The following is a 124870-nucleotide window of genomic DNA, read 5'->3' as shown; positions in this document are numbered from 1 at the left end:
TGCAGTATTCTTAACATCCATATTATGAATGGAAGATGTGAATCAGACCGCATCGTCAGTGGTATGATAGTTGTTGTGATTTTATTAAAAAAAAGAAAGATGTAGATGTTTACATATATTTCGAAGGAAAAAAGATTTGGTTTCATTAGAAAATTATCAGCGCATCCGGAATCAGTATAATGAAACATGTAGAGAAAAGAAAGTTAAATATTATAAAATGAAACAGGAACTTCTTGAGAAAAACATTCATAATTCAAAAGTCTTTTGGTCAACTCTTAAAAAGCTCCTAATAGTCACAATGATATTGGTATTGAAAATTGGTATGATCACTTTACAAAGTTATTATTAGCTCATGATGACAGTGATGATGACTTTCTTTCTGGATTTGAAGTTGACAGTATAACATATGATGATATCCACTTATCACGAGACATCGATTACGAGTGATGAAATAAGAGAATGCATTTCTCATCTTAAAAATGGTAAATCTGCTGGATATGACAAACTTATTTCAGATTTTTTTAAACATTCTACAGATATCCTTGTACCTATGTGAGGCATTGTGTTATCAAGCATTTTTAGCAAAGTGTTCATATATATTAATAACAAAAGGTTAATATTCTGGGCTGATGCTTAGGAAAAGATTAGTGAGTCTCAATCTGGTTTCAGGCAAGGATACTCGACAACTGATAATATATTTATGTTGCAAACAATAATACAAAAGTACCTAGCAAAGGAGGGTGGTAAATTATAAGCATTTTTGTAGATTTCTCAAAAGTTTTTGATTCTGTTAGCAAAAATAAATTATGGTCACGTTTTAAAGCACATGGTATTTGCAGTAAAAATGGAAAGTTAATGTGCTGTGTATCAGAATGTAAAGCTTTATGTGCGAAAAAACAGTACTGTGTCTGACACATTTGAAAACAAAATTGTCGTTAAATAAAAAAAAAGCAAAAGCAAATTAATCAGCTTGAATGTTATTGCACAGAATGGAATTTGTCTGTCAACAAGAATAAAAAAGTTATTGTTTTTAAAACTGGTGGTACACTAGCTAGAAGAGCGAAATGGCTTTATCAAGGACATTCATAAGATGTTGTATCGTTCTATAAGTACTTAGGTGTATATTTTACAAATAGATTGTCATAATAATGCATGCTTACCAAGCTGCTGTACAAGCTAAGATGTTTATCGGAATTCTTTAACATATGTAAGTTCTTGGAAATATCGTCTAAGCTAATGGTCTATGGAGAATGTGGAGGTTCTAACATGTTATTACCCTTTGATCAACAAGGACACAATGGCTGGGCATCTTCTGTTAAGCATCAACTTTATTCATGTGGTTATTGCAATATATGGTTGGTTGTTGTTTGTTTTGTTGTTTAACGCCGGCACAGACGGCGGTCTGTAAATAGTCGAGTCTGGACCAGACCATCCAGTGATTAATATCATGAGCATCGATCCACGCAATTGGGATCGATAACATGCATCAACCACGTCAGCGAGCCTGACCACCTAATCCCGTTAGTCGCCTCTTACGACAAGCATATGTCACCTTTTACGGCAAGCATGGGTTGCTGAAGACCTATTCTATCCCGGATCTTCAAGGGCCTGTAATATATTGAAATATATACCAGGTTACGAATATACCAGATCATTTCACTCAGACCCTGAAAGATATGTACATTCAAAATTGGCATTTTTACTTATCAGTATCAAAGAAACTATCAAGTTATTCCGTCTTTAAAAACAGCTTCTGTGGAGGGCAATACTTATGTGACACTAAAACCATTTCGAATTGCACTTGCATGATTCAGATGTGGTTCAAACGCACTCTTTATCGAGACGGGAAGATATATGGTGAGCATGAGAGAACACACAATTTGTCAGTTTTGTGAATTAAACACTGTAGAAAGTGAATACCATTTCTTCTACTTTGTCAGTTTTATGCCGAACTCAGAAAACAGTTCACAGAAATTTGCTACATTAATGTCAAGTAAGAATGAAGTGATAACGAAAAAACTGTCAATGTACATATTGCATGCTATGAAGCTAAGAAGCTCCAAATGTGTTACCTTATAAATGTATATGCACCCATTACTATATAACATTAACTATAGAGAAATGGATACACAAAGACTCACATATAGAGGTAATTTCATCTTATACTTACCTTTGGAATATTGTTTACAAGGACTTTGAGTTGGAATGAATATCTAGAATCTACATCTGTTAAAGCTAAGAAAGTGTTGATGTCAATCCTACAAAGTTTGTTAAAATATCATGATCTGCCCTGTAATTTATGCTTTCAAATTTTTGATACAAGGATAAATTAGAAAAAGTTCATCTTAATGCGTGTAAACGTGTAATTGGGGTTCGATCGTCCACCCCAAATGGTATTGTACTTGGGGAATGTCGCAGATATCCGTTGTATATATTTTCGCTTAAGCGCTGTATAAATTATTGTTTAAAACTAACGACTCTTTCATCCATCCGATACCCAGTAAAAACCTATAACATGCTGTTCTATCTGGATCAAAATGCCAGTCACTCACGCAATAAAAATTATTCGGCAACAAATATCGAAATCACCAAATCACCCAAATATTAATTTGTTTTGCATACTCATGTCAACCCTAAATATTACTTTATTACAAAGTATTGCATTGTACATACATCATGCATTGTTAGTTAGAAGAAACACCCATACCTTGTAAATACGTTGAACTATGGGCCAATGGCCTTTCAGTTTGCAATGAATAAAACAATTTAACTATAGGCCTATGGCCTCTCGGTATTATGAATAAACACATATACAACAATTTGCATTTCTCACGTTGGAGATTAATTAATTGACCTATTGATTTCTCGTTCGCTAAAGCATTACATTACTGTATTCATGCTAAAATCCAAACCTCGACTTTATAGAATTTAAGAACAAGGTCAAAGTGCAAATGTAAACATAAGTATAAAAACACGTTGAGCCCCACTAATACCTACCTTTTACCGATCTTGAAAAAAATAATAAATGAAAATTACCAATGGCCTTAAGCGAATGTTGAGCTGTCAGTATCGTTGAAGTCCACAGTTCACATGGAGGTCAACATTGCAAAGGTCACCAACAACGGAACACATATTAATCTCGATTACTCGATTTACCCGACCCGTAAAGATCCGGGTTAGAATTGGTCTTTAGCAACCCATGTTTGCCGTAAAAGGTGACTACCAGGGCCATATGGTCAGGCTCGCTGTCTTGGTTGTTGCATGTCATCGATCTCAATTGCGTGGATCAATGCTCATGATGTCAATTACTGGATTGTCTGGTCCGGACTCGATTATTTACAGATCACCGTAATGAGCCTGGAATATTTCTGAGTGCGGGGTTTAATAAAAACACAACAAAAAAACGATTCACTGGTACAACATTTCATCAAATGTTAAACAAAATTGAGAAATGGCCATAGACAGCCTTTTAAAAATTGAATTTCTGATTTGAACCTTTCTATTAAATGCAGCTGCCTTCAGTGGAGGGGTTGGAGCTTTAGATTTGAACCTCTGTATTAAATGCAGCCGCCTTCAGTGGAGGGATGGGAGCTTCAGATTTGAACCTCTGTAATAAATGCAGCTGCCTTCAGTGGAGGGATGGGAGCTTCAGATTTGAACCTCTGTAAAAAATGCAGCTGCCTTCAGTGGAGGGGTGGGAGCTTTAGATTTGAACCTCTGTAATAAATGCAGCTGCCTTCATTTGGGGGATAGGAGCTTTAGATTTGAACCTCTGTAATAAATGCAGCTGCCTTCAGTGGAGAGGTTGGAGCTTTAGATTTGAACCTCTGTAATAAATGCAGCTGCCTTCAGTGGAGGGGTGGGAGCGTCCGATTTGAACCTCTGTAATAAATGCAGCCGCCTTCAGTGGAGGGATGGGAGCTTCAGATTTGAACCTCTGTAATAAATGCAGCCGCCTTCAGTGGAGGGATGGGAGCTTCAGATTTGAACCTCTGTAATAAATGCAGCTGCCTTCAGTGGAGGGGTGGGAGCTTCAGATTTGAACCTCTGTAATAAATTTAGCTGCCGTCAGAGGAGGGATGGGAGCTTTAGATTTGAACCTCTGTAATAAATGCAGCCGCCTTCAGTGGAGGGATGGGAGCTTCAGATTCATTGGTTCCCTGGTTTCAGAGGAGAAGCTGTTTACAGATGACGACCCAGGATGAGCAGGCCATGTGCTAAACCTTAATCAATACATTGACCCTTTGTGAACATTCAATATACATTCTCTTCTTGATGACAATTTCAACGGATACTTGATCAATTGATGGTTCTTCAAATGAAACTATTGACAAATTCACAGCTTTACTTAATTGATTATCAAGTGTTTGTGGAGACATGACGAGGAATGATAATAAGGGATAAAGCGAAAATGTGTTGATCACAACATGGAGAAGTAGAAGCATACCAAGATGAACCTAACAACATCGATTACATAAGTATACTATGCAAACTAACGAGCAAAAATACTGCTGGAAGAAAACAAAAGGAATGACATTAAATTCCATAGCAAACTGTAAAACCTTGGAAAAGGTAAGCAAATACCTTTTAGCGATGGAATCCATATATTGTATAAATAAAGCACAAACCACGTTTGAGAAAAACAAGAATGTCCAAGTTGTTTTCTTATAAACAGGTTTGATTGGAAATGTAAGGTACTTTAAGCTATTGTAACATTTTGCATTGTTTTTGCTTGGTTTCCTATAATTATTCGCAATAGGATATAGTCTTCCTTCAACTTTGCGCATTTTCTTAGAAACTACATACATCAGAGCCATGGCACTTATGTAAGTGATGTCAGTCACTGGATTGTCTGGTCCAGACACGATTATTGTACAGACCGCCGTCACATAACTTGGATATTGCTGAGTGCGGCGTTAAACAACAAACAAACAGTACAGCCTTTGCCATGCTTGTGATTTGAACAGGGAGCTCCATAGGTAACATTTCATTGATTCATTTAATTAGCTGATCACTTATTCATGTTTGTTTGCTTGTTGTTAAATGTATTGACTTGGTCTTGTATTGAAGTTGCAAAACGTATTTACGCGCCCCTCGTATTGTATTATAAAGCAGGAACCACGTATGAGAAAAACATGACGAAAGAATGTCTAAAAAATATGTCAACTTTTGACTTGACTCTCAAACCTGGTTATTCTTTTGTACTGGATTACAAAGTTCCATAATAACCCGTTCAAAGAAAGAGATATTGCTGGGTCTAGCAAATGTACCACGAAAGCCGACTATGCATGTCTCAAGAGGCGACTAACGGGATCGGGTGGTCAGCCTCGCTGACTTGGTTGAAGCATGTCATCGTTACCCAAATGCGTGGATCGATGCTCATGATGTCAATCACTGGATTGTCTGTTCCAGACTCGATTATTTACAGCTCTGTTGATCTTAATACCATAATCCTACTTCGATCCAAGCTGTAGTGACGTTCGATTCAAGACGTGCTCGATGACAGATATTTGTTATTTGTATATTTTCTATTGTAATTATTGCCAATTATCTTCTAGCGCATTATCCATTCGTGATCGGAACATGGCTGTTGTATTGATTTATGTGGGGTTTTTTCATCTTTTTACAGAACATTATTTTTGTTTTGTCTCTCCCTCGTAGTATCCTATGCTTGTCGTTAGGGGTGACGTAATTGATAAAGTTCATTGGGTTAGAATATAATTATTTTGTTTGTGGAGATGTTTCTTCTGATACCAGTCATACTGTATTGTCATCAAAGGCAATTCGTGTGTTGTTTAATGCCGCACTCAGCAATACTCTAGCTGTATGGCCTGTGATCTGTATGTAATCACGTATGAGCCAGACAATCCAGCGATTTACAACATAAGCATCGATCTACGCAATTGGGATACATGCAACAAACCGACCCAGCATGGCCGTCCGATCCTGTTAGTCGCCTCTAACGATGACCATGGTCGTCTCCTACAACAAGATAGGTTGCTGAAGACCAATTCTAACCGGGAACGGACAGTATCTTACACAGATGTTCAGGGTTAATTGTGTTTCTGTACATCAGTCGCCATACTCATCTCCAAGTTGTTAAGCTTCTGTCCCAATTTATTGTCTTACATTCATTTTCCAAGGTCTATCACTCATGGTCAGGGATGGAAAGATTTTGTGATGTTCTTTAATAAATTTTCTCAATTATTGCTTTAAAGGTTGATCATCACAAAGGTCTACAGGCCGGATGTTGTAGTTGTCTTTCATGTCTTTTGCACATTATGTGTAATAAATGTGACACGTTAATAAAATGTATTTCTTCCTACAATGGTTGTTCATTTCATTCATGACATCGCGACGTTTTTCCTTCCTGTAGGTGTTGTTTCATAGTTTCAATTCAGTACGATATTTAGTTTTACAATTGGCTCATTATTTATTTTTACAATTCTTGTTTTATTTTTCCGGTGATGTTTCCGGAAAAAAAATGTTTTTTCAGCAACCCATGTTTGTTGATAGGTTGATGCCAATAACAGGTTTGCCTGGTCCATACTCGACTATTTACAGACCCCATTCATATGGCTAGAATATTGCTTAGTACGGTGTTACACACATAGTAATCGCACACAGACACAAATGAAATTGTTGTCTCCCTAAAGGAGGAGTTTTGATGTATTGGTGAGTCGCACTAAGTAACTATTAGGGACCTGAAAGTACGCTCTCATAACTGTGCCATATAAGTATAACTTAAATGGACACGTTGATCATTAAGGGACCACTTGGGTGAATTAAGTAACTTTGGTAGCGGAGAGTAAACCCGGGTACTCTCCCCATGTCAGTCGGGTAGACTATGGGGGAACCAATCCTTGGGTACCGAGAACAATGGGGAGTCTAACAACGTGGTACTTGGTTAAAGGATGAAATACGTTGTGACATCGTTATCTCATGACCATTCTCAGCGACAATGTTTTCAAAAAAACATCCCCCAAAACATTTCGCTACATGTCCAGGAAATGTTTTCGAAAATGTTTCACTCTTGTGAATGTGTATGATTCGAGAAACGTTTTGGCGATGTTTTGAAAACGAACCAGGGCGTCGAATCGCCCATTAACAGTTAGGTCGTGTTTTCCTAACAATGATGAAAATGATCAAACACCAAAACACCAACTTAATGTTGACAATATACATATGACTCTGAAAAATAATCAGACACCGTTACCCTTCGGTTTGTACTAAAAGAAACAAACAAAGAATGTCAGAAATGGTGAAGACTATATCTTCAAAGTTGGGTCACGTGATGTGACCCTTTCATTTCAAGAATCCCGTTACAAGCAGATAACACAATACAAATGTGATCTTTGCATTCATTTATAGCCACGAACCCACTAACATTATATAGAACATGGAATTAAACAAGTGTACTTTTTACGTTATCATATTTCAACAATAAGCATCTTTTTATAGTTAATCCAAACATAAAATATAATTGCCAAACATTATTGGGGAAAAACTTTATTTAAAAACTTTTAATTACTACATGCTTAACATCGATCGGAAACATCTCAGCTTACAGATTTTAGATGTTCATAAAACATATTAACTATATTGTAAAGAAAGTATCATAATAAGAACTATATACTGTAATTTTGTTTCCATGTCTTACTCCGGCCTGCAAAGAATGGAGTCTAGGCCATACAAACCTGTGATGCATATTATGAACCGTGTCCCACAACCTCGGGGTACAATGACACCCAATCAAACGTCATTTTGTCGCAACTTAAAGAGCTGTTTGGACATATATGGGTTATTGGGGACATATTCTAAACCGGAATTCAAACGGGAAAGGCATCGCTGAGAAATTTATAGCTACAGTACGATTTCGAAGCGAGCATTGCAACCAGATTCGTTCAGTTTTGGATCACCATTTGTTTTGTCTCATTGTGAAAGGTCTCAGTGAACCAAGTATCATATGAAATATATTACATTTATTGAACATTATGTAGTTCAATATAGTTAAATTCAGATATATATTCAGTATAGTACATGAAAAGATTATGGTTATCAAGACCCCGAACGAATATGGTCGCAATCAATCTCAATGGATGTTGTTACATTGGCGCACTTTTCCCGCACTTATCACCTTGTTATAAAAGCATTTACAATCACTTTTTATGTTAAAATAATCCACAAACGATGACCAGCTCACAGGCGATATATATTGTGTTAACTTTAGCTTATCACCACACCAGACCCGTGAAGATTCCGGGGTAGAATAGGTCTTCAGCAACCCATGCTTGGCGTAAAAGGTGACTATGCTTGTCGTACAAGGCGACTAACGGGATCGGGTGGTCAGGCTCGCTGACTTTGTTGATGCATGTCATCGATCCAAATTGCGTGGATGGATGCTCATGATATTAATCACTGGATTGTCTGGTCCAGACTCGATTATATACAAACTGCCGTCATATAGCTAGAATATTGTGCGGCGTTAAACAACAAACCAACCAACCAATTATCACCACACCACGGAGGACCAATTATCGCCACCAACCCGTTTGCATTAGAGGGAGGTCGGACATGTTTTTCTTACACACCTGTGGGTGAGAAACCCATTTGAGATAACTGGTATCAAACATATGTGTGAGATCGAATTCCAGGCCCGTGATTGGCTACTCCATGGTGATGACCTGGGGTCAGATGATGACGGACTACTTTCCTGAGTGTAAGTCATTCATAAGTTGCTCGTGCTTCAGTCGAATGTTCACCTACGTCTGTATTGAACAACAGGACCGTGTAATTAATAATAAAAATAAACAAACTCGTCCTCGTCCGCGAGTTTGTTTGTTATTATTATCAGTTACATTATATCTGTTGTTATGTCAACATTATCGTTTTTTTCAGAGCGTAAACACCCTGGCTGTCACAGCGACTATGTCCCTTCTCTTCAACCCTCACTTCGAAATCGAATAAAATTCAAAATACATCACGCAGACACTTCACAATTTTGAATTCCCCCTTCTGTTTATCATTTACTGTCATTTTAGGCAATTCAAAATTACTGAAAGTGACTGAAAGTTAGGTACATTGTAAATCTCGCCAAATCACAATTCACGGCGTTATATAAATATTTACTGTGTGTTTAGAAATCTAAATATCGGATATTTACTCGAATAATTAAAGTAGAAAAATAGCATATTAGCGATCACGGGTATCAAATCACTAATGATAACTCTGAAACGTCGCTGATAAGCCTAGAATAGTTTAGAATGTTTTGGAAAATATGCACACACGAACGCTGTGTACGTTCCGCCATATTGGATTGTGTTTACAAAATGTCGATTATGAGACGCCTATATTCGATCAGGTATATTTCAAACTCAGCTGCTATACATGCATCCCTGAATTCCTCATACATTTTCGAAACAATAGTTAAATGGTCTTTGTCACCAATGCAAATTATCTAGATGAAATCATGCGAAATAAATTAGGTATGGACACGAAAACTGTGCTCGGAAAATTGTACTTGCTGAAATGTAAACAAAGCAAAATTCAAAATTCGTCTAATTGTTGCATACATTGGCTCGATCACGCGTTTGAGAATATTCATGGGAAGAGTATCGTTGCACTAATTATGGAATTACACATATTTACATTACAATGATGTGGTAAATTCAACAGAAGCCGTAAAAGTTTCCGTCCTGTGTGACGCCATGACTGACGCTAAATCACGCACAACGATGACGATAGGCCTAGTTATCTGCATTTCTGACTAATTCTCTGTTACATTGGAAAACATGGTTAACAAATAACAGTACGCAGATTGTCAGAATGTTTCTGAATACTTACGTGACACATTTATGTGTATACGATCTCTTAATCAACGAAAACCTCCTCTGGAAATCCCGCGTACTGTTGTCAGTGAACACGCCATTTTGTAAAAGTCGGTCACCGGTAGTGATGTCATACGGAAGTAAACATTGTTGTACATATTTGGTTATTTCTTTGCGGTGTAAACTTTCAACTTGGCACCCAGCGTGTTCTTGGTTTTTGTCTAGTTTGCATTTTCATCATCGCCTTGATAATCCACAGATAGGACGGAAACCTTTTTGTGTAGGGTCACATTATTTTTTTAGTTGTAAGCAGCACATAGGATGACGTCATTTATGACAGTGGTGTTACATGTATTAATGCGCTACTGCAATCATGAGAATAGACAAAATTCATCGGTTCGATGTTAAAAAGGTGCGATTTTAGGGTGTGTAAGAAACAGATTACTGCACTCGTGTCTGTCAGATACCATTGATCTTACAACTGACAGACACTCGTGTAGTAATCTCTATATGTGTAGTGTAGTGTAGTAATCTCTATATCTGAAAGTGATGAATGGATTCTTTTGGGAAAACGACAACAAGCAGCCAAGTATTATGTCTCCCCCAGAATGGAGGGAGACATATTGTTTTTGGCACGGTTCCCGTCGGCGTCGGCGTTCCCACCGTTTCCGGACCATAACTCAGAAACCGTTTAATATTTTTTCGCGAAACTTTGTATACACATTAACCCAGCACTGAAGTGGTGCCTTTTGCTATTTAGAGATTTTTGACATTTTTACTTTTTCTCGTTTCCATGGAGATAAGTTGAACATAGACTCTGAATGGGGGTAAGCTTGGTTTCCGGACCATAACTCGGAAACCGTTTAATATTTTTTCGCGAAACTTTGTATACACATTAACCCAGCACTGAAGTGGTGCCTTTTGCTATTTAGAGATTTTTGACATTTTTATTTTTTCTCGTTTCCATGGAGATAAGTTGAACATAGGCTTTGAATGGGGGTAAGCTTTGTTTCCTGACCATAACTCAGAAACCGTTTAATATTTTTTCGCGAAACTTTGTATACACATTAACCTAGCACTGAAGTGGTGCCTTTTGCTATTTAGAGATTTTTGACATTTTTATTTTTTCTCGTTTCCATGGAGATAAGTTGAACATAGACTCTGAATGGGGGTAAGCTTGGTTTCCGGACCATAACTCGGAAACCGTTTAATATTTTTTCGCGAAACTTTGTATACACATTAACCCAGCACTGAAGTGGTGCCTTTTGCTATTCAGAGATTTTTGACATTTTTATTTTTTCTCGTTTCCATGGAGATAACTTGAACATAGACTCTGAATGGGGGCAAGCTTGGTTTCCGGACCATAACTCGGAAACCGTTTAATATTTTTTCGCGAAACTTTGTATACACATTAACCCAGCACTGAAGTGGTGCCTTTTGCTATTTAGAGATTTTTGACATTTTTATTTTTTCTCGTTTCCATGGAGATAAGTTGAACATAGGCTCTGAATGGGGGTAAGCTTTGTTTCCTGACCATAACTCGGAAACCGTTTAATATTTTTTCGCGAAACTTTGTATACACATTAACCAAGCACTGAAGTGGTGCCTTTTGCTATTTAGAGATTTTTGACATTTTTACTTTTTCTCGTTTCCATGGAGATAAGTTGAACATAGACTCTGAATGGGGGTAAGCTTGGTTTCCGGACCATAACTCGGAAACCGTTTAATATTTTTTCGCGAAACTTTGTATACACATTAACCCAGCACTGAAGTGGTGCCTTTTGCTATTTAGAGATTTTTGACATTTTAATTTTTTCTCGTTTCCATGGAGATAACTTGAACATAGACTCTGAATGGGGGTAAGCTTGGTTTCCGGATCATAACTCAGAAACCGTTTAATATTTTATCGCGAAACTCTGTATACACATTAACCCAGCACTGAAGTGGTGCCTTTTGCTATTTAGAGATTTTTGACATTTTTATTTTTTCTCGTTTCCATGGAGATAAGTTGAACATAGACTCTGAATGGGGGTAAGCTTGGTTTCCGGACCATAACTCGGAAACCGTTTAATATTTTTTCGCGAAACTTTGTATACACATTAACCCAGCACTGAAGTGGTGCCTTTTGCTATTCAGAGATTTTTGACATTTTTATTTTTTCTCGTTTCCATGGAGATAACTTGAACATAGACTCTGAATGGGGGCAAGCTTGGTTTCCGGACCATAACTCGGAAACCGTTTAATATTTTTTCGCGAAACTTTGTATACACATTAACCCAGCACTGAAGTGGTGCCTTTTGCTATTTAGAGATTTTTGACATTTTTATTTTTTCTCGTTTCCATGGAGATAAGTTGAACATAGGCTCTGAATGGGGGTAAGCTTTGTTTCCTGACCATAACTCAGAAACCATTTAATATTTTTTCGCGAAACTTTGTATACACATTAACCCAGCACTAAAGTGGTGCCCATTAGTTGTTTGAAATTTCTAGGAGTTCTATTTTTGTCTCTGTTATTTAGTAATGGAGGGTGGGAATGAAGAGATGGGGTTTAACGTGAAGTAAACGAATGAATGGGGGTTAGGGGAGTTGGGGGAGACATATGTTTTTACGAGTAAAAACACTTTCTAGTTTCCATTGTTTGGATTCCCTCTACGCGGTATAACAGAAATCTATGCAACCTTTCCCACGGACTGAAATGAGCGAAATTGCTAAAAGTTTGACGGAAATCAAAATTAGTAGGATAGTACAATAAAACTGAAATAGCTGTAATAATATTAGATATAATAATGGCGATAACTGTCAGTGGCCAGTGGGCTAAGCATACGTTTTCACACACACACGACAAAAAAACAAACGTAATATGACGACCACAAAACGTATCCGACTAAATTCTGGTGAAATATATTTCTATACTGCTTGCCCTTGATAATTACTCTTTGAATCCAACATAATAATGTTATGGAACAAACCCCCTCAGGCCTTCTTCACTACTCTGTACATCATGGTCTATGTCATAATACCAAACATAACAACATTGAAACTCGGCGATAGTCACTGGCAAGGTACATTCTAAACCTCGCCTCATCTGAGTAACACCATATAGAAAACATGTGACCACATATGGCAGTGTACTGTATCATTAGAAGTTCATTGCATTGTATTTGGAAAGTGATTAGTTGTCAGGAAGTACTATTTTTACCCTGTCTGGCGTACTATTTAATGTAAGCAGTGGTTAGGGAGTTATTGTATTAATATGCTCGAATTATCTGTAAAATTCAGGAATAGCGTGGATGGATGTCAAGCGTTATAATGTGGCATATTCTGTGGTGTTTAAGTAACACTGGACTGGTCTGGCACTCTGCAGGGAGCTGGTTGAACTGTCCTGCGCGTCCCTTTGTTATCTCACACTTCATCTGACATTACTTCACGACCAGCTTTGGTGTGAAGATCCCTTATCACCCGGGATTCCCACCCTAGGGCTATTTCGGAAGCTTGCCAACTATTGCGGATAGGTGAATTTTATTACCACTGAACTTTTTGATGTCACTGATGTCATCATATTTTGTATTTGATACTGTCACCGAATATGGTACTTCCAATCTATTGTGTACTGACATTTTTTGTTGCTCAGTAATTTGTATTGATTTATAAACCTGGGGATCGACGCGTAACACGAGACTTTTGGAACTAAACATGCTCAGCTCACGGAACCTATACGATAGTGATCAGAACATAAGTTTCCAAGAAAATGTAATGAGGAGATATTTTCAATGAGAAAAAAATATTGGCGACAAAAACTGAACTGTGACTCTTTGAATTAAAACAACACTATGAAAAATATTAATGTTTATTGATAAATGTAAAGGTTCTTTCAGGGATAGAAAATTATTAGTTTTCTAATGTGCCATACGACAATGAAACAGATATTGAGGTGTGCCCTTTGAAATTTACGTGTGCCCTTTTTATCAAAACAAGTCATTTCATTGTCAATACCCTTTTCATCTTCTTATTCCCCAGGCATCACGGATGTGTATACGCATTTATCCATCACCTCATCGTCATTACTATCCTTATTAGGATTCTGCTACAGTAACAGATGTTGTCATTGTCATTCCTAATTTTCATTAACTGACTTTTGTGGTTGTGCGGTGACGATATGATCTCATTTTACGTGTGCTTCTTTGAGCCAATATGGTTGCCTAACATGGCATGGATTTAATTTATGACTTTTTTTTCTTGATACGCCACCACCTCTCCTAAGGGCTACTATATCTAACAACCGGTTTTCGAAATTAGCTAACAGTTTTAGCAAAGCAGCCACTGTGTCTGAAACAAGACAACATCTTCAGTTAAGGTAAAGAAAAACATGTTCAATACACCAGGGAACAACTGCACTCCATACGTTTACCAGGCTGCGTGTACTTGTGGTAATTGACAATGGGCAGAAAACCATACAACTTTTGTCTACATCTACAAAATACAAGTACCCAATGCACTTTGTTGATTAACAGCTCTGTCTTGGCAAACTATGAATAATGAAAGTGATATATCTGTGAAAATCAATAGTTAACTTACAGTATCATGTATTCAATAACAGAAACTGTCAGTAACGTATTTATCACCATAGCTTGTGCATGTGCCCTCATCTGTTACGAGGGCACGAGTGGCCCAGTCGTCCAAGGTGTCGCAATTAGCTGTGCAGAGTTGCGTCTCTTGGTCACGGAATAAAGCTATTATCGTGGGTTCGCATCCCGGTTTGTCATGTGTTCATGTGCTCAGGGGTTTCACCAAAGTTGTGACCGTCTACGACCTAGCTGCATCACTTCCGGCTTTCCTCACAATCTGACAGACCATCATATAACTGGAACACTGTTCAAAGTGGAGTTAGTAACAACTCCCTCACTAACTCACACTCGTCACAGTTGTACACATTCTTATATATGGTCACAAACATTTCATTCTTCATACTAGCTGTAAGAAATTCTTCACATTTCGCGTATTATCGCTTTGAGGCTGTACTGAAATACATGCATAGAATCAGGGGAGGTGAGGTGAATTGGGGTTTAACGTAGCGTCCAAGATTATTACACTTTTGTAGTGACGTGCATGAACGTGTGTGTGTGTGTGTGTGTGTGTGTGTGTGTGTGTGTGTGTGTGGCTGCCTGTACTAGTCCGGACTGATGCCGATTTATAGTGCTACCACACTGAGATACCATGCCGCAAATAAACATGAATACCCCAGACTCCGAGCCGACCAGTCCTTGTTTTAGCCCCTTAATGCCGAGCGCCAGACAGGGTAACAACAAATACCATCTTTTAACGTCTTTGGTATGACGCAGCCGGGGATCGAACCCCGGACCTTCCGCTCTCCGGGCTGGCGTTGTACCTCAAGACCATGGAGACACTCGCATAGCATCAGAGGCGATATAACAAAAATAATGCCACAAGTACATATAGAATTATGATATATTTCATGTGAAAGGTGTGGAAGTCGAAAATCAAGGACATACTATACATCATATGTTTATTGCCTAACGTTAGAAACATATCTGGATGGAACACTAAATGGTCCAACAATACAATGTAGAGAACCCCAGGTGACCTGAAGATGAATCGCGGCACATGCATTTCAGTTCATGACAATGGCTGTATCTTTATTTAATAGATACTGTCCACACACCAGCAGTAACAATACTGGCAACCGTGAAGAATGCACTGGTCAATAATCCGTCTAAATATTACAACAACAGCTCCAATGGCGCACGCGACATGTATTACAATAGACGATTTTAACGTCTCTCCCAGCAAGGACAGGTGGCTGGGGGCCTGTATCGGCACCCGGAAACTACACGTGTGTTGTCACAGACCCCTTGAAATTACCCTTTTGACAGGACTATGCTGGCAATTTATCCATAACTCAATAACTGACTTCGTTTCGTGGCATTGGTATCGTGGTATCGTACGGAGGCGTAGTAGGGCCACGGTGAAAATGTTTTTTGTCTAAGTATCTCCTAGATACTAAGTCCTACGTAGGAGATACTTAGACTAAAGAAAATTCACCGTGGCCCTACTACGCTTCCGTAGTATCGAGTCAACTGAGCAGAAAATTATTAAAAAAAAATTAGGTATCAGGTAAATTGTTCAAATGTATAAATGCAGACAATCCAGAGGATCCATGTTGTCGCGGAAGACTGACACATCCTAAATATTAGTCGGCTGTGATCCGGAAACCAGACAGGGTTATTTAAGTGAATTTATATATCAACGTCAGCGAAAAATCAGTCTCGATTTCCGCCGAAACAGATTCAGTTACGGCAAAATAGCGGTGTAAACTATATGAATGCGGAAAATCGATGCTTTGGAAGGCTATATAAACCGTCTGTCAAACAGAATCTGTACAGATGCGACGCACGGAACTATAGCAGTACAAAGGAAGCCGTGTGACTAGTACATGTGACAATCAACTGAAATCCTTGAAGATGGTGCCGATAATATTATATTTTATAGTAACTTGTATTTGTCCAGTTCAACTAATTTGCTTCAATGAAACAGGTATCATAGCAGATAACCGTTATTTGGAAAACAACTTATTTGGCATCATTAAGAGGAGAGTGTCCTCTGCACGTGAGTGTGCCGTTGAATGCCATGCCCATCTTGGTTGTTTCTCATTCGGATTCGAACCTGTACTTCACATTTGCCACCTTAACAAGAACGACAGTCCAACAGCACCAACCGACCTTGTTGTGAAACCACAATGGAAACACAGTGATATTTCTCACTGGCCGAAGGTATGTATGCATATGTGTTATATTTGATGTTGTCTATATGTATGCGTACGCGGATCCAGAAATGGACAGCAGGAGTGTGTACCCCCATTTTAGACATGCTGATCACGATGACGTATGACAAACACAAGACCAAATCACATACTGCTGTGTTTAGGGAGATATAGCCGGAACCGTACAATTGACACTGTTGTTTTCGCAGAAGTTTCTTGTGCTTACGGAAAGGGTTTTGTGGCTTTTATTATTATTCAACAACTCTAACCATGACAGAACTGTTGTTTTTGGCTAACGATGCATATTTATTTGTGGGGGCATGGATGGACCGGTCGTCTAAGGCGCTGCGATTCGCTGTGCAGAGTTGCACCACTTGGTAACGCTGGAAACCTATGGTTGTGGGTTGGAATCCCGGCTCGCCCTGATTACATTTCTAGGGGGAGGTCGGGTTGCAAAATGGTTAAAGCTCGTCACCCCGAAGACCCGGGTTCGATTCCCGACATGGGTACAATGTGCGAAGCTCATTTCTGGTGTCCCCCGCCGTGATATTGCTGGAATATTGCTAAAAGCGGCGTAAAACCATACTCACTCACTCACCTTTCTAGGTTTGTCAGCACCATACCCGAGCTCGTGGGTTTCACCGAAAGTGGTAAACAAACCCTACATCGCTTTGGGCTTTCCTCCCACTTTGACACGCCGTGACATAACTAGAATAATGTGAAAAGTGGCGTTAAACCCAACTCACCCACTCTCGTCATTTGTTTTATGACCCGTGAAGATCCGGGGTCTTCAGCAATCCATGCTTGCCGTCAAAGGCGACTATGCTTGTCGTCAGAGGCGACTAACGGGATCGGGTTTGTCAGGCTCGCTGACTTGATTGATGAATGTCGTCGTATCCAAATTGTGTGGATCGATGCTCATGATATCAATCACTCAATATTTACAGACCGCCATCATATAGCAGTAATATTGCTGAGGGCGGCGTTAAGCAACAAAGAAACAAAAAACATTTGTTCTATATATTAAGTGCACCACACCTTTTCCAAAAAGCTGTATCCACTCTTGCTTGTATAGGCGGTGGGCATTTTAAAACATACCTTACCTGAATTACTTGCTAATTAACCATGGGAATGTAGATAACTGTTACGACTGACGGAATATTTTATTTATTCCAAGGAGCTGATGGGTCCGTGCGCAGATTACACGTGTCTGCAAGGAAAGCGATGCAGTGTGCATCGTGTGACTAAAGCGCCGCTGTGTTTGGAATGTAGGACTTGGTTCTTAATGACATCACTGGTGTTCATTTACCCAGAGATGGGATCTGACAATAACAAAAAGAATTATTATATTGCTTTATTGCTTTCTTGCTCTATCACTTTCTCGCTCTATCGCTTTTTCGCTTCATCTCTTTCTCGCTCTCTCACTTTATCGCTTTCTTGCTCTATCGCTTTGTCATCATTCTATTGCTTTCTCGCTCTATCACTTTCTCTAATGACTAACCATAGTCATATGAAAGAATCGGGTGTTCTTTAACTTCTTTTGAATAGTATGTACTGTAAATCTGGAAATTAAAGTTAGAGTTAATTATAAATGTAAAAAAATGAGAGTAGACATAATTAATTAAACTTTGCATTTATGTCTCAGAAATGACTGTTGATAAGACGGCATCACTGCACTCTTTGAATAGCGGAAATACCAAATTGAATATAAAACCAATCAACTATCTATTTCCACATTACGGTTACTGAGAACAATATGTCATCCAAAAACTAGAAATTACATAATGGACATCCGGTAGTATTACCATTGCTTGGGTGAGGACTTCCACTTTGATGACATCTACTCAGCAAACAGAATAAACATTGATATAACCTGAGTGTTGTTTTTAGGAAAACACGTCTGTACTGTTAAATTATGTTTCAGTAGATAGTGAGAAAATTTCAATATTCCATCCATATGTATAATTTGAAATGTGACTTGAAAAATCTCAGCTCTCTTTTATGATTTAAAACCACCTCAGCCACTCAGGTCAGGTTTAACAATTCATTGATGTTGTTTTACGTATATACTTTTTATCCTATAGAAACACATAACACATGCGACCCATATAGTGGGCAAGAGGAAATATTGCTACACCGCGAGAAAGCGATAGAGTGAAAAGCGATTAAACGAAAAAGCAAGAAAGCAAGAAAGCAATAGGGCCAGAAAGTAGTAGAGCCAGAAAGTAATAGAGCGAAGAAGCGAAGAAGCGCTCTCTGCCACCATAGATTGTTGTGTTTGCGCACCATAGCACCAATGCATGTTAAACATGTATACACGTTGGAAGTGTTTTGGTGATTGCGACAACTTAAAGTGAGTGAGTGAGTGAAATTTAACGTCACATCGGCAGTATTTCAGCCATATCGCGACGAAATATAATTATATTTTGATTTTATAAAAAGCTGTCAACGATGGACAGTAAGATAACTAGAATATCACAGTTTCAATTGTAAAACTAGTTGAGAACAGTCAAAACAATACATTTATAATCAACAATACAATATAAAAATGTGCTATAGATCACCAGCAACCAAAGATAGGCCACCTTTCTAGGGACCGAGGGGACTTGCATTACTTCTGCTACCTGCACGGCTCCCCAGTAGGATTTACACTAACCCTTCAGCTGCTGGTAATGGTATGCAATTTAGCCAACCGTTAAAATAAACAAAAATACTACGTTTAAAACCGGGGTAAGAATAAATGTACTTTGAATGATGTGGTCTTACATATCCTCTTGGGGGGGGACAATAATCTTACGCTACTTCAACCCCCTTTGAGAATATAGCCACGTAAATGAATTGCACATATTTTCGCATAAGTTGATTTACGACTTCTTCTTTTCTAAACCTCATAACACATTTATTTTTTGTCTTTTGTGAATTGTCGGTAGGTACTGATCACATATATACTACTCAAATACAGTTAAGAGTAATGATATGCCGTCAAAGTCGCCTATGCTTGTCATAAAAGGCGACTAACGGGATCGGGTGGTCAAGCTCACTGACTTGCTTGCTGCATATCATCGTATCCAAATTGCATGGGTCGATGCTCCTGATGTCAATCACTGGATTGTCTGGTCCAGACTCGATTATTTACAGACCGCTGTCATATACCTGGAATATTGCTGAGTGTGGCGTTAAACAACAATCCAACCAACATACCCGGGGTATGTATAATGTGATTTGTATATCATATATAAGTAATTATAACACGTTAACTATTTGTGTTGTTAGGGATGTTACAAAATTAAACATATATATTTCATTGAGTGATTATTGTATATCGTCGCATCAACAATCGTCCAACTATTTGCGTCGATTGTTCCTCAAGATCATGTCTCACTTTTAACCTAGTAAAGTAATCATGGGCGGCCTGTTATCTCGCAGATTGGTTTCTTTTTTGTTGAAAAGTCACACATTAAAATCCTACTTCCCTAAGCATGGTCAAATGTGTTTAAATGCTTGAATGTAAACAGATTAACATCTATTTATGATATTTGAAAAGAGCTTGATTTAATGGCATGTGTCAAGGCTATCCTTGTGCTGTACTATGACGCGTGTGAGAGCATGTGTGCATGTGCACGTGCATATTTGTATGCGCAATGTGTTCGTGTGAAATATTCTCCAATAGTCCATGGGGGTAGGGACAGGGCACCCGATAACCTGCATGTTTGCATAAAAACACGCAAAATACATTTGTAAATCACCATAACCCATTTGAGTTGCTTTCGTACCAAGGAAGATAAAAGTTAACCCCGAAGTGTAACACCACTGTGCTTAATCACCAAATATCGTTCTTTCTGCTTGAGTGCACAAATGTTTTACAGATATTTCTTCCCTGAATTCAGGAAATGTGTATACAAGAGGTCTACTGAAGTGGATAATGCACAACTGTACAACATCTCGCTTATAATAACTTGAAACCTTAACAAGCATTAAACCTTCATTGAGGTCCACTCAAAGATTTACAAACCCTAATAGACTCGAAGAGCGAAATAATACACTGAATACCCCAACAAAGGATCAATACCTAATGTGAATGAGAACGCTGTGAGTAAACGCTCAGTGACTCGAAAGGTATTTGGAAACTCTGGTCTACCACACTCCGACTGGATTGTCTGAAGAACTCGCAACCTGGTGAAGGGAGGTGATCGAGCTGGTGACCTAATGGGAATGTGTCAGATTGTATAATAGTGTCTTGCTTTTCATGACGTTATTGACAAATATGATCCTAAAGGTCTGCAAGAAACAAAGACGGATAGTTAAGATGAAATATTATTAGATAATCATAAACTTTTCCTAAAGACTAGATTTAAATCTCACAGGTGATGTAGGAATCGGAATAGTAGTTAGAAATGGATATGCAGATCATATAACTGTGATTGACACTGAAATAGACCGTGTTATGTGGGTAAAGAACTCAGGATCTCTATTTGGCTTGTCTCATGATCTCTACATAGGAGTTGTGTATGTGCCCCCTGAGTTATTCAAGTATTCATATGAAGATATATTTCAGGACTTTGACAACAGTGTCGTGAATATGCTTTGTGAAAGTGACTTAGTTATGCTGATTGGTTTCTTTACTATTTGATAGTGATTCATCAGCACCAACTCATAATATACTATTGGATAGTGATTCATAAACACGTCATGATATAGTCGGAATCGTACAATCGACTCTGCTTTATGCAGAAATTTCTATTGGATAGTGACAGGATTTTGTGGCTTTATTTAATGCCGGAACAAGACTTCTTTGAGATTATTGCACATTTGACAATCACATTGTTCATGGCCCTGATACAGATGTTGATATGATGAGACAAACTTGATCCCGGGTCAGTGTATGTATGCTAAGAGAAAGATCCAACATGGAAACCCAAATGCATACAACTGTGGATTTAAGCTGGCTGATATTTTTTAAATAATTGTAATTTATTTGTAATGGAAGAATTGGACAAGATAAGAAAGTGTATAAGGTAACATGTTGGGACACCAGTGTGAATGATTATGTTGTTTCTTCTGATAAGTGTTTACCTTTTACTACAAGTTTTGCTGGCGAAGGCATACATATTGTCGTAACTGCTTTCGGGTGTCAAGTGCGACCCTACTACAGTTACTAAATATATTGCTGTTTCTGGTCATCATGGTTAATTACGCCATGACTTTGCCCCTCGCCTTGTCCGCAGCGGCTCGGCTCCGTCAAGGAATAATTGGTCTAACGACGCTTACTCCAAGTTGTCTCTATCAGCATTCATACTCACATAATAAAGAAACGCAACACCAGCTTTATACTCACATAGTTTTACTTACTCTCAACCCATCTATCAATACAGGACAGGATCAGACTGGCCAGACTCGTCACTAAATGGGGAAAACTTAGAACGATCGGAATTCAACTCGATCGATTTCAAACCGCGCTCTCCTCTCCTAATGTTAAAGTATAATTTTATAGTGTTCGGGCCTGGCCTGTCTTTGTCACATGTCACAATACTTCATTTTGATTCGTTAAAAGTTAGATCTGACCATGAACTCATGTGTGTCGTAATCGGAAAAATACAGAAACCTACGTGCCAGATTGCTCATCTCTCTATTGATTGTGACTCGCTCCGGATGCTCCAAATGACATATATCTTGCATCTCTCTGCTTGATTCAGTAACTAATGGACGATTACCTGGAACCAGTCCAATGATAAATATGAACTGTCAAGAATACACTTGTGATAAATGTGAAATGTCTTTTATCTATTGATTCCTTACGAACTAAAAGTTCTCTGTCACAAACTATATCTAATGCAACTCCTCACTGCAGCTATAACGGTTTTATTTGTTACCATTTTCTTATGTTTTTTAGATGCATATTTAACCTTATAACAATATTTATTAGTATACGAAATCTATTTTATCATTGACAGTGCTTATAAATATACACAGTTATACCTGAACACAATAGTATTGTATGACCGTAAATGTAACACATCAACACCACAGAATAATTTGCCACGATTATCTGCCGAAAAGGGGGTAAAAGTCAACCTAGCGGTGAAAATTATGTGAAAAGATCACTGAAACTGAGAGATGACATCAGGCGTTCGCGATAAGGTTAAAATGTACTTTTCGCTAAAAAATGTAATGTCCGTTATTTTCATCATAATCATGTAATTAGCAAGTTTTATTAGCCATATGTTGACAACAACTCATTTTTCCAGCGAATTTTTTAAAGATTCCCGTCTAGATCTGGTCTTGTTTTTATTTTATTGAGTGAGTGAGTTGGGTTAGTTTGAACAGTATTCCAGTTAATTCACGGCGTGTCAGTTTAATGTGGAGGAAAGCCCGAAGTGGTGCAGATTTGTTACGTTTACTTATGGAATCTTAGAAGGGACATGTCGCATTGTCACACTGTCGCCCTAACAAAAACAAGCAAAAAGTGTCAAAATAAACAACAGCCCAACAATGCAACAAAGTGATATTTTGGCCATTTGTCGCATTGTTGTGCTTTAAGTAATCTTTTTTATTTTACCGAAAGGCGACAATGCAACATTATGCAAAATGCAAAATTATGTCGCATGCTGGATATCATGCTCAAAGTGCATATTATTCTGGTCTATACAACCCAAGCTGCCTTTGATGTAGGGTAACTGTAGGTATATGTTTAGTAGTGGCATTGCCAATATATTGCCACCATACCAGCGATGAAGCGAAAATAATAAAACCATTCACCATATTCAATCAGTAGAACAATGCATGCTATCTATTGTAATCACGCTAAGTATACACAATATCCGGTATATAAATTAATGAGTTTGGTAGTAGCTGTGATTGCGGAGTCGAGCCACACCAGGTAAACATTGACAGTCTTTGCCAAACTACAACGTAAACAACTGACATGTCGAGGATCATTATTCATCAGAACAATATCGATTTAGTTGTTTGTGATGTTAAACTTGTCATCGGTATAAAACTATTACCATTTGGTTACTAGGGACACATGTGTTTTGTTGATAGGCAACCAACTCCCTACACGCCAGTGGAACACTTGAGTTGTATTGATAACCACTCAATCCAAATACTTTAGTTGAGAAACCATGAGAATCTGAATCGAGTGATTTCTCCAACATAAACTGGTTTGTGGTTGTTGCCTTTGCACAACATTCACGTTCAAAATGGCACGTCCACATGCACGTAATCATATTGATTCTATTGTTAACACATATAATTCCATTTTTCCCGCTTTTACATGTCTTGAACGTTACCCAAACACAGGCACCCAATAATCTTTCCTATCTTGTCAATAATTGACTTTCAACGACTGAAGCATGAAGATCCGTGGGAGAATAAGTCTTCAGCAACCCATGCCTGTCTGGTCCAGATTCGATTATTTGCAGACCATCTTCATATAGCTGCATTTAACAACAAACAAACAAACATGAATAAGTGATCAGCTGAGTAAATGAATCAATCTAATGTTACCTTTTGAGCTCCTTGTTCACATCACAAGCATGGTAAAGGCTGTAATGTTTGTATGTTGTTTACTGCCTCATTCAGCAATATCCCAGCTATATGGCGGCGGTCTGTAAATATTCGAGTCTGGACCAGACAATCCAGTGATTGATATCATGAGCATCGATCCACGCAATCAGGATCGATGACATGTATCAACCAAGTCAGCCAACCTGACCACCCGATCCCGTTAGTCGCCTTTTACGACAAGCATAGTCACCTTTTACGGCAAGCATGGTTTGCTGAAGACCTATTCTACCCCGGAATCTTCACGGGTTTATAATCAGGAACAGGGTGTCACACAATGCAGAATTTTTACGTCTCTTTTTTTTAAAAATAGCATGTCAAAGGTTTTATTTGATCCAGTAGATGGATCAATTTTTTTGTGGATGATTTAAACATTTCTTGTCGTGGTAGAAATATGCATACCATAGAGAGACAGTTACAAATCTGTCTCAAAATTCACAAGAGGTCCCTTGAAAATTGGTTTAAAGTTTCTAAATAAAAAACAAATGGTACACATATCTGCTGAAAATAGAAGCCGAATAAGGACCCTAACCTATTTTTGATTGGCACCACTAAAGTGGTACAGGAGGCCAAGTTCTTGGGACTTATTTTCGGTAGCCATCTTACTTTCTTACGGCTTATAAAATACCTTAAAGCCAAATATCTGAAGAGACTTGGAATATCTAGTGTTATTCAAAGTGGGAAAGGGATCAGACAACCCTCTTATACTTGTACTGATCAGTGATCCGTTCTAAACTTGACTCCACGGTGGAGCTTGTAAAAGTAATTTACAAAAACTAGATACTATCCATCATCAGGGTCTGAGAGGCCTTTAGAACTTCTCCCATTCAAAGTCTACATGTGAAAGCAGATGAGCAGTCCCTTAACCAACGCTGTCTGAAATTGTCCATACATTTCATCACTAAATTATATACGTATCAGTTAAATCCAGGTTTTGGGTGCAACTCTTATTCGACCACTTGGAATAAGAATTAAATCTGTCGTTTCCGCTGCCAAAATTAACCTTTAAGATATAGCTCCCATTCAACTTTTGTCATCCAACTTAAGAAACTTCGGGATGGTGGCGCATTTGTGGGTGCCACTGTCATTGGATCCATAACAATTTCTTTACGATTGCCATATATCAGCTCAATATTCACAGCAGAAGCAAACGCCATTTTAACAGCACTTAAATATATCCATAACCAATCCATTATTTTTTCAGATTCCCTGTCGTGCCTTCAGGCTGTTGAAACTATTTCATATAAACATCCACTTCGAATCCAGATTTTTTAATTATTTAAGGAGTTTGCTACTGGCAAATATGACATCGTCTTTTGTTGGTTACCCAGCAATGTTGGAATCATTGGTGGCCTAATGACCGATGCTGCTGCAACAGGAGCACTCAACAAATCTGAGCGTCCACTTCTGATCATATACACTGATTATAAACCCGTGATTAAATCTCACATCCGAGATCTAGCAAAAGAAGTGGGACACCCAAGTAGGTATTAATAAATTACATGAAATTTAACAATATATCGGTGAAACCTACTCCGGTTGTCAGTCAATATATTAAGGGGCATTTTACAACGATGTCATATTGGCCATACCAGATATACACGTGAGTGAGTTAATGAGTTAAAATTAAAAAAAGTGGATGCTTGCTGTGAAAGGTGACTTTGCTTGGCGTAAGAGGCGACTGACGGGATCGAGTGGTCAGGCTCACTCACATAGGTGATGTATGTAATCGTATCCCAATTGCGTAGATCGATGCCCATGATGACTATCACTGAATTATCTTGTCCAGACTCGACTTTCATACAGACAGCCGTCATATAGCTGGGATATTGCTGAATGAGGCGTTAAACAACAAACAAACATTACAGCCTTTGCCTTGCCTGTGATGTGAACAAGGAGCTCCATACATAACATTGGATTGATTCATTTACTCAGCTGATCACTTATTCATGTTTGTTTGTTTGTTGTTAAATGCCGCACTCGGCGATATTCAAGCCTGTCACTGAATTATCTTGTCCAGACTCGACTTTTTACAGACCGCCGTCATTTCGCTGGAATATTGCTGAGTGCGGCAATACACAACTACAAAAAATAAAACAAATATCATTCCTTCTACTATGTCAATCAATAAATCTAACTGTCGAGATGTGAAACGCATGCATGTGCGCACCAAAACCCCCACATTTAAGAGAATGTTTCTACTCCACAGCTGATATCTATCAACCGGATGTATGTTCCGAAGACCCTATTCCAAACGCAACCTGTAGTTCTGAGTCCAAGATGGCAGGGAGTATCAGATCTTGTACCTGTAAGACCAACTACAGAGATGTACCGCTGGACGTCGTTAGTGTCAACAACACCTGCCTCGTCAATGGCAGCTGGACTCCACCCTTGATTAACTGCACAGGTAAACCTTAATCATTATGTAAATCATCGTGGCTTTGTTTAGTCAGCAACTATTTGTTTTGTTTTGTGGTGTAATCATGGACACTTGTTAGCCGAAGTGCAGTGATTCAGCATCCCTTCATTGCCAAAACCTGCTGGTCGTAAGAAAGAAACCCGAATCAGATCCTAGTAAATTACTTAATATGTAAGCAGTCTTGGCTTGAACATCAGTTTAAAGCAACGTTAATTAAACGATCACGTTTTTCGTGACTTTCACTATTAATTATTATCATGTCTAAATCATTTCATTTCCAGGTCCCTACATCAGACTGACCACGCCTAGCACCAGCACATACACCTTCCAACAGATATCTGCCAGCAACCTACACACAATAACAGGCGGCACCTCTACCATGGTGTTTCTGGTCAAGGCGTGCCACGATGCCAACTTTGCTCTACACACAAGTCCTAACAACTACACCACTGATGTGTATGAAGTGGGCTTTGGTGGGTATGCGAACACGAAATCCTTTATTGGTGAATGCATTCAGTGCAGTATCATGGATTCCCATATTGAATCATCTATTGTATCATGTAACGAGTACAGACCATTTTGGCTCAGCTGGAAGAATGGCGTCATCTCTGCGGGAAGAGGACCGGTTGCTGGGACCCAGAAATTCATGCAATGGACGCCAACTCAAGCCATTGTGATAAATCACGTTAGTATCAGTACCTATATTAATAATCCTGGTACGTGGCTCTTCAGAGGGCAGTAAAATACTCACCGATGAAGAACCTCATGACTGCGCTTTTTGTCACCCTTCAACCCCGTGTTATCATTTACTTGTTCCTTATCCCTACTCTCGATATGCAGCCTTTTATACCCCGAATTAACAGACACTATGATCAAATCCCACCGTTGACAAAATATATATAGTGTTGTCTGCTGGCATTTATGATACTGGCTACAACAGGGGAACTACACTGAAGGACATTTCGCATGGAACCAGGAACAACAGTAATCGGAGGCAGGGTGAAGAAAACTGAATTGAACACTTCGATCACTCCACCCCAGCACGAGAGAGACGACAGACTATACATAGAGGGGTGGCCTGGGCCAAGATGATTGTAGGGTGTTTCATACAGGTTCACCTACAATTTCCCCTTTGTTGCCTGGGTCTATAAAATTTAATTTCTGGAACCTGTCTGGACTAAAATCCAAAGTTTACGATTCTGAATATATTACCTTTGTTAACTTATTTGATATTGTCGGGCTTACAGAAACATGGTTGAAGGAGACAGATTTGGGTGGTTTATTCAGTGATTTTGCTATCTGCACAAAGATGGTGAGTGGATATCAACCGGGGACGAATCAGAACACTTAAGCACATCTTGTAAAGTGGACTAAAGTGTGTGGTAGTGGTATATTGATTTTACTAGATAAATAAATATGTGGTCTAAAGAAAGACCTTTTATATGCATGTGCATATATTCACCCGGAGTCTTCAACCTGGTATGGGGCGGTTGGGTAGCCTACTGGTTTAAGCGTTCGCTCATCACGCTGAAGACCCGGGTTCGATTCCCGACATGGGTACAATGTGTGAAGCCCATTTCTGGTGTCCCCCGCCCTGATATTGCTGGAATATTGCTAAAACCGGCTTAAAACCATACTCACTCACTCACTTCAACCTGGTATAATAACCTGTTACGTGAATGTAAAAACGACATCTCACTATTACAAGATGATCTGTTGCATCTGCTTTCTAAATGTGATAATGTGTATGTTATCATCGGAGTTGATTCAACTCTAGGACTGGCACACTACCTGATTTTGTTGAAGATGATATCCTTGAATTCTTGGAAGGGTCTGAGTATTACTTAACTTTAACATAAAACGATTTTCGGTAGATTCTACTATAAACAGGTTTGGTAAATGTTTGTCAGATATGTGCAGTATTCTTAACATCCATATTATGAATGGAAGATGTGAATCAGACCGCATCGTCAGTGGTATGATAGTTGTCGTGATTTTATTAAAAAAAAGAAAGATGTAGATGTTTACATATATTTCGAAGGAAAAAAGATTTGGTTTCATTAGAAAATTATCAGCGCATCCGGAATCAGTATAATGAATCATGTAGAAAAACGAAAGTTTAATATTATAAAATGAAACAGGAACTTCTTGAGAAAAGCATTCATAATTCAAAAGTCTTTTGGTCAACTCTTAAAAAGCTCCTAATATTCATAATGATATTGGTATTGAAAATTGGTACGATGACTTTAAGAAGTTATTTATAGCTCATGATGACAGTGATGATGACTTTCTTTCTGGATTTGAAGATGACAGTAAAACATATGCTGATATCCACTTATAACGAGACATCGATTACGAGTGATGACATAGGAGAATGACAAACTTATTTCAGATTTTTTAAACATTCTACAGATATCCTTGTACCATTGTGAGGCATTGTGTTATCAAGCATTTTTAGCAAAGTGTTCATATATATTAATAACAAAAGGTTAGTATTCTGGGCTGATGCTTATGAAAAGATTAGTGAGTCTCAATCTGGTTTCAGGCAAGGATACTCGACAACTGATAATTTATTGTTGTTGCAAACAATAATACGAAAGTACCTAGCAAAGAAGGGTGGTAATTATACGCATTTTGTTTTGTAGATTTCTCAAATGTTTTTGATTCTGTTAGCAGAAATAAATCATGGTCACGTTACAAAGCACATGGTATTCGCAGTAAAAATGGAAAGTTAATGTGCTGTGTATCAGAATGTAAAGCTTTATGTGCGAAATAACAGTACTGTGTCTGACACATTTGAAAACAAAATTGGCGTTAAGTAAGGTTGCATTTTAAGTTCGTTTTTGTTCTTCTTCTGTATCAATTAATTAGCTCAACAAATTCTGCAGAACTGTTCTGATGGCATCCAACTTCACCCGGGCACTATAAAGTTATTTATTTGTCTCCTGGTGATATAGGAATGTTTTCAAGCACAATACCTGGACTACAAAAGCAAATTAATCAGCTGGAATGTTATTGCACAGAATGGAATTTATCTGTCAACAAGAATAAAAAAGTTATTGTTTTTAAAACTTGTGATACACTAGCTAGAAGAGAGAAATGGTTTTATCAAGGACATTCATTAGATGTTGTATCGTTCTATGAGTACTTAGGTGTATATTTTACAAAAAGATTGTCATGGAAGATGCATGCTTACCAAGCTGCTGTACAAGCTAAGATGCTAATTGGAATTCTTCAACATATGAAAGTTCTTGGAAATATCGTCTGAGCTAATGGTCTATGGAGAATATGGATGTTATAACATGTTATTACCCTATGATCAACAAGGACACACTGACTGAGCATCTTCTGTTAAGCATCAACTTTATTCATGTGGTTATTGCAAAATATATGGACAGAACAGGATACGAATATAACAGATCATTTCGCTCAGACCCTGAAAGATATGTACATTAAAAATTGGCATTTTTACTTATTAGTATCAAAGAAACTATCAAGTTATTCTGTCTTTAAAAACAGCTTCTGTGGAGAGCAATACTTATTAGATGTGACACTAAAAACATTTCAAATTGCACTTGCATGATTCAGATGTGGTTCAAACGAACTCTTTATCGAGACGGGAAGATATACAATTTCTTTCTACTTTGTCAGTTGTATGCCGAACTCAGAAAACAGTTCATTGGTAAATATTATATCCGTTATCCAAGTCTACAGAAATTTGCTACATTAATGTCAAGTAAGAATGAAGTATTAACGAAAAAGCTGTCAATGTACATATTGCATGCTATGAAGCTAAGAAGCTCCAAATGTGTTACCTTATAAATGTATATACGCCCATTACTATGTAACATTAACTATAGAGAAATGGATATACAAAGACTCACATATAGAGGTAGTTTCATCTTATACTTACCTTGGAATATTGTTTACTAGGACTTTGAGTTGGAATAAATATCTAGAACCTACATCTGTTAAAGCTAAGAAAGTGTTGATGTCAATCCTACAATGTTTGTTAAAATATGATAATCTGCCCTGTAATTTATACTTTCAAATTTTTGAGACAAAGATAATGCCAATTTTACTTTATGGATCAGAAATATGGGGTTATAGAAAATATGAGTGTATAGAAAAAGTTCATCTTTGTGCGTGTAAACGTGTAATTGGGGTTCGATCGTCCACCCCAAATGGTATTGTACTTGGGGAATGTGGCAGATATCCATTGTATATATTTTCGCTAAAGTGCTGTATAAATTATTGTTTAAAACTAACGACTCTTTCATCCATGCGATACCCACTAAAAGCCTATAACATGCTGTTCTATCTGGATCAAAATGCCAGTCACTCACGCAATAAAAATAATTCGGCAACAAATATCGAATCACCAAATCACCCAAATATTAATTTGTTTTGCATACTCATATCAACCTCAAATATGACTTTATTACAAAATATTGCATTGTACATACATCATGCATTGTTAGTTAGAAGAAACACCCATACCTTGTAAATACGTTGAACTATTGGCCTATGGCCTTTCAGTTTGCAATGAATAAACCAATTTAACTATAGGCCTATGGCCTCACAGTATTATGAATAAACACATATACAACAATTTGCATTTCTCACGTTGGAGATTGATTAATTGACTGATTGATTTCCCGTTCGCTAAAGCGTTACATTACTGTATTCATGCTAAAATCCAAACCTCGACATTATAGAATTTAAGAACAAGGTCAAAGTGCAAATGTAAACATAAGTATAAAAACACGTTGAGCCCCACTAATAACTGCCGTTTACCGATCTTGAAAAAAATAAATAATTGAAATTACTAATGGCCTTAAGCGAATGTTGAGCTATCAGTGTGGTTGAAGTCCACAGTTCACATGAAAGTCAACATTGCAAAGGTCACCAAAAACGGAACACATATTAATCTCCATTACTCGATTAACCCGACCCGTAAAGATCCGGGTTAGAATTGGTCTTTAGCAACCCATGTTTGCCGTAAAAGGTGACTACCAGGGCCAGATGGTCAGGCTCGCTGTCTTGGTTGATGCATGTCATCGATCTCAATTGCGTGGATCAGTGCTGATGATGTCAATCACTGGATTGTCTGGTCCGGACTCGATTATTTACAGATCACCATAATACGCCTGGAATATTGCTGAGTGCGGGGTTTAACAAAAACACAACAACAAAAAAACGATTCACTGATACCACATTTCATCAAATGTTGAACAAAATTGAGAAATGGCCATAGACAGCCTTTTAAATATTGAATTTCTGATTTGAACCTCTGTAATAAATGCAGCCGCCTACAGTGGAGGGGTGGGAGCTTCAGATTTGAACCTCTGTATTAAATACAGCCGCCTTCAGTGGTGGGATGTGAGCTTCAGATTTGAACCTCTATAATAAATGCAGCCGCCTTCAGTGGAGGGGTGGGAGCTTCAAATTTGAACCTCTGTAATAAATGCAGCTGCCTTCAGTGGAGGGGTGGGGGCTTCAGATTTGAACCTCTGTATTAAATACAGACGTCTTCAGTGGAGGGATGGGAGCTATAGGTTTGAACCTCTGTAATAAATGCAGCCGCCTTCAGTGGAGGGGTGAGAGCTTCAGATTTGAACCTCTGTTGGTTGGTTGGTTTGTTGTTTTACGCCGCACTTAGCAATATTCCGGCTATATGACGGCGGTCTGTAGATTATCGAGTCTGGATTAGACAATCCAGTGATTAATGTCATCAGCACGATCAACGCCATTGGGATCGATGACATGCATCAACCAAGTCAGCGAGCCTGACCACCCGATCCCGTTAGTCGCCTTTTACATCAAGCATTGTCACCTTTTACGGCAAGCATGGGTTGCTGAAGACCTTTTCTACCCTGGAACCTTCACGGGTAATAAATGCAGCTGCCTTCAGTGGAGGGGTGGGAGCTTCAGATTTGAACCTCTGTAATAAATGCAGCCGCCTTCAGTGGAGGGATGAGACTCAGATTTGAACCTCTGTAATTAATGCAGCCGCCTTCAGTGGAGGGATGGGAGCTTTACATTCATTGGTTCCATGGTTTCAGAGGAGAAGCTGTTTACAGATGACGACCCAGGATAAGCAGGCCATGTGCTAAAACTTGATCAATACTTTGACCCTATGTGAACATTCAATATACATTCTCTTCTTGATGACAATGTCAACGGATACTTGATCAATTGATGGTTCTTCAAATGAAACTATTGACGAATCCACAGCTTTACTTAATTGATTATCAAGTGTTTGTGGGAGACATGACGACGAATGATAATAAGGGATAAAGCGAAAATGTGTTGATCACAACATGGAGAAGTAGAAGCATACCAAGATGAACCTAACAACATTGATTACATAAGAACATTGTGCCAACTAACGAGCATAGAAACTGCTGGAAGAAAACAAAAGGAATTACATTACATTCCATAGCTAACTTTAAAACAGGGGAAAAGGTAAGCAAATACATTTTAGCGATGGAAACCATATATTGTACAAATAAAGTACAACCCACGTTTGAGAAAAACAAGAATGTCTAAATTGTTTTCTTATAAACAGGTTTGATAGGAAATATAGGGTACTTTAAGCTATTGTAACATTTTGCATTGTTTTTGCTTGGTTTCCTATAATTATTCGCAATAGGATATAGTCTTCCTTCAACTTTGCGCATTTTCTCAGAAACTACATACATCAGAGCCACGGCACTTGTGTAAGTGATGTCAGTCACTGTATTGTCTGATCCAGTCTTGATTATTTTACAGACCACCGTTATATAGCTGGGATATTGCTGAGTGCGGCGTTAAACAACAAACATTACAGTCTTTGCCATGCTTGTGATTTGAACAAGGAGCTCCATTGGTAACATTACATTGATTCATTTACTCAGCTGATCACTTATTCATGTTTGTTTGTTGTTAAATGTATTGACTTGGTCTTGTATTGAAGTTGCAAAACGTATTAAACGCCCCTCGTATTGTATTATAAAGCAGGTCCACGTTTGATAAGAACATGCCGAAAGAATGTCTAAAAAAAATTTCAACTTTTGACTTGACTCTAAAACCTGAAGTCAGGGAACCTTGACAGGGATTGATGAAGACACTTCCAGATGTTTTTGAGGGACCTTGATCCCTTCTATTTTCGCACTGCTTTATCTCTTTCCGTGACAAAAGTTGAGGTTGTGGCTAAGACAGGCTCAGGCTCAGGCTCAGGCTCCCTCTTGTGAGGGAGGGGTTAATCGGATATGGGTCTGTGTTTCAGACGATGACGTGAATTCCTCGGCTATGGAATATAATTAAGGATTGAAGTTGTATTTGTTGACGTTCATCAGTGCCTCAATTTACTTGATGTCAATCACTGTATTGTCTTGTCCAGACTCGATTACTTACAGACCGCCGTCATATGTTGCTGAATGCGGCGTTAAACAACAAACAAACATTACAGCCTTTGCCATGCTTGTGATTTGAACAAGGAGCTCCATTGGTAACATTACATTGATTCATTTACTCAGCTGATCACTTATTCATGTTTGTTTGTTGTTAAATGTATTGACTTGGTCTTATATTGAAGTTGCAAAACATATTGAACGCCCCTCGTATTGTATTATAAAGCAGGTCCACGTTTGATAAGAACATGCCGAAAGAATGTCTAAAAAAAAATTCAACTTTTGACTTGACTCTAAAACCTGAAGTCATGTCGATTCTTCTTTTGTACTGGAATACAAAGTTCCACAATAACCTGTTCAAAGAGAGAGAGAGAGAGAGAGATATTGCTTGGTCTAGCAAATGTACCACGAAATCCGACTATGCTTGCCGTAAGTGGCGACTAACGGGATCGGGTGGTCAGCCTCGCCGACTTGGTTAAAGCATGTCATCGTAACCCAATTGCGTGAATCGATGCTCATGATGGCAATCACTGGATTGTCTGGTCCAGACTCGATTATGTACAGCTGTGGTGATCTTAATACCAAAATCCTACTTCGATCCCTGCTGTAGTGACGTTCGATTCAAGACGTGCTCGATGACAGATATTTGTTTTTTGTATATTTTCTATTGTAATTATTGCCAATTATCTTCTAGCGCATTATCTGTTCGTGATCGGAACATGGCTGTTGTATTGATTTATGTGGTTTGTTTTTTTCATCTTCTTACAGAACATTATTTTTGTTTTTGTCTCTCCCTCGTAGCTATCCTATGCTTGTCGTAAGGGGTGACGTAATTGATAAGGGTCATTAGGTGAGAATATATTTTGTTTGTTGAGATGTTTCATCTGATACCAGTCACACTGTATTGTCATCCAAGGCAATTCGTTTGTTGTTTAATGCCGCAGTCAGCAATACTCTAGCTGTATGGACTGTGATCTGTAAGTAATCGAGTATGGGCCAGACAATCAAGTGATTGACATCATAAGCATCGATCTACGCAATTGGGATACATGCAATAAACCGACCCAGCATGGCCATCCGATCCCGTTAATCGCCTTTTGTGTTGTTTCTGTACATCAGTCGCCATACTCATCGCCAAGTTGTTAAGCTTCTGTCCTAAATTATTGTCTTACATTCATTTTCCAAGGTGTTTCACTCATGGTCAGGGATGGATAGATTTTGTGATGTTCTTTAATAATTGTTCTTAAGTATTGCTTTAAAGGTTGATCATCTCAAAGGCCTACAGGCTGGATGTTGTAGTTGTCTTTTATGCTTTTTGCACATTATGTGTAATAAATGTGTCACACACTAAAATCGCACACAGACACATATGATATTGTAGTCTTCCTACAGGATGGAGTCTTGATGCATTGATGAGTCGCACTAAATAACTATTAGGGGCCTGAAAGAACGCTCTAATAAATGTGCCATATAAGTATAAAAGAAATGTACACGTTGATCATTAAGGACCACCCGGGTGAAATAAGTAACTTTGGTGGCGGAGAGAAAACCCGGGTAATCTCCCCATGTCAGTCAAGAGAATGGGAGGTACCAAACCTCATTGTATGATCTACATATAATATTCACATTTTGGTGAAACATTTTAGTGTTGTTGTTTTCTCTCTCTCTCTCTCTCTCTCTCTCTCTCTCTCTCTCTCTCTCTCTCTCTCTCTCTCTCTCTCTCTCCAACACTGCATATACTATTGCGGAAGGGAGGAGTACAATTTACAGCATCAACGCTCATGAAATATTTTTGTTGGATCCAAAGATCCAAGACGTTTTTCTCCACTATGTCTCTTTTTCAAACGAGGATGTACCTGCTCCCTCTTTTTTGATAAAGATGGAGCCATGTTACAATCGCACACGTCCACCCAAAAGGTGTCAGCCTAGTAACTGGGTTCCCCAGGCTTACCAGACATCATCGACCCGTGAAGATTCCGGGGTAGAAAAGGTCTTCAGCAACCCATACTTGCCGTTAAAGGCGACGATGCTTGATGTAAAAGGCGACTAACGGGATCGGGTGGTCAGGCTAGCTGACTTGGTTGATACATGTCATCGATCCCAATTGCGTGGATCGATGTACATGATGTCAATCACTGGATTGTCTGGTCCAGATTCGATTATTCGATTATTCGATTATATAGCTGGAATATCGCTGAGTGCGGCGTTAAACAACAAACCAACCAACCAACCACCCAGACATCCCCCCTTAAAGTGCAATTCCTGGTAGTTCATTAAATTTAGTATAAGAACGGTTGGCTGGGACCCTAAACTAGGAAACTTTATATCCCTGAAATGAGACAATTTCTGTGCATACTTTTGCCAGTCAAACGATTTCATGTTAGGTAGTAGTACCATTCATTATCCACAGGCAACGAGGTGTGAGATATTGATATCTGTTTATTCCCAAGGTAGTAGAAAATACTCAAGAGTATAGTTTGAATTTATTCTGTCATAACAACGACTACACAATATACATTATGTGAAGTCACAGCTAGTAAACATATGTCTTCGTCACGAACAAGGTAAATAAATATGCTCGTCTATAATCTTACACAGATGTTACATAATAATGCAATATTAGACAGGTGACTTTACATGATTGATAAATGAAATGACTGTTAACATAAAGACATTTATCAATCATATAAAGTCAACAACATGACATAATAATGAAACAGACTATAAACATTGTACAGCGTGCCCGTGCACCCAGACAGACAACACGTACATGTATTAGAATCCTATATAAAGTGCAATACACTGATGTTTTCCTTATCAGGACATAACGGGCTGACATTATACCATCTGAAAGATAAGTATATAATTGTAAATACCATGATAAATTGCTACCATAATATTGCTTACATTTCAGGATTGGAAAGATATATCAACCAAACAGAAAATAGTTACAAAACAAGGATTGCTAGCCAACATATTGACCAGATTAAACATATTGAAAACAAACCATACACACATTCATACAAGTTAATTGGCAGATTGTATATATACCTACATTACGTTTATCATGCACTTATTTACACCTATTTGTGCAGTGAATACGTGTTATGTGCAATGATTCATCTCAATGATTACAATGTATATAGTTACTTAAATATATAATAACTATCTACAACTAACTTTCAGTTTGATCATTCTAAATATTGAGTGTAGTCCTCATGGGGTGACAGTGTTGTGAAACAAACTAGAAACGTGGCGGATGACATATATATTGGAAACAGGACCAATCAACGGGTGAAGTTTGGCCTGGGCTATTGTCCAGCCACTAAAGGCAATGACATCAAAATAGATTAGACCTGGTAGCCCCAAACACGTGGGGTCGGGTGTCATTCGTGCTTTTGACACGTTCATGGAAGGTCGATTAATCTCGGTGGGGCCATTATTTGTCAATCTTATTGATTCTGCTTATTCTTCTGTTTAATTATTTACTTGATTTCATTGAATGTTTGTTTGTGCAGCATCTACATGCCTTTTGACATGCTGGAAACTGGCATAGGTCAGCATGTAGTGGTCATTCGTTCAATGTTTCACAGGTTCTGAATATCAAACAACCCAAAATGTTGACCATCGACCCCGATCAGGGCGTCCCAGGTCAACGACAAGAATACAGGATTGATTGAGCTACGAAAACGGGCTCAAATGGAGAAATCAAATTGCTGACAACTTTCATCAGTCTACTGGAGTACGAATTACGGGTCGCCTATATGCAGTATATGTCCATGCTCGACGGTCACAAATTGTGGCGGTATTACGCACCACTGATTCAAAAGCTTTGAAACCAAATCCAACTTTTAACAATCCCAATGAAACCATATCGTCCTTCAAGACGTCATTCAAGCCCTTCATGTGCAAACGAGATGTAATGCCCTTGATCTCTGTTGATCAAAAGTAAGCTAGCTGTCATGCGCATTTCTCATAAATGATAACAGTGAGACTTTTAGTCAAAATTAATAGGAAAGCGCACCGCTCAGGAAGGGCTAAAGTAGAACTTTCGTAGTCACATAGTCAACAAATACGCAAACAAATGTCAAACTGAATCTGAATAATTTGCGGGCTTTCACAACTTATCTTTGTAAAAGATGGCCTTGGTATATATTAACGCTTACCTCATACCTTATTCTTCCCCGCCCTTAAGGCGGGGAAGTATACGGGAGACGTTAATTTTGTAGCATGTAAGTCGACATGTTGGTTTCTTTGAAATTTCAAGCCACACAGTTACCGAAACGAATCATGTGAAATGTGCGTGAAATGTTGATGTTTATCTTTTCCAGCAATAAGAGATACTTCAAAATCGTCTTGCTTTTCTGAGACTTTGACACTTTTCGTAATGCTGATAACCCATGAAATTTGTTCATTTTGTTTTTAAAAGAGCTAAAAATGATCCCATTTCGCTAAAGTTAACCGGTCTATATTTTGTAAGAATAAACTATTGCGCATTGAGCGATTATCTCCTTAGCTATAGGCGTAGTATAGAAGTGATTAATTCACGCACTGACCTTGCATTGCTGTACATCGTATCTTATTCAAGCTGTATCACTGAGAGTGAATGATTATCTCCCTTACCCGAACAGCTCAATTGCGCACTAGCTTTACAATGTATCGTATGTTATTCAGGCAGCCATCGAAAAACGTTCCAGGAAGGAATTTAGGCCAAGCCTGTCACGCGCACTCAATTTTAACACTGCTTTTGCAACATATTGTTCAACACGATTAAATAACAGGCTTCTATAAAGTATGACTTTGTTCAATAAACAACACATGTAAAACAACGGGTTTGATATCAGAAATGTTTTATTAGTTGTCTTCATAATCACATGTATGGCGCTTGCTGTGCATAGTTGAGCACCGAGCGAACCGAGATTCAAACACACTGTCATAGGTTTCTGGCGTGCCCAAGGGACACAACGCTGCATAGCGAATTGCAGCGCCTTCGGCGACTGGGCCAACCATGTCCCCGTAAACAACTGTAAGAAACTATTATACAACAAAGATGTTTTAGATGAGATGTGTATTGCGGAACATTCCATGAAGAAACAGTGGCAATATTACACAATCACAAAGTACAAAATACATGCACAATAAACGACAATTAAAAAACACAGGAACATTCAACATTCAAAAGAGGTACATTATAACAATTTAATTTCTAAAACAAGTGTATTATAATGATATGGAAACAATATGAGAATTGAGCAAAACTATGGTAATGTTGTACATACATGTACAAGGAATTTGTTTATAATTGTTGATATGTTAACAGATCTTGGAAGTTGTTTCTGGATAACTGTTGGTAAACGTATTAAGAATCTGCTCCTTTTAATAGAGTGTACCAAATTCTTTATCATGATTGGGGATTATTTGTGATTCTCTGTCTTGGTTGTATTATGTAAGACAGTGCGTAATGTTGTTCATCTTCTGAGACATCACATGTTTCACAGAGACGTTGTTCAAATGGGGTTGTTTTTTTTTTATATGTACAATTTTTTCAGTTTTTAGTTTGTGATTACTTGAACGAAGTTTTGAGAAAAGTGACCTATGGCCTTTGTTTTTACAATATGTAAGATAATTCTCAATATTTATAGATAACGTGACCAAACTGTATGTTCCTAACTTGCTGCTAGATGAATGGGAATCCATTAATGATTGCGTGAAATTTTACAATTGAACTGAAGTATATTTAGAGTGGATTCATTACATTTTTTGTGTTTACTATTTTAAAAGTTTGCTTTATTTAACCCAACCAACATTTTGACCAGAAATATTGATATTTGCTGCAAAAGCATGCTTTAGAATGACATTTGTTGTGTTATCTTTATAGACTTTATAGGACTTTTTTTTATTGGTACTAATAATGGGTATATATCAAGTTTTGCCTGACAGGCCCAGTTTTCCTGCCTGGGTTTTCTTTGTGCAGACCAATTAAAGACACTGTTTCTTTTATTGTGCTTTCCAAAGATAAGTACATTAATAACAACCAATTTGTACTTTACACCAATTCTCTCCTCCCATAGCTTACACTTCCTTCCTCTGCACATAACATAATATGGCGGGGAGCTATTGATGCTCTGCAGCAATCTCTACTTGTATAGTGATCTGATGTTACAATGTACTCGGCTATGTTCTTAGCAGATTACTTGTCACATATTCCGAACAGATGACGTCTGTTCTATGGATATCTAGGCTGCCACCCAAACCGATTAAAACAGGGAACCCCATGCTTATTGTGTACTACATAGTCATTTTGTTGTGTACTAGATTTCGGAACGAGTGTGTTCTTACGTTTACTTTTAAGTCAGGAAAAATAACTTAAAAGATGAACTGTTAAATATAATTATTAAATGGTTCTCTTGCATATTAGCTACTGGATGTGCTATTATGTCCTATTTGTGCCGTCTTATATATACGTCCATGTATCTATATTGTTACCGTTCATATAACCTGTGTATTGTCCGTTTTATAATATTTTAACCAACAATATCTAGCGCAGCATACTGCTCAAACATCCAAACACAGGCTGTTATCAATGACTAATGCAAGCATGTGATGGATCGTTACAACTGTATCGTGATGAGTTCAGAAACACAATTTCTTGCAGATATATTGAGTAAACATAACGTCGACTCACTGGTAGTACGTAGAAAATATCGCTCATTACGAATATCACGTTTGTGAATGTTAATACTGAGGGCAAGCACATATGTTCAATTTAAATTTACTTTTTCAGTAAAGAATAAACACTTACATCACGATTATAAGTTACAATCATAAATTGTGCTCTTTATTTAAATAACCCTGTTTTCACACATTATATGTGGCATTGCCCTGTTGCCCGACCCGACTAGTCCGTCATACAGACCCTAAAACAAAACAATGAAAAGAAACTTTATATGCATGTCTATACCAGTTCAGCTGGTCTAGATGTCTTCAGTAACGTCTAACCAACTCCTTACTCTTGCCGTATTTTAAGAGAGATGTTTTGTATTATTTTCATTTCAAGTTTTCAAGTTAAGTCCATGGGTATCTAGCGATGAAAGTTCGCTCACCTTTGCCAGTATGGGACAATCTGAAAAACGTCAAATCTTAACAGAGTTCAGAGAGGATTTGCATATATTAAACTGTTTCTAATTTGAAGCTATAAAAAGATATTTGTTGAAAGAGTCAGCACTTTGAAACTAGGACAGAAAGTATTTGCACTATTCGCTTGCTTCTAAACCAGTCAATAATGTTTAAGTTGATTTAATGGCATACATATCAATATATATAAGCAAAAAAAGGTAAAAAATACCAACACACGTGTCATGTAAGATAGCAATAAAATTATAACTGTCTTTAGGTTTTTCGAATGACATTATCGTTATCATTAGTAATAATCATTACATTATATTAGTTCCACAAATATCAGTAAATGAACGTTTAGTCTACAAATATGTTTTCTTCACAAACACATACATGCGGTTGCGAAAAGACGTACATATAGCCATATTTGTTGGAACGGTTCGCCAGAACGGAGGCAGAATAATAACCTTTACGGTTTCGGCTCAGAACCTAAATATTAATGGTACACAAACATAAATCTGACTGAGGAGTTTTGAACGATATGCACATGAACGCCCCGAGTTCTGTGAGAGGCTGTTGGTAAGGCGAGGTGAGGTGAAACAGGGTTTAAGGTCGCGTCCAAGATTATTGTACTTAGCGACGTCACACACGTGTGAGGGTGTGTGTGGCTGCTTGTACAACTCCGGACTGATGCTGATTTATAGTGCTACCCCACCGAGATACCATGCCGCAGTTTAACATAAATACCCAACTCAGACACAGTGTACTGACTGCGAGCCGACTACAAGGTGTAAACTATTGAGGACAGGGTATCTGTACAAGTCATCGTGGCCCGACGGCATGGGTGGAACATGATGTCCTGTTCTGGTTCTCGTTTCCACTCGACTACTTACAGGCCACCGCAACATGAAGTTATCAGGAAAGATACCGTATTTTCTCTTGTTGAAGCCGGTGTTAAAATACTGTGATACGATATGTTGTGACCGTTGATGACCGTTTGCAATTTACCCTTTGAAAGACTGTAGAATTTGGGATTTGTTAAGGTCAGTGAGTTGCCATACTAATATCTTAATCTTAATACTAAGGTGATCGTAACTGTCATACCTCAACATAGACTTACGGCAACCGTAGTGCTGAGGTTGTGTCAATGGCATCCTGTTTTTTTATACACCCCGGCCTCTAATATAGGCGGGGTCAACGGCTTGTACGAAATTAAGAGACGGGTGTCTAATAGAGGAAATAGGGTAAATAATATAAATTTTCAGATCGCTTGCCAAGCATAAACCTTTATAAGGACACAACAAAGTATCATCAATTCAACCTTTAAAATCAATACAAAGATTTATCAAATATGTTTTATATGATTAATCCTCAGTATGTATAGAATGTGTATTGATATGCCCTTAACAAGAGTGTAGAAATGCATACAAAAATGTTATGAAACACATGCCATGATAATATCAGTATTATTTATGTCATAGTTTTCGGTCTCGGAATCCACGTGTTCTTTCCAAGAGAGTTTTTTCCAAAGGGAGGTAAGTTCTCCTGACTATTGGCCGATATGCTTGTATTCAACAGTGCCTGTGAAAATAGATGAGATAAAGATGAATGTTAATATATATATTTGATAATAATTTCCCTTTTTTTAGATGAATTTATCAACAAATAATTATAATAAAAGTAAATACAACGATTGACAATAAATATGTTTTTAATTACAAAAAAACCTATTCTTTAATAAAAGCCCCAAATATTTTGAGGAGTCTATTATGCGTTTATACCCACCTTGTCATTGTTCTTGTAACGCACGAAAACCACGAAGAGGATGACAGCAACCACGCTTAAAATAACAACTCCCCCTACCGATGCTGCTACAGATGCGACGAGGGAGATTTTGTACCCTTTTACGGATTCAGTAGCTGTCGTTGTCTCCGAAGATGTAGTAGTTGTAGTTTTCTCGACAGACCAGGTAGCTGTAGTTGTCTTTGCAGATGAAGATATCTCGCCGGACATAGTAGGTGCAGTAGAAGTAGTTTCCGTGAACACAGTAGTCGCCATTGTTCTAGTTGTCGTAGTAGGTGCAGTTGTCTCAACATAAGCAGTTGTTGCAGACGTTAGTGTGGTCGTTTCAGTGCATGCAGGAACTGGTGATAACACGCCACATGTATTAATGCATTCGTTACTGTATTGCAAATGTAACAAAACCAATCCATTAATAAACTTGGGAAAATAAGTCCACCGTTGTTTTTCGTTCCGCAAAATTCCAGAAAAATCACAGAATACTTTTTATCAATCAGTATTCAAGCTTTTGCACTCAAATGATGCCAACATATTCAACATGCGATTCAAACTTACAACATATAAAAAACAAACTTTCAAAATATAAAATCATCACTTTTAAACGCACTTGCGGCATTAAGACTACATATACTATAGTTACATCCTACAATATATAAATATCAAAGACACTGCATATGAGTTGGTATTAATTTGTGATGGGGAGAGGGTTGTTTTTACTGAATAATTATATATTTTGATAATTTTACCGCAGGATTTGTCTTGGACTGTTTTATGCAAAGGTGCAGTAAACACGTTGTTATTCGCAATTACAACATGAACATGGTCACAGAAAACGATGTTCATTTGGTTGGAACATAAACTAATAATAAGTGATAAAACCTTTCTGTAAAAAAGCGACAAAACCCTTTCCATATCCAATAGAAAACCCTGCATAAAGCAGAGTCGATTGTACGATTCCGTCTTTATCATGAACATGTTTTTATTAATCACTATCAAATAGTAATGATACCAGGTGTTCGCGAAAAGGTGAGCTTATCCTGTCCCAGCGCTGTCACCGTCACAAACACATGCAAAGGCAAGCCAATTGTTAACCTGAACGCAAATTCATCTTTTTGCGAATACCTGCTGTCACCACTATATGACAGTAATTCATGAATACATGCCTGTGAAAATAGTTTGAATCGTACAATGTACTCTGCTTTTAGCAGATATTTATTATTATTACGGAAAGGATTTTGTCGCTTTTTTTATGATTGTATTCCATCTATCCTTGACAGAGAATTTACATGATGGGATGAATTCAAATTTAAACCGGACATATGATATCATTAGTAAATTATTGATAGTCGGAATCGTACAATCGACTCTTCTTTGGGCGAAGGTTTCTTATGAATATGGAAAGGGTTTTGTCGCTTTTATTCAGTTCAGTTTCCACAACTTGGAGACTGAGGTAAGATGATCCAACGTTATTGTAAAGGATAATCACCTGCACTGTTTACCCAGCGTCTCCCACCATCAGAAACATCACAGACTGTGCAGGGCAGGACTGGGTGACTGCTTCCGTTCATCACACACTTCCCCTCATGCAAGCAGTATGCCCCCTGCAGAAACAAACTCGACATGATCAAGTAGAACTTCCCAAACCCCTCGAGTTCATGGCGTGTAACCCCAAGGTGTGGGTGCATTTGTACTACCAATCTGTACTGAGGAGACACTATGAAAAATAAACTATTTTATTCTAAAACTGAATGCATCATTTTTAATATTATGTGCTTTTACATACTTTTCACGGGCCCTTTTTTCGATTCACCAAACACTTATTACGTTTAGTACCTTCAACGTCCAGGTGAAGTCTGTCCCATTCACCGTGCCATTGATGCAGGTGCTGTCATACAGCATCACTCCAACGCTGGAGCTGAAGTTGGTCGGTTTGTTAGAAACTGAAATTTTGTAGGCCAAAATGTAGGCTGCATTTTTGGCTGCATCTCCATTATCAATGACACTCTGAGATGAAATATCACAGTCCACCTGGCTGATGCTGACAACTGACCCGAGCGACGTTCTTGACCATTTCCTTTCACTGCTGGTGTTGTATACCTGTGAAGCATATAGTGTGATCAGTGAAAAAGGACAATATCCATGATGGTGTTGATACTAAATGTTGTCACTGGTCATCTTACAAGGCATTTATTTGGAGTTTACATAGCAAAAGAATCATATTTACCCTAAAAGCGTCCACGTGACAAGACGTTAGGTTATCTAGGAATATTTCGCCATAAACTGATATCACATGACACTGATTACGTGACGTGTCACAGTGGCCGTTATCTTGTATGCTGTCTATCGCTGGAGGAGCCGTGAGATCAACAGAGCAGTCGACACCGTTGTAGTCAGCGTCGCAATCACATTCACCTGCAAATGAGGGTTTTACTGTTAGTATTATGTGACACAGAAATCACATTGCTCTCTAACCAATCGCAAATTACAAGGCGAATGCAGATATTGAGGGAATAGTCACTGGGGTTCATGACAATCAAGGGCCGTATGCAACATGGTGATTCGTATAAGGAATAAAACAGCACACACCTGTTTCACTTCCAATACCTATATGTTGTTAAAGGTTTCATATCTCCATGCTTCCATTGTATAATTTAATTTCTAAGCAGCCTATCAAGTGTACCTTCAGTACAATTCCCATGTCCACTACAGTCGTTTAAACACGCCTCCGCTACAACGATGTCATAGATAGAATGGTTGGCAGAAGCACCGCTCTTCTTCTGGAGTACAGGGTTAACTGCAACCTCATGCAGGCACTTGTCTCTCACGGTGTCCAAGGCAAACGCTGCAAAGGCCGTGGTACCGGTCAGCTAGGATACAAAATTGTCCACCGTTAAGTACATGTATTACAGACAGGCAGAAATCCTGTATTACAGTGAAGAAGGCGCTACCAAGAGGCACCGCGGTTATTTGAAAACAATTCAATCAATCATTCAACGCATAAAGGATTACTACAATATATAAAAGATGACAACTTTAAAAGTTATATGATGGATACAGTGGTCGATGCGATGCACCAATAGTTGTTTTGTTTTGCAGTCCTTCGAAGAATATATATTTCTGATCTATTGTGAACATTTAAAATCACAATATTGCTGAAATACTGCCGATGTGACATCTGGCTCAATCCCTCACACACACGGAAATCCTATAATAACCAAGGGCAATTAAGCAGGGTGCCGTTGTACAGAACGACCTTGGCGCTACGATTGTCGTAAGTCTATGTTAAAGTATCAGTGTAACGATCACCTTAGCGCTAAGGTGGCAAAGGCTACCTGTATCATCAAAAATCCCAATGAGAGATGTAAAATGTGTTAACATGATGTAAAGAACATTATAATATCCTCGAAAGGTTTTAGACGAAATCAGCATACTCGTATATCCAGCACACAGTTGTCTATGCTTCCCATGGTGTCAACTCCAGTCACGTTGTTGCAGACCTGCACGGACCTTGAAGCCTGGAATATTTTCGTACAGTAGGCCCTGGCTTTTTCCTCTGTCCATCCATCCAGCCACTCTCCTTCAGCTTGCTGCGTAAAAAAATATTTGTTTACAGTATAAAGCATAATGTAGAGAATAAGGATATTAAGAACATCAGAGGCCATATCCCGCAAGGAGGACAACAGCGGGTTGTCTCAATGCAGTGTATCAACATTACACCCCAGGGCACGGCAGTGATCGTTGAGTGTCGGCCCGAGTGCGCTAGACTAGATATTTAGGAGGAAAACTCCTCTTTGTGTTACCGGGACTAGTAAGGGCTCAGGCACGGTTCACTGACACGGGATTTGGCGCTCCCAGTACCAAGCAAATAAAACAAAGCAGTACCGCTCATTAATTTCATTACCTTACTTATTCATGTTAAAATGTATTCAATGTTCAGTACAGGTGATGAAGTTCAGAGAGGTTAATGTTTATTTAATGCATGTCAAGTTAAAATGGTTTAAACATAATTGATTTCTATTTCGACTGAAACTTGCGACTGGCGAACATGACGCATATTTTAATACCTCTACCTGTATTAAAATAATGTATCAGAAGAAAGTCAAGGTGTCGGTACTCAAACAAAATCAACAGTGTTCGGTTTGATAGAATGTTTGGATTATATATAATAATAATTACAAGATATATATAAGTTCTATTTCGAATATTAATTAAATTTAAATCTAACAGAATCCGTAGAGTATTGTATTGGCGTTCCCAGCCAATAATCTCGTTAGTGCTAATCTCCTGCTGAGGCCTGTCCCTCGGAATATAGTCTCTGGTGTTTACCTCCCACCTGACCGAATTGTGGTTCTGTTGATTACTGCTATCCTCAAAGGACATATCGTTTACAGAATACAAGGGCCCTTTGCCCGACACTGCACCAAATAACTCTTCTGTAGACGTATGTCGTTTTGGTAAACATTGTTCATTTCTTAAACATGAGTTATAAATAGACAGTGAGTAGCCCATTGAAACGTTTGTATTAGTGAGAAAATGTTATGTGAGTATAAACAAGATGGGGCAAGAGTATCGCAGGCTATGTACAGTTACCTCCCTTAGGCATGTCAGAATCAAAAGACAGCGGGTTGCACCATACCTACATTCGGATGTTTGAATGATTTGCAAAATTGCCTCAGACCTACACCAAGATGGGGTTTCCCTCAAGTTAAGCTGACGGATATGCAACTTAAATGTTGTACAAAGCGGCATTAAACTTTACTAAACAACTTGATTTATATTATCATGATTTCTCTATATGCTCTGAAATGAACTACATACAAACAGTTAGTTGTCCAGCGTACGATTTCTGGGATATGCAAAATAGAATGATAAACATTAAAGCTGTTTTCACTGTACTGGAGAAGCATACGAGTGTTGGAATTTAATTTTTATGAAATCTGCATTGAGTGTTTATGTAATACGAGCAGACAATACATGTAGATTGAGGAAATTACTTACATATAAATACATACATACATACATATATACAGGTGTATAAGTTTTAAATATGCCTAACCCGTGAAGATCCCGGGATAGAAAAGGTCTTCAGCAACCCATGCTTGCCGTAAAAGGTGACTATGCTTGTCGTAAATGGCGACTAACAGGATCGGGTGGCCAGGCTCGCTGACTTGGTTGATGCATGTCATCGATCCCAATTGCGTGGAGCGATGCTCATGATATTAATCACTGGATTGTCTGGTCCAGACTCGATTATTTACAGACCGCCGTCATATAGCTGAGTGCGGCGTTAAACAACAATCCAATCCAATCATTAATTATACCTAAAAACAGAGTCCAGATATTCGTGCCTGTCAAAACTCCTTTATCCACACAAGATGTTTATCCGTTTAACGGCACTTCAGGAGTAATTTCAGGTGTGTGTGTGTGTGTGTGTGTGTGTGTGTGTGTGTTGATATACATGTGTGTGTATTTGAGTAAAACTACAATAGGTAAGGTGGTTTAGCCTTTGTTGCTGGTGGCCAGTATTTTAATAGTAAAACATGTAACATTGATGTATGTATTTTAATATTTGATATGGCTAGATCTTAGGCTACCTTTTTTTACTGTACTTATGCTTTACTGTCCATTGTGACAGGTGATTATCTACATAACTGCTGTATCACAGCAGTAGATCATATCTGGATAAATAAACATCATATCGATCACATGATAGAATGCAGTTATGCTAAAACAAGAAGAAAATAACTATAAATACCCTCTTCAGTCGTTGTGGTTCCTTCCTTGCTGACTGAATATTTGCATACCGCCTCTTGCGTCTCTCCTTGATTGAACAATCTGTCTGGCGAACATCAGTAAACCCATAAAGTGTGCTGCAGATTGTTCGAGCTGCATCGGCAGTACAGGTGACTTCTCTGACCAGTTGAATCCCTGTAGGATCTTTTGTACAGGAACAGAATGTGTTTGTCTTCGACCAAGGATCCAAACGTCTGTGTGTATCATAATCAAAGAGATCCTCTTCCCCGTTAACCCTGCAACATTGCATTTGTATTTATGCGCGTTCAAGAATATTGTTCGTGTCTGCTTGCACAAAGTCTGGACTAATAACGGTCACCTAGTGCTTGCCCACTGAGATCCCATGCCGCGGGGTTAATTGCTAATGGGCGGAGCTAATTTCTAGCTTTAATAAAGGTCATCGTGAAGGCCAATAATGGCATTCGGGATTTAACTGAATGCATCGTCAACGCCTGGAGAAATAAGGTCTCGATTATCTGCCCCAAAAGATTACATTCTGCTTAAAAGGCAAAACAGTAGAGGAAACATAAGCTCTTTCCCTCTTATCTTGCTTTTATTTCCTGCGCAACACGTACAGAGAACGCTTTATTGGAACAAGGTATGTTAAAACGTTTGACATAGGATATTGTACTCATTTCGCAGAGGTCGTTTCCAGATCGCAACTTGTGTAAGATTCGAACACTCAAATGCTGTGTTTTCCTAGGGTTGATGGGGAATGGGGAATGGTCAGCGAAATCAGGCGAGGCGAGGTGAAATGGGGTTTAACGTCGTGTTCAAGATTATTCCACGTATATAGCGACGTGCATGCACGTGTGTGTGTGTGTGTGGCTGCTTGTAGTAGTCCGCACTGATGCCGATTTATAGTTCTAGCACACCGAGATACCATTCCGCAGTTTAACATGAATGCCCCACTCAGACACAGTATACTGACTCGGAGCCGACCATTCCTTGTTTTAGCCCCTTAATGCCGTGCGCCAGACAGGGTAACAACAAATAAGATCTTTTGACGTATTTTTGGTATGACGTGTCCGTGGATCGAGCCACCGACCTTCCACTCTCCGCGCGGACGCTCAAACACCTGACAAGGAAGCGGTCCAGCGAAATGAGGAAAACATTTTATGTGTCACATTACATTGAAAACCAAGCAACCTCGTCCCAATCTTTTCTCAAATACCCTCAAATCTTCCCACTAGACACAACAACTAAGTACTGAGCATTTAGTTTTCATCTCCGTGATCGGGTGCATGTTGTATGCCGCCGCAGTTAATCTATCTCTGAACACAAATTGTTTCAAATTTAATTTTTCCTATTAATTTTACCTGTATCAACCTATTCACCTTTACAATTGAAACGAATACGAGCGTTATAGTCCTATGTGCGTTAAAGTTCTGTATTAGAGTCTCTCACCTCCACGAGTTGGAGAATGTCGTGAGTAGGTTCTCCCAGATCCTATACCTAGCATTGCAGGCATCGGTAGAAGTATTGTCGGCGGAGTAGCTGCCGTCTCTCATGACAAAGTCGTCGCTGCAGACATCGGACAGTTTACCACAGAGACCTCTACTGTTCCCGATATCTTGGACCGACGGGTAGATGTACACGTTGAGGAAGGTGGAGTACAGGTAGATACTGATCTTCCCTCCTGTCGGCAGGTATACCTTAAAGACACACCAGTGGGATATTGTTCAATAAAAGCTCACCCCCAATCAGTCTCTGAAACTCAGCAGAGTAAACTAAAACTCTTAAGGGCCAGCACATTTTAAACAAAAAACGTATGCCCAGTGGAAAAACTGTAGTCCCAAACATTTTAGCTGAAGCAGGGAAATATACTCTTGCAATATATATGACAAAACACAACCAGTCAACCAGAAGCTTTACTGCTATCACACCGAGTTCCCAGAGACTCGGTGGTGATAGATGAAACCTACAAGTCATTATTGAGATTACTAGATGCCATATCCGGATCTTCTGTGATCACATACAAACATATGTCCCCCACATGTCTACCATAAAACCTTTTTGAAAGTTTTACTGAAACCTTGACTGCTGTTGATACCTCTTTGAAATATCGGAAGAAAGGGCATGCTCGATTGTACCTCAACGGTTGTGAAATGTGGACACCAATGGCAGGAGCAGCTGTAATAATAGTCGGCATGAAAGGAAATTTGACTATTGTAAAATTGAAGTCACCCCTCTTGTCATACTGGCAATGTAAAATATTTAAATATGAAACAGTTGAGGCGATCAGACTGGTTTCAAACTTCCCTTTATTTTGATTGATTGGATAGATCGACCCCTTGTATGTGAAGTATGTCATGAAGTACTTAAAGTGCCAACATTGGTATAACTTCAATGAACATAATTTGGAATTTGTGCAATCTCCGTGTTTCAGTGATTCCCTATGTTTCAGTGACTCCTTTTGTTTTCTCTTCAAGGAGTTATCAGCTGGACCTAGACCACACGCATGCAGTGAGTCGTAGACTTTAAGTTACGACCCGTGTCATTCGTAGGTGATAAATGATGTAAATACAAAACGGCAGCGCCAGAGAAAATTTAGTTTCGACTATCTACCGTAATAGTGAGTGAGTATGGTTTTACGCCGCTTTTAGCAATATTCCAGCAATATCACGGCGGGGGACACCAGAAATGGGCTTCACACATTGTACCCATGTCGGGAATCGAACCCGGGTCTTCGGCGTGACGAGCGAATGCTTTAACCACTAGGCTACCCGACCGCCCCTACCGTAATAGATTCAATTGAGCATAAAAGGCAAAATAGTGTTGAAACTGATTTGAATAGATCATTGAAAATCAGTTATGACACCATGCTTTCACGAAATGAGTAAGTTTGTCCTGCTCTACAGGTAGCATATCTAGGCTCATGCAGGAAAATAATTTGTTTACCCAATAGATTTCCCCAATTAATGTTACACATATTTACACATCCAAAAATGTAACAGAAATGTAAAGCCAATTGAAGATGTCTACCGCCGTGATATGTTTGGAATTTTATCAAATGAGGCATAAACCATATTCATTTACTTACTTACAACAAACATATACCTCAGAAAGAAAAATACCTCATAGCTGCTTCCCCTTCTCTTAACCTGCAATACGTCTCCACCATCCTCACACAGTGTGTATTGTATTTTCCAGATGTTGGTCAGATCCGCGCACCTGTTGAGCTCAAACACTGTCCGTCCTGCTCGAACAGCTAAACCACAATTACACGACGCTCGCGATCCACATTGTGTTGTCTTGAGTTGAACCTGGAAAGGGTATTGTTACAGTGCAGTAGCATTATGTTTAGTGAAATGAAAACATAAGATGTGGTTGAAACTATCGCAACAAAATTTTAAATTGCCGATGTGACTATAAATTTAAACCCCCTCACTCCCTCATTCACTATCTTACCTCAATAGGAAGTTCGGAATGCTTGTACATTGAGAATGTTCCCTCATATTGATGTTCGTATCTCCTGGAAAATATGATGCAAGTGCATTAATTGTAATCTTAACACCGCGGATAATATACTGTATAATGTTATAACATGGGGGACATTTTATCGGTATCTATTCATGTAAATTTTATTCAATTTATATTGTCTCAAATGCATTGCATGATATATGTTCTTTGCAAGAGCAATGGTTGAAGGTATTCAGTATATCGAGTGATGTATCTCACATATAGGTACGCATTCTTAGCTGGCAGGAATTAAACAATCAACATTTCTGTCTTAATGTAATCAATATCTTAACCCCTATCGATCTATAGATTAATACACCATTTAGTGACAATGTTCCGGTGAACGAGGGCGGTCGGGTAGCCTAGTGGTTAAAGCGTTCGCTCGTCACGCCGAAGACTCGGATTCGATTCCCGACATGGGTACATTGTGTGAAGCCCATTTATGGTGTCCCCCGCCGTGATATTGCTGGAATATTGCTAAAAGCGGCGTAAAACCTCACTCACTCACTCACTCACTCCGGTGAACGAAAGTAATCCTTTATACAGTTGTCAAAAAATCACGTTGAGCAACTACTGCTGCCAATGACATTGTGTGTTGCTGTCCTTATACATGTATATGTAAGTCTATTAGAATCCCTGTTACAAATAATATCAGACCATTGTCACATTGTAGTTCATTGACTATATTAAATTCTATCAATAAATTAAGCAACAAAACCCTTTCCATATCCAATAGAAATCTCTGCATTTAGCAGAATCGATTGTACGATTCACATGCAATGGCAAATCAATTGTTCACCTGAAAATAACACGGGAACATAGTCAAAATAAGGAATTGCTTCGGACATCATTTTGGTCACTGATGTGTCTAATTTGGAAATATCCTCCACATGTCTACCATAAAACTTGTTGAAAACTTTACTGAGGCCTTGAATGTTGTAACCTTGATCAAACAACAAGCGTTATATGACGTCATAAAGCAAGAATATATTTACCTGCCATCAAATGTTTTCATGTGTGGGTCATTTGTAGCGAAGCAATCTTTGTTCTGTATTTGCGAAGTGTTCTTCAAAACTTGTACCTGTGATCAAGAAAATACCTTTTTTATGATATGCTGGGTATGATTAACGTTTACTGTTACCTTATGAATCTTTTGAAATGGATATGCATTAAGAAGGATGCACGGCCTATTGCTATTCATTCATGGAATTTGAAATTTGATTTTGAAAATTTGAATTTGTATATTACATGCTCTGTAAAGAGAAATGCATAAGTAGTAAAATCGTAAATATCTGACAGTGGTGCCGACATCCATACAAAATTAATACCAAAATATTAATAGCTCATTTCTCCATGGATTAGAACTGATTTGTGAGGAAAGGATGAAATACTGTAGAAATTTGGTAAAATAATGGGAAAATACCCAAAACATAAGCACGTAAGAGCCTAGCGCCAAAACACACTAACATGACTTCCAGATGTAACATCACTTGTTAGGCTATGAAAAACGTTGGATTTTTATATGCATGCAATCACAATCGTACTGCAAGTGAACAGCGAAAACATGCCACGATTGTTGGAAGCCCAAAGGAACAACGCCATCGGTCGACTGCAAACAGGAGAATCATCTTCAGCTGCAACCAGGTTTTTCCACGAATCACTAAGCACCATTAAACGACTGTAGGGCCTTTATCAGACACACGGCACAACACGTGACCTTCCCAGCTCCGGTCGAACACGTATCACTACCAGAGCTCAGGGGAGAATAAAAAGGTTACGTCACTTACATGAAAGAACCACCACGTCCACGTCTACAACTACGGCAATAGCAGGATTGTGTAGGATATCAGCCCAGACAGTGAGGAAACGTTTAAACGATGAAGGTATTCGCGCTAGACGGCAAGTTCAATGTCATTTTGACGGATCTTTATCGTCGGCTGCGACGTTAAAGGTGTCAAAGTCACTGAGCACGTCGACCGGTTTTGCTCAGTAACGAGTCACCTTTTATGCTTCGCCGGGCGGATGGTAGACGCCGTGTTTACAGGCGTCGCGGGGGATTTTATGCACGAAAGTACACTCTTCAAAAAAAGAAACGCATAGATGTTTTGAGAATTCCAATTAGATTTTTCCCCAGAAATCGTCATAAAGACAATTCCTATGTTTGATTCCCGTTAATCATGTCATGTTTGTTGTGCATTGCGCGCAAACACATCTCAAATTGGTTTTTGTAAACGTTTATCAGCAAAAATGCAAAGGATGCACAGAAATTGCTTTCAGAAAAAGTTTTCAGCACAATGCACGTGCGAAATGTTGGAAACCAGAGTAGAGACACTGACTATAAAAGACCGTACAATTCATCAGTTCATTACGAATCTTCTGATGTGAACGGAGATAGAAAAATGCCATGATTAACTGCAGCTGGCCGAAATATCGCCATTGGACGTTTGGAAGCAGGGGAGTCCAAGTCTGCCGTTGCAAGGCATTTCAACGTTCACCAAAGCACCATATCTCGACTATGGGATCGATCTACCCGCACTAATTCGACCCAAGATCATCCCAGAAGTTGAAGACCAAGAGTGAGCACATCCGGTTGCATCACCTTCGGAATCGATTTGCTACAGCAACGGACACTGCAGGACAAGTGCCTGGTATGCGAAGAATTTTCGACCAAACCATCAGAAATCGTCTGAGGAAAGTTGGAATTCGAGCGAGACGACTAAATGTTGGACCTGTCTTGCGACGTCTACACCGTCAACGACGTGTCCGGTGGTGCAACAGAGTACAGGCATGGGAGCTCAGGAACTGGCGACGCGTATAGTTTAGCGATGAGTCACCATTTCTTCTTCAACGATGGGATGGAAGACAACGTGTATACCGACGTCGACATGAACGTTTTGTGCCGAACTGCGTTCGATAGGTGGACTGATTTGGTAGAGGAGTGTCGTGGTGTGGAGAGTTATATCCTACACCAGTAGATCACAGTTAGTAGTTGTCCAGGGCAATCTTACAGCAAACCGATACATAGACCAATGTCCTCACCTCCTCCCAACTTTGGACCGCCTGAGGGAGCTGTTCCAACATGACAACGCTCGGCCCTTCCAGGCCGTCCAAATCGCCCGATCTCAACCCGATTGAACATTTGTGGGACGAACTTGATCGACGCGTCCGTCAACGTCACCAGCGTCCCTACACACTGGCACAACTCGCCAACGCCTTACAGGAGGAATGGCGAAGAATTCCCCACAAATAAATCCGACGACTTGTGCAGTCTGTGCCAAGGAGGTGTCGAGAAGTGACGCCTGCAAGAGGAGGTGTGACCAGGTACTGACCTGGACGCCCCCTTGTGGCCACACATGTGAAATGACGGAACTGAATTAATGCTGACAATGACGACAATGCTTTTGTCGATCACTGTGTCTAATTTCATTTGATTGCGTTCACGCATATTCTGTGTAGATACTTTCACATCCGCTTAATAAATATCCTTATGTTTAAACTATGCGTTTCTTTTTTGGAAGAGTGTTTCAGGTCATGGACATATACTGTGGTGGTAGTGTTATGATGTGGGCAGACATCTCATCCACTGAGAGAACAGACTAGGTGCCAGTTCTGGGCAATGTTACACGGATGGGATTCTTCGGCCACACGTCCTTCACATTATGCAACAATCGAACGTCATTTTATAACAAAACAACGCCCGACTTACACGACAAGACTGATCATGACAACAGCCGTTTTCACGAATCACAACATCCAGGTCCTGCCATGGCCCTCCGCGTTTCCAGATTTAAACTCAATCGAACATGGGATGCACTCGATCAACGACTGTGGCACGCAAGCAACAACCACAGAACCTGCGACAGTTGGCACAAGCACTGCAAACAGTGTGGATGAACATTCTACAGGCCACCATTCGGGATCTGATTGCGTTCATGGGACGACGATGCTGGTCAATTTTGGACTCAAATGGTGGCCATACAATATATGGAGAACAGATAACTTCACCTTGAAAATCTACTGTTCCATGTGTGCTATGTGAACCCTGATCAATGACAATCATGACTGTCAATTAGAACAACCGATTACCTTCTGTTGATATATGTGATATATATCTTTAACATACATCTAAAATCACTTTTGCGTTTCCTTTGCAGAGTATATAGAATAAGTGTACCAAATTGACAAGAGACATTAAAAAGTCATTTACAGAGCTGTCTACAAATAAACATTCATATTTACCGTTATTGGTCCTGGGTTGTAATTCGACCACAGTTGATGTTGAATCACATCCCCCGTTCCCAATGCCAGTGTTAGGTTCTGGGTTGATAAGCCATATCGCACAGATATACTCCCGAAGACCTTGATCGTGTATGTTTCATTCCATCGAGAAGAATGAATTGCCACTCCACAGATGGAACGTGTCAGGACAGTATTATCGCATGAATTGGGATTTTCCTTTCCTACAAAGTAAAACAAACCAGTTGATGCTGTATTAACAATGGAACTGTTACTCCGCATGTCGAACGTGAAAGGACAGCATTATCACATGGATCGGTATTGGTTGGATCCTTTTCTACAAAGTATATATAAAACGTCAACGCAAGAGTCTTGACTATGCGACGAAACAGATTCCAGTTGGCGTAAAAGAAACAGTACCGGCGAAACGAGTGAATGGAATACTAACATTTGAAGAAATGTCATGTACTTTCACATAAATTCGCTAAACTAAGGAAGATGGGTTACATTTAAAAGAACTATTGACTTCAAAGTGATTGACTGCGTGGCGTCAAATTAAGCTTCTACAAAGTAAAACAAACCAGTTGATGCTGTACCTTTACACATATTCTGAACTAATGGACTTTGTCAGTTTTTATAGAACTATTCAAAAGGAATGATATGATAACATTCAATTAAGGACCTCCGTGGTCTATTGTGTACAGCGTCTGCCCGGAGATGGGAAGGTCGGTGGTTCGATTCCCGGCCGCGTCAGATCAAAATACGTTAAAAGATGGTACTTGTTACCCTGTCTTTCACGTGGCATTAAGGGGGTAAAACAAGGACTGGTCGGCTCGGAGTCGACATTGAAGCCCTTTTCACTTTAATTTGCACAACGCCGCGATATGACTGGAATACTGTTAAAAGGACTGGTCGGCTCGGAGTCAGTATACCATGCTTATGTGGGTTATTCATGTCAAATTGTGGCATGACATCTTAATATCGAGCATGATAAAACCAGCATTTGTTCGGACTTGTACATGCATTCACACACATACACGTCGCTGTGTAAGTGCAATAATATTGAACGCGACCTTGAAGCCATTTCAGTTCAATTTGCACAAATAGGCGAAAAAGTGACACAGTCCTTTCCATATTTATGAGACATCTCTGCAAATCGTGTATTTCTATTTATTTATTTAAAAAATAACCCAACTATTAAGCAATTCAAAAGGACTGAGGTCTAAAGTACTGACCAAGAGTATATGCATTGATGAATATTTCACACTGGTCAATAACAGATGTCTGGCAGCCAAACGGGGCAGTGAACTGAAGAGAAATGTCCGCCGATTCCCCTTCCTTCAGGAACAATGTGGTGCTTGACAGCTGTTGGTTATGAGAAGTAAGATGGAATCACAAATATTCTAATACGGAGATAGCACCTATCATGCATCCAAACCAATAGTTCACTACAAAATCAATCAAAATAAGACAATAAGATTTATTAATGTATCCGGATTGTCTGGTCTAGACTAGATTATTTACAGAACGCCGTCATATAGCTGGAATATTGCTGAGTGCGGCGTTAAACAACAAACAAACAAACAAAATTAACATTTAATCATCCATATAAATTATGAATGTAGGAAAATACTAGCAATTACAGCAAAATGTTTTTCCAGTGAATCGGTAACCTACCTTTATACCTATGAACTTGGGTTCAGAAAAGACGGGAACGCTGGCCAGAGTATTAACGCCACGACGTACAATGATGAAACAGCGTATCTTTGAAATACAAGTTACAATGTAAGTATGCATATACATGCATGAACATTTATATACATTGATGATCTTGTCAATACACTTTGTCTTTATGACACATAGTCTTAAAGGAAACTAAATGCGTTGGTTTCCACGTTAGAATCAGCCCCAAGCAATGCTTGTTGTACTGGATGGATCAGGTGGTCTGGGTCATGTTGGTCTAACATACAAAGGACCACGGGGTTCGGTCCCTGACAGCAATTATGTGTTTATTGCGGCACATTGCCTAAATATTTCATTGTGATCGAAGAAGAATTACAATAATGCAAATGTAACTAGTTTCTTTTCATTTATCACAGCTTTTTCATTTATCACTCCATCGTAGAATAAATATTGAAAGTAGATGAAACAGTAAACATGTGATACAGAACACTATAAAATAAACATGCAAGTATCCATCAAATCCCTGTCAGATGTAATAAGCTCGTCTGATTTTTTAAGTAATTATTTTGATGTTTTTAATATATGAAATGGTAGCTTCATGCTGTTGTATGTATAATGGAGAAGGGCATACCTCGAATCCAACAGTAGTTATTCCTGCAGCTCTCAGGACATCCTCTGTCAAGGCGTGTTTCTGGGTAACGTTTCCGTCATTCCATTGCTCTGGGTCTTTAGCATCTACTTGTCCGCCGTCAACAACCCAGTAGGTACTGTAGTAGACGTCGTCGGGGTGTTTCTTGAACTCGCAGTGGAACTCCAACTCCGTTTTAAAAACGTCCTTACGGACGAGTTTCGTTGATACAGTGGTTTCCTCATTAAATGCTGGTGCTGCAAATATAAGCATTGTTTTCGTTAAATATTACCAACCCACCTTTAATTAAGAAATAAAGAACGAGTGGGAATTGTTTATCGTACAGATAACACTGCAGCCCCGAGTGGTTTATTCTTCCTGCAGTGTTCCCCACTCGTCGTTTATTTCATGTATGAGATATCCACATTATGTACAGTCTCTGTAAGAATGGTGATAAAATGTAAAAGCTTTAAAATATATACCCGTATTTAAATAATAAAATCCAACCTTGGAAATGTCAGATACGTCCCTTTTATGAACAGGTTGGTAATTCCCGCATATCCTCATAATATTCACGTCGATTACCTGTACCTTTTCTCCCAGTACCGATTGTCATATCTCTCACGCGTTGGCATGCGATCATTCGGCCACTGTGTTTATATGCGTAACCCAGCTACATATTTGCAGAACAACTCATTTGACACTCTCCTCTCAAACATAACCTACGACAGTATACGACGTCATCAAGTTGCGAGCGCATTTTCGAATCTCCGAAATGACGTCATGATAGAACAAGGTTTTGTCGTGGAATAAACCACGCTTCATTCTTCATTGTTCTTTGCTATGTATCGCGTAGCTATCTTATATTGCATACTAATTAAAAGCTTAGGTTAATTAATAGTACAACATCTACTATTGATCAATCGCCATGTTGATTTGGACTAATTGTGCTTTTATGGTGTTTGTTTGTGTATTGTTTAACGCCGGACTCAATAATATTCCTGCTATTTGACGGCGGTCTAAATAACGGCGTCTGGACCAGGCAATCCAGTGATTGATGTCATGAACATCGATCCATGCAATTGGGATACGATGACCGGCATCAACTGAGTAAGCGAGCCTAACCAACCGATCCTGTTGACTCTTACGGCACACATAGTCGCCTCTTATAACAAGAATGTGTTGCTAAAAACCAATTCTAACCCGGATCTCTACGGGTGGGTACCATGATAAGCAATCATAATATCTATCTCCTATGACTTCAAGCATACATATATGTCCTGTGTGACAATTACATTATCCAACCTGCATGTACATTGCCAGTAATGTGACGAATAACGCGACTTACGGGATCGAGTGGTCAGGCTCGCTGACTTGGCCGATGCCTGTCATCGATCCCAATTGCGTGGATCGATGCTCATGAAATTAATCACTGGTTTGTCTGGTCCAGACTCGATTATTTACAGACCGCCGTCATATAGCTGGAATATTGCTGAGTGCGGCGTTAAACAACAAACCAACCAATCAAAATTGTATAAGTGAAGTCAAAATAACAGGACCGATAATAAGGACTTTCGTCGTGTTGAAGAAACGGAAAATATATGATAACGGCCTCTGGCGTAATCACAACCACGCTAATTACCTGTAGTAGTATCGTCCTTCGTCGTAGTTGTTGAAGTCTCCCTCGACGTAGCAGCTAGAGTTGTTTTACTTGAGGAAGTACTTGTAGTAGTATCGTCATATGTAGTAGTTGTGGAAGTATCCGTGGACGTAGCAGCTGGAGTTCTTTTACTTGAGGAAGTACTTGTAGTAGTATCATCATATGTAGTAGTTATGGAAGTCTCCCTCGATGTAGCAGTTGGTGTTGTGTCGTCAGAGGATGCTCCTGTTGTAGTATCGGGATGTGTAGTAGTTATGGAAGTCTCCCTCGACGTAGTAGTTGGTGTTGTGTCGTCAGAGGATGCTCCTGTAGTAGTATCGTCATATGTAGTAGTTGTGGAAGTCTCCCTCGACGTAGCAGTTGGTGTTGTTTCGTCAGAGGATGCTCCTGTAGTAGTATCGTGATATGTAGTAGTTGTTGAAGTCTCCCTGGACGTATCAGCTAGAGTTGTTTCGTCAGAGAAAGCATCTGTAGTAGTTTCGTGATACGTAGTAGCTGTTGATGTTTCACTCCTTGTGGTAGCAGTAGTTGTTTCAGAAGACGAGATAGGTAAAGATGCATCAGTGGTTGCCTCGGTAGATGCACTTGACTGGGCTGAAGCAGCAGTAGAGGGAGTCATAGTAGATGTAAAAGCCTTCGTTGTTGTAGTGGTTGCAGGTGACGCTGTGGAGGTTTGTGTTACCACAACGGGCGTCGTCGTGTCGGAGCATGCAGACGCTGTTGATTAATAATTGTATTTGTTGTTTTATTGAAAGCAGCCTTGACTGAACGTAGTGTGTAAAAACCTGCAGTATTGACTTGTGTATTCAGTTCATAATTCTGTTCACCATTGTAATATATAAGGGGTCATGAGCACACAGTATGATGTACACACACACGCACGACGAACCTGACACGGCTGAACATGTAAACATATCTTTTCATGTATTTTAGCATGACTTATATTTAATTGATACATATACACTGGTAACGAAACACTGGTTATAAAATGACAGAATTGTACAGAAACGACGAATTTTTAGTTTCATCTGGCCATTCCAATAACAATTTAAAGCTATGTATCTAATAACAAAAAATAACAAATGATCTATTGTTTGTCCGTACGTGTCACACCAAGAACCTGATAACACATTATCAAATGTCATAAAAAAGGACAATCACCTGAACTGTTGATCCAGCGTCTCTCGCTATTAGAAACATCACAGGGAACTCTGCAGGGAACATCGGGGTGCCTGCTTCCGTTAACCACACACTTCCCCTCGTGCAAACAGTACGCTCCCTGCAGAAACAAACTCGACATGATGAAGTAGAACTTCCGAAAATGTCCTCCGAATGTGTATATTTTGCCTCAGGTCCGCGGTAAAGGACAATATTTGTGAAAAATGAAACTTAATGTTTACTGAGAAAAGTCTATGTGAAAGTCTGCATACTCATACGCAGTTTGCGGGTGAGACATTCAGACAAGACGTGGGCATCCCTATTGGCATCAATTGTGCTCCCCTTCTTGCGGGTCTATTTCTTTGTGCATATGAATCGGAATTTCTGCACGGATTGGCAAAAGTCAAAACAAGAGATTCTGACCAAAAGGTCAGCCTTCAAATCTACAGATAAATAACGTTCAAATAGACAATTCCCTTCCACTGATGAAGAAAAAAAGGTGTCCAGTTAGACTGCCTCATCTGTTACATATTTAGATCTATGCGTCCGATTAATAGTGACAAAACACAAGACTGTGTGTCAGGAGAGACTACTTCAACTTTCAAATAGTCAACATTCACTTTCAGTCGAGCAATATTCCAGCAGATCCAACCTTTGATGTCCACATTTCACAACTTTTGAGGTACCATCGAGCATGTACGTTCTACGAAGATTTGAAAAAGTGTCATAAAACACTGGATCAAAATTTATTTGAATAAGGTTACAACATTCAAGGCCTCAGTAAAGCCTTATCTTTGACATGTGGAGGACATTTCCAAATTCGACGCATCAGTGACCAAAATGATCTCTGATGCAATTCCTTATTTCGACTTGTACAATATGCTCTCATGGTTTTTTTCTAGGTGTTTTTGGCAAATGTCACAGGTGGGGCAGGATATGCCCACCTTTCGCCTGATACACCTGATATCTACACTATTTGATTGTTATTCATGGACGTGTGTCTATAATATGGTCGGTATTGTACAATGTCCCTTTTATTTATGGTGAAAGGCTTTCATCGCTTGTATTTTGAGTTTAAGAAACGTTATGGACCAACTGAAATATCGTCCACAGTCGCACAGCTGCTGTTACAAATTTCACTTTGAAAATAATAACCCAGAGACGCTGCCCGATGAACATGTAAAACATTACATTTGTTACAGGTTTGTTCTATGGACGTAATTTTCAAAGGTCTGTTATTGACTGTGGACACGTTGCATACTAACAACGTTACCGACGCGCGTTGCTATGTGTGTTTACATATCGATGTAGAAATATTACATGACTCAACAACGCGTTATGGCTGACTGCATGCAGAGGATGACTTGCGTGATCATATAGCAGGTCATATGTCATAACAAAGCGGCAAAACACTTTCCATATTCACAAAAATCTTTGCCACACTCCAACATGTTGCATATGTCAAAAATTGGTCCGACATGCATGTCCTCACGGTACAATGTGACCTATGCAACAAAGTGCATAACTGCTAGTGCCCTTTAAATGCCTGCTATTAGCTTTGCTTGTTTGTTTGTTGTTTAACGCCGCACTTGTATTCCACTTGTATGACGGCGGTCCGTAAATAATCGAGTCTGGACCAGACAATCCAGTGATTGACATCATGAGCGTAGGTCAACGCAATTGGGATACGATGACATGCATCAATCAAGTCAGCGAGCCTGACCACCCGATCCCATCAATCGCCTCTTACGACATGTAGAGTCACCTTTTACGGCACGCATGGGTTGCTGAAGGCCTATTCTACCCCGGATCTTCACTAGTCCCTGATATTAGCACTCACGTATGAGTGTGCCTGAGTACAATCACCTTTGCCAAATAACAAGGGAACATCAGTTGACTTTGAGCATGCACTTTCTCAAATGAAATATCGTAATGTTAAAAAGAAGTATACTAGAATGTCTCTTCCATTCTATTATTACGATTACTTCAGAATCTATGATGTTCAGTACCTCAAGTGTCCAACTGAAATCTGTCCCATTCACTGTGCCAATGACGCAGGTGCTGTCATACAGTATCACTCCAACGCTGGCGCTGAAGTTGGTCGGGTTGTTAGAAACTGAAATTGTGTAGGCCCAAATGAAGGCTGCATTCTCGGCTGCATTTCCATTATCAATGACACTCTGAGGTGAAATATCACAGTCCACCTGGCTGATGCTGACAACTGACCCCAGTGAAGTTCTTGACCATTTCCTTTCACTGCTGGTGTTGTATACCTATGGAGCATATAGAGTGACCTGTGATCATGACCGTAATCATGACAGTGTTCATATCATCATTGGGTATTTAACGTTTTAATTATTGGGATTTTACTTAGTCAAAATGTCATATTTACCCTAAAAGCCTCCACGTGACATGACGTTAGGTTATCAATGAATGTCTCTCCATAAATTGAAATTCCTTGGCAATCGTGACGTGACATGTCACAGTGGCCATCATCGTCTACGCTGTGTATTTCTGGAGCAGCCGTGAGATCAACAGAACAGTCACCACCACCATAGTCTTTGGCACAAACACAGTCACCTACAATGAGGGATTGAATGACACATAAAAAATAACTGCATTTTACATGTATATATAATAGAGCTACGTGATAAATCGCAAAGAACAATGAAGAACGAAGTATGGTTTATTTCACGATAAAACAGCGCTCGCATCTTGTTGACATCGTCGATTGGACGACGTTATTTTTAGAGGGAAGTGTCTCGTGAGTTGTTTCCCATAGGTGTAGCTGGGCAACACAGAAAAATGCCATGAAGAAACTAATGCATCCGAAAGTGGCAATCTGCATTAGGTGAAAAGGTACATATCATCGCCTTGAACATTTATGAGAATATCCATGAAATACCAAACAAAGCCCCACAAAAGCTGACCTTGATGTAATGTCAGATGAAATGTGAGATAACCTAAGAGATGAGATTGGCACGCGCCTGCTCCACTTATATAAACTTATTTTCTTTCAGCACTTTTCACACAGTGCTGGACTAGTCCAGTGTGCCTAGAACATCAGAGGATATTCCATATGTTTCTAAAAGCTTGACACCCATCCATGCTATTCCGGAAGTTTACAGATAAATCAAGCCTCTAAATATATTGTATATACTATAAATAGCCTCTATATAACTTTCTCACCTCTGCGGTGCAATTATAACCAGCAATCCAAATGTCTCCAGATAACCTGATAAGAAAGGGTACATGCGCTTCCTATTGAATGATATCACTTGCAAATAGCCTCTTTAATGAAAGTCCAATGCCTCCAATTACCTAAATAATCAAGAAATATGCACTTTTGGTTGCATGATAGTTTTCCGGTTTTTGAGACAACTGTTTAATGCAAGGCAAATTTAAACAGAAAATGGCATGCCCCTGGCTACCTGAAAAAGAAGTGTACTTAGACCTTTCTTACACGTTTGATTATTTCTACTTGAAAACATTAATGTACACGCCATACAAGCACAGAGTGTTTGCTCAGTAAACAAAGATGAATAACAAACGAAGAACCAACCCGGTTGCGATGACCCGTCCTTGAAGGTCATTCAAACCATACCACTCCCATGCCCCACTCTAAGGACGATATGTACTAAATTTCATCTGTCTACAGTAAACACTTCATGAGGTATCATATTATATGTATCAAGTATCACTGAAAAATAGGAATTCGCGAACACCTGCCATCACCATTATTTGACAGTGATTCATAATGTATTGATCATGTTAAATGTATCAGTTAAAATACACAAGCAATTACTTAGATGTCGAGGCTTGGATTTGTTTCAAAACGTTTAGCGATGGTGTTTGAAAATTTGTCCAAACAAATCTTAAAGATTGCCCATTAACGCGAGGATGCTTCATGAGGCACACACGGTATTTTTACCTTCAATACAGTAGCCATTTCCACCACAGTCGTTCAAACACGCCTCTGCCACAACGATATCATGGACAGACTGGTTGGTAGCTGAAGTCTCATTCTTCTCCTGGAGTACAGGATTGACTACAACCTCATGCAGACACTTGTCTCTCACCGTATCAACAGCATATGGAGAAAACTCTGTGGTTCCAGTAAGCTTGAAGCAAAAGTAAAATACCAAATGAATTTTATTCAAAGAAGATGACATGATAGTTACCAATAGAACAACAACTTATGCTGGAAAGAAAACGTTCAGTCAGGCATATGTGAAACAAAGGGAGACTGACAGTCAATAGATTAAATGTCATAACTATTAATATTAGTATATTTTTTTTAAAAATAACTGTCAGTCTCTAATTTATTATTTGACAGCCAAATTCATTTGAACACCTTCGGTTAGTTAGATACAACATACAGCTGAAAACCCGGACATTGAACCGGTAAGTGAGAAACAACACTGTGATCAAATCAAAATCTCTCACAGGACAGTTTTTCTATGAACGTGTCGGCTAATCAGAAGGATGCCAAGTTATTTGAGAGTGTAGCAAAGGATCTTATCGAAGGCCTAGCCAGAGATAGTGTACAACCGCTAAAGCAAGAAGTCATTGATCTTGGACATGAACTTGAGATGAAAACTGATGATCTTGAGCAGTACAGTAGAAGAAACTCTCTACGAATTAGTTTACCTGAGTCCAAGGATGAAAACAGGGAGGCATTAGTGATGGAGGTCCTTAGATAACTACACCCTGACCTTACAGCATCGGACATCGACAGATGCCACCGAGTCGGTAAGAAAAACATGGATAGGAACAGACAGGTCATCGTAAAATTCGTCAGCAATAGAAACAGGAACAAAATAATTTCTAACAGAAGAATGCTGAGACAAAATAGAAGTTCAGTCTATATAAACGAGGACTTAGGACTTCACCGAGAAACACCTAGATGACAGTATTAAAAATGAAGACTTGAGCTTGGAATATTTTTACGAACCTGTACGAAAAGACAGAAATATGTTCGGAGGTGGTGTTATGATATATGTAAATATACTGTTATCTTTTAAAAGACGACATGAATTAGAAAACATGTAAGACGAATCGATATGGATTCAAATATGCTTACCTCAAAGCTCAATTTTATTGTGCACTGCCTACAGACCGGAACATAATTCAGTGAATGTTTGGAGTCGCTTAGATGATAGCATTGAAAATGCCCTGGATATTTCGTGCACGATTACTATTGTAGGTGACATAAATGAAAATACGTTATCGTGTAGGAGCTTAAGCGTAAAGTAATTACTAAATTGGAAAATTCTACACAATACCATAACCGAGCCTACCAGAATTACTGACCATACCAGTAGTTTATTGGATCCTGTTATTATCAATGAAGATATAAACGTCATCGACAGTGATGTAATTGATGTTGATAGTAAAATTAGCGACCATAGGGGAATTAACATTCAAAAAGACACTAATTTGCGAACAAAATTAGCATATATAAGAGAACTTTCATGTTTCAAAACCAGTGACTATGATAAACTAAATTCGCTCATTGAAAATACTTGCTGGAATGAATTATTTAGTCAAATTTCAAATGATGATGAAGCATGTAGTCTGTCCTATAAATACTTGAATAAATATGTTAAAATATGCATTCCAACCAAAATAGTAACCATTCGTCCAAAGGACAAACCTTGGTATGATTTCAGTTTTAGGCGAGAATCCAGGAAAAGAGATAGATTAAAAACGAAGGTTAGAAAAAGTAATAAGGAAAACGACATTCGGGCCTATAAAAATCAGAGGAACAAAGTAAATAACATGAAATGCCACATTTTTATTCAAACCTCTTAGAATTGCTATCAGAATTACACGTAGAAAACAAACCCTGGAAAGATTTACGTTATGTTGTGAAGAACTCTGGCTCAGCTAACAGCATAGACGCGCTTAAACAGTATGATATGGACGAACAGCCGACAATTTTTACTGATATTGAAAAGGCAGAGAAACTGAATCAATATTTTCAATCTATATCTGATGTCTATGATACAAGAACAACTATGCCCGACTTCACATTTCGTACAGAGACAGAGATGAACAACATAGTCATATCTAAAAAAGAAATTGCAGACATAATACAATGTTTGCCTCTGAACAAAGCCTCCGGACCGGACAAAAATTGTCATAAATTATTACAGAAAACTGTATATTATATTAGCGGAGCATTGTATTTACTGTTCAATATGTCACTACAATCACGTATATTTCCATCAGTGTGGAAAACAGCAAACGTTATGCCATTATTTAAGAAAGGTCATCACACTATCGTTTCCAATTATAGAGTGATTGTATTAGAGAGTGGTGTTCAAACATTTATATAATTACTTTCATGAGAACAAATTGTTGTATAAGTACCAATTTGAGTTTCAGGTTGGACACTCAACTGTCAATCAATTAACAGAACTTTATCATTAAAATTTGTACAGCGTTAGATAACAAAGAAAACTATTGTATTGTAGTCTGTGATGTATCCCAAAACCTTTGATCGTGTATGACACAGTGGGCTTGTGTATGAATTAGAGAGGTATGGTATAAAAGGTTTATTGTTAAAATGGGTTACATAAGTATTCGTAGCCAAAGCGTCATTGTGAATGGGGAAATATCCAAACCATGATACATGAAGGCTGGCGTGCCACAAGGGGCCGTGCTTGGTCCTTTACTCTTTATTGTTTATGTAAATGACATTGCTGATAAATTAGACTGTATGACAAGACTGTTTGCCGAAGATTCATCGATTGGCATGTCATCCAATGATAACAGTGTACTGGAACGTTCCTTAAGCACAAATTTAGCAATATTAAGTGAATGGGCGAAACTTTGGCTGATGACTGACAATCCCGAAAATACTAAATCTGTTCTATTCTCTAGCAAAGACAACATTGGAGGTGGAAAAGAAATCAGCTCACTAAATAGTTATAAGCACTTGGGTGTTATACTTGAAGCCAGTGGCAAGAAAGAAAATATAGAAATACTATTAACAATATTATACTCAACAACACAAGTTCCGGTGACACTAATATTTTAGTGTATTTTTCAAACAAGTAAAGTTTGGTTTTCAATATTGTAGTACATGTATGGAATCAAGTCACAAAAAACGCAACTGCTACAGAAAAACATGCATTCAATGCAAAAGTTGTCTTTTATGCAAGCCCCATGCATTTCACTACCCAAGAATGGGTATTAAAACATGTGCGTTAACGGGATTCCATATTCATTGTTTAGCAACCACTCCGAAAAAAAAAATTACGCAATTATTCAACATTACAAAATGCCACGCCTGTCCGAAAAAGAGCGTCTTCGAGCCATTGGTATGCTTGAAGCAGGATCGAGTCAACGTGATGTTGCAAGACAATTTAACGTCGAACAGAAACACCATTTGGTGTTTATGGCAACGTTGGCAACAGACGAATGCAGTCAGAGACCATCCTCGGAGTGGGAGGCCACGCGTAACCAGTAATCAACAAGACAACTGGATTCGAACAACACACCTACGAAATCGATTCAAGTGAGCAACAGTGACTGCAAGAAGCATCCCTGGCCTTCGACGAATATCTTCACAAACCGTACGTCGTCGCCTCAGATGTGCAGGGATTGAAGATCCGCCAGATGTCCCATTTTGACAGGAAACAACCGTCAAGCACGTCTACAGTGGTGCAGACAGCGTCTACGCTGGACGGCCACAAGTGGGGCCAAGTTCTGTTCACTGACGAGTCTCGTTTTCTCCTCAGCCACAGCGATGGACGGATTCGAGTGTATCGACGTCGAGGTGAACGTTACGTCAATCATTGTGTCATGGAAGAAGATCGGTTCGGGGGCGGCAGCCTTATGGTGTGGGGTGGGATTACAGCAAGACAGAGGACCCTATAGTGGTAGAGGGAAATCTCAATGGACAGCGCTACCGCGACAAGATCATCGGCCCTGTTATTCTACCGTTTTTGCGTTGTCATGGCCCAGGCATTACCTTTCAACATGACAACACCCGGCCTCATATTACTCGACTTGTTCAGGATTCTCTTCAACGAAACAACGTGAATGTCATCCCCTTGCCTGCTCGTTCCCCTGATCTCTCACCAATCGAGCACATGTGGGATGAGATGGATCGGCGCCTTCGACATCAACCACGTGTTCAACAGACACTCCAGGAACTTCGAAACATGCTCCAGCAGATATAGACAGATATCCCACAGGACTTTGTGCGGCGCCTGGTCCATTCCATGAGACGACGAGGTGGACACACACGCTATTGATCGATTGTAAATTGACATTTTGGCATGTTCATGTTTTTTTTTAATGAAATCACGCATTTACTGGAGTCAGTATGGCAAATTAAACCATTTGAACACTTACAGGAGTCTTTTATCTGTTGCATTTGGTAAAAAACATAACTTTGCATAAAATCTTATTCAGTGTCACATGAACTGTTGTTGAGTATATATAAAATGTTCATAAGAGAACACTTTGAATACGCATGTGAGGTATGGGATGGTTGCACCGAAGGACAGAGTGAGAAATTAGAACAATTACAATTAGAAGCTGCACGCATTGTAACTGGTCTACCTAAATATGCCCCCAGGCATTCATAATATTACGAAACCGGTTTGGAACCCTTAGTTGAGCGTAGAAAGAAACGTAAACTTTTTCTTTTCCTCAAAATTAATCATAATATGGCCCCTACCTATCAAACAGACATTCTACCAAACACCATTGCTGCAAAAAAAACTCATACAGTCTCAGAAACTCTGAAAACATCAGTGTTCCTCTCACAAGACTAAGACATTCGTGTAAATCATTTTGCCCATCGTCTATCCAATTGTAGAACTCTATTCTGTTACAGTATCAAAATTCTACGATTTCTTGTTTTAAATTTTGTTCACAAAGCACCACCCAACAGCACCTGCGTACTTCGCATATGGAAAAAGAAAATATAGTATCTGACACACAAAACTGAGATACATGTGCAGTCAATTGACTTATGATTTATATCGAAATGGTATAAAAAAATCACCCGAACTGTAGATGTTCAAATACATGTGAAAATGCACATCATAATCTTAAAATATTGTTCATAACATATCTGTTGATGTACACTTACTGTTATATGGCGATGCAGATCACGTTGTTACAGAAAATGAAGCTATATTTAAGGCAGTACAACTTTTATATATACAACTAAAAGATTTGTGTAAAGAACTGTTTATCCAACAATGCATTTCTCCCCTTCAAACTTATTGAATTTGAAATTGTGAAATTTTGTGAATACCTTGGAGAAGGCAATCTAAGTTTGAAGAATCTGTCCCCCAAATCCCGTTCACTCCTTGTGAATAAATATGTGTAAATTAAAAAAATATAGGGAGATTCGAGTAGTATTAGATAAGTGTATTGAGTCGAACTGAAAGTATTCTTTCATTGTCATGTTTCATGCATTCACAGCACCCCCCTTTAGCCACAATGGACAATGACGCGTGCAGGAATCATTATAATTTAACATAACGTCTATTTCACAGTAACGCTACTGCTCCGTCAAGACACTCTTAACGCCACATGACTCCTAAAGTCACATGCTTTATGACCGTCGATAAGCAGACATACAAGGGTGACAGAAATATACCCGTATATCCAGTACACAGTTGTCTATGCTTCCATGGGTGTCAACTCCAGTCACGTTACTGCAGACCTGCACGGACCTGGAGTCATGAAATACTTTGTCACAATAGGCCCTGGCTTGGTCCTCTGTCCATCCATCTTGCCACTCTCCTTCAGTTTGCTGTGCAGAAAGCATACTTCAAATATTGAATTTTGATAGATGCAGAATAAAAAACAACATATTTATGTCACGTTTCCACATTATCTAATGATAGATAGGTTTCCTGGTAGAATAAAGCCAACGGAATAAAACGATATCCGTTGGGGTCATATGCACATATCAAAGGTCAAGTAGGGACTACTTTCAGTAACAAACATGGCGTCGTACTTGGATAATTACTATCATTATCAAAAGAATAGTCTAATATACTGAAAATCAGGGTCTAACTGTGACGTAGCGTATGCAATTTGGCACTTTGAAGATATAAATGACGTAATAATTTTGTAAGAACACTACCAAAGCGGGATAAGTTTCCATACATGTGTACGTAGACCTTTTCCACAAATTAAAACGGTTGGATTTGGCCGAAATATGTCAGAATTGATTCCTTGTTTCGTTTTGTCGCTGTGTGTACATCTGACTGCACTTCGTAACATTATAACAGGACAGGCAGACTCTGTCAACAAACGTGACGTCTCATAGACAAGGGTTAGTGTAGTTTCCCTTGGATAAAAGGCAGTTACTCTAGCGGACAGACCGATGGATTGCAAGTACAAACAATTTGTGGAGGCAATTGCTATTTTGTAAATATGTAGTTACGCCACTGTATAAGAAACATGTTTCAGATGGAACTATATTAACTGTCCGACAGACACACCCCTTACCTGCTAACGTAATATATATTAATGCGCATATTCCAAGAAAACTTCAGTGTTTAGGTAATGTTTGTGAGAGATGGTAAGGCTTGAAGAATGGCATTATATGATAAAGAAGTTATCACGCTTGTGTGTTTAGGGGTGGTAAATACTCTGTTTTAGGAATAAACACTTTGTATTTCGCTCGCAAAGGCTCTCTAAATACAATGTTTATTCACAATACAGGATATTTACCATCCCTAAGAATACTCGCAGGATAAACCTGTTTGTAAAGTATGTATGGTAATAGAAGGATACGACAGAAGTTTTTGCAAGCTAGGGTCTGACAAATGAAAAGTGGAGAAAGGTTTACACTGTCATCGGGTATGAAATGGAATTTGACGTTTATGTTCAATTGTATGCATGATATAGGAATTAACAAGATCAGTTCTAATTAAAAATGATTGTACTAAAACTGTTACTGCACTATCTTATAAGGTGTTGATATTATTAGCTTTGGACGTATATGTGACATGAATTTAACTGGTCTACTTTTGACTGGGGTTGAAAATCATGAATCTTGTATGGCCCAGGTCATAAACTGATTTTCTTAAAATTGCAATGCATATTTCGCTCAAGTATGTAGCTTAGAAACCACAGAACATAATGCGATTGGAGTCATTGGACAACAGAATATATGTATAATTTACTTGTTTTCATGAAAACAGATATTTGTATTCGTCCGCCATTTTTAAATGACGCAAAACCATGCCATATGATACATTTTCTCATACATATAGTACATTTATGACACGATACCTAAATTAAACTGAATGTCGTATCTATAACTCCCCATGAAGTACATAATACAGATCATCTGATGAACACCTTGACACATACCCTTTTTTGTCTGTGGGATTCCTTCCAATTAGAAGTCAATTGTATAGATCTCCTCTTGCGTCTCTCCTTGATTGTACACTTTGATGGGATTACACCTTTATAACCATTTAGGGTACTGCAAATATTTACAGCTGCAAGAGCAGTACAGTTTACTTCTCTCACAAGTGTTCCACTTGTGGGGTCCTTTGTGCAGGAACAAAATGTATCGGTCTTCTTCCAAGGGTCCAACCTTGCGTGTGTATCTCTATTGAACAGATCATCATGATCCTCAACCCTGAAACATTGGTATTTTCTAAAATAACCAAAATTTATAAACTTTACTGCATGCACACATGTGCTACTCTACATGTTTACCATTTGTGGCGATTTATGTCTGCAGTGATTTTCTTCAGGCACGGATCTACATTACTGTATCATTATAAGTAATATCTATATTATTGAAAGAAGTCCATATCTGTGATGCTATTGGAATATTGCAAAAGGTGGCACTCACTCACTCAACTATTCACTCAACTGTAGTTGGTTTAAACAAAATTTGCTTGACCTTGTTTGAGTAAAGATAAAAAAGAGGAATAGTTTGATAGCTTAATGTGGCGATTTCAACCTAAAGTTGCTATTTTCATGTTCAGACGAGCTTGGATAAAAGTCACTAAGATTTCTTAATTAAGATTTTATAGAGCACGGTTGCAGAAAAACTGAATGTCGTCTTGAAATGTATAATACATCATGAAAGATAGGGGGAGGAAATTCCAGATCAGAGCATCATTGGATCACGATCCATCTTGCAGAACGAAACTGCCAGACCTCACAGAGCTAGAGTCCCTACCGCCTTCCTGCAACAACATAGGATCACACTAACCAACTTATTCGTCGTATCTTGCACACAGAAACATCTGTGCGACGTAGGCCGTGGGCTAGGTATGACCCACGAGCAACCCCCCCCCCCCCCCCCCAACCACTTCTCAGCAAGAGTCGTATGACGCTCTTTGAACCCTTGGTAGAAAGAGCATGCTCGATTCTATCTCACAATTCGTGAAATGTAAACACCAAAGGCTAGAGCTTCTGAAATATTGCTCAACATGAAGTTTACTATTGGAAAATTGGGACATCTCTGCCAAATTTGTAATGTTTAAGGCACATATTGCAAATTCAAGTGGACAGGTGATCACTCGAGTAAATACGAGTGAAGGGTAGCGTATGTCAAAGTTCTATTTTTGTATCTCTCACCTCCAAGAGTTGGAGAATGTCGTGAGTAGGTTCTCCCAGACCCTATACCCAGCATTGCAGGCATCGGTAGAAGTTTTGTCAGTGGAGTAGCTGCCATCTCTCATTACAAAGTCGTCGTTGCAGACATCGGACAGATTACCGCAGAGGCCTCTACTCTTCCCAACATCTTGCACAGATGGGTAGATGTAGACATTGAGGTACCGGCTTTTCCGGTAAAAGTTTATATCCACTTTCCCTCCTGTTGGCAGGTATACCTTCAAGTCACAACATTTGTATTTGATGTATTTTGATCTCAATTTCACTGTCCAAGTCAAATGGGTATTACCAAACATTCTACTGCGATAATATAAATCTGATGCAAGTTCACAGCTTTCTGTTTTGTGTATAGTAGCAAACTGTGTAAAATGTAAAAGAAATACCAGACTTTCAGTGTATGTCGAGAGTGTACTTTATGTTTCCATGGCTAAATACAACCATGCAATCACCAACATCTTTGTTAACCGCCAGGGGCTGGTGGTCGTATATTACTATAGTACAAATACCTAGTGTTCATAAATATACCGCTCATGAAAACACATAATTATGTATCCGAAATGTCCAAGAGATCGTTTGTTGTGATCAAAGCCTCGAACTTAATTTACATGTGAGAAGACTATGGATGATACCATAGGGTAACATTTTACAAGTAAACCACCCATTTGAGAATTGGCTCTTTTCATATCTCATATCGTCAGTTAAAGAGCAAATTAGAACGCGATAATCTGTTTTTACACGTCATTTGGCAACAGAATAAATAGTTATTTGGGCTTACGTCAGTAATGTTTGTTTTCAAATATGCAAAGTGTCAGCATTAAATAAACATCTGTAGACTTTAACATCATCCATGGTAAGTATGATAACAAACTAGAAAAACAGAAGCATCCATATCCTCACCATATACAAAATGCCCCAAATCTTCCAACCGTAAACCTGTCTCACTATGTTATATAATAGCTAACTATACCATTATTTACGTTTTTACATCTGTGGTCCCTAATTTTGTCCAATAACTACGACTTTGTCTGTGCCTCTAGCGTCCCAAAGTTGGACGCATACTCACTGGTTTCACTTCAGAACCTTGTGTTAAGGGAATTCAAAACGTCATAGCCAGAGACAAATTAGTTCCGATTCCAAAGGTCACGGAAGACGAATTAGTGATGAAATGTTTTTCTACTATGTTTGTAGTGGACATGTCTGATTGTGGTCATGGAAATATTTTTGATTGTAAAGCATGGCGTCGTATCCCAACAACATGGATCATTGCTCATGCGACAGATCCCTCAATTCTTTTGTCAAGACTCGATTGTTTTTAGGCCGCCGCCGTATGGTGAATGGGGAGCATTTACGTAGAACAGGATATGCTTACTCTTTTCGCGAACACTTGGTGTCATAACTGATTTTCAGTGATCATTTCATAAAACTTCTCTCGCTGTTTCGCCAGAAACACGAGACTAATTATTCTCTGTCGTTGACGTTTTTAATTCTAAGATAAGCAAGTACTGAGGACAATGAGACACTGACACTCATGTTTTGTGAACATTCGACATACTGCTTCTCTTTGCAGTAAGATGTTTTGCACATAATGCGACATTTTATCCTGCACTGTCATAGGCCAAGCGCAAATACCTCTCCTTTCCTCACATACCTTCCCTTTCTTAAAAAACAATATCCACTATACCTATATTATGCAAAAGAAAGAGAATTTATGGAAGTCAACATCTTTATTATGAGGAACAGAACGTTTCGGAGTACATGCTTACTCCTTGATCAGGTGAATGAAGTTGACATCCATAAATAAATCCTCATGTGTTTCAGTTCCAAATGCCTTTCAAAGACCTATACTATACAGATACACTAGGTCTTGGTATCATAGATTGTAAGTTAGGATTCGTGTGAGACAAGTGATATTTACTTTCGGGCGTAGATGATAATCATAGAAAATCTTGTGTGGACAGTATGATCTAATTATCAAGAGATTGATTACCCCAACGACTGTAAAATATTGACATCCGCACGTGATCAAAAAACGTAACCAATGGCTGTTGTTAAATATGGTGTGAAACTCCATTCACTCACTCACACCAAAAACACATATTAGGAAGAACAATACCTGATAGCTGCTTTCCCTTCTCTTAACCTGCAGCACGTCTCCACCATCTTCACACAGTGTGTACTCAATGCTCCAGATGTCGGTCACATCAGGGCACCTGTTGAACTCAAACACTGTCCTGCCTGCTCGTACAGCAACACCACAGTTACACCAAGCTCGCGATCCACATTTGAAGGTCCTGAGTTGAACCTGGTACATGAATATATGCTTTGCTATACCATTTACATATAGTGCAAGCATAAATGTGTGACTGTTATGGTTGAAACATAAAAGTAAACTTGATTGATATCTTACCTCAATAGGACGTTCGGTATAAGTATACATTGTAAATGTGCCATTGTATTGATGTTCGTACCTCCTGAAAAATATATGTCAGTACTTAATACTTCAAAGACGGATTGTACAGTAACAATGTGTTAACGTGTCTATAATTCACATCATTAATGTTTCCTACAGATACGTAATGAGATAAACATAAAATTTGGCAAGACCATAGGAACGTATTTCCTTGTCTGTTCATTAATGGGGTGATGGTGTACATGATGTCATATTGCTTGATGACTTGAGAGTTGAGAGTGACGATTAAGCAAGTGTAAGAGAATCGTCGATTTCAATCATTGGGGTGTACGATCTTATATTTTCTTGAGATAAACTGCACACTGATTTATTGCAGTTATGTCCAATAATTAATAATGATGCTCAGGGGAGGCAACTCACAACGCTCCATGGACAAGTCTTTAATATCTAATAATGGATAGTTAAATAGTTTCTCTCATGGTGACAGTCTTAATGGTGACCAAACCGATGGGAAAAGGCTATTAAAATCAACCAAAAGTATCTTGAAAGTAGTTTGAAAAGAATAAGAATATATTTGTTTTCTAGCAGATTGGTTTAATCTTTACAAGAAGAGTCATAATTTTAAGATATTTTGGCAGAAACTCTTGGACCTGTTAAGCATAGAATGTACAGTTGTGTAAGTGAAATGTCCTATTGACGCTGGTGTAATATTGTTCAAACAAGAAATGAAAAGTTACGAGATATAACTTAGAAGGCCACATTTTTGAGAATATTTGCTATTGTGAATCCAATGTGAAGTTAGAGTTGTTCTGTCACAGGTAACCGTCTTACCCCTTGTTATCAAAACACATTGTATTGTATTTCAAACCATGTTATACGTTTTCAATGCATCGGAGGATTTTGCCTTATCTTGTGACCAATCGACTCTTCTATATCCCTGAATAACAGTCGCACAGATGTGTTATTTAGTTATAACATTCTTGTCAATATAACCGTTAAGTTGACAACATCTATAAAGATCTATTTTGATTATATACTTTAACCAAAAAATAGAGTATGGGGATGTTCTGTTTATAGGTGTGATATGTATCAGCTTTATAGAATCCATACCTGCTAACAAAATTTCAACGTATTGACACTTAGGACGCCATTAAGCAATAATATATTTACCTGCCATCAAATGTCTTCATGTGGGGGTCATTTACAGCAAAACAAGATTTGCCCTCCACATCCGAGGTATCCTTTATTATTTGTACCTGTGATCAGAATAATTGATCGTACATATGTATTTATAAAAATATATACAACAATTATCATACAGTTCACATATACATTGTATGCATACCCTTCATATAAGATATATACCGAGAACAGGTTGATAAATTGAAACATAACACATTTAATCAAATGAAATTTGGGTTTGCAGGATACTGTCATTTGTAAATAGATTATTGAGATATTGATGACTACTGATGTGTAGTCACTTTCCATATAATGTGCAATTCGAACCCTAGTGATTATACCATTGACCTTTGTATTGCGTTTGAACCAATCTCGCTGTGTGATTATTCCATGATACTCCATGGTGCGTTAATAACTATATGTCACATTTACCGTTATTTGTCCTGTATTGTAGTTCGACCATAGTTCATGTGGAATCACATCCCCCGTTCCCAATGCCAGTTTAAAGTTCTGGGTTGATAAGCCATATCGCACAGATATACTCCCAAAGACCTTGATCGTGTGTGTTTCATTCCATCGAGAAAATGGAATGGTCACTCCACATGTCGAACGTGTAAGGACAGCATTATCACATGGATTGGTAGTGGTTGGATCCTTTTCTACAAAGTAAATGTAAAACTTCATCGCCAGAGAATAATCAGTCTTGACTATTCGACGAAACAGATTCCCTTAGGCGTAAAAGGCACAGTAGCGGCGAAATAAGTGAATGGATCACTGAAAATCGGTGAAGACAAAAACAAAACATTTCAAGAAATGTCAGGTACCTTTACCATAAATTCTCTAAACAAATGAAGATGTGTTGTTACATTTAAAAGAACTATTGACTTCAAAGTGATTGGCGATGAAGCATTATATTAAGCTTCTTGCTGATTCACACTGTACGAAATATGAATTATGAGCATATATCTTAAATAACAATATACCTTCCTATTTGGCATTTAAATTTGAGAAATAGAAAATCTCTTATTTCAAATTAATTCAATTGGTGCTAATGTATCACATTAGCAGGTATAAAATACTGACTGATGGAATATGTTTCGACGTGTAATTCACACTGATTGATATCCATTAGGAATTTCTGGCAGCCAAACGGGGCAGTGAGCTGAAGAGAAATGTCCGCCGATTCCCCTTCCTTCAAGATTAATGAGGTACTTGACAGCTGTTGGTAATGAGAAGTAAGACGCAATCAAAAACATACCAACATGGAGATACCAACCATCATGAATACCTGCTTTGCTAAAAAGTAGTTTAAACGTGAGATGACTGCAACATGTAGTGAATTCTACTGCCCATACACACGGTTCTTGCTAATGGTTGTGATGTGATTTGTTTGATGTAAGAGAACTGTGGCATCTGGATGAAACATTCACGTATAATGAACCAAATTTGGTAAATTAATGCGATATTTATTTCTGACCTTTGTTCGCTTATCTTACTTCTTTCCACAATTGATAATAGTTGTTATTTAAACCAAAATGAAAATAAATGTGTCCTCTGAAAGCCATGAACGAAGTCCTAAACCACCCCAACTCTTGTCTTTTAATGACATGACCTAATCGCTATCATAGTATGATGTTAGACGTCCTAAAATTTCAGAATCCTACTTTCTGCTGTTTTGGAGACATCAAAAATTATGAACAGATGAAGGACATACACAGGGATGACTGAAGGTCAGGCCACGGATAACACGTCACGCGAAAACTCACATGATTTACATGGTCTTAAAATGTGAGGTTAAGTTTTAATCATGACAAAGAAGTAAATAAGTTACTTAGACATTCTAGTGTATTTAGGAGCCTTACAATATTAGTTATATATAACTGTTTTGTCTCGTCATTAAAACTACCAAAATTACATATATGAAAAAGTGATACCTTAAGTTATGTATACCCGCGTATATGAATATTCAGGAAATATCTGCAGTACACACAAAGTAATATACATAAACTTGGTAAAGGCGAGAGATTTGATTCTCACCAATTCTTTTTCTTATCACTAACTCTTACTCCACAATATTTAATCAATCGCAAAGCAATTTACCGAAAAGGGTTTTGTGGCTTTTATTAACATGTAAACTCGTTTCAAATTAACTGAAATAGTTACTGGTTAATACACTTTCTTACTTTCAGTTGACAATTTGTAAGGCTTCTACCATGTTTCCAGTCAAACACAGAAACACTGAGGTCAAGGAAACACTTATATGAATATTACTGGTGTGTCAAGCATTTTAGGAATGCGTAAAACTTCTTACAAATAAACAAAAACGTTATTCAAGAGAATGAACAACCTACCTTAATACCGATAAACTTCGCTTCAGACTGTACAGGAGCGCCAGCCGTTGTATTTAAGCATTTACTCACTCTCACGGAGCAACGTATCTTTGAAATATGAAATATAATGATACATGAATATGCGTTTTATGTATACAGTTATGTTCTTGTCAAGATCATGTTTTTAGGTTTGTCAGCACTATACGCGTTCCTGTGTGTTTCACCGAAGTGGTATCATATCGGGGTTTCCTCCCATATGGAGATGACACACCGACATATAACTGGAATACTGTTCATACTGTTAAAAGCGACGTTAAACCCAACTCACTCACTCACTCACTCTTATTAAGAACATTTAAGGGAAACAATACTTTTCAAATATGGTTTGGAAAAAACTATTAATCGCAAGATATCCCATATTTTGTGCATCTTAGATCAGTACAAAAGGACAATCATATATACAAAGAACATTTAACATACACAATTTTAATAAAGTAGTTTTTATTAAATTGTCTAATGGCCATTGCTGATCGATGGATGACAAGGTCGACACAATTAATGGATAACATCTTCTTTTACATGATATTACAGGACGTGTGGATATAGATACGTGTACCGCTGTTGAGCAAGATTTACAAGGATCTATATCGAAAAGTAGCATATAATAGAAATTGTTATCCATAAATTGTGTCAACTTTGTGTTTTTTAGTAGTTTTTACCTCGAATCCAACAGTGGTTATGTTGTTTGCCCTAAGGTCATCCTCTGTCAAGGCGTGCATCTGGGTAACATTTCCGTCGTCCCATTGCTCAGGGTTTGTAGCCGCCACAAGGTCGCCATCAACAAACCAGTTGGTGGTGTAGAAGACGTCGTAAGGATGTTTGATGAACTGACAGTGGAACTCCAATTCCGTTGCAAGATCACCTTTACGGACAAGTTCAGTAACTATTGTGACTGGTGTATTGAAATCCGGAGCTGCAAGCAGAAACATTGCAATGCTCACATCTTCTCCTTTAGCTTACCTGCACCAATGACAATGATCACGAATCTCTTGCAATTTGTTCACAGCATTATTTGATGTACATCATCTGAACCTATATGAGTAAGTTTCCAAAGGCAGTGTCATATCAGTTATGCCAGTTTAACGCATGCTTTTTGTGTGACAATAAATATTACCCAAACAAAAGAAAGGTATGACACTTATTCAACAACTTTAATATGGGTAAATTAAGGTTGTAAGTATTGCGAAACATCACGTTTATTGTCATATTCAATATATATGGTTTCATAATGTACAGGACTAAATGGTTATGTTATTGTAGCAGCCTTTGTTTAAGTGATAGTCCTTGAAAATACTGTAGAATCAAGAGATGTTGTAGTTGAGCCAGGTGTAGTAGTCTCGGCAGGTGTGGCTGTCGCCGTAGTTGTTGTCTCAAAACATGTAGTTGAGCCAGGTGTAGTAGTCTCGGCAGGTGTGGCTGTCGCCGTAGATGTTGTCTCAAAACATGTAGTTGAGCCAGGTGTAGTAGTCTCGGCAGGAGTGGCTGTCACCGTAGATGTTGTCTCAAAACATGTAGTTGAGCCAGGTGTAGTAGTCTCGGCAGGAGTGGCTGTCGCCGTAGATGTTGTCTCAAAACATGTAGTTGAGCCAGGTGTAGTAGTCTCGGCAGGAGTGGCTGTCACCGTAGATGTTGTCTCAAAACATGTAGTTGAGCCAGGTGTAGTAGTCTCGGCAGGAGTGGCTGTCACCGTAGATGTTGTCTCAAGAGATGTAGTTGAGCCAGGTGTAGTAGTCTCGGCAGGTGTGGCTGTCACCGTAGTTGTTGTCTCAAGAGATGTAGTTGTGGCAGGTGTAGTAGTCTCGGCAGGAGTGGCTGTCACCGTAGTTGTTGTCTCAAGAGATGTAGTTGTGGCAGGTGTAGTAGTCTCGGCAGGAGTGGCTGTCACCGTAGTTGTTGTCTCAAGAGATGTAGTTGTGGCAGGTGTAGTAGTCTCGGCAGGAGTGGCTGTCACCGTAGTTGTTGTCTCAAGAGATGTAGTTGAGCCAGGTGTAGTAGTCTCGGCAGGAGTGGCTGTCACCGTAGATGTTGTCTCAAGAGATGTAGTTGAGCCAGGTGTAGTAGTCTCGGCAGGAGTGGCTGTCACCGTAGTTGTTGTCTCAAGAGATGTAGTTGAGCCAGGTGTAGTAGTCTCGGCAGGTGTGGCTGTCACCGTAGTTGTTGTCTCAAGAGATGTAGTTGCGGCAGGTGTAGTTGTCTCGCCGTCTTGGCTGTCGCAGCAGATGTTAAAGTCTCAAGAGATGATGTAGTTGCGGCAGCTGTTTTCTCAACATTTGTGTTAGTCTCAGCAGATACGACGATGGTGGCTTTGGTAGAAGCAGTTATTTGGACTGATGAGGTAGTCGACGGGGTTCATAGTAGAATAGACTGATTGTCTTCCAAGTTATCAACGATGACTGCAACGCTAACTTCACTTGCAACAGCGGTTACTGATTTGAACTGAAAATGTGGTCATTTGGAGAAACAAAATACATCCCTGAGAAGAGAAGTGGAAACACTCACTACGAAACTGGACTACCTCGAAAATCAAAGTCGTCGAAACAATCTCTTATTCCACGGTACAACGAAAGTTAAACAGCAAGAAACCTGTAAAGATTGTGAGGATTGTGTGCGAGAAATTCTGAAGAACACTATGGACATTGATACTGACGTGATTATTGAAAGAGCTCATCGTGTTAATTGCGGTAAATCAATTATTGTCAAATTTCTGGATTTTAATGTAAAATCAGCTGTACTTGGCAAAATAAAACTCCTGAAAGACACTGGCTATTCGGTATCAGAGTACTTTTCCTATGCTGTCCGGCAGAAACGCAATATCAGAGTACTTTTCCTATGCTGTCCGGCAGAAACGCAATATCAGAGTACTTTTCCTATGCTGTCCGGCAGAAACGCAATATCAGAGTACTTTTCCTATGCTGTCCGGCAGAAACGCAATATCAGAGTTCTTTTCTTATTCTGTCCGGCAGAAACGCAATATCAGAGTACTTTTCCTATGCTGTCCGGCAGAAACGCAATATCAGAGTACTTTTCCTATGCTGTCCGGCAGAAACGCAATATCAGAGTACTTTTCCTATGCTGTCCGGCAGAAACGCAATATCAGAGTACTTTTCCTATGCTGTCCGGCAGAAACGCAATATCAGAGTACTTTTCCTATGCTGTCCGGCAGAAACGCAATATCAGAGTACTTTTCATATGCTGTCCGGCAGAAACGCAATATCAGAGTACTTTTCATATGCTGTCCGGCAGAAACGCAATATCAGAGTACTTTTCATATGCTGTCCGGCAGAAACGCAATATCAGAGTACTTTTCCTATGCTGTCCGGCAGAAACGCAATATCAGAGTACTTGTCCTATGCTGTCCGGCAGAAACGCAATATCAGAGTACTTTTCCTATGCTGTCCGGCAGAAACGCAATATCAGAGTACTTTTCCTATGCTGTCCGGCAGAAACGCAATATCAGAGTACTTTTCATATGCTGTCCGGCAGAAACGCAATATCAGAGTACTTTTCCTATGCTGTTCGGCAGAAACGCAATATCAGAGTACTTTTCCTATGCTGTCCGGCAGAAACGCAATATCAGAGTACTTTTCCTATGCTGTCCGGCAGAAACGCAATATCAGAGTACTTTTCCTATGCTGTCCGGCAGAAACGCAATATCAGAGTACTTTTCCTATGCTGTCCGGCAGAAACGCAATATCAGAGTACTTTTCCTATGCTGTCCGGCAGAAACGCAAACACCTCAAAGTGCTGATGGATGACGCTAGAGAACGTGGTGAGAGGTGTCAGTTGCGATTTGATAACTTTTAATTGGAAACGGGAAAACTAATAAATGTGATCTGGAAACAAACGCCCATGTACAGCTCGCCAAAACACAACCGCGTGCACATGACCGAGAGGCGGGACGACTCCCTGCACGATACTTCTAAGAGCTTGGAGGATGGCCGAGGTCCGCATGGATGTTTTTCCTTATGTCATGGAGTGTGCAAGGTTTGATGAATAAACTAAAAACTCTAGCTTTGTCAGTTTCTGCGAAAAGTATGAATTATTTGCATATCTTGAAACCTGAAAAAGTTGTTCAAAGGAAAACTTAGAAAGTATGATTGAACAGTACTCAGTGTATTTGAACAAGCGTGACTACAACAATAGAGTGGCGTGGCTGCCTTCGTGAGGAAGACATTAATCAATGTGATAAAACACGTGAACTCTTTATTTAGTGACCGTATATTAATTGTGCTCGATTTAAGTATAATTAATGTTCAGAAGGATATTCTTTTGTCTTTTGTTTACATTCACCCTGATAATAGCTCTTTGGTGACAGATACCCCAGGACCAGAGGTGTTGATAATTTAGAGAACTGTTTACTAGAATGGCTAAGAGATTACCCAGACGTTCATTTTATGATGGCAGGAGACTTTAACGCACGCATTGGTTTACTGCCTGACTATATATTATGTGATGACGATATTGATTACATTCCATATTTACATGACATGAAGTATGATCATTCACGTGTTTTGCAAACACTTGGGCCAGCGTTGTCCACTATTTGGCTGCTTCAGCTGGTTAATTGTGTTCATTTTTAGACTTTACTGTTCAGAAACGTACTGAATCAAACCAGGTCCCAGTTACTTGTAGTCTTAAGTGTAAACCTAATGTGATAAAACATTTGACAGAACTAATAGAAAAAAGTGTTTCAATACCGAAATATATATGGCCTTCTCAGAACGTTGAACTTTTTTATGTTCTTTGAAAGACAGATTACTTAAGATGCCAGTTAGAGAAATATCTAACTGTATTACCTCTTCTGAAAAGAAAGGCAGAACATTTGACATCTATTATTCAAGAGTGTGCTGAGGACAGTGGTATGGCTGTTTAGAATTAGTGGTGATACAGACACTTTAAAGAACTTTCATGTAGTCCGCAACAGATTTAGAGAAATATGCCGGCGAAATCTCAGTCATATAGCGACGAGACCAAGTTAAAATATATACAATTTAGTCAGAAATGCAAATTTTTGTTTAAAAACAAGTTGAAAACATATTTAAGCATACTATATTAAGAAACAATTCATGAAATATATTTGAGCATAACAATATTATATATACAGTTTTAAAACATGGGCTATAGGCCACCACTAACCAAAGCTAGGCCATCTCGCTAGGGATCATGGGGACTTACAGTACCTCTGTTTCCTGCATGATACCCCAGCAGGATTTACGTCTTCACTTTAGCCACTGGTGGTTGTGCAGAATGCTAGCCAATATTAAAAAAACCTCATCAATGAGTTGGCTTAAAAACACCGGTTGATGATAGTTACATTAATTATGATTTCTTTAATTCCTATAAAACAGCTCATTTATAAACTTTGAAATATCGCTCCTAAAGTGTTGTTTAAAATGTTCGACTCTCAGATTAAACCTATTATTTTATATGGTTCGGAGATTTGGGGGGTTCATAAATGGTTGTTTCTCGTACGTTTCCAAGCGAAGTTTTGTACATCTGGTTTGGGTATTTGTTCCAAATCTACAAATGTTGCAGTGCTCGGAGAATGTGGTCGATATGGTATTTATACTGATTCTTACACAGGATGTCTAAGATACTGGTTTCAGCTTCTTAATATGTCTCAGGAGAGATTTCCAAAGCGCTCAAACAATATGTTAGTTAGGTTTGATGCTGTTGGTAGAAATACATGGGTTTCTGCTATTAAGAATATGTTATATTCAGACATGTGTGGGAATTCAAGGTGCTGGTGATCCTGAATATTTTATAAGAGAGTTTATACTTAGGGTTAAGGACCGTCATGCACAAATATGGTGTTCTGGGGTGTCTTGATGCTCGAAATTAGTACTGTATTAATTATTTAAGACATCATCACTTGAACTGTATCTTTTAAATGTATTATCAAAAGAAAAGCGACGAATGCTTACACTTTTACGTATTGGAGAACTAGGAATTATACATAACACAGGAAGGAGGGATGTCATCGATAAGACACCCTGGTTTTGTCCATTATGGAAGTTAAGGGCAGTTTAAAGAAATTCATTTCATTCTTGTTTGTCCTATTTATGAAGATATTCGCTCAAAGTATTTCCCATATTTAGACTTTATTACTGGTAATTATCGTAAAGACATACTGGCTAGAATGTTAAGCTCTTCTGAGAACTTAGCCAGTTATGTAAAAGATGTTATCTGTCTTCGTTCTTCTTACCTGTAAATGTTATTTCATGCATCAGTTGATGTGAAACTAAATTGTATATATCTGTACGTGGTCCTGAGGCCTTATTACCGAATAAACTGATTGACTGATAGTAGATGTAGATGTATTTGTAATGGTTGCAGAGCATGTAGGCGCTGTTGATGAAAAATACATATAATAATTAACCCATTCATTAAAAGGGGTTGACACAGTTGTTCTTTTAATATACTGTTACAAAATATTCCATAATGTAGCACTACTGAATGAGCGTACGTTTCAGAAAAGATTAATCACCTGCACTGTTTGTCCAGCTTCTTGCACTACCAGAAACATGGCAGACCAAGCACGGATCAAGCGGGTGAGTGGTACCTTGCAGAAGACATGTCCCCCCATGTAAACAATATGGTCCCTGCAACAACAACAACAACAACAATATAACCAAGTAGAACATCCAAGAGCACAATCTCATCAGTTGGTTCAGAAAGGTCTAGGCGTATACATATTTGATCACTTCATTATTCTTTAATGTTTAAATGTTGCTCATAATGCCAGATCTGCGGTCAAGACTTGAGTTGTCATTTATTAGGATCAGTGAGAAGTGTTGCCTCTAAATGGTATACAGATGTACAAGCACAACAAAGGTTACATATTCCCCAGCTGACGGCCAGGTTGCTTATATATTCTCAAAAATTAAACTGGAATCATGACGTTTAAAACCTCAAGTGTCCAACTGAAGTCTGTCCCATTCACTGTGCCTTTGACGCAGGTGCTGTCATACATGATCATGCCGACACTCTCACTGAAGTTGGACGGGTTGTTAGAAACTGCAATTCTAAAGGCCCAAATGAAGGCAGAATCCTCTGCAGCCTCTTCAGTCACACCCAGAGATGAAATATCACAGTCGACCTGGCTGATGCTGATAACTGACCCACGCGACGTTCTTGCCCATATATTGTCACTGGTGGTGCTGTATACCTGTGAAGCATACAGGACTCCAGCCATAGGACGGCGCGATGTAAACAAACCAGACAATCAATTGATTGACCTGAAACCCAGTCACACAATTATACATTTACTGATTTTGTTGAAACTGAAAAGGACCGCAGTTGGACTTTAAATGTGTTATTTCCTGCATCATTAATTCCATTTAAAAAAGGGCGACTATGTTTGTCGTAAAAGGTGACTATGATTTTCTTAAGAGGCGACTATCAGGATCGGGTGGTCAGACTCGCTGACTTGGTTGATTCATGTCATCACATCCCAATTGCGTTGATAGATGCTCATGATGTCAATCACTTGACTATTTACAGGCCGCCGTTATATAGCTGAAATATTGCTGAGAGCGGCGTTACACGAGAGACAAACAAAATATTTGAAAAAGTCATATTTACCCTTACAGCCTCCATGAGGCATGATGTTTGGTTATCGAGGAATGTCTCTCCATAAACTGAGATTGCTTGACAAGGACCACGTGACGTGTCACAGTGGCCATCATCTTCTATGCTGTCTATTTCCGGAGGGTCCGTGAGATGAACAGAGCAGTCACCACCCCCGTAGTCTTTGGCACAAACACAGTCACCTACAATAAGGGATTGCGTGATACATGAAAACTAACTCTGCATTTTACCAGTATGTAACAACACTGTTGCAAAAGTACAAAATGTGGTTCATCAGCCTTCATCAGTCTTCTTTGCAAACGCATGTACCTGCAATGACGTTTTCTGTATCTGTATATAACTAAACGGATGTGAATCGATTGTTGGTGAACCTTAGTTTTGATCATCATGAGGAACAGTGACAAAGATCATTAAAGACAAAGATCAACTGTAACTTTTTTCCAGAGATGTGTCTGCTCTAGTTGAATTGCTTCACATCACTCAACATCAATCTTACCTGGTTTCAGATTACCTTTGATCAATATATTTTTGACAAGTGGCTAGGTGTGTTTACAAATCACAGGTCCATCAATCGATGATATTTTTGACCTTGTCAATATTGAAAAAGTATCTACCCCTCATAACAACATCAATAAATCTTATTTTACAGCTACTCGTGAGTCCAAATGTGAAATTACGACTTTGTCTAATGCATATTCCGATCTCACAGCAAACAAAGTGTAGGTTTCTGAAAACCTTCCGGAAACATTCCCCAAAAATGTCAAAATATGGCGGGGGTGTATTTTGTTCAATTAAGTGTGAAACAGATAAAAAATATTTGAAACTTACCAAGAAAATTGAAGATTGCGTAAGGTTCCCGGAGGGTTTCCAGAAGGTATCAAGGCCGGATTCAAAGTGGAAATTCACACTGCGCTTTCGTTAATTTACATAGGGCCGTGAAATGGTCAGTGCTGGCGTGTTTTCTTATCCACAAACTTTACTGTACCTTCAACACACGATCCATGTCCACCACAGTCTCCGGAACACGTCCTTGCCTCAACGATGGCCTTGACGGACTGGTTGGACGCCTCACTGCTCTGCTGGAGTTCAGGGTTAATGTTGACTTCATAGAGACACTTGTCTCTCACCGTGTCAACGGCAGATGGAGAAAACGTCGTGTTACCTGTCAGCTAATATTATAGATTAAATCATTACATACACGAAATAGACATTTTTAAAAGAAATACTATAAAAAGTAAAACAGCATTTTATACCATAAACAGTCACGAAATAATACAAAAGCCAAACGAAGCAAACGCATACACGATGACAGGATTTTATCGATAATTGTGCATGAGTAACAGAGTGGTGGACTTAAAACACAATCAGCTGGTTATTATAGTTATCATTGAAACTGAAGGTTCCAAAGGGGTTGCAACGGATAAACCATGCATATACATAATACCAATGTCCATGATATTTGGTAAAAGAGGCTATGTCTTAATTAAATCACACTTTTCTTTGGATTGTTGTTTACTTTTCAATCTTAAAGAATGAGTTATATTGGTAATATGTTTTCAGCCATATTCGGCAGTCACTCAAGCCTATGTAAAACAAAGATGTACATGCGTCAACACCTGTCTAAATAACGTTTGTTTTTATTATCAATTTCGCATATAACACCCATGTTTCATAAAGGTGAAGTGAGGTGAAATGGAAACCCGGACCTTCCACTCTCAGGAGGGGCGCCTATATCGTTAACCAGTTGTGTTTGCAAAACCATGGAACAAATGGTGAATTATAGATTAGATTGGTATCTGGAAACCAATAACCTTCTCACAAATATTCAGTGTGCTTTCCGCAAAAATAGAAGTACTATTGATCATTTAGTACGGTTAGAATCCTTTGTTAAAAATGCTTTTGTAAATAAACAACACGTAGTATCAATTTTCTTTGATCTTGAGAAAGCATACGATACTACCTGGAAGCATGGCATTTTGAAGGATTTACATGATTTTGGCTTGAGAGGTCGTTTACCTCATTTTATATCCCAGTTTTTAACTGACAGGCAATTTCAAGTCCGAGTGGGTACAACCCTGTCTGACCATTATAATCAGGATCAGGGTGTCCCGCAAGGCAGTATTTTGTCTGTCACTTTATTTAGCATTAAAATAAATAGTCTCTCCAAGGTTTAAAACGATTCAGTAGATGGATCACTTTTTGCGGATGATTTTAATATATCTTGTTGTGGGAAAGAATATGCATACAATAGAGAGGCAGTTACAAATCTGTCTCAATAGAATTCAAAAGTGGTGTCTAGAAAACGGTTTTAAATTTTCTAAATCTAAAACTAACTGTATACACTTCTGCAGAAAGTATAAGCCGCATAAAGACCCTAAATTATTTTGGAATGGCACCCCTATCAAAGTTGTAAAGGAGGCCAAATTCTTGGGACTCATCTTTGATAGCCATTTAACTTTCTTACCACATTAAATCACTTAAAGCTAAATGCCTGAAGGCGCTTGATTTGTTGAAAGTTGTATCTAATTCGAAGTGGGGAGGGGATCAGACAACCCTCTTACACTTATACAGGTCACTGATACGTTCAAAACTTGATTACGGCTCTATCGTCTATGGTGGAGCATGTAAAAGTAATCTAAAAAAACTAGATACTATCCATCACCAAGGACTGAGGCTTTGCCTTGGAGCCTTTCGCACTTCTCCTATTCTGTCTGTTGAAGCGGATAAGCCTTCTCTTAAACAATGCCGTCTGAAACTATCTTTACAATACATCACTAAATTATATTCTAATCAGTCAAATCCAGCTTTTAATTGCGTATTTAATCCTCTTTACAAAGATATTTACAATAAGAAATCATCTCTTGTTCCACCACTTGGAATAAGAATAAAATCAGTCGTTTCTGATTAACTTTCAAAATATAGCTCCCACACAACTTTTTTTATCGCCTCCTTGGCAAATGGTAAGGCCAGAAGTAGACCTTACATTAACAAAATTAAAGAAATCAGATACTAACCAATTAATTTACCAACAAGAATACCATCAATTAAGAAACACGTACGACACTTATAAATCTATATTTACAGATGGATCCAAGGATGGTGGCGCAGTTGCTAGTGCCACTATCATTGGATCCAGAACAATATCTTCACGATTACCTGATAACAGTTCCATATTCACAGCAGAAGCACACGCAATTTTAACAGCACTAAAATATATCAGTAATCAATCTAAACATAAACAATTCATTATTTTCTCTGATTCACTTTCGTGCCTTCAGGCGATTAAAAATATGTCTTAGAAACATCCACTTTTAATCCAAATTCTGGAATTAATTAGACTTGCTTGGTACTGGCCAATATGACATCGTCTTTTGTTGGTTACCAAGCCATGTTGGTATAACAGGTAAAACAATGGCCGATGCTGCTGCTAAAGCAGCACTCACCAAATCTGTGACACCACTTCTCATCCCCAACACTGATTATAAACCTGCAATTAGATCTTACATTCCTGATCTGATGCAAAAGAAGTGGGGCACCCAAGTAGGTGTCAATAAATTACATCAAATTAAACCAAATATCGGTTACACCTACTTGGGTTGTCAGTCCAGAATTAAAGAGGTCATTATGCGACGTTGTCGTATTGGCCATTCGAGATATACCAATGAGTATCTATTGAAAGGTGAGTATCCTCCGTTTTGCATCCCTTGTGATGAAAAAATCACAGTCAAGCAAATTATATAAAACATGCTTGACTGTGTTGATTTTTCCATCACAAGGGATAAATATTATCATGTAAAAACAGTAAAAGACCTTTTTAATCACGTAAATTCTCATTTAATATTGTGCTTTTTAAAGGAAATTGAATTAATTCATATATTTTGATGTACATAATATGTTTTTAGATATTGGTAGTGCTAATAAATAACTGAGATTGTTAGTGGCTGTACCCGCGAGTTGGGTTGAAGTAGCGTAAAATTATTGTCCTCCTAAGAGGGTATGTAAGTCCCAAATCATTCGAAGTATTTTTATGCATGCTAGGCTTTTTGACGTAGTATTTTTGTCATTTTAATCTTAGGCTTAACTGGTCAATTATCGCCAGTGACTGTAGGGTGATATAAATCCTGCCGGGGTCCATGCAGGAAGCAAAGGTACTATGAGTCCCTATGGTCCCTAGTAAGGTGATCACCCTTCAGTGACTGCCGATCTCTAGCCCATTTTTATATTGTGTTGTTCTCTAATACTTACTAATTTTTAATATTCTCAACTAGTTTTAAATAAAATCTGTGATATGCTAGTTATTGTACTGTCCGTCGTTGACAGGTTTTTATTTCGTCTCAATATATGTCTTATTAATGTAGTTGTCGTCACGATATGGCTGAAATACTGCCGATGTTACGTAAAGCTTTAACTCACTCTCAGGAGGGGCGCGCTACCCCTCGGCGACGAAGGTGGTCTGTTTCATAAAGGTGACCACAACATAAGATCGATGTAAATAAAACATACTCGTATATCCAGTACACAGTTGTCCAAGCTTTCATCTGTGTCAACTCCAGTCATGTTGCTGCAGACTTGCACGGACCCAGATTCCTCGAATACTCTCTCACAGTAGGCCCTGGCTTTTCCCTCTGTCCATCCGTCTAGCCACTCTCCTTCGACTTGCTGTGTAGACAAATATTTGATCACCAAGAATTTACAATTTAAGAAAATATGCATTAATGCGTTCTGCCTTTTTTCAGCTTTATTGTCAATTGGTACCAATGAGTTCACAGAATACATAGATTGTTTGTCTGACATAGAATTTTAGCCTTTCTATAGAATAGTGAGGGGTTTATGTGAAGGCATTAATGATTTTCATTAATCATTCGATGGTGTATAGAACGGACACTACGTTCAGTTGAGATTTCATATCTGAACTATTTCCACCTGAAATGAAAGAGACGAGGGAGACCACCTCGCCTCTTTCGTATTCAGATGAATGCATAAAGATTGACAAACATATCTCAACAAGACTGTGTGACAAGAGGGATGGCTTTAACTTTCCAGTAGTCAACATTCTCAATATTCAAGCACGTGGTGGTCAAATCAGTTGTTTCTATCAGAAGTAGTTATTGTCTATTGTCAATTAAAGACTTCTAATCCTTGAGGAAGAAAGGTTGACATTAATGACGTACGGGCGGACAGACGGCAGATGAAGGCCAACAACAGTAGTTCAATGATAGGTGGACCTAACACCTTGTTCACTTTAAGGCCATAGGTAGGTAAAAAGTTAAATATCGCCAAACACAAATATCACATTATATCACATTATTCAGCACAGCATATCACATTTCATGACGGCTTTGTCGCACGTTCACTGTTTTGGTTCCTATGAGCGCCTTTTGTGGACATTATGCATGTGATCATGCATTCAAAGTGTCAAAGCAGTGTAGTTGTGTTGGAGGGATAGATACGGACAAAGTGTCACGAGTATTTGTTACCCTTTTGTGTCTGTAGATTTCCTTTCCCGTAGAAGTCACTTTTACAGACCTTCTCTTGCGTCGCTCCTTGATTGTACACTTTGCATTTACGGAAGTGTACCCTTCTGATGGGGAGCAAATCCTATGCGCGTTACTGGCCTTGCAGGTTACTTCGCGGACAGGTTGTCCATTTTGAGGTTCTGTACAAGAACAATATGCGTTTGACCTCGGCCAAGGACCCAAGCTCGTATTCAAATCTGGATTAAAGAGGTCGTTTGTCTGCAAGTCAACTCTGAAACAAAGCAATTTTCAAAACATAAACAGCTTCAATCCAAAACAACAATCTGGCATTAAATTATCTTTAGTATATGTCTCTTGTAATTATTGGCCCTACTTGTTCCTGAGAAGTAAAACTAGATATTCCTAACAAAATTGTCAACATCAATAGCATTTATAATGAAAGGATAGCGTCAAAGCAATTTTGCCAACAATGAACAATTGTTAACATTTGCTTACTTAATATCAACGCATAAATATTAAAATGATTTTAACAATAGTTCTTAAACGGACAAAGTGAATAAAAATTCAACACATTTGGCAATATGTACAAAGCAACCTCTGGTAACGCCATGTTCTAAGTTTTAATGTATCTAAAATGTCATGCAAGACATTTTACCTACTGTATCCAAATCATAAATATAATGCATGAAACTTTCAATTTATACAACCTTCTTCGATATAAACGAACCTTCCTGATACATTAACATTATACAATGTTATTAATAATGCCTGTAGAGGTGAACATGTGAATATTCCCGTGGAGGAACACGTGGCCTTCCACACCTCATGTGTGAAAGTCAATGTATGTTGCACATCGTGTCAGCTTATGGTAGGTTTCATCCTCTTCTCATTTGTGAATAATTTGGCATATCAAAGTCCTAAAATTCGTATGACAGAGATCATCCCTTACCTCCAGGAGTTGGAGAATGTCGTGAGTAGATTCTCCCAGTTCCTGTACGGGGCATTGCAATCATCGGTAGAAGTGATGTCAGTGGAGTAGCTCCCGTCTCTCATTATAAAGTCGTCGCTGCAGACATCGGACAGTTTACCACAGAGACCTCTACTGTTTTCGATATCTTGGACCGACGGGTAGATGTACACATCGAGGTAGCTGCCATACAAGTTGACCCTGACTTTCCCTCCTGTCGGCAGGTATATCTTCAATACAAATTTTCAGGAAATGTGAAGACCCTACTATGTTAACCCTGTTTGATTACATTAAGTGCGAAAGAAAGAGCTAGGTAGTTGTCTGCTGTAACATGTGTTCTCATTCATTGAATGTATGTATGTATTGCACCTGATTGTCATAGTTCTGATCGTTTGGCTTGAATCTAAATTTTACCATTCCTTACACATGATGCTTCAAAATGTTTAGCGGGGGCACGGGTGGCCAAGTCGTCTAAGGCGCTGCAATTTGCTGTGCAGAGTTGGGTCCCTTGGGCACGCCAGAAACCTTTGATTGTGGGTTTAAATCCCGGTTTGTCCCGTTTTTAGGTTTGTCAGCACCATACCCATGCTCGTGTGTTTCACCGAAGTGGTAAACGTCTGAGACCTTCATCACTGACAAGCCGTGATATAACTGAAATACAGTTAAAAGCGGCGTTAAACCCAACTCACTCACTCTACATGTTTCGCAGCCAAAGAAAGAGGATGCTTTAGGGTTGTGTATTAATTTGAACTACTCGAGGATCAGTGTACATGTGGCGCTTGATCATCTCAAAGATATCATACCATGTACATAGCGTATTTAAGAAATTTTGCCTTTGTTTCGGTTCTTTAGACAACTCAAAAAGCGTTTAATTTACATTGTGTGTTAGTTAATATTCCAACATCATAAACTATAAAAAATATTATGTTCACGGTATCACAACTGATACACACAACTGTCCTGTGTAATATATTTGGTACTTCTTCCTTAGGACAAGTTAGTGAAGTTGTGAGGTTCAGAGCGACCTTCATTTAAAGTCAAGGTCACTTCAGTGGTCATTCTTTGTGAACTGAACCAATCACTTGTGGTTGGTGTGAACATGTATACGGTTTAATGCCATCCCCCCCCCCCCCCCCCCCCACCCCCCCACCCCCCCACCCCCAGCCCCCGCACACACACACACACACACACACACACACACACTCCTCCCCGTGTTTGGAACAATTTGGACAACATAATTAATAGCCGTTATCTGTGTTCTCGAATTGAATCAAATGACTTCATTAGCCTTGGCTGATTGCTGGGTCTACAAAGAGTAACAACCGAAAGCAGCAAAGAGAGAGTATAGTTTTTGAAACGTTTGGCCAACCGAGATAGCCGCAAAAAAGCCACATGTTCCTGAGTTTGAAATTTGAAAACAAGTGAATTAATCTGTTCACGCATTGTGCCTAAAACCACCCATTGTGTTTGCACGCACTTTGGGCATACCACTTGTTGGTGCAGCCTAGCGCTATAAACGTTTTGTTATCAGTAAGATTAATATTTTATTAATATAAAATTTACCTCATATCTGCTTCCCCTTCTCTTAACCTGCAGCACGTCTTCACCATCATCACACAGTGTGTGTTCTAGTTTCCAAATGTTGGTCAGATCCCCGCACCTGTTGAACTCAAACACTGTCCTGCCTGCCCGCACAGCCAACCCACAGTTACACCAAGCTAGAGGTCCACATTCGGTCGTCCTGAGTTGAACCTTGAAACCATGTCATGGAAGGTTCTGTTTATTTAGCCCAATATCCCAATGCACATGGCGAACACACATGTCGTGATAACTTCTCCTTATTACTACTTTGTCGTGAAGCTTTGTCCCGAGGCTTCACCCATTCGTTGTTACCCTCTTTTTTCAGATGAGCTCTCCGTATCTGAGCTATTTTAGCACGTCTTACCTGGTTGGTAAATTACATGTTTATGTACTGTCCCAGGATCTTACACTGACATATCTTGAAATCAATGCCAATGTTTTGCAATGTCTATAGTATGATTTACAGCTACATGATATGGTATAACTTACTGCGAAAGAATCTCGAACTCAAACATAAAACCCATAAAGAAATCGAATATTAATTTTAATTGATGTCTTACCTCAATGGGAAGCTTGTCGTGTTTGTACATTGTAAAAGTTCCATTATATTGGTGTTCGTATCGTCTAGAAAAAATATATTTACTGATGAATTTGAAAATTTCAAGCATTTTGACCAGAAATTGTTTTATTCTCGGGCCCGTTAGAATATCAGATGGTCGGGACACGAATATTATATATAAATGATATAAGTGCATTCCTCTTGTAACTGAAAACAGTCCTCAGCTAAAATGCTAAGTTGTTATGATCAAATATTTATAAACGTCTGCATACACACCTGTACAAAAAAATACCAAAACATTGTTACAACACACTCTATGTACACTAAATATAGACATCATTTCAACCACTAAAACAATGTAAATGTATTTACCTGCCATCGAATGTTTTCATGTGAGGATCATTTGTAGCATAGCAAAACTTGTTCTGTATTTTGGAAGTGTCCTTTGTGATTTGGACCTGTAACCGTGACCATGTGTTACATAAATCATACAGGAAACTTACTGTTTTTCAACAGAATAATGATCATCGTAACAGTAATACAGACTGAAAATTATGGTTTGTTTGACTTTGGCTGTAGTACCTCTATTACATTCAATCTTCTGGGGCCAACAAACGAGTAAATCTTACACGATGTGATGAAGATATTGTTGAAAACTTTAAGCTACAGTATAAGTAGATACTGATTATTATTTTTCTCAACCCTGAAAAATTGCTATTCCCAGGCAACACTTTCTAAATACTTATATGGAGATAGCTATGAATTATGCCTATGATTTTTCGGGTTTGTATCTACTACAAGAATGACAAATGAACAGCACTGTTTACATGTTCAAGTTGTCGATGGCGATTTACTACGCGTTATTCTACCCGCGTAATAATCTGAACCGCTAAAGAAACGTCACCCCAAGTAACATTGCTTGAAAAGTTGTCATTTAAATATCTTGGTAATTTTTGTCAAAGTTTCTAAAATTTAACATAACCTTGTCCGGAAAAATGAAATTTGATGATTAAAAACCCACTGCAAAAGACAATAAAACCGATCGCCCAAACGCATCACGCCAATGGCCATTGTAACCCGATGCACGTGTGTTCCGTGAAAATTGAAATGCACATGCGTTCCCCCATTTATTGCCCTATATAAATCCACCCAGATCGGATAACATTCATTCGTTATTGAATTGCTACCACATGTTAGATTGACAAGAAATCAGCAACACCAAGCCCTAGGACAATTGCAAGCAGGACGGACCGCCCGGCAAGTAGCCAATGTCCACGTAAGGACAATATACAGGCTCCAGCAACGGTACCAGACCACCAACACTACAGATGACCGATCGCGACCACGTGGTGGAAGGCCAAGGATCACCACCCGACGTCAGGATCGGCAGATTGTGCGACAGCATCTTCAATATCGCTTTGTTACTGCTGCGGAAACTGCTCGACAGACCACGGGGACACACCAGCGACACATTAGTGCGGACACCGTGCGTCGATGATTGACGAGCAGACACCTCCACTGTCACAGGCCACACCGAGGACCCATTCTGACACCACATCATCGCAGGGACCGACTTCAGTGGGAAACACAGCACCAGCATTGGCGTCACCAGCAGTAGAGAAGAGTCCTCTTCTCAGACGAGAACAGTTACTGTATCTCAACAGAAGATGGCAGAGAGAAAGTCTGGCGACGCCATGGGGAACGTTATTCGGATGCTTGAGGTTATTTTTGAGAGACTCGTGGGGTGGTCCGAGCATCATGGTGTGGGGTGGAATTCGTCTTGCACTGAGGGTCGGCCTTTAGTCTTCCAGAACATTGGTCCAGGGAGAGGCAATGGTGTAACTCGGTACATTGATCAAGTCTTGAGACCACACGCCATGCCTCATTTGGCACGTCGCCGCAACCGCGAGTCTCAGCATTATAACGCCCGTGCCCACACTGCGAGAGCAGCAAGAGACTTCCTCCAGCAGAATAGCATCAGAACCATGCAGTGGCCTGCCCTCAGTCCCGATTTAAATCCCACTGACCAAGGTCGACAACTGCAGCTGAACAACGTCAGGCGTTCCACAGAGTATGGGCTCAAGTGCCTATAATGCTGTGTAATAGATTATACTTGAAAAAAAAGTAATGTTGACAACAAGTGATATGTGTATAGTTGTTATGTTTTCTAAGTCGTTGATATGATTTCATGTGATATGAAGTTGTTTGGTCAAGGTTAAAACATTCAAGGGCCCAGTAAAGCTTTGTATGGTAGTCATGTGGAGGATATTTCCAAATTTGACGCATCAGTGACCTTATTTTGACCATATGTTCCCGTGTTTTGTCAGGTGAACTTTTTGCCTTTGCATGTGTTTGTGATGGGTGCCGACGGTAGGGCAGGATACGCTCACCTTTTCGCGAACACCTGGTATCATTACTATTTGATTGTGATACATAAACACATACCCATGATATTGTCCGAATCGGTACATTGCTCTATGCAGAGATTTCTACTGGATATGGAAAGGGTTTTGTCTCTATATGTATACCTCAAGATGGGATTACAAAAGCAATATTGGTCATGAACAAAATGAGCCTATTGATGGTAGTTCTTTTAGCATGGGCTGGTAGGTGTCAGGTTGGGTTTATAAGTAGTCACGAAATTAATGTATATTTACCGTTATTTGTCCGAGACTGTAGTTGGACCACAATGTATGAGGCAGATGAAGATCTGTCGTCAGGATCAACTTTTGGGTGTTGGTTGCAGAACCATATGCGCCTGTAATACCGCCAACGACTGTAAAGGTGTAAGCGACTTCCAATGGAGAAGACAGCATTTCCACTCCACACAGAGATGGTGAAAGTATGTTGTTCCCACATTGGCCTGGGCTCTGGTTGTTTGCTAAAGTAAAAATATCGAATAATCGTAAAGCATTCTTACATAGGTATATTAATAGGATATGTTTGCATATGTTTAGGTACCATCGTTATCGCAAATTATGTTAATAATTCGCAAGGATCTGCAAATGGTAGCAACATTAGTTGGAATAGATAGAACGTATAAAATATATGGAACGTTATATATATTTTATACGTTTCATATCGAGCGTATTTCAAAACGGCAGAAATGCTAATACTGATTACCAAATGGGTTTTTGATGGGTTTAAGGATAGTATTTCATTCATTTATTCACGCACATTTTGCAAACAGCATGTGACGTTTAGCATAAGAAAATATTGTTTTGATCCATCGGTGGTGTTTTGTGCATACTAAATAGTCTGGTGAGAAGCCAATCACAAAGGAACCAAAATAGGCTTTGTCTACAATTGCAGTATTACAGTCGCCCCAAATGTCTCAATAAATTTCTTCATGCCGCGACTTGTAATAAACAATGCATTATTCACCAGGGTGATTTTAACCTGTAGAATGTTCCATGAATGACACACACATGTAGCTGCACATAAGGGCAATGAATAAGTATTGAGACTTCTTCGTAATATTTGTTCAAAATAAACATTCGAAAAAAGGTGTCAAATACTTACTAGTACGTGCTGCGATGATTATTCCACAACGATCACGAAAAGTCTCGCAGCCAAACGGGGCAGTGAGCTGCAGCGAAATGTTCGCCCTTTCCCCTTCCTTCAATACTAATGTGGTGTGTGACAGCTGTTGGCAATCAGAAGTCAGTATTAATTAGCAACATGATGAAGTTAGAAGAGAGTTGACTATCATAAACATCAAATTTACATCTGAAACATGTTATGTTTGCACTTTACAGGTAGAACAAATGTCTGTTGATGTACGCCACACTCAGCAATATTCCAGCTGTATGACATCATGAGCATCGAATTATGCAATTGGGATACGATGACATGCTTCAACCAACGATCAGTTTCTCTTCACTGATCTTCACGGGTCAGAACAATTGTAGGTACTTCAGTGAAGAAGCTATTAAGGGTCGCCCGCTAGATTCTAAGAAATGGAAAGACCAAAACGATAATGACTTGTAATCAGCATCGAACTCCAAATATAAGGGTTTTTCACCTGACATATAATTACATGTACAGCCTATCAAACTACACAACGTTACATATTATTTGACTGTGATGTCGACGAAATGTGAGCAGAATTTTGTGAGCCTATTTCACAAATACCTCTTCTGGTTTAACCCTCTGCTGGTGTAACCATGCTTGCCGTAAAAGGCGACTATGCTTGTCGCAAGCGGCATGGGCGTGGTCAAGCTCGCTGACTTGGTTGATGCATGTCATCGCATCCCAATTGCGTGGATCGATGCTCATGATGTCAACCACTGGATTGTCTGGTCCAGACTCAATTACTTACAGACCGCAGTAAAATAGCTGGAATTATGCTGAGTGCGGCGTTAAATCCCCAATCGGATTGTTTGATGGCAACCAAGTCGGTTCACGTAACATAGTAGACGACGAAGCCACCGTGAGAAGGGAGGCCTTAAACATCAAACAAACAAACAACGCACTACGACTAAGACAGAAAGCAGATCGACAAAGATCGTAAATTATTCAGTGGTGCGCGTGTTACATGTTGCAATATACGCATGCAAATCACATTATCAAATCTAGCTGTCTGAGACATACGTCCCTGTCTTGTCGAGTCGGTTGGGGATCTGTACAGCCTACCTTTATGCCAATGAACTTGCGATCAGACTGGACGGGAACGCTCGCTGTTGTATTGATGCCATGAGTCACTCTAATGGAACAGCTTATCTTTGAAATGAAATGATAAATGTTGTCCACTAAATACATTTACTATCTTACTTTCAGACGTCCTAGCAGGTACAACATAATATGTGTTACTAATAATATCACAATGATTACTTCGAATATAATTAGCCTCTAATTTCTTATCGCACCTCTGTGTTGTTTGTGCACAACATCATTGTTCAAATTGTGCAAATTGTGTCAAATTCTGTGCCGCTCATGCGGCGGGAGAGTTGTGGATGTGGCTTTGGGCGACGGACAAACCCTTGCATTGTTGTTCAAATTGTGTGTGTAGCGGTGCTACCGGTTGAGCAGGACGTGCTTATCCTTCTCGAGAGCACGTGGTTTCATCTCTGATTTTCAGTATCCATTCACATAATTTATATCAATGTTTTGCTGTGGCGTTAACGTTTCGATTTTTATGTTTTGTATCAATAGAATCCGAAAAAGCAGATTGTTTGATTGGTTGACATCATCAGAGAGACTTAAGGTACAGTTATTGTGACGTCTTGTTTTCGTGAGGTCACAACAACAGGCTTTTTTCCACTCCATGAACAGAGTTAAAATTCATTGCACTCTAACATGTAGGCACACGGGTGTACAGGTTTGATAAGTTATCTGCTGAGTGACAGACAATCGTCACAAATGAAATATTCATATGACATATGCCAGTTTCCTTTGACCCTGTTTGTCTGAGCTTCATACAACCGTTGCTAGGAAAATGTTTGATCAAGGTTATGACATCCAAGGCCTCACTGAAGCTTTATAAATGTTTTGTGGTAGACATGTGGACGGCATTCCAAAATTTGACGCATCAGTAGAAAAATGATTTCGAGGCAATTCCCTGTTTTTACTTTACCATATGATCCCGTGTTTTCGCAGGTGATTCATTGACTTGCCTTTGCATGTGCTTGTGACGGGTGCCACTCGTGGGGCAGGATACGCTCACCTTTTCGCAAACACGTGGTATCATCATTACGTCATAGTGAGACATGAAAACATGCTCATGATGCAGTCAGAATCGTATCTGTGCCAGGGGTTGATATTTGTTGGGTTTGGCGAGGTGTGGTATGTGAGAATATGTATGTAATTATTTTCACAATACATTTGTCTGATATAAAACATGTCCAGCTTTGATTAATATTTCTACTGCTAGAAGCATTTCAATATGCTATAAGCATTTGAAATATCAATGACCTCAGATCAATCAGACTTGACTGACGCTCAAATGAAAACTGAATTTTTTTGCTGGACAAAATGAATGCCAACAATGACAAAAACTGTATTATCTAATGCAATGTTAAAAATATGTTGCTGAAGACTTATTGTTCTAAGGTTAAATGCAGTTTAACATTTTAACAGATAAAACTTTTGAAATGATGATTACCGCCGTGAAAGATGCAATGATGTGAATGCACTGTACACAGACATAGTGACAGGAAGTCTCGGCTTAGAAGGGAATCGATAGAGAAAGGATATTTCCCATTTATCATCGTGATGGCGTCCATGGCATGATGGTTGCTATTCAGTTAGTCAGCAGAAAGAAAAAATCACCTGCATCAGGAAAAACTAAACAGGGGGGTTCAGAAAATCAATAAAGAGATTCTCAATCGGTCACGTGGGCGCCGGTAGTATTCAAATTACGACACACATGAGTTAATGGTCAGATATTTACGAATCAAGTTGATGTACTATGACATGTGACAAAGAAAGGTCAAAACCCGGTCACCTGAAGAAGATACTTGTAACACTAGTGGAATAGAGTAGGGTTTTACAGTGACTGAAGCAAATCAATACCACTCCTTTGTGACAAATCTAACCTGTTTTGTTTAAACATTGTATTTTGAGGCTGGACTGAAGCGTTAGTAAAGTATATGAGTATAAACCATGTGTTGTGTTGATCAATGTGAATGTCGCCGGATATGAGGTTGGTTTTCAAGAGTTATCTGTATTTGATTTTACGTATGCTTCATCTCTGACTCTTACCCCTTGTTGTCGGGATGGAACAGTTTCTTGAAGGCTGGATGTACCCATATACGCAAACAAGATGTTTGTGAAGCTTGAATACTAATAAACTTAAAACGATTGTTAAATTTAAATTACGTCTGCTATGTGCAAGTGAGATTCTGCAGCTTGCACTTCCACACTTGAGTGATGGGGTTGTAAAAGAAGTTTTAAATGCAAGCTTGCATTATGTCGGTAACTGACGAACATACCTCGAATCCAACAGTAGTTATTCCTCCTGTTCTCAGTACATCCTCTGTCAAGACCTGTTTCTGTGTAACATTTCCGTCATCCCATTTCTCAGGATCTCTAACAATCATCAACTTCCCGTCAACATACCAGTAGGTTCTGTAGAAGACGTCGTCGGGATGTTTGTTGAACTCGCAGTGGAACTCCAACTCCGTTATATCAACAAACTTTCGGACAAGTTTGGTAATAACAGTTGGTTTCTCGTTAAAATCTGGGGCTACAAATACAAGCATTCTTTTTTCACAAGTTCTCCCATATCCTTTTTCAATGATGACAAGAAATATAACTGTCAGTGCATTATCAGTTGTGGTAGTAAAGGATCAATCGATATATATGTAATGATAATGTTGTTCAAAATCCAGCTGTTTATGCCATATTCACAATGAAATACACGCATCATCAAATGGATCAACGTGCTTCAAAGAAATCCTCATTTTACTGTAACACGCATAAGTATATCATTAATGAAACAACTCATATTTAGAAAATTATAGTCTCAAACTCGCGAAAATGTGTAAATACAGTGGTGATATGTGCTTCCGGCAAATAAACTGGCGCTAGTGAAGTGATAGCGAAGGTGTAATGACGGTACATGTCTGTACAAATAATTTCGGGCGTGTAGACCCATATCTGGTGTGTCCAACACGTTGGGAGATACGTGCATGACACCTGTTGATTAATTTGCGTATGGTCGCCCTCAGTAATGACCGACATCCCACCTGTCGCTGGGCGTAAACTCTCCGCCCACGAACATCCCACAGATGCTCTGTTGGGGACATTCAGGGGACTTAACGGTCCCGGCCAATGTTCGTATACCTTCTCGTCGGAGATAATCTGTGGCGACCTGGGCACGACGACGTGTGGCACTGTCATGTTCATGTTCATAATTCGAGCGAATTGAACAACGACAGGACGCACACGTTTGTCAACACGTGCGGGCAAGTCAAATATCAGTTCACAGTAACCAAATCAGTTCGCCTGATACCGTGACACCATGACATCATTGCCCCCCTCGCGATCATGGTCAAGAAACGCTGTCATGGAATACCGCTCGGCTCTACGTCGCAAACGTTTTCTGCCATCTGTGAAAACATAGTTTTGTCTGGAAACATGCTGTAAAACAGTCTGTACTTTGTTGCCTAACCCTCCCCAATCTGTGCCGCCTGTGGTAGACTGTTAGGGTCACACCTTCACAGGAAGCCTTGCGTTCAGGCGGCTTGTATAGCCGGTTTGTAATGGTTGATGTTGACTTCCTCCGTGTTCTAGTGGTAGAGTGGTCGAGTGTCCGCCCGGAGAACGAAAGTCCGGGGGTCGATACCCGGCCGCGTCATGCTAAAAGACGTCAGATGGTACTTGTTGTCTGTCTGGTGCTCGGCATTAAGGGCTGAAGCAAGTACTGGTCGGCTGAGAGTCAGTATACAGTGTCTAAGTGGGGTATTCATGTTAAACTGCGGCATGGTGTCTCTGTGTACTAGCACTATAAATTCTGATTAGCTGAATTCGTCACGTGTTATTGCATCCATTTCCCAATGAATGTGATAAATTAAGCCACGCCCACCGAGTGGGACTAACTTTATGACAACGGAATGTCGGGGAATCCCAATATTACAGTCGAGGGAATTCCCTTTCTGCTCACGTGTATCGTCATGCACAGGACATTTAGCGAAACTAATGCATATTCAGTGTCCAAACAACCCTTTGAGACCGAAGGCCGAGAATGACTGACACAGCAAACGTGCAGGCTCGCTAACATTAATTTTGATGCTACCGGCACGAGACAGATGAGATAGAGATGATGTGGTTAGCAGATACTAATAAAATGAAACATCAGCGCCAATAAGAGCAGTTAGGGTCCCTGGATTGCGCATGTTTTGCCTCTATAATCTAGCCATTTAAAAAGCAGCATCTGACATCTAGCGATGTAATGTTATATCTACAAAGCTTGCAAAGCAGTGCGATGATGCATATCTTAAAATTTGACATGTTGGATACACTAGATCATGGTTTAATTTAAGATATATTTTCGAATAAATTTTCCTTCATTTGCTGCCCCAGGACTTGTGGTTGGTAGTGTATAATATGAGAAAACTGTAAATCTTACATCAATAAGACCAATCGATTTAAGATTGGGGCATCGTAGGAAAGTTTCATGATTATTATAACACATTTTGATGAATACATAGTCAGAGCATAGTTTTACGCCGCTTGCAGAGCTATTCCAGCAATATCACTGAGGTTGACACTAGAAATGGGCCTCACACATTTTACGTGTGTGGGAAAGGGAACCCTGCCCTTTGGCGTGACTAGCGAACTACAAGGCTACACTTCCTCTCCTGCATATATATAGTAGAACCATATAAAGGTTAGGGGGTCAGGGTCGGCCCAGTCCTCAAAGGTGCCGCGATTCGCTGTGCAGAGTTGCGACCCTTAGACACGCCAGAAACCTATGAATCCCGGTTTGTCCCGATTATGTTTATAGGTTTGTCAGCACCAAACCCCTGTTCGTGGGTTTCACCGAAGTGTTAAACGCCTACGTCACTTCGGGTTTTCCTCCCATATTAAGCTGATACGCTGCGATATGACTTGAATACTCTTAAAAGGGGCGTTAAGCCCAGCTAAAACCCATGTAAACCCATGTAAAAGTTAGAATCCAAACTAATCATGATTGTTGATGTACCTACATGTAGGAACAATGTTAACAGTGCTCAAGTAAAAGCGTGTAGGTTGGAAAGCATGTTAGAGAATGCAACGTTCGTTCATCCATACATAAACAACCATTTACATATAAACACCGTTGTGTCGAAGTTGAAGGGACGTATAATGAATAAAGATTTTACTTCGACGTAACCGAAATTTCGACACATCAAAGTTCGACACAACGGTGTTTGACTGCACACACAAACACGCAACCACCACCTACCAACCAGCATGACCAACCACCCACCCCCCTCCCCACCACATACATACATACATACATACATACATACATACATACATACATACATACATACATACATACATACATACATACATACATACATACATACATACATACATGGTTTGTCGTGAAAACATATCTTTCTGAATTCAGATTCAGATTTTGACATATAAACGTATATACAAATCTAACAGATTTACACCAAGCAAGTTATTTGTAATGGCTCGGCAAGAATACTCACGTGTAGCTGGAGCCGGTGCTAATGGAGACCAAACGAATTATTTTAATGGAATAAACTGTAGGTCCTGTATTCTATTTTGAATATTTTCTTTAAAGTTCATGTTGGGCAGTGACGCCTTGCTGACTGCGTTATCGTAAAATAATAATTACAGTGTGTTACATTTGGTATGAAACAAATAACTCACCAAAGCAATATCCACTATAGTGAATAGTTGTTGTTTTCAGCTTATAAACCTCCACACCTTCACACATGTGTGTTTGAATTTCGAAGGAGCTGTAGCAAACTTCCCTCGATGTTTGAATGCACAGAGTAGATGTGGTGCCGTCCTTTTCTAAAACAGGGATAAATTCAGCTGTGAAATGAGGCCGCTCATATCTGATTTAACACATTCACATACACTGACTTGTTGGCTTGTTAATTCATATATCAATGGATTAGATCATGACCTCATAATGATGCATTTGTAGTCCCTTTTAGCACACAGGGTAATACCAACACACAGTACCCGATTGTATCAAACGTTAATGCAAGTTTTGGGGTACCATTAAACCGAACATGCCTTATACATGTTGTTTGTTTGTTTGTTTATTTTTTAACACCGCACTCAGCATAAGTCCAGCATTATGACGGCGGTCTGTAAATAATCTAGTCTGGACCAGACAATCCAGTGATTGACATCATGAACATCGATCCACGCAACTGGGACATGATGACATGCATCAACCAAGTCAGTGAGCTTGACCACCCGATCCCGTTAGACGTCGGTTACGACAAGCATAGTCGCCTTTTCCGACAAACATGGGTTGTTGAAGACCTATTTCACCCCTGATTTTCACGGGTCGTCTGATACATCTAATATAGGCTAATACGTTGATAAAATGCCGTTCCTTAAAATAACCTGATTTTCTGCTCTGAGAAATGTAAACACTAAAGGCTGGAGCTGCTGTAAATAGCTCGAGAGAAGGGGTTGACTGTTGGAAAGTTGAAGCCATCTCTTTTGTCGTACAGCCTCTTAGAGGTAAGGCGAGGTGATATGGGGTTTAACGTCGCGTCCAGGATTAGTGCACTTGCATGCACATGTGTGTTGCTGCTTGTACCAGTCCGGAATGATGCCGATTTATAGTGCTGGCACACTGAGATACCATGCCGCAGTTTAACATACATACTCAGACACAGTATACTGACTCCGAGCCGACCAGTCCTTGTTTTAGCCCCTGAAGGCCGAGCGCTAGACAGGGTAACAACAAGTACCATCTTTTAACGTCTTTTGGTTTGACGCGGCCGGGGATCGAACCCCGGACCTTCCGCTCAACCACTGGACCACGGAAGCAGTCCACTTTTTACGAATATTTCAGAGCGCCATACGAGTCATGCACCAAAGTTGATTGATCAGGGTTACAACATTTAATGTTTTAGTAAAGTTTTCTTGAGACGTGTTCATAGCATTACCAAATTTGAAGCGTCAGCGACCACCTTGACTGAAAACGTATATATTCCCGTGTTGTTGTTCCTTTCAGGTGATCAGTTGACAGGTGTTCGCATGTGTTAGTAACGGGTGCCACCGGTGGGGCAGAATACGCTCATCTTTTCTCTAAGACCCGTTGTCTTCACTATTTCATAGTAACACACAAACACATATTAAGGATACAATAGGAATCGTATTTCTTATCAATATCGAAAAGAGTTCCGTTCGCCACTTTTGTTGCACAATATATGTGTTAGGTTACAAGAAAACCATAAAACATGACAGATTACAAAACAAATGCATCGCTATCTAGTATGTATGAATATATATGTTTACGGAAATATGTTGATGTTATGGGTAGTGGTTCGAAAGCATGACATAATATTTGAATCACACATAAAATACCTAGTTATTCAATCAGTAATCACAGAGAGACAGGCTCATGGAATGGATGCCATGAAGTCAACATCTACATTTGCTGAGACATGCTCACAGGACTAAGGAATGGTATTTAGAAATCACTCTTTCTGTACTAACGAGGACCCACTCATGCTACTTGGCATTTGGCAAGAAGAAGAGCACGCTTCTTTGCCTTTGTAGGTATGGGAGAATTATAGGGGATCAATCTAATTTAATGACACGTTACTGGATATCTTACATGTAAAGAAGCAGAACTTAATGAGAGTTTAATGACGGCTTTTAACAATCCATGTTAATGTCCAATTCATTTATAGAACATTAAGCATTTAAGGAATCATTAGATGTCAATGAACACATTAATAATTAAGGTAATTTCAATAAGATCCAACCGGGTCCAGACCAAAATAAATGGCGTGCTATATCAAGATGATCAAATGGACCAATATAATGGACTACATATACAGTAGCTAAATTAATAGTGAATATTTGAAGATTATTTAGTCTAGAGTCCAATCACGGAGAGGCCTTTGCTAGCTCCCAAAAACATTGAAAGATCTAAATTTAGATAACCAGATACAAAATACATAAAATGATTTTCTCCAAACCAGAAATCACAGAAACTAAATTTCATTCAATCAATAACCATTTGTTATTCTTTGATATGGTGGTTGCCAAACATAGAAAGTGGTATCGGATTCTAAACCGTAATAATCATTGTTTATATCAAAACTTACTTGTTCTATATATTGGATAAACTGTTCCACAACGTTGGCTCCCTGGAGCTTCTCCGGCCAGTACAGCACCATTTTGCGGTTTATACCACCCTTCTTTCAAGAATCTGTCAGTGATAATATCCTCGCCACTGGATCGTTGGTATTGTATGTCTCTCTTCTCAATATCTGGGATATCCATTGCAACTACACATGGATCTGAAACTGAAGTATTTACATAATGCTTAATGTAGATGTGATGAACAGTCTGTCATTTTTCTCACTCTAATGGGAGATCAACAATCTGTGTTTCGTGACAAAATGAAACGTGAACAAACTTTAGTGATAGCGAAGAGCTTGTGTGAAGCGACATGGGTTGACAGTTATATTTGTGAGTTGTTGATTTAAAATAAGGATATAACTTAATAGCCTTCAGAGAAAGTATATGAAGAAACATTTGTTTACGTCAGTGGGGTAGCCTAGTGGTTAAAGCGATAGTTCGTCACACCGAAGGCCCGGGTTTGATTCCCCACATGGGTACAATGTGTGAAGCCCATTTTTGGTGTCCCCGGCCCATGCCGTGGTATTGCTGGAATACTCCTAAAAGCGGCGTTAAACCATACTCACTCACTAAGTGTTTACATAATTTGTGATATAGTGGGAATCTTTTATCTGATATCTCTTATGAATAGTGAAAGGACTTTGTAACTTTCATTTAACACCGCTCTTTGACACAACGGATGAGAGTTATTTTCCATATTTTTTTACTCATAATTTATACTATTGTGACTTATGGTAATAATACGCTTTTCGGCAACTTCATAAATGTTTTCTAAAGCGCAACATGGTTCCACAGTCCTTGCGATTACCCTTGCATTCGTAAAAGACAAAGAAGACTGCATGTCATCCCAGATCATGGGGCTATGTCAGTTAATATTAATTATGGAACAAATCCAAAATCTGGAAATGGATTCAGATAAGTAATCACAAGTTTTTACGTCTTACCTTGAGAGTTGCAAATACGGACCACGTGCAGCACACAGAACAGGACAAAAATTAACATCATGGCTTCTCAGGCACTGAAAGTAAAATATGTATTGTTTGGTGCAAAAATCGGGGCATGAGTAGATCACACGTTGTGTGCATGCTACTTATCGTTTGATTGCATTGGTAGAAAATAGTAAGTAAGAGTAAAAATAAAATATTTTATGGATGACAACTTCTTCTTTCTATTGTGATGCGACGTTTCTGTAAAGATCCTTATACCGTTGTCAAGCAAGAGTGAAGTAAGATCATCATCATCATCATTTGGAGTTTTACGTCCACTTCTGGGGTTCCTTGAAAGTGAGATCGCACAGTACAGGGTTATATACATCCAATAAGGATTAACAAAAACAACATGATAGTTTACATAAAAGGGATTAACGGATTCGGAAAATTGGTTATATTTCCTCATTTCTGTGTCCAATGTCTTATGTTTGTGAAATAAATATTAACATTCCTTCAGAAATCTGGTCATTGTAGTTTTTTTCAAGTACCGAAACATCATCCCGCATGCACATTTTTCACGGCTGCGCGCGGCACTCTTCGGCGTAACGTCATACCAGCGACTCGCCCGTGAGATTGTGCTCATTGTGCGTGCGCGATCACCCGGAAAGTTACAACAAAAGCTGAGCACTGAGGAGAACTCATGCCCTATATAATGTTAGGCATTCGGTTGCAAATCACAGGGGTCTCCTCACTTTACCACCACCTATTGTTTGGCCAGCCAAGTCCATGCTGCAAGTGTGTTTTTTTCTCTCGCAAGCTTTGAAAGAATTCCTTTTATACCACGACACACAGTATTGTTTCATTATCAGATATGTCGATGTTTTTTGTTTTTTTGTCATAAGTTCCGCGCTCGCTCGCGGTTTTAGATTTCAACCCAAACCTCGGAGGCGTGTTTAATCCTTTACACGATATGTGAGGTTATGGGTTTGATTCACCTCATGGAATTTTAAAATATTGTGACCCTTAACCAGTCATCAAATACTATTGTGTTCATATGAAGAGGCAAGTTTAAAAAACGTTAATTGTCAAACTTAGTATATTAACTGAAATGTAAAAACTCAAAGCAGGTTTACAAGTGACTCCTTTCAAAAACTAGGTTTGGAAGACGAGATGGTTTTCTGGGATTACTCGATGTTGTTAGGAAACTGATGCAATATAGGATAATATAGTGATAGGTTTATAATGAAAAGATAATATGTTTGTGCAAATCAGGAAATGCCAGCTAACTGAACATTTACAGACGTATAACCATTTTGAAACGTTTTGCATTTATTGTTGAAAAACAAATAATTAGTATCTGGCTTGAAATAAATGATCAAATATCTTAAGCTCAAGCAGGGTTTTGCTCTGAGTATTCTACAGTTGACAATATCTTTGTTTTACAGGCACTTTGCTCCGAATATTTAAGGTCGTTTTATTGCGCTTTTGTTGACTTTCGCAAACCTTTGATAAGTTAATGAAAAAATAAATGCTGTACCTATACCTATTGATCACTAAAGAATGACATTGAAAACTGTCAATAGTTCCTAAATAAATGTCTTCCTCAGTCAAAGCATGTATGAAAATTGATTCGAGTATAACTTTTTTTTATTACTTCTAGTGGTGTTCGTCAAGGTTGCATTTTAAGCCCCGTCTGATTCATCTTTGTTATAAACGAACTTGTTTCTGAAATTTACATAGACATTATAGATATTATGCTGTTGCTGTTCGCGGTTGATGTTTCTGAAACAGTTTCAAACTTTGCAGTCTTGTATTAAGTGGGGATCAGAAGAAAACCTTAAGAAATGTGGAGTGTTTTAGAAATGTGGAATTGTTCCGAGGTGAGATGAGGTGAAATGGGGTATAACGTCGCGCCCAAGATTATAGCAATTATATAGCGACGTGCATGCACGTGTGTGTGTGTGGCTGCTTGTACTAGTCCGGACTGATGCCGATTTAAAGTGCTAGCACACTGAGATACCATGCGGCAGTATAACATGGATACCCTACTCAGACACAGTATATTGACTCCGAGCCGACCAGTCCTTGTTTTAGCCCTTTAATGCCCAGCGCCAGACAGGGTAACAACAAGTACCATTTTTAAACGTCTTTTGGTGTGACGCGGCCGGGGATCGGACCCGGACCTTCCGCTCTCCGGGCGGACGCTCTACCACTTGATCACGGAGGCGGTCGTAATTGTTCCGAAGCATGAAAACTGGATATATTGTGATAAACATTCAGAAGTTGTTAGTTATTACAAGTATTTAACTCTTTCTATTTCCAAGCTGATCCATGGCTTGTAACCACTTAGCGCTAAAGGCATCTGAGGCAATGTTTCCTATTCATAAAGTATTAAAGGAAAGCATATACCGTATATCATATTTTTTCACAGGAAGTTCTATATTCTAGATGGTAAAATTGAAACCATTTTGTTATACGGCTTGGAAATATGGGGCATTGAATATTTTGAATTCATTGAAAAAGTTCATACTTTGTAGTTTAAGCGATTTTGATGCATTTGTAAAAATATGCTTCAAATAAGGAAGTACTCGGTGAAACTGGTTGCTGTAGTATATGTATTCATAAAAAGCAAATAGATGATGATATTGGATATCTGGCGTCAGAAGCGGGTTGATTTATTTATGAATTTTCCCTTTGTATGGATCTCACAAGATGCCGGCAATGAAAAAGTATTTGTAAATACACTTAAACAAGGACTATTAGATATATTTCAGCAAAACTTGCATCAACAAACGTCCTCTTGCCATTCTCTCAAGCATTATGCTTGTCTGGAATCAACCAGAAACATATTTTAATGTATTACAAGACAAATCTCGATTGAGAGCTCTATGTAAATTTAGAATATCTCTCCATAACTTCCATGTCAATAAATTTCGTAGAACCAAGGGTATTGATTCTGTAAATTGTATTTGTACTAATTGTACCGACCAGGACATTGAAGACGAATTTCATGTTCGATTTATTTGTGAAAACTATGAAACTTTGAGATCAACGTTTCTATCTAATTTAGATATTGCACACAAAGACAATCAAAAATAACATGTATTCAGACTGAAGGTGAATATATATTATGCAATGTTCAAGATGAAATTGATTTCGATCAACTTGCTAAGACTAAACTGTACTGAGGGCCATATGATCTCACATTCTGAATATGCTGTCTGTCTGTGCTCACGACTTTGCATTCAAGACAATGCTGTCAGTCTGTCTGTGTACGAGACTTTCCATGAGTGACTTCAATGCAGCCTTGACATTTGATAGGTGACGTGTTAGTCACTTCGAATTCATCTTAAGTGATTGCAAAAACTGTTTGATTGGCATTATAGAAATTGGCGAGTAAACAGGAAAACGTACATCTTTATGGTAAACAACTTCTGGTGTATTGCACATATCGAGGTTTCGATGTCATGAATTGATCCTACGTTCCCAGAACGTGTGTGTGTGTGTGTGTGTGTGTGTGTGTGTGTGTGTGTGTGTGTGTGTGTGTGTGTGTGTGTGTGTGTGTGTGTGATTTTTGAGAAAAACTCCAGCGGTGAAGAAGGTGATTCACTACTTAATGCTCAAGACCAACACGCAAACAAGGGATCTGTTCTCACGGTCTGTATATGTGATCCTGTAAAGTTTCGTTCGTCTTTATTAAGACTGGATGCACGATCATGTCACATTGTGCATACAGAATCACAGTAGAATGTCTGGCATTTAATCTGTATGGATTGTATTAACAGACGAGCACAGACGAAAGGCAACAGATGCAATACGTTCGATGGATTTATTCAAATCTTTGTCATCAGCATTTAAAAAATTCTCATAGAAATATCACATTTCTTAATGAAAGACCTTTTTTATAAACCGACAAAGCAAAATAAAATTCTCTTGATATTTTATTTAACGTCGTCTAACAAGGTCTTTCAGTGAAATCTCCTTGACCTCGTAAGTGGCATTCATTCGTGGGTACATGACAATTGGCTATGAGTTGAGAGCTGTGTCACCGTTACGCCCTATGAATTTAGTACAGGCGTTTAACGACGTCCCCGCGTCAAATGTAGCGATTTTGTGCATATCGGACACCAACATGTTTCTCGAACCGCCTTGTCCAAGGCGCGTGAGGCATTAGCAGTAACTAGAATTTGAACTGTACGTTTGCGGCTGACAGTTCATTCTCGACTTAATTCTGTGTACAATTACTTGGATTATACCACATGGCGACAGGTTTTCACTGACTGGTCAGTAAATCATTATCATGTTATGTTATCTCTATAGTGTCGTCATATGTTCTTGTGTTAATTAATATGTTGGCATACTATCTTTACCGTTAGCTATAGTGGCATTGCCAGAGTGTAAGTTATTTTTTTCTAAAATTGAAGACCCTGACAATCCGCTGGTGTCTCTCTCTTTTTTTCACAAATGTCTGTTCATAATTATCTTAATCACTCGGTTTACTTGTCACAAGAGATTAGGGGTCCCTCCAAGGATTCGATTGAATTATAGAAATCACAATTGTATTGTGTGTAAAATAGATGTTGCGTCACCCAGTACGAAATATGATATAGAATCGGCCCGTGTTTTAATATCTGTTTCACATTTAGAAGCAGGTTTACGGTCAGAAGCAATAATCAATTATGCTCAGTCAACTACAAGAGAATTGTTTGGGCCGAGGCATTAAAACTGTCCCTCTCTGGGTTGCAAAACGAACATATTTCATGTTTCTCTTTACTTGTAAGAAACTGCACGCAGCTCTTGAATATGGGGAAAAGATTAATACTTTCGCAAGTTATATAATCGCCAAATAGGCAAACTAATATCAACCTAAATAATTTGACGGCTTTCAAAATGTATTTTATTTGTAGAAGGTGGTGACCTTGGTGTAATGCCAGATAATTTATGCATATATTTTTTCGATATTTGCTTGGAATTGAAGAAACTATGTTTCTTTCTAGTTTTAAGCTTCGTCTACTTTCTCATTTGCAAATGTCACTTAAGCAGTGATCTGCTTAATATATAATGTAGTCGACAATGTTCTGTTATTGTAAACGGATTAGTGTCATATTCCAAACTAGTGATGTGGTCATGTCCCATTAGTCATACCCCCATTAGTCATCCTCCCAATAGCTATACAGCAAATGAGGGATCAGTTGAAACAACAATATGCATATACCCTTTGGTCAAAATGGATTAGTCCACTAATTAGAAAGCTTAGGATTAGTTTATTCTCTAACATAATTATCTATACTGAGTATGACACAGTCTTTGGTAATGAAAACATAAACGAATATTATTAAAGTAATATACATTGAAGTTATTTGAACATAATACATGACAGTCATTGATAATCAAAACATTCAAATTAAAGTTATTTAAATAAATACCTATGATGTTTATGGAACAAGTACAGGATTCATCTCTATTCATACTATTTACTGTTCATTACTGAGTTAAATTGAGTTTACTCAATTTAGTGAAAAAAACCAAACTAGTATATAAAAGTGTCTATGTTTTAGACTCTAGCATATCACTCTTGTTATCATGGCAGGATTGATTGAAGTGGAATATGTTACTTCTAGGCGAGGTACACAGCAGGTACTGTTTCAAGGTCACCTTCACTACAAGAACTCTACAAAGGAACACTGTATTCACTGGAAGTGTGTCGTAAAAACTTGCTGTGGTAGAGTTACAACAGTTGGAAACTATGTCAGGTACACCACTCCTCATTACCACGGCCAACAAGAACCTGACACAGTTAGATTTGTCAAACATTGGACCTCGCACGAACAATAATCTGGAAGGCTTCCACTACCGACTGAACAAGTCTCTGTCACATCATCATCCAAACATTTATCGTTTTGTTGAACTGATCAAGCAAATTGAGACGTCTAAATCTGCCAAGATGCGTCAAATTGACTTTGGTGCTGCTCCCCAAGGCAGAAAACGAGTGTATCGCGAGAAGGAAAATCAGATTGTGGGACCAACTCCAAGTAGGTCAGAAAAACTGTGTTCAGTTTCTGGATGCTGCTGGTTATCTGTATCCAACTGACCACTAAATGTGAAACTCAGAATGTTAATATGTGATCCTGCGTTAATGATCATTTAACTTACAGTGATTACAAATGTGATTATTTATGTATAAATGTCAAATTAGATGATAAGTCATTGATGATAATATGTGCTATGATGAATATATATGCTATGCTGAGGAGTATTTAAAGATTATTAAAAGTATTGAAAGTTGTAATTTTGTGTTTCTTGGATCATTCCTCTTTAATTGTGGGTATTACAAAGGTAGCTGTTGGTGCAGTCTACCACACCATATGTTGTTTTAACCCGTATGACTAATGGGCCGTATGACTAATGGGAGGACACCGATGTCTATTTAGACTAATGCTAAGCCTCTACAAATATAATTTTAAAAGAAACAAATAGATTTAAATTGAAGAGGGGCCCCAGTAAGATGGGAGATTCAGAGATGAACCTGAGGAAAATCTAGACTTGCTTCATATAGGGTTTTTTGCATAATAAAAAGGGCTGAGTGAAAGGGAAAATGATATGGTTCAGGGACTTTGAGACAGACCATTGTCTATTCTATGGATATCTAGGCTGCCACCCAAACCGATCCGAACGGTTCCAAAAACTTATTGTATGCTATAAAGTCATATGGAAGTTGAACAGAATTCATTAATTGTATTGCACACGATTGTATTCTCACATTTACTTTTAAGTCAGAAAAAATGACTTAAAGAGAGAAATGTTCTAACTAATTTTAAAATGTTTCCTTCACATATTAGATACTGGAAGTACTACTCATTGTTCTATTTATGTCATCTTATCTATATCAGAAATACATTTACGCCTGTTACAGTTACAGAGTCATCCTCTCATATAACCTTTTATTGATCAAAGTATCAAATTTTAATCAACAATATCAAGAGCAGCAGTTTAAACTACTGAAACACCCAAACTCAAGGCTGTTATCAAGCGCTAGTGCAGACGTGATGCATCGTAAAAACTGTATCGGAATGTTTCGAGAAAAATACAATATATTGCTGATAGATAAACTACGAGATGACAAGGCTAACGTACACAATATCGCTGATAATGATATCATGTTTTGAACACAAAAGAAAAGCATACGTCATTATTTGTTTCAGGGAAGATATAACACTTATACACGTGTATTAGTAACTTTCAACAGTTATGCTCTTCATTTCACAAAATACATGTAGCACTACCCGACTAGTCTGTCATACATAATTATGGGGCAGTTTTCAGTCTTGTACTCACTTACTCTTGTGTTACTGGGGGAAGCCTATGGGATAGGGTGTTATACCCTGTTTTTTCTGTAATCTAATCTAGTAATACCAGTAACTTTATTCTTAACGTGTTCTCTGAATCACAGCGTCGTGAAAATCCATAACAATTAAGACGAAGTAAATACAAGTAAATGAATGACACACACTCACGCTCACACACACACACACACCGCTACAGATAGACAGACAGACAGACAGATATGTTTATTAAAGTCTCACTTGTAACACAGATTTACAACCAATCGCTTAGTGATTCATGGAAGACACTAAAACAATATAAATTCATATAAGATATAGGTCTATACATTGTTTATATAAAGTACCCAATCTTAAAGTTAAAATGCTGTGGCAGGCTTTGGAAGCATCAAAGATCAGTAATGGGCTGGACAAAATAGTATGGAACTGGTCGTCAATTTGCGAGCCTAACAAACCGCGGATCTTACTGTTACAAACAGCAAACAAGTCATGACATTCCAATAAAACATGCTTTGCATCTTCCACACAGTTCGTACAATTAAAACACAAGCTCTCATTAAAAGGAGCATTTTCATAACGCCCTGTTTCAATACGTAAAGGTGCTACACCACATCGGAATTGAGCAAGTGGGCGTCTGTGAGCCCTGGGTAAATGCTGAGCCAGGTATTCCTCCGTCTGGTCAACTGTTTATAATTTCTATATTTTCGCCACTTATTAAAAATGGTACTTGAACGGTTATACCTGGGGCTTTCGACGGGGTTCGGGCGCCATTCCACCTCGTTCATGGTGTAAGCTACATTAAAAAGTAACTCAGCAAATAAACGATTCTCAATTGGCCCATTAGCAGATGCTAGGTGTTTCAGTCCGTTTGCTTGTAGTTAAACTCTACTCTGTGTGACCGATTTTTTTCTGTTACAGCTAACTGACCACAGAAAAATCCTTTTTTTCACTCTTCTGTTGCACATGTTGACCAGGCGCGCGTATGATCTGGCCATAGCTGACCATTGCCTCACAGTTGGCGGGGTCCAACCGGCGTCTCCATTGGGTGAACGTTTTCCATGTCCAAATGAAAAAACGGATAGCTCTGTGTTGAATGGCTTTAACTGCTGAATGTTCATACGTTCCCCTGATGCCAGCTCCATAATCGAGAATAGACCAAACTATTGAATCATAAAGCTTCGCAAAAACGTTGAAAGGCAAACCACCCAGGCCTTTGTATTTCCCAATCAGCAGAGCAGGTCCAAAGCTCTACTAGCAGACCTAACCGTGCATTTGGCCATTATATTGTAGTTCAGGGGCTCAGTTAGCATAAGCCCCTTGTAGGAGTATTTGTCCTTCACTTCTTAACTCATATCACCACACCGTACCAAAAATGAACTTCCGATCTTGACAGGGAGGATACTCTGAAGTGGACTACATTTGACGTCCCTTTGTTAATGGACATCTTATTCTCGAAACACAAGGTGTTCCGTGTTGACAGCATTCTTTCAAGATCCTCTTCATTTTCAGCCAAAAGTACAATATCAGTTGCGTTTGCTAATACACTGATAACTTCACCGTTCACATCAATTCCTTTCCCTACCTCACTGACAGTTTCAATCAGATCATAAATGTACATATTGAATAGACGGGGCGATAAAAGACAACCCTGTTTCAAGCCAATATTTACAGTAAACCAATCAGTACGTTTCTGGTTGACTCGTACACAGCGCTGTACTTGATAGCTGAAAACATCCTCCCGCTCACACCAGCCTCATTTAGTTTGTTCCAAAGGTTTTCTCTGTCGATCCAATCAAAGCCTTTTTAAAATCTATGAATGCCAGAAAGGTGGACTTTTTCATCAATTTTCTGGTTTCGATAATGGTAGTAATGGTAGAGAGGTGTCCATTGACCGCCCTTTCCTGAAGCCATTCTGTAAATCTCTCCACCCACTGGTTTAGTCGCGACATTTAACACACTGCAGTATATCTTGTATATCACAGGAGCAAGCGTTAATCTTCGAAAGCTCATCGGATCTCGGCAGTCGATAATAGTCGATTAAGGGATAGAACATATAATTCCCCGGGACCACATGACTCGACAGCTACTGAAACACACATTATATAGTCTGTGTAAAACTTGATGATTGCTTCTCCCTTAAGCAGTTGACAAGGAATCTCATCAATGCCAGGTGTCTTCCCTTCTTTTGCATACTTCACAGCTAGTTTCTTCATTAAATGATAAATTCAGTCTTCCTTCTCCGCTAACCGCTCATATTTTCTCTGAGGATCGTCCCATTTAGAAGCTTCGTATAATCCGTTTTCCATTTAACTCGCACTGTTTCTTCATCTCTGCACACTGAGCCATCTTCGAGGAGAATCTCCTTTGGAATCTTCTTTTGTCGCTGACTCCTCACTCCTACTTTTCCGATGGACTTCCAGAATTCAGTATGGTTTCCATCGCACATCTTCTCAAGGTCCTTTAACACTTCTGGACACACCGATCGAACTGCTTCTGATGATTTTTTTAGACTGTCTTAAATATCTTCTCCACGCCGTTTCAACAGTACACATACGCATTCTCCAGGACCAACCACAGAATTTGCAAGATCTTTGCACCATTTTGCAGCAACAATGGCGTCGTCCTACCAATCATGTGTTCACAAGCATCACAAGGTCCATGCGGAGGCGTTGTGTGGCAGTTGTGAAAGAAACATGGCCATACACGCTACTGAACTTGTGTGCCATCAGATTCTCGTGCTTGGGACTTATGATTTAAACTGTTGATATTATTACCGAATACCATAGGTGCTTGGAACAAATAATGGTTACCGCCGTTAATTAAAATCCTTCTTTGGACAATAATGATTAAAAATTACCTTCTCTGATACATTTGTCCGTTGTATATCATATATGGGATTAAGTTTAAAAATGTGAATTTTTTAGTTTGACTCAGTGCATTCTCCCCTAGCCTAAAGGGATCTACGCTAGTTCTGGAGTAAATAGTGAATCTCACCCTCGTGTCTTTTGATATCAACTATATCAACACTCGTTGATAAAAGTGGGAAAAAACTCCGAGAGTGACATTTAATTTGTCATCCAACATCATTCTTCCAACTTTTTCAGTTTGTAGACGGTAATAAAGCAGTGTCTTAAGTGTAAAAATTACTGCTAACAGCTTGCAGAGCTACTCGTGATGTCATTTGATTGTGGCGTCATAATAACTGGTCACCACAATGGTCACCACGTTTAGCCATATTCAGCCATATTGCGTTATGGGTTTCCCGCATACAAGACGAACAATGAAATCATGACTTGAATTTAGACTTGGCTTTCTGGCGTTATGTAACTTTAAGAATAAAGATCACAAGATTAAACTGATGTATACATATGGACATATATTTGCGTTGTATTAGTAAAGTATAAGACATATACACACATAGACACTCTGAATTTATAAACAGACGTAATTGTCTTTTGATAAAAATCGACAGAAACATGAAGAATTTGTTTGAAAGAATTATTTTGATAAAAGGAACCCCAGTGGGATGGAAATGTCAGCCTGAACCTGTTGAACATTCTAAGTTTGTTTCATTTGGGGCTATAGCATTACAGTAAGGACTGCGTGGAAGGAAAAAAATATGGTTCAGGGACTTTATCGCGTCGTGATCTTAAGAGTTATGCAATTTGATATGAGGCATTGTAATGTGATCTTATAAAAGAGATCATCATTGAAAGATATGCAGTCGAACCCGTGTACTCGCGTGTACCGATATGCAATCCACCTACTTATACACACGTATACTGAACATATACAGAATTTCATTGTCCATTATTCAAAATGAACCCGTGAAGATCCGGATTAGAGTGAGTGAGTGAGTGAGTGAGTATGGTCTTCAGCGGCTTTTAGCAATATTCCAGCAATATCACCGCGGGGGACACCAGAAATGGGCTTCACACATTGTACCCATGTCGGGTCTTCGGCGTGACGAGCGAACGCTTTACCCACCAGGCTACCTGACCGCCCTGATCCGGGTTAGAATAGGCCTTCAGCAACCCTTGCATGTAAGAGGGGATTAACAGGAACAAGTGGTCAGGTTCACTGACTTTGCGGCATGGGGCATGTCATCGTATCCCAATTGCGTTGGTCGATGCCCTTGATGTCAATAACTGGATTGTCTTGTCAAGACTCGACTATTTACAAACCACCGTCATATAGCTGGAATAATGCTGCCTGCGGAGTTTAACATCAAACAATCAAACAAAATCTATTATTGAACACACTCCAACAATGAGAAATTAAACTTCTTATTTTCTATATACTTAGATTAATAATTTAATCATTTGCGTTGATTTCTTGTCTGACACACGATGCACATGTTCAAACTGTTAAACTTTGAATATAGCGCTAGGCTATTTCCTTATTGTACAGTGACTGAGATTAGGTTCTAATTTTAGTTCTTTTTTAACTACCCTGTATGTCCTAAGGTTGTTTCCTGTGTCTTTGGTTGCATTAGCATCTGAAGAGTTTCCCTGAAGAGAGAGTCTAATTTAGACTTTTCTGTCTCTTTAAATGCTGGTGCTAGCAAATCTGAACTACTTTTATTTATTTTTTTTAAAATAGATTGAGTTGGTATGACAATCCTGTTTCTTTTTCACCAAAGTCCAGTTTCCACACTTGCCAAACTATGCTGAAAATTCCAGACTCGATCGCAGCGCCACCAGTTGCTTTTACGAGTTATGTCCTATGTTCTATGTCCTTCCTATTGACAAATCAGATTCCACATCTCATATCACGAGCAATTGTTTCAAACAAAATGGCGGCGCCAGTTCAAGATGATCTAATCAATAATACATAGATCCCACCGGGAGGCAATTAACCAATAGGGCGCCATCTTCTGCCCTAAACGCTTATGTTAACCAAGGCCTCAAGAGCCATGTGTTGTATTGGTTTTTGTCTACGAAGGCGACTTTTTTTAAATTTTAGGTATTAGCATGAAGGCGTATCCCGGTGAGAGGTCGAGGTCTGAAATGGGTTAAGAACAACTCAAGGATGCTCTGACACACGCCAATATCGTGGTGGTGTCTAACTTTTGAGGTCGTTCGTACAAGCAAAACATTTAGGAATTCGATTAGGGAAGAGGTAAAAAAGGGACACTCTGGCATACGCGAATGTCATTGGAGCGTTATTCTGCAAGCAGTGCCTTACTTTTGACGGGGTTGGTACTAGCAAACCATTTGAGGATTTGAATATGTCAGAATAATTTTGCGTATGTTTGTACGCGCGACACTTTGAAACTGCCATTGCTGCTTACTTCTAAATTTTAATTTAGACATATAATTTGCAGTAGTATAGATGACGGGGGTTCTGGACCACTTCTACTGGAGCCAGATTTATATACCTATACCGCTACTACAGAGGGAATCATTTATGCCAAAATGATGATGTGATTCAATGATCGTCATGATTCGTATGAAAATAATCATCAAATCTACTATAGCCCACGAGGATATTGGAAAGGTATAGGAGCAATACAAAAATTGGCCAATGTGGCTAAGGTATCTAAAGATGTGGCCAAGGATTGGCTAAAGAAACAAGCGATGTGGCAAATATACTTATCGGCATCGCGTTATATATCCAAGGAACAAGTTTGATATTTTTACAACGAATGAAGTTCACCAGGCTGACCTCTTGTAAGGTAAGATGCAAAACGTATAAATATGCTTTAACCATAGTGTATGTGGCTAGTCGCTACAAAGAGGCTGAGCCATTAACTTGAAAGATTCAACAGAAGTAGCTAATATATAAACGCGGACCACTAACATGGCCCAAGTTATTTCAAGTAGATCCTGGTCGTGAGTTTATGGGATCAGTAACTAAACTATTAACAAAGCACGATGTTGAAATCAGTCGTGGTGAAAAAGAGGCCCTCCATAGTCAAACTATCATTGAAAGATTTAACCGGACATTAGCGGAACGTTTGTTTGGCTGTCAGTATGGGATTGAAATGAAATCCGAACGATTAAGATCAACCGAATGGGTGACACGATTACCGGATGTTGTATCAGCGCTGAATAATGAAGTACCGAGTTAAATAGGGAAGAAATCATCCGATGCGATTAAAATGAAATCTGTGACTTCCGAATTTTCAGCACAGAGGATAGGCAAAGAACAAAAACTTCCGGATAGAGTAAGCGTAAGATATTTATACCAGCTTGGTGAACTCGAAGGAGGCCAACGTCGCGCAACCGATCCGATTTGGTCTCTTAAGATAAATATCATTAGTCAATTGGTTATGAAAGAAGGAGAGCCTATTCTTTATTATCATACAGATGGACCGAGCAGGGCATTTGATATTATATGTGTGTATCGGGTTTACTCAGATCATATCCTTCCACTAATTTCTTATAAGCCTTAGAATACCGAGCCCTTAGACAAGCAAATAGTGGTATTTGTGTATTTGGTCTAGGTATTTCAACTGTTTTGCTTGCAGACGACACAACTCTTGTGAGCACCTCGACACGAGGGCTTCAAAAAGCACTTGATACAGAACATTCATATGCCTCAGAGTGGCGACTAACGTATAACCCTTCAAAAAGTAATGTTGTTGTGTTCTCTAAGACAAAAAAACAAAAGTGGTTTGGACTTTGGACAATGATCGGCTATATTGATAACTGTAAACTTCAGCTGCTTGGCCGCTTATGTAACTTAACCTGTAACAGTTTTGTTACACATCTTTTTTGTGCATACATTGCAAATCCAACTAATCCTAAATCTGTATGTGGAGATTTATTATCAGTTTTTTACAAGTATAACCTACGAAAAAACCTTTGTACATATATAAGCGGTGGTGTATTTCCTACAAAGAGAAACTGGAAACAACTGGAAGAAAATATGTGGCGCAGAAAAGTTTCAATCAATACAGGTCTTTCACGCTTCATGCTAATACACACAAAGCTTACTCACCATATATTATGGGAACTAGCATATCTGTACCCAGAACAGAGGTCAAGTTTAACATTTTGTGATAGAGTTTCATCACGTAACAAAACTTCCAGGGACTGTTTATTGTGTAACAAGCATGCCTTTGATTATGATAATCACATCATATTGCATTGTGAAGCTCTACTGCAGGAAAGAAATGAACTGTTTTCAACTTTTATTGATCTGCTTGATGTTGAAACCTATGTCCAGTTGGAATTACAAGATGAAGAAGCTATGTTGTCATTTTTCTTTGGTGCTGATACTCACTCCTCACAATGTATTGATATAGTTACATGGGAATCTGTTATACTGATATTTTCTGCTTATGTACTTACACTATAGCTAAAGCCTTACCTTGATTATGTCATCTGATCTAACCTTTTGTACTGTGTGAATGGCATGACACTGGTGCTACTGTTTTGTATTGTATATATGTACAGGTAATATGAGTTTGGGGGAATACGTTTGATTAATTATGTATAATCTTCGGATTAACTTCTGGAGGAAATAAAGAAGCTCTCTCTCTCTCTCTCTCTCTCT

The 124870-nt window shown here is 38.9% G+C and overlaps 2 protein-coding genes across 2 annotated transcripts; one reads left to right on the top strand and one right to left on the bottom strand.

Annotated features, from left to right (window-relative positions):
* The first annotated feature begins 25524 nt into the window (after positions 1-25524).
* Positions 25525-32687, top strand: LOC125379965 (C3 and PZP-like alpha-2-macroglobulin domain-containing protein 8). The gene is made up of 4 exons (XM_048395885.1): positions 25525-25651; positions 26378-26575; positions 26869-27303; positions 32653-32687. Exons 1-4 carry the CDS (start codon positions 25525-25527, stop codon positions 32685-32687), a joined length of 795 nt encoding a protein of 264 aa, XP_048251842.1.
* Positions 32688-39544: 6857 nt separating this feature from the next.
* LOC124132030 lies at positions 39545-110118 on the bottom strand. Its single transcript, XM_046495608.2, has 49 exons — positions 110043-110118; positions 109062-109262; positions 106627-106773; positions 106443-106460; positions 103227-103480; positions 100930-101016; positions 99817-99940; positions 98952-99175; positions 96667-96752; positions 96296-96359; positions 95718-95906; positions 94137-94384; positions 93188-93458; positions 92214-92369; positions 88696-88879; positions 87705-87892; positions 87031-87288; positions 86608-86722; positions 80780-81033; positions 80082-80168; positions 78814-78949; positions 78163-78389; positions 77719-77804; positions 76546-76609; positions 76252-76440; positions 74103-74356; positions 72876-73149; positions 71146-71301; positions 65449-65638; positions 63910-64097; positions 63527-63790; positions 61521-61638; positions 60342-61076; positions 58703-58956; positions 58066-58152; positions 57624-57753; positions 56392-56612; positions 53148-53233; positions 52102-52165; positions 51768-51956; positions 50098-50345; positions 48653-48926; positions 46329-46484; positions 45578-45764; positions 45122-45309; positions 44731-44994; positions 44384-44498; positions 42883-43241; positions 39545-42678 (listed from the first exon to the last, which is right to left on the bottom strand). Exons 1-49 carry the CDS (start codon positions 110101-110103, stop codon positions 42568-42570), a joined length of 9030 nt encoding a protein of 3009 aa, XP_046351564.2. The 5' UTR covers positions 110104-110118; the 3' UTR covers positions 39545-42567.
* Between the last annotated feature and the right edge of the window lie 14752 nt (positions 110119-124870).

This window comes from Haliotis rufescens, unplaced genomic scaffold, assembly GCF_023055435.1.
Source record: "Haliotis rufescens isolate VD_foot unplaced genomic scaffold, xgHalRufe1.0.p SCAF_15, whole genome shotgun sequence".
Taxonomy (NCBI): domain Eukaryota; kingdom Metazoa; phylum Mollusca; class Gastropoda; order Lepetellida; family Haliotidae; genus Haliotis; species Haliotis rufescens.
Note: the sequence above shows the minus strand (reverse complement) of the source record. Positions and strands in the feature narration are given on the sequence as shown.

Bases quoted from the DNA above. Each gene is read 5' to 3' on its own strand.
- LOC125379965 (XM_048395885.1), top strand. From the start codon at position 25,525: ATGACCGATGCTGCTGCAACAGGAGCACTCAACAAATCTGAGCGTCCA. The intron at 25,652-26,377 runs GTAGGTATTAAT...TCTACTCCACAG, and splicing joins AAAAGAAGTGGGACACCCAA to CTGATATCTATCAACCGGAT. The intron at 27,304-32,652 runs GTACGTGGCTCT...CCATGGTTTCAG, and splicing joins TACCTATATTAATAATCCTG to AGGAGAAGCTGTTTACAGAT.
- LOC124132030 (XM_046495608.2), bottom strand. From the start codon at position 110,103: ATGATGTTAATTTTTGTCCTGTTCTGTGTGCTGCACGTGGTCCGTATT. The intron at 51,957-52,101 runs GTAAGATAGTGA...TACCCTTTCCAG, and splicing joins ATTCCGAACTTCCTATTGAG to GTTCAACTCAAGACAACACA. The intron at 45,765-46,328 runs GTATGCTGATTT...TTTGTATCCTAG, and splicing joins ACTGTGTGCTGGATATACGA to CTGACCGGTACCACGGCCTT.